Consider the following 144,179-nt stretch of genomic DNA (forward strand, 5'->3'; position numbering starts at 1 on the left):
CCAGGCAGATACATATGGGAGGAGGTGTTCCTTCAGATAGCCTGGCCCCAAGCCATTTAGGGCTTTAAATGTTAATACCAGCACTTTGAATCGGGCCCGGACCTGGACTGGCAGCCAATGAAGCTGGAAAAGGACTGGCGTGATGTGGTCTCGTCGGCCAGTCCCTGTTAGTAACCGCGCTACCTTGTTTTGTACTAGTTGTAGTTTCCGGACCGTTTTCAAAGGCAGCCCCACATATAACTCATTGCAGGAATCCAAATGAGAGGTTATCAGAGCATGGATCACTGTAGCTAGGCTATCTCTGTCCAGAGAAGGGTGCAGTTGGTATTTATTCAGTATCTCTTGTTTGGAGACACTGGGCCTGCTAGTCTTTCTAGACTCTGTGATCAGCATCCAGCCTGAACCCTTGTTGGAGAGTGATTGATGTAGGGTGGCCATATGACTAGGTGGCTGCTAGGAGGAGGGCCTTCTCCGCTGTGGCACCCCGGCTGTGGAATGAGCTCCCCAGAGAGGTCTGCCTGGCGCCTACACTGTACTCCTTTCGTCGCCAGCTGAAGACTTTTTTATTCTCTCAGTATTTTAACACTTAATTTTAACTTAAATTTAAATGTTACTGTTCTAACTCTGTATTTTAATCTTATATCAATTTTGCTGCGTGGTTTTATCCTGGTTGTGTTTTTTATACTGTACTTTGTATTTGTGTTTTTAACCTGTTGGTTGTTTTATTATGGTTTTAATTTTTGTGAACTGCCCAGAGAGTATAAAATTGGGTGGTATAAAAATGTAATAAATAAATAAATAAATAAAAAGGAGGACAGAGCTCCTGTATCTTTAACAGTTGCACAGAAAAGGCAATTTCAGCAGGTGTCATTTGTATATATGGAGATCCTGCAGAAATTCCCTCTTCATCACAACAGTTTAAGCTGCAGGTGCCCTGCCCTCTTTTAAATCTGGTCACTCTAATATAGCTCCTGCAGCTTTAACTGTTGTGATGAAGAGGGAATTTCACCAGGTTCTCCATATATACAAATGGCATCTGCTGGAATTCCCTTTTCTATGCAACTGTGAAAAATACAGGAGCCCGGTCCTCTTTTTCATATGGTCACCCTAGATTGATGGTCTTGATCACCCACCAAACCGCAATGTCTGGGAGCATCAGCATGGCCTGATACTTATTTTTCATTTATTTTTGCACATGCCTGATAGTAGTTATTTTGGTATTCGATATATAATTCAGGATTTCCTCTTTTACTCTTTACTGTTTCTAACTTTGGTGTTCAGTATCAGTCACTGTTGTTCTATATGGCAAAAGGTTCAAGATTTTTTCTTTATAATAGCAGGGAGTGAAGATTGTAAGGAAGTTTAGGGGAATATAGAAATAAAGCCAGGCACAGAAGCAAGGTGTACGGCAGTAGTAAAATCTGCAAAGCTAAGATGGGTTTCAGCAGAGACAACAATTGTCAGCTATGTCAGTAGTTTAATCAAATTGTTTTTTATGAAAATCTGGAGTTCTTTTGAAGCTTAGCAGCAATTCCTCAGTTGGGAAAGTCAGTAATGGCAGACAAGTTTCACTGAAAGCCATCCTATCCACCACTAGTAGTAACAACAATCAGGATATAAAATACCTTTTATCAGTTTTATTTATTATTTATTTATTTATTTAAAGCATTTATATCCCGCCCTATATCATTAAGATCTCAGAGCAGCGAACAGATAAAAATATACATTATAAAACAATAAATATGCACAGTTAAAAACAAATTAAACCATGATCCAAGTTAAAACAATATATAATTTAAAAGCAATAAAAGCAGTTAAAACAGTTAAACAGTGTGCCAGTGAGTTTAACCATCAAAGGCTTTGTTAAAAAGCCATGTTTTTACTTGGCATTGAAATGCAATCAACGTTGGCGCCAATCAGGCCTCCCAGGGGAGGGCATTCTCCCATCATATGTTGCATTGGTGGGATGCGGAGAAGGGCTCCTCCAACAGCACTAAGGTCTTGGCAGGCATATATAAGGTTTTCCTCATCTAAACGCAGCATATCAACCATTGCACCTCAGGAATTAAATATGGTGTTGATTATGTTGCAGTATATATGTCTGGTGTATGAAATATTTTGGTGGAGGACAGTCCTTAGTTTTAACGTGGCATGCAAAGTGTCAGGCAATATATTTCAGACCAATTGAAAAATGATGATCACCTTATCTGGCTGTAATCCTCTCTGTGTATTCTCCAACTACCCCTCTTTGCAGAAGCTAGTCCTTATTTTCCGGTGCCTGACCCTACTTTAAGCTTCATCCCCGTACCTGCTTCCCTCGGATTATCCCCGTAGCGCTAAGCTTTCGCAGTTGTTGTTGTTTTTGCTACCGGGCGACAGCGATCCTTTGCATACCCAGAAGTGAGTTTAAGGGGGGAAATGTAAAAAAAATCATAAAAAATAACAGATGACCCAATTCAATTCAAATTTGGTATGCTTAAAGCCCTCCCTAATATCTATTACTGTGCCAATTTTGGTGTCTTTCGCGTTAAAGCTTACGCAGATGTAAGCATTTCTTTAAAATCCTGCTCCTGCGCCCCAGCGGCGGCTCGGAGGATACGCTCAAAAAGTAGGAGCTAAATACGGTGAATCTTTTGGCTTTATTGCACAATTAAGGCGGGATGCCTGGGAGTCCTTCACAATCAAAGCAGATTATAAAGTGGAAAACCTCTGAGTCCTTTGCATGCAATTCACAGTGATTGCACAGTATAACGCTGGTGTGATAAAGCTCTAAATCACTGCCCCTATTTTAACTTTGGTGATGCCTTGCTAAAATATTGATAGTGTGATTGGTTAGCATTGCATTCTTGAACGTTATGATTCCTCCCCAGGGTATCTCGTAGTTAAATTTCTGAGTGCAGGGGAAGGATGCATCTTACCTCTACAGCACATACAGGAAAACACATGTGCGTGAAAGCTGAAGTACCATAGTGTGCTCAGCCTGTTATTTCCACATTGCAGCCCCTGAGGGGTTTTATTTCATTTGCTGTTTTAAGGAAACTGACCTGATTTATGCTTCCGGGAGTAATACATGGATCAGAATGCAGTTGCCCTTCAGTTTTTACATTTTTTTCCTGGATTTTGCAGTACAGTTCTTAGCTCTCTCTCTCTCTGTCTCTCTCTCAGTTATTTCAGATAGAATCTGTATTTTGTGTCAAAATATGTTTAGATTCATGAAGAAACAGGATGAAATGGACATGTGAAACTGACATGGACCAGAAATAGATGGATCCCTTCATCCTCGATTTTGAACTGTAGATTGCATGTTGTAGGGCAACAATATTTATTTATTTATTTATTACATTTTTATACCGCCCAATAGCCGAAGCTCTCTGGGCAGTTCACAAAAATTAAAACCATAATAAAACAACCAACAGGTTAACAGCACAAATACAAAATACAGTAGAAAAAGCACAACCAGGATAAAAACCACGCAGCAAAATTGGTATAAGATTAAAATACAGAGTTAGAACAGTAAAATTTAAATTTAAGTTTAAATTAAGTGTTAAAATTCTGAGAGAATAGAAAGGTCTTCAGCTGGCGACGAAAGGAGTGTAGGACCTCTCTGGGGAGCTCATTCCATAACCGGGGTGCCACAGCGGAGAAAGCCCTCCTCCTAGTAGCCACCTGCTTCACTTCCTTTGGATATTTTACCGTTGTATCTTTAACTGAAAACCACTCCAACTTCTTGACTTTTAAATCAGTGGATAGGCTAATACTGCAGGGGAGCAAAACTTTCAGCAAAAAAACAAAAAAACATAAGAAGATGCCTTATATCAGTCACACCATATAACTCAGTATTCCCTACACACTGGCCTTAGCTAGACCTAAGGTTTATCCCGGGATCGTCCCAGGGTCATCCCTGTCTGCTCCCGGGATCCCCTGTGTGTTATTTACATGAACAGGGATGACCCCGGGACGATCCCGGGATAAACCTTAGTTCTAGCTAAGGCCACTGACTGGCAATGAACTCTCCAGAGTTATAGAACGTCATCAGACGAGTGTTTTATCACATGCTCGTTATTGCCCACTCATGGTTTTTCGCGTGTCCTTTCGACAATGCTGTCTGCCTCCCATGCATCTCCTGCTCTTTCTGGCCTTCGTTCCATCACAAAATAGACCCCAGTAAATCCAGTTTATTCATTTATTGAAACGAAATGTTCCGCCATTTCCTGCAGGAGAAGCAGCAGGGTAAAAACGCCCACTGAATGGGCCGCGTTGCGATTGTTTACTTCCTCTTCCTTTCCATGTGTGAAGAAAGAGGAAGTATTGTGGGACAGAAGCAGGGAGGAAAGCAACAGTAAGGAAATACGATTTCCCCCCTGTCTGATGATGCTCTTAGGTGAGACACTCCTGGCCTTACCTGGAAATACCTTGGAACTTGAGACCTTTTGCATGCAGTGATCCTTGGTAAAGATATGAGTAAGCTCAATTGAAATCAATGGCACTTAGTACAGAGTAAATATGAATAGGACTGAGCTTTAAGGTCTACATATGCCAGTGATCTAATCTATGTAATCTGAAAGATGTGTTGAGAGCTGAGGATGGGGTGGCCTAGATGTGTTTTTCCATTGCATCTATTAATATGCAGAAGATAATTGACTGTTATCTGTGGTTCAGGTCAAAATGTGCTTAGCCCATAAAATGAAATGTATCAGGGCCAGACTCTTAACTATTTTTAGAGTTCATGCTGACACTAAAGTTCTTGAGTGCCATTTTTTGTACAAATCAAATATATAAATAAAATAAGTAATAATAAATAAAGTTGTACTGGATATTTAGGACATTCATAGAATCATAGAATCATAGAATAGCAGAGTTGGAAGGGGCCTACAAGGCCATCGAGTCCAACCCCCTGCTCAATGCAGGAATCCACCCTAAAGCATCCCTGACAGATGGTTGTCCAGCTGCCTCTTGAAGGCCTCTAGTGTGGGAGAGGCCACAACCTCACCAGGCAACTGATTCCATTGTCGTACTGCTCTAACAGTCAGGAAGTTTTTCCTGATGTCCAGCTGGAATCTGGCTTCCTTTAACTTGAGCCCATTATTCCGTGTCCTGCACTGTGGAGGATCGAGAAGAGATCCTGGTCCTCCTCTGTGTGACAACCTTTTAAGTCTTTGAAGAGTGCTATCATGTCTCCCCTCAATCTTCTCTTCTCCAGGCTCAACATGCCCAGTTCTTTCAGTCTCTCTTCATAGGGCTTTGTTTCCAGACCCCTGATCATCCTGGTTGCCCTCCTCTGAACACGCTCCAGCTTGTCTGCGTCCTTGAATTGTGGAGCCCAGAACTGGACGCAATACTCAAGATGAGGCCTAACCTGGGCCAAATAGAGAGGAACCAGTACCTCACGTGATTTGGAAGCTATACTTCTATTAATGCCAAGAAACGTGTGTGTGTGTGTGTGTGTGTGTGTGTGTGTGTGTGTGTGTGTATCTATACATAATAAAAGACTGATTTCTGCATCCTATTAATATTAAATAATGGTAGGAGACACCTACTTGTGGTATGAATTAATTATGTTACCAGCAGACTAACAAATCATTTTGTAGAAGCTGCTCAATGTTTCTACCACAAACAACACTGAATGCCTGCCCTATCGTTCATCCAGATGTTGCTGAACATCAGGTGGCTGAGCAAACATTGTAGATTAGAGTGGCAAGTTCTGAAAATTGCACCATTGTTTCAGCTCCTGCAGCAGTCAAAGCAGGAGGTGAATGGACCTGCAGAGACATTGACTTGAATTGTGTAGTCACTGGAAATAGGTTCTTGGGATTCCCCTGGAACTTGTGCATTCCTACTGTAGTTCAGTGTGGGGAAAGTGTTCTGGGTTCAAAGACCAGAGTTCACAACTTTTCCCAGTCATGGAATAAGCACAACCCCTGCCCCAATTGAACAAGTCACCACTTCTGATATACAGTTCCCTCTCTTTATAACAACAACAACAACCCACCACCTCACAGGCCCATGACTAATAGCAGTAAGCAGCCATTGGACCAGTTGTTTTTGTGCCTGCCCAGTACTTATGATGGCAGGTCGATCACAGAATGCCCAAAGACATGACCATAATATGGAGCTGGACTTTTCCTGGAAGATGGCTGGGGTTTTCATGCTCTGGACAGAAAGTCCAGGGTCTGAAACTCCCAGCCACTTACGTTTTTAAAAGATTAGATACCACAGGAGTATCTAATTCTTCAAGTATAAAAACCTACACACCACTCACATACAACAATGCCAATGAATTCCATGATTAAATTATAGATGCATTCAAGTATCTAAGGTGGGGGGTATAGACAAATTCTATATACTGTAATTTACACAATTGTATTTCTCAATCACTGCAGATGACATGAACATTGGTCTAATTTACAGACAAGGAGCTAATTCAGGAAGCGGCTTCCTTTGCTTTGGCAATAGCAAACATGCATCAAATGTATTTTGATACTTATAGAATCATAGAATAGCAGAGTTGGAAGGGGCCTATAAGGCCATCGAGTCAAACCCCCTGCTCAATGCAGGAATCCACCCTACAGCATCCCTGACAGATGGTTCTCCAGCTGCCTCTTAAAGGCCTCTAGTGTGGGAGAGCCCACAACCTCCCTAGGTCACTGGTTCCATTATTGTACTGCTGTAACAGTCAGGACGTTTTCCCTGATGTCCAGCCGGAATCTGGCTTCCTGTAACTTGAGTCCATTATTCCATGTCCTGCACTCTGGGAGGATCGAGAAGAGATCCTGGCCCTCCTCTGTGTGACAACCTTTTAAGTATTTGAAGAGTGCTACCATGTCTACCCTCAATCTGTTCCATCATCTTCAGCAAAAAGGCTCCTAGAGTGTCTTAAATGAGATCTTCTCCAGGCTAAACATAGAATCATAGAATCATAGAATAGCAGAGTTGGAAGGGGCCTACAAGGCCATCGAGTCCAACCCCCTGTTCAATGCAGGAATCCACCCTAAAGCATCCCTGACAGATGGCTGTCCAGCTGCCTCTTGAAGGCCTCTGGTGTGGGAGAGCCCACAACCTCCCTAGGTAACTGATTCCATTGTCGTACTGCTCTAACAGCCATTTACATGACATCTCTAAAACGTAATTTCTGCATCTTGGTAAATGAATTCATGCTTGGTAAATGAGGTCGAATGTGAAAAGCAATTGTAAGATACTGGAATTTTAGATTCCTGAATCTTCAGTATGTTACATTATTGAATTTGATTGTTAATTGCTGTTATAGTCTATGGCGCCAAACCAATAACTGGAACTCTGCAAATTTAGTTAAAGATACGCTGAAGTTATATTGCACAACTGGGATGGAAGTTCTGTTCTTCCCAGAAAGAATGAACAATGGATGTTTTGCTTATCACAGAGCCTTTGGTATCCAAGACCACAAGAGAACCCCCTCCCTATTGTCCTTGACGGGAAGCATTATTCCATTGAATGGAGAAGTATATTTCTTGTGTGAAGTAAAATCTGATTGCCCTTTTACGTTTGTTTTTAATGCTGCTTTCTTTAGAACTATACCGCTCTAACCCTGTCAATAATGTGGAAAGTCCCTCTGTGTTTTATGGCAGCTGAACTTTATTCCAAGAGCTTCAGAGCTCACTTCTGAGCGTGTGATAAGTAAACAGTTTTTAGCGTCTCTCGGAAGCTGTGCCAAGTTGAAAGCGTTCTGTAATAGGGTCAGTGGCATCATTTGAAAAGATTGATCCAACTGCTGCCATTTGGATGTTGCTTGCTGCTGGAGTTCCTTCATGTTACATTTCCAAAGCAGGCAGGTAGGTAGGTGATACAAGTCACTCCAACCTTTGCAATAGATGATCCTTAATCCGGAGGCTGCATATATTCTGATTTACACAATTAAACTTCCAGCATCCAAATTACGCTCCAAGATAAACTGAATTCAGCAACCCTGCATAGTATGCAAACTGCTCAATTTTGCTTAATTTATCTTATTTGGCAAAAATGACTTCTGGTGGGGAGTGAGACACTAAAGCCCCCCGCCCCCGCCCCACAACAGCTAGAAATCTTCTTCACCCCCTCGCTTGGCTTCTAATTTTTTTAGGTGATGTTGCCTGCACACTTTGAGGCATATAGGTTTAGGCTAGAAATGGGGTTGTTGTCTTTAAATGAAAGCTGATGTTCTTAGGTAGCTGAATTCTGCATCCAGTGCTATAGTCTGTGCTTTTTCTATGCTTATGTAAAGCTCCATCTGACGAGTGTTTTATTGCACGCTCGTTCCTGGGCACTCACGGATTCCTCAGAGGTTTTAGATTCCCACACCAGAAAAAAATGGATAGTCGGGACACACAGAAGGGCAAAGTGCATTTCTGGGGGAAGGGAGCCTTGACCCACATGTTAGATTTCTTGAAGAGAAATCACAGTATATGTCATATTGACACGCCCGTCCTAACTATATTTTCTCTAAGCATGTTTTATTGATCCTGATGGACTTTACTTTAAAATACTCGTGCTTAAGGTTTCAGGCTTATTTTAATTACTAGTTTATTTTTCAGTCATAATGTGTATGTGCCTTATAATGTATATTCAATTATAATATGAAATGTGCTTGTGCTTCCAGTAACCCAGTGGTCCAGTAAAGAGTTGTGACTGGGGGAGTGAGCTACTTGTCACGAGCGGGGGGGGGAGCACTTGCAGCCCCTCACTCCCACTCTTTGTGGAAATGGTCTGCAGTCTATGAACGCAAGGGCAGAATTTCATGTTGGGTGTAGAGTACAGCTTTAATTGCAGTTTAGGAAATAAACCATGCCATGACACTCCAAGGGCTCCAGTAAAGAGTATGTTCATCTCAGACCCGTTCAACTGGAAATGCCAGATATTAATTATGGGTAGTTGTTTTTAAATAGCAAAACATATTCTTGAATACGGAGGTCTGGGGTCTGCCTGAGTCACTGTACTTGGTCCTCTCCAGATGCATTGGACTGCAACTACCAACTGTGCTAGCTGGGGGATGCTGGGAGTTGTAGTCTAACGCATCTGGAGGGCACCAGGTTGGGAAAGACTGCCATAGTATTTGGGAGCTGCAATTTATTCAGTACTAAACTTGAGGTCTGCAGTTTGATTCAGTAAGGGATGTAAAATGAGGAAGGACAGAACGTCCTCAGCTTGGAGACAGAGAAGTGTTTGTTTAGGCAATTGAAAGTGGTAAGATAAAGGCAATAATAATAATAATAATAATAATAATAATAATAATAATTATTATTATTATTATTTCTTACCCGCCTCTCTCTTTGGATCGAGGCGGGTAACAACATTAGTACAGGAATCAATACATCTTAAAAATTCTTGATTTTACATTGATCTGGATAGGCCTGCTGGAAAAGGCTAGACTTTAAAGCTGCCTTAAAATCACATAGTGTTAATTTTACGAATCTCCTCTGGCAGGCATTTCCACAATCTAGGGGCAACAGAAGAAAAGGTCCTCTGGGAAACTGATGTCAGCCTAGTTTTAGTTGACTGAAGTAAGTTCACCCCAGAGGACCTAAGTGTGCGGGGCGGATTGCATGGGAGAAGGTGACCCCGCAGGTATAGGGTGACCATATTTTGGAAACCAAAAAGGAGGACAACATGGTCGGCATGTCCAGCACCAAGGGGCAACAATGGATGAACGGATCTGTTTAAAATTTAGTATGGCTAAAGCCCTACCTAAAAGCTATCATGGTGCTAAGTTTCATCTCTTTATCTTTAAAAATGACCGTTTTAAAAATAATTATAAAACCTCAAATTGTAAAAAAATCCTAAAAAATCAATGGATGAACAGATCTGTTTCAAATTTGATGTGGCTAAAGCCCTACCTAAAACCTATCATGGTACCAAGTTCCATCTCTTTATCTTTAAAAATGACAGTTTTAAAAATAATAATTTTAAAACCTCAATTTTTAAAAAAATCCTAAAAAATCAATGGATGAACGGATCTGTTTCAAATTTGGTATGGCTAAAGCCCTACCTAAGAGATACCATCGTGCCAAGTTTCATGTCTTTAAAAATGATGGAGTTATAAGCGTTTTTGTTAATTCCTATTAAAGTAGAGCTGCCCTTTGGCTGGGAAAGATGGGAAAAATCTGGATTTCCCCTCCCAGATTTGTTACCAGAAATCTAGACAAATCTGAGTTTTCTTGTCATATGGTCACCCTACACAGGTAACCTGGACCCAAACCATTTAGGGCTTTAAAGGTAATGACCAACATTTTGTACTTTGCCCGGAAATTAATTGGCAGCCAGTGGAGTGATTTTAATGTTGGGGTAATGGGGTCACTCCTAGATGTACTGGTGACCAACCTGGCTGCCATATTTTGAACTAGTTGAAGTTTTGTTGGGTAGCCTGACCTTTTTGTCATGTCTGGTCAAACGGGGGGAAATATTTTAAAGAATGTGTAGTGCCCTTACATCCAGCACTAAAGAACAACACATCTTCCATTTGCTTGACTTCATTTAGATAGGATTTCCCTCTGCAGCAAACGGTATTCCCCTGCCCCCATGCATACAATCATTTAAAATCCCACTTAGTAGATGTTGAAAAAAACCCCAATACAATCAAAATAATAAAATGAATCAGAGAGCTAAAAAGCAGAGACCACTAAAGTATAACTCACAGCAGTAGGGGAGTGAGGAAAATAAATCAATCCAAAGGCTGGCAAAAACTGAAATATCTTTACTGAATATAGGGTGACCATATGAAAAGGAGGACTGGGCTACTGTATCTTTAACAGTTGCATAGAAAAGGGAGTTTCAGCAGGTGTCATTTGTATATATGGAGAACCTGGTGAAATTCCGTCTTCATCACAACAGTTAAAGGTGCAGCAGCTATACTAGAGTGAGCAGATTAATGAGGGCATGGCACCTGCAGCTTTAACTGGTGTGATGAAGAGGGAATTTCACCAGGTTCTCCAGATATACAAATGACACCTGCTGAAATTTCCTTTTCAATACAACTGTTAAAGATACAGGAACTCTGTCCTCCTTCTCATAGGGTCACCCTACTGAATACCAGGAAGCGAAAAGAGAGCGGACGAACAAGGCTTCCCAATGTTAGGAATTCCACAGTTTTGGTGCTGCTGTGACCAGTGGTGTAGTGGTAAATTGTGATGTGCAGATGCTCATCATGACAGCCCCCATAGCCATGCCTCCAAGGAACGTCCAAATATTCAGACAGCTGTGTTCATTCATATCGACAAACCAGTAGGTCTTTTGTAAAACGAATGGGTCTTAATTGTCAGCCCCATGTACTTTGCATTACAACAGGGATAGCGTCCTGCCCCCCCCCCCCACCAGCTGTTGTGAGGATTGCAGCAAAGCTTGCAGAGAGCAAGGTATTCTGAGGGTGGGGTGGGCTGGCAGATGTCAGTGTCACCACTAATAATAAAAAAAAGTGCTGGTGCTATTTCCCTGCAAGGCGTGATTCCGTTACGTCACTGGCTTGTGACCAAAAAGGACCTTCCCTAGGGTGACCATATGAAAAGGAGGATAGGGCTCCTGTATCTTTAACGGTTGTATTGAAAAGGGAATTTCAGCAGGTGTCATTTGTATATATGGAGAACCTGGTGAAATTTCCTTTTCGTCGCAACAGTTAAAGCTGCAGGTGCCCTGCCCTCTTTTAAATCTGGTCACAGTATAGCTGCAGTATAGCTCCTGCAGCTTTAACTGTTGTGATGAAGAGGGAATTTCACCAGGTGAGACATGCATACAAATGACACCTGCTGAAATTCCCTTTTCTATGCAACTGTTAAAGATACAGGGGCCCTGTCCTCCTTTTCATAGGGTCACCCTACCTTCCCTCATCCCAGAAAACTGGTCTTCCAGTGGCAACAGAAGGCGGATCAAAGCCTCCGATGAAGAACATTGAAATTCACTCTCCCCCATTATGTTGACTCGCGGCTGCTGCAGTGTAAAACAGCGCTTGGAGGAAAGCTACCATTGTTTCTTCTCAAAAATGATTTGTACAATCTCTAAAAATTAATGTTCAGTTCGGGGAGGTGGGGTGGGGGGGGAGAAGGCAAAGATGACAGCCAAGATAAATTTGCTGTGCCGTGGAGAGTGTTCTCCATCTGAGCATTACAAAGTGATTTATGTACGAACACTAGGTAATTAAGCCTCACTGTGAACATTCTCACCCTTTTTAATTAGCTACATGTGAGTAATTTGTTGGTGTTTTTACAGTCAATTTAATTACATTATTGAGTCAGTTATTTGAGTTTTGGCAATGCAGGGCAATCCCTAGGAAACGCTCTCCCAGGGAAGAGAGTTTGACACTGGATCCGTTTGCACGATTGCTGCGAGGGAAATAAACCACAGTGGCTTATTTCCCCTGCCACATGGCCTGGTCACGTGCAGGCTGGATTTCTCTAATTACCCTAATTACCCTTGCTGGCACCGCTTAGAATCATAGAATCATAGAATAGCAGAGTTGGAAGGGGCCTACAAGGCCATCGAGTCCAACCCCCTGCTCAATGCAGGAATCCACCCTAAAGCATCCCCGACAGATGCTTGAGCAGCTGCCTCTTGAAGGCCTCTAGTGTGGGAGAGCCCACAACCTCCCTAGGTCACTGGTTCCATTGTCATACTGCTCTAACAGTCAGGGAGTTTTTCCTGATGTCCAGCCGGAATCTGGCTTCCTTTAACTTGAGCCCGTTATTCCGTGTCCTGTACGGAATAACGTACAGGATCTTCTCGATCCTGGAGGATCGAGAAGAGATCCTGGCCCTCCTCTGTGTGACAACCTTCCAAGTATTTGAAGAGTGCTATCATGTCTCCCCTCAATCTTCTCTTCTCCAGGCTAAACATGCCCAGTTCTGTCAGTCTCTCTTCATAGGGCTTTGTTTCCAGACCCCTGATCATCCTGGTTGCCCTCCTCTGAACACACTCCAGCTTGTCTGGCTTGACGTCTCGTCTGAACCCAGGTGGCATGGTTCGTTTTGGCGGAGGGGGGAAGTAACACCCCCAAAACCCAACTTCAGCCAGTGGATTATTTGAGGATGGCAAACACCCCACCCCAAACAAGCAGTGCTGCCCAGGTTCAGATGTCACAGCAAGCTATGCCAGTGAGGGTAATTAGGGAAGGTGTACAGTTGCAGAGCAAATTTCTGCTGTCTTTAGGGCAATTAATTGAAACAATTTCAAAAGTTTTAAAATATAATTGATCTGCAATTCTGTTCACACGAGCAGACAGCCACATGCCTCTGAAAGTTCACAAGCAGGGTGTGAAGGCCATACTTGCAAGAGGTATACTGCCTCTGGATATGGAGGTTTCATAATCATTGATAGGGCTGTCCTCCACCATTAAGGACACAATCCTATGGCCTGCCCCCTCTCTGCTCAGAGGTCCCCAAACTCGGACGTTTCCAAGATTCCTATGCCCTTCCAGATTGAAGCCAGTAGGATGAGGAGCGACAGAGGCGATCTTTGCCTCTCTAGCCTACGATCTTTGATTTTTCTTTGCTGGATGGGCCTTTCAGCTTTTCAGCCCATCTATGAAGAGAGCCCTATGAAGAGAGACTGAAAGAACTGGGCTTACTCACAGCGCTGTGCCCATTGGGCTGGGGGGGAGATCACGGACGGGGGGGTGGAGGGGGCATCGAACATGTGAGCGGGCGAGCGAGCGGGGGGGTGGACAGGTGAGCGGGGGGTGGACATGGCAAGCGGGGGGTGGACATGGCAAACGGTGTGTGTGTGGACATGGTGAGCAGGGTGTGTGTGGACAAGGTGAGCGGGGGGATGGACGGGCGAGTGGGGGGGACGGACGAGCGAGGGGGCGAGCAGGCGAGCGAGCGAGGGGGCGAGTGGGTGAGCAAGTGAGGGGGCGAGTGGGGGGGATCATACATTGTGGGGGGAAATCGGGGGCAGGGAGGAGCAGGGACCCCTTTTTTAAAAAAACAACAACTTAACTTATCGTTGGTGCGCTCCTGTGCACATGGCCCCTTTAAGTTTTTTTAAAAATGGAGGACGCGACGGGGCTTTCCCTTACCGCGTCACATCTCACGTGTAGAAAAGGGCGACGGCCCGCACTAGCTGCAGCGCGGCCTCGCTCCTTCTTCCCTCCGGATTAACTGGCCTAAGTTAGCTGCAACTTGGGTCCGATTGGAATCTATGTGAAACATTAACCATGACTTAATTCTAATTGATTTCATTGGGAACTAAATGCAACAAACTTAGAGCTTTATCACACCAGGGTTATACTGTGCAGTCACTGTGAATTGCATGCAAAGGACTCAGAAGTTTTCCACCTTATAATCTGCTTTGATTGTGAAGGACTCCCAGGCATCCTGCCTTAATTGTGCTATAAAGCCAAAAGATTCGCCGTATTTAGCCCCTACTTTTTGAGCGTATCTTCCGAGCCGCCGCTGGGGCGCAGGAGCAGGATTTTAAAGAAATGCTTACATCTGCGTAAGCTTTAAAGAGAAAGACACCCAAAAAGGCACAGTAATAGATATTAGGGAGAGCTTTAAGCATACCAAATTTGAATTGGATCGGGTCATCCGTCGATTTTTGTAATGATTTTTTACATTTCCCCCCTTAAACTCACTTCCTAGTATGCTGTCGCCCGGTAGCAAAAACAACAACCGCGAAAGTTTAGCACTACGGGGATAATCCGAGGGAAGCAGGGACGTGGGATGAAGCTTTTATTCTGGATCCAACCCAAAATACACATGGATGGTTCCCCCCTCCTTTTTGCAACTGAATCTTGAATATATCCCTTGTTGCAAACTTTTTGTTCCTCATCTGTAAATTGCAAATGGTGCCCTGGGGAGAGAATGTTGGCTTCCACAAGGCCACCCACAGAACTCGTGACCCCATTTCTATCCCTGCACATTTGTAGATTGTCTGTAATGTTTTAAACGGCTCACATTTCTTCTGGGAAATGTTGGGCTCTGGCATACTTCCATCTGAAGGCTGTGGAGCATCAGGAAATAATTTTAACCTTATGTCTATGGATAGTACGAACAAAAGGTCATTCTCATTCACTGGGAAGAAATGCAGTCTCTCGAGGGTTTTTTTTGGTAGAAAAGCGTTATGAACAGCAAGGATCCAGTTGCAGCATTCACCACCTTTTGTGGAACTGCACTTCTGGTCAATTGTCCATACAACCAGGGTGACCAGGGGTCTGGAAACAAAGCCCTATGAGGAGAGACTGAAAGAACTGGGCAGGTTTAGCCTGGAGAAGAGAACATGGAAGGGAGACATGATAGCACTCTTCAAATACTTCAAAGGTTGTCACACAGAGGAGGGTCAGGATCTCTCTCGATCCTCCCAGAGTGCAGGACACGGAAGAACGGGCTCAAGTTAAAGGAAGCCAGATTCCGGCTGGACATCAGAAAAAACTTACTAATAGAGCAGTACGACAATGGAACCAGTGACCTAGGGAGGTTGTGGGCTCTCCCACACTAAAGGCCTTCAAGAGGCAGCTGGACAACCATCTGTCAGGGATGCTTTAGGGTGGATTCCTGCATTGAGCAGGGGGTTGGACTCGATGGCCTTGTAGGCCCCTTCCAACTCTGCTATTCTATGATTTGACACGAGGTGTAGATCTGACCTAGGTCCGAGAGAGTTATAGCTCATTATGCAGGAGTGAAAGCTATTTTAAAATGGCAGCTGATACCATACAGCTTGTGCTCTTAGATTTATGCTTTTGTTCTTTTCTTTTTTTTCCTCCTCGAGAGCTGTAGAAACGTAATGGTTTAATCCAGTTCTGCTTGTCTTGACAAGATCAAGCTTGGCAACAGAAATTGTATTAGCTTCACAATTTCCCCATTCTCAGGGGGAAATAGAATTATACAGGGGGAATGAAGTAGAATATGTCAAGAAATCCCTCAAAGATATCAGGGTGATGTTTTTATAGAAATAGAAAGGGATGCCTTTGGATTTTTATTAGAAAGCTTTTGTCTTCTCCTAGGATCTCCCTGTGTGGGGTCTGAGTTGCTTTGGAGGCAACTGGATGTCATTTCAAGTGTGTGAAATAAAGGTCAACGCAATTTTGCTAAAGAAAAGCAGCATAAGGAGTAGGTGATTTTGAGTCGGGAATTGGATGGAGGGGTACGATTATCTATTTCTCTGACAACTGTTTTGGGTTGCTGTTGTTTTCATATTCCAAATTGCTCATCTTTAGCTGCTCCCCCTCTCTGATGGGGTTCCAGAGGCATGGGAGCAGAAAAGAAAGGGCAAAGGCTTGGGCGACGTCATGTGGCTAGTGGACTTCTTGCTGAGAAACAGGGCTATTCAACATATCCCATAAATGCAATTATTAATAGCTTTACTTTTGGTGAACAGTGTATTTGCTACACCTACCCTTCAGGCTTGGTCTTGTTCACACTCTCCCATTGAATTGTGTCATGCTGTGCTAAGCCAAATGGAAAACCTCTGCACATTTTAACGGTATGATTTCTCTTTTGCAGAGACGCAAAGCCTATGTGGGGAAAAAATGGAAGATGAAAGTGACAGAGGTCTGTTCCAAAGAATAACCTGCAGAAACCCCTTTTATACTATCAAAGTAAGTATCTCCAGCACTTCCTCACCCACCCCACCCACCCCACAGAGTACCAAGGAAGAAAATAAAGTTGGCCTGTTCTTCTTTATTTCTTTACAATATTTCTATACCGCTCCCTGTCCGAGGATTTCGGAGAGAGTGAACAAATGAGGTAAAAGAATAAAAACAGAATAAAAACACATTAAATTGCATTTTTAAAAGAAGCAAATTAAGGGAAGACTTCTAGGAGAGCAGCTTCCGGGTACGCTGTTTGGCACCCTCATTTGCTTGGAGCTCTCGGCGGCCGCCTGAGTTGCCTCTATGGCAGCACCGGGCCTGCTCTTACCCTGGCCCCACCCAGCTGGACTCCAATCACACCCCCAGCCTGTAGTTAGTCAGGGGCCTGAGGCTTGCAAACACCCCAGCAGGACAAGTCCTGACCGAAGATCTGGGTCCTGCAAGCACTCGGTACAGCATAGACCTGGGTCCTGCAAGCACTCGGTACAGCATAGACCTGGGTCCTGCAAGCACTCGGTACAGCATAGACCTGGGTCCTGCAAGCACTCGGTACAGCATAGATCCTGACAAGGATGCAATGGAGGCAGCAAGATAAACCTGCGCTGCTGCCCGCACTGCCATGCAATAGGGACAATTATGCGCTCTAGAGCATGCTCGGACGTCTTTGCTTTGAGTCTTATGCCATTTGTGCTCTAGCCAACGTCCAGCCTGTTTCATTGACCACAACTCCCCAGTATACCCAGGAGCGGAGTGGGCTCTACAGGGCTGGAGAGGGCATTCAGGTGGGATCAAGGCAATGGCCCTCCACACCTCACTATTCCACAGCGTGGCTAGGGCCTCTGCTGGATCACCAGCTCTCTCCACTGGAAAATCCCCACGATCATTCAGAAATCCGTTGGCTTCCACCAGTCTCCTGGGGCGGACCATCCGAATGGATCCCCCACCCCAGCAGGAGGGAAGTAACGCTGTAAGTTCAAATCTCACCCGGAAATGGTCTGATCATGACAATGGGGTTACTTGGACTCCCACAATCTTCAGCATACCCATGTTAGCCTGGAGAAGAGAAGATTGAGGGGAGACATGATAGCACTCTTCAAATACTTAAAAGGTTGTCACACAGAGGAGGGCCAGGATCTCTTCTCGATCCTCCCAGAGTGCAGGACACGGAATAACGGGCTCAAGTTAAAGGAAGCCAGATTCTGGCTGGACATCAGGAAAAACTTCCTGACTGTTAGAGCAGTATTATTATTATTATTATTATTATTATTATTATTATTTATTTATTTATTTATATAGCACCATCAATGTACATGGTGTACACGACAATGGAATCAGTTACCTAGGGAGGTTGTGGGCTCTCCCCCACTAGAGGCCTTCAAGAGGCATCTGGACAACCATCTGTCAGGGATGCATTAAGGTGGATTCCTGCATTGAGCAGGGGGTTGGACTCGATGGCCTTGTAGGCCCCTTCCAACTCTGCTATTTTGTGATTCAATGATTCTATGATCTCACAACTTGGAGCAAAAACCAAATCAAGGCCCTGCTTCATGTGTTGGGCCGGTGACAAACTGAGACGTCCACGTGGTTGTCATGGAGGCCATGAAGTCCTGAGCTGGACCCATGGCCTCAGCATGGAAGTTGGGTTCTGGGTTCCTCCAACACCACACCCGAGACCACCTCCTTCATCTCAGTCAGGGAGGATCCCAGGTGGCAGGGTGGGCGGTACACCAGCAGCATCCCCGATCTGTCTCTATGGCCCAACACCAGGTGCAACCCCTCAAGGCCTGCTCCAAGGTGGAGTGGCTTCCTGGTGAGAAGAGATCGAAGATCTATGAATCACGGCGTGTCTCCCCCACACCAGCCCTCCAATCTATGTTGGTGATTCACTGAGTGCCCAGGTGGGCAGAGCTGAGTCAGATCAACCCCACCCAACTCACCTGCCCAAATCTCAGTAATGCGTGCCAGGTTTTTGTATAAATAAAGCAGGCCGCTTTCGTGGGAGGTTAAAGGAGGCCAAATTTAGAGAGAGAGAGAGAAACCCTGCAAAAATGGTATTAGAACTCAGTTATAAAGGGCACTCTGTCCGTGCCTTTTAAAGTTCAGCTTTTCAGGTTCAGTGTTTCACCTTCCCATGTTAAAATGCTCCAGGCTGAATATGCCCTGGCTGCTGTTTATAGCGGATCGGTTTGCGATACTGAGATTGTTCATGGAGTGCTTTAGGAAGATGGGTTTGTTTTTGTTTGTTTTACTGATTCTGAAATGGATTTAACTGCTTCAGATCCATTGCTTGGGGAGGGTGGTGTGGTGCGTGGATTGCAAGAGATAATTGCCTTGTAAAGAATGATAAAGAAAAGAGCATCATTCTGTCTGAGTATATGCAGACAGAAGCTGCTTCCAGACAAGGCTTTTATCGTGTTATCTGTTAAGGAGAAAAAGATGGAATTGCTGCACGAGGCCGTTGAATTGGTAGCACTGAACGCTCCTCCATCTGGAAATCACAACAGTTAAAGCTGTAGGAGCCCTGCCCTCTTTTATAGCTGGTCAAGAGGACAGGGCTCCTGCATCTTTAACGCTTCTGATGAAGAGGGAATTTCACCAGGTGCTGCAGGCACACAAATGACACCTGCTGAAATTCCCTTTTCTATGGAACTGTTAAAGATACAGGAGCCCTGTCCTCCTTTCCATAGGGTCACCCTAACATCCTTTCTGGATATTGAACCTGTTTGTTTTTTAAACTTCCTATTCAGCAAACAATTTGAATAGTTCACTCCAGGTGGAAAAAATGGTCTGGTTTTCATTCCCTAGGGGCCTAGGCTGTTTATTTTATTTTATTTAGCAGCAGTGGAGTACTAGGTGGCAGTTGGTAAGGGGGCCAAATGGCTGAGGGGAACCCTCTGGAGGCCTTCTCTCCGTTTTCCTCCCACGTGCTGGGGATGTCACGCTCTGGGGCATGGCCGGGGAAGCTTCCCTTCTTCCTCCTCCTCCTCCTCAGCCCTGGTGTGTAAAAGGAGGGAGATGAAGGGGATCCCCTAAATCTTTGGGGTATCCATATGGTAGTGGGTACTGGCAATTTGGGGCTGTATTTGTGTGAAGGTTCAGAATCTGATGTGTCTTGAGTGTTGCATACGCAGCCCGGGGATTTTTTACTTAAGGTTGGCATAAATCTCTCTTTTGCAACCTAGGAGAGTTGTGTATGGCTGAATACTAGCTTCATCCCACGTACCTGTTTCCCTCGAATTATCCCCTACAGCGCTAAGCTGTCGCCAGCTGTTGTTGCAATCACACCCTGGGCGGCAGCGCTCCTAAGATCCTTTGCATACCAGGAAATGGGTTTAAGGGGGGAAATATCCTTAATATCTATTACTGTGCCAGTTTTGATGTGTATGGCCACAGCTAGACCTAAGGTTTATCCTGGGATCATCCAGGGTTCGCCCCTGCCTGAGCACTGGATCCCCTGTGTGTCACCTAGGTGAACAGGTTTGACCCCTGGACGATCCAGGGATAAACCTGAGGTCTCGCTATGGCCTATCTTTAAAGCTTACGCAGATGTAAGCATTTGTTTAATTTTTCTTTAAACCTATCAAATCCTGCTCCTGCACCCCCAGTGGCTGCTCGGAAAACAACAAATGATTTGCTCCAAAACTAGTAGCAAAATAGGTCGATTCTTTTGCCTTTATAGCACAATTAAAGCAGGAGGGAATCTACACATCATACTGAAGGCGCTTGCATGCGCCTCCAGTACGCCCCCAAAACGAGGGTGTAGACGGAGAAAGAAGAGACGGAGGAAGAAGCGGTGGAGGAGGAGGCTGGGGAACTGGCCGCATCCTTGCTGCCGCCGCCACCTCCCCGCCGGCCTCCTGCTGCCGGGGTAAGAGCCAGCCGGGTCGGAGAGCTCAGCTTCCACTTCTGCTGAGCTCTCCGACCTGGGTGGCTCTTACCCCGGCAGCAGGAGGCCGGCGGAGAGGCGGCGGCGGCAAGGACGCGGCCGGTTCCCCAGCCTCCTCCTCCACCGCCTCTTCTTTCTCCGTCTACACCCTCGTTTTGAGGACGCACTGGAGGCGCACGCAAGCGCCTTCAGTACGACGTGTAGATTCCCTCCACGATGCATGGGAGTACTTCACAGTCAAAGCAGATTATAAGCTGGAAACTTTGGAGTCCTTGCACGCAATTTGCATTGATTGCACAGGATAACGCTGGTGTGATAAAGCTCTACAACTTGGGTGGTGTGGGGTGTGGGGGTGGGTAAGCATGAAGGAAGGTAGGGCTGGGGGGAAAAACCTGCATGGAACCCTGCAGAGCCATGGCTGCCAGTCAGGCTCAGCAGAACTGGGCTAAAAGGACCACACAGGCCTGACTCAGTCTGAGGGCCTTGGTAGACCTACCTGATAATCCGGTGGGGAGTAGGGGTGAGGCTGCGCTGCAGCTAGCGTGGGCCATTGCCCCTAGCTAGACGTAACACGCGACGGGGTAAGGGAAAGCCCCATCGTGTCAGCCATTTTTTTTATCTTAAAGGGGTCATGTGTGCAGGAGCGCACCAATGAAAAGGTCTTTAAAAAAAAAAAAAAGGGTTCCCCGCTCCCCCTGCCCCCAATTTCCCCCCACAATGTCTGGAGGCCCCCCGCCCGCTCGCTCGCCATGTCCGCCCCCCGCTCGCCATGTCCACCCCCCGTTCACTATGTCCGCCCCCTACTCGCTCGCTCGCCCGTCCCCCGCTCACCATGTCCGATGCTCCCTCTGCCCCCCCTGGCCGCGATCTCCCCACCCTGGCTCTGCTCTTCCACCCCCATCTCTCCTGCCAGGTCCACTCTTCTCCCCTGGCCCCCATCTCTCCCCCCCCACGATACCCCCCCCCCGGCCCGATGAGCACAGCACTCCTATGGAGCGCTGTGCCCAGTGCATGGCTTTCCCCGGCTACTCGCGAGTAAGCCGCATAGCTGGGAAAAGCCACGGAACCGGGCCACAAGTGGATCCGGTTATCCTGGGTCAAGGTAGGGTTTAGCCCGGGCTGACCCCGGGATCCCCTGTGCGTCATCTGCACGCACAGCAGGGAGCCCGGGTGTCAACCCGGGCTAAACCCTCGTCTAGCAACGGCCTGAGACAGTTCCCGATGTTCCTATGTAGCATTGACAAATGGGCCCATGAAGGTGGGGGTGAGAGGGATGCAGCTTGATATAGGGCGAAATTTAAAAGCGAAATAACACATGGTGTTCATAGTGCCGTGGTATGTGTGGGGCCATAGATCTGGCAGGGCACATGCAGGTCCCAGCTTGGGGACCTAAAATACATGTAAAATGTATAATTTTGGATTTTATCTGTCTTTTTTATTTTTTATTTTTTACTGTAAATAGCAGCTACCCAGGCCCCAATCTAATGGCAGAAAGAGGGGCTAACCATTTCCCCCCCCCCATGCTGCAGTCGCAGTTTAAACTCACCCCCAAGCTGTAACATCACATGGGAGGATTAGTTGCTGTCTAAATAGGGAGATTTATTAACTAAGGGGATGATTTGAGTAGGATTTCCATGGCAGGACAGAAAAGGGTGGAGCCCTTTCTCTGCTTGCCATGATCCCGATCCTGGTTGATAAGTTGCGATATACAGTTAAAAGAAGGTTTAGAAAGATTTTTTAAAATTTCACTCAATGCCAAGGAACGCATTTAATGTCCCATATGGTTTGGCCCACAACCCCCAGGATCTCAGAAAGGACGGTTGAGAAGGACCCATAGCTGGCGACTCTGGATGTGTTGGATTACAGCCCTAATCATCCCCAGCCATACTAGCTTGTGATGATGGGAGTTGTGGTCGAACTCATCTGAGGGGCGCACAGTTGGGGAAGTCTGGATTAGATGCTCCAATGGTCTGATGCTGTGTAAGGCAGCTTCTTATAGCCAGTTTTAAATCTGCTTTTTTAAAAAAAAAATTCTTCATTTTTAAATGAAAATGAGCAACTCAGGCTGTGGCTTTTTTCCTTTCTGTTTGAGCTCTCAGAGCCCTTCTGTTACCTGCCGGCTGGCTTGACCCTAAATGACTCTCTTCCTCTTTGCACCTGTATCCAGAACTTGCTTCTAGGCACTTCAAAGCCATCTGCCCGCCTGACCCTTTTCTCTGCCGGAAAGGAAAACCACGACTTCTTTTCCAGCAGTTCTTAGCCTTTCCTTTGTAGCACAAACATCCGAAGCAGGACCCGCTGATTCTGGGATGGGAAACTTTTTTTTTTTTTTAAAATAGATATTCAGTACATGTGTAAGAACTTAAAACTTTCGGGGACTTTTCCCCTTTAAAAAGTGAATAATTCTGAGGACAGATAAAACTTTGAGGGAAATGGGAATATTTTCTTCTTTGCAATATAATAATAATAATAATAATAAGAAGAAGAAGAAGAAGAAGAAGAAGAAGAAGAAGAAGAAGAAGAAGAAGAAGTTGTTTCTGCATCATTTATTTCAAGTATTCAAAGCATTCCACATAATCTCTGTTAAGTAATCCCTACATTAAACCTGTAAATTTAGGATGACCATATGAAAAGGAGGACGGGACTCCTGTATCTTTAACAGTTGTATACAAAAGGGAATTTCAGCAGGCATTATTTGTACACTTGCAGCACCTGGTGAAAGTCCCTCTTCATCACAATAGTTAAAGCTGCAGGAGCCCTGCCCTCTTTTGTATCTGGTCACTCCTTTCTTCTTTCCTTCTTTCCTTCTTAATAAGCATCCACACACAGCTATATGTATATTAGCCAGTGTGGTGTAGTGGCTAAAGTGTTGGACTGGGAGCCTGGAGATCTGGGTTCTAGTCCTCACTCAGCCATGGAAACCCACTGGGTGACTTTGGGCCGGTCACAGACTCTCAGCCCAGCCTACCTCACAGGGTGGTTGTTGTGAGGATAAAAATAGAGAGGAGGAGGAGGATTATGTACACCACCTTGGGTTCCTTGGAGGAAAAAAGGCAGGATATAAATGCAATAATAAAATACTACAGCAGTAACATGGGGTGGTTTACTTTGGGGAAATGTTGCAGGGGCATGGGTTAATCCTGCTCCCAGAGTGCCGCGTCCCTTATCAATTTCTAAATTTTTTTTTTAAAAAAACCCAATATGAAAGCCCTGATCATAGATTCCCCCACCTCAAGTTGAATCTGGCAGCAAATTGAGCCAAAAATGTGCGTGTGCGTGCGTGCGTGCATGCATGACTTGCCAGCATAATCAACATAGAATCATAGAATAGCAGAGCTGGAAGGGGCCTACAAGGCCATCGAGTCCGACCCCCTGCTCAATGCAGGAATCCACATTTTGCAAAACGTCAAATGCCCCCAGCCCTTTGCCTGGTTGCCTTTTTTGTTTTTTAGGAGACACTCTGATGTGTGTGGTAGATGGCCCAATCTGTAGATTTTCCACCGAAGGGGTGGGTGGGTGGGCGCCCTCTCTCCCTCCTGAAAGCACGCTGCCTCTCCTGTGATTGCAGGAGGAACTTCGGGTGATATAGATGACTGGAGAAAGTTCCTGGTGTTGCTTTTAGAGCTGCCTTTCCTCAGCATCCCGCCTCTTTGCTCCTCGCATTTCCTTTTCCCAGGGTACCATAGTGGATAGGTGCCTCACCCTTCCTCTTTGTGAGGTTGTGCTGTCTTGCAGTTAGTCATAAAAATGTACCCGTTAACAAAAAATTGACCAGCCACCTGGCGATAAAGGGAAGTTTAAGCAAAAGGAGGAGCCCATAACTTGAGGAAGAGCAGCTGCTTTGCATGCAAAAGGTTCCTGGTTCATCTCCAGTGGGGATCTCCAGTTCAGAATTTATTTATTTATTTATTTATTTATTTATTTAATTACATTTATATACCGCCCCACAGCCGAAGCTCTCTGGGCGGTTTACAACATTTAAAAATAGTAAACATTAAAAGTATACAATTTAAAAACACACACACACACACACACACATAAAAACAGTATAAAAACAACAGTATCCATTTAAAAACAACAATTGTGGGGTCCATTAAAAACAAACTTAACGTTGTTAAATGCTGTTAAAAAGCTGTTAAAAAGCTGTTAAAAAGCTGTTAAAAATGCCTGGGAGAAGAGAAAAGTCTTGACCTGGCGCCGAAAAGATAACAATGTTGGCGCCAGGCGAGCCTCATCGGGGAGATCATTCCACAGTCGGGTGGAGAAGATCTCAGATGATGCAGCAGCCAGGCAGGTCAGGGTTTTCTGGTCAGTGCATGAATAGGGGAGACCTTAGAAGCCTTGAGCATCATGATGCAGGAACAGTGGGACAGGAATACTATAAATATATACATTTAGTGGTCTCATTTATAACTCTGCATATACCTTGATAGGCACCAGGTTATATACCAGGTGCAGCTGAAAACGTGCCAAGGTTATTGATGAGGGACAGGGAGACGGTCTGGGAAGGTGCGTTGGAAAGCACCTGTTGTGTCCCAGGTAGACTGCCCAGTGAGGAGCAAGGATGTAGATATTCCCCAAGATGCTCCATGGTAGCCTCAGTTTATTTATTTATTTATTTATTTATTTATTACATTTTTATACCGCCCCATAGCCGAAGCTCTCTGGGTGGCTCACAAAAATTAAAAACATCATAAAACAGCCCACAGGTTAAAAGCACAAATACAAAATACAGTATCAAAAGCACAACCAGGATAAAAACCATGCAGCAAAATTGATATAAGATTAAAATACAGAGTTAAAACAGTAAAATTTAAATTTAAGTTAAAATTCAGTGTTAAAATACTGAGAGAATAAAAAGGGCTTCAGCTGGCAACGAAAGGAGTATTTATTATTATTATTATTATTATTATTATTATTATTATTATTATTATTTATTTATATAGCACCATCAATGTACATGGTGCTGTACAGAGTAAAACAGTAAATAGCAAGACCCTGCCGCATAGGCTTACAATCTAATAAAATCATAGTAAAACATTAAGGAGGGGAAGAGAATGCAAACAGGTACAGGGTAGGGTAAGCAGGCACAGGGTAGGGTAAAACTAACAGTAGAAAGTAACAGTAGAAGTCTGTTGTGCAGAGTTCTACTGTTACTTTCTACTGTTAGTTTTTCCCTACCCTGTGCCTGCTTACCCTACCCTGTACCTGTTTGCATTCTCTTCCCCTCCTTATTGTTTTACTATGATTTTATTAGATTGTAAGCCTATGCGGCAGGGTCTTGCTATTTACTGTTTTACTCTGTACAGCACCATGTACATTGATGGTGCTATATAAATAAATAATAATAATAATAATAATAAGTCTGCACAACATCAAGTTTTAAAAGCTTTAGGAAAAAGAAAAGTTTTTAGTTGAGCTTTAAAAGCTGTGGTTGAACTTGTAGTTCTCAAATGTTCTGGAAGAGCGTTCCAGGCGTAAGGGGCAGCAGAAGAAAATGGACGGAGCCAAGCAAGGGAAGTAGAGGCCCTTGGGCAGGCGAGAAACATGGCATCAGAGGAGCGAAGAGCACAAGCGGGGCAATAGTGTGAGATGAAAGAGGAGAGAGGAGAGTACAGTGTAGGCGCCAGGCGGACCTCTCTGGGGAGCTCATTCCACAGCCAGGGTGCCACAGCAGAGAAGGCCCTCCTCCTAGTAGCCACCTGCCTCACTTCCTTTGGCAGAGGCTCACGGAGAAGGGCCCCTATGGATGATCTTAAGGTCCGAGCAGGTACATATGGGAGGAGGCATTCCTTTAAATTACCTGGACCAGCACTTTGAATCGGGCCCAGACCTGGACTGGTAGCCAATGAAGCTGGAAAAGGACTGGCGTGATGTGATCTCGCCGGCCAGTCCCTGTTTATAGGCTTGGCTGCCCTGTTTTGTACCAGCTGAAGCTTCCGGACCGTTTTGAAAGGCAGCCCCACGTATAACGCATTGCAGTAATCCAAACGAGAGGTTGTCAGTTGTCACAGATGCCATTTTTATTCTTGTTCATTTTTTAAAATCCCCGCAGTTCTTCGTCGTATGCCAAGGGTTTCTGCAGCTGGCTCAGCTGCTGACATCTGGCTATATGCGAAGCACCATTTCAACCATCGAGAAGCGTTTTGGACTGTCAAGCCAGACGTCCGGATTGGTGGCCTCCTTCAATGAGGTACCGTCTTTGTTGCTTGCATCTTTTTTCTTTCTTTCCTCCGTCTGTCTTTCATAAGGATGCAGCTTCTCCAGCATTTTAAGAGGTCTTTCGAACCCTCATCTCATTACCCAGGTGGGGAACACGATGCTGATCGTCTTTGTGAGTTACTTTGGCAGCAGACTCCACCGGCCTCGATACATCGGCTGTGGTGCCATCCTCGTCTCCCTGTCTGGATTTGTCATTTCTCTTCCTCACTTTATAACGGGACCCTATGAATATGACCGGTCTGTTTCTGGTAAGGACTTTCTATATGTCATCTTCATGGAGCCTGTCTTTTTTAAACGAGGGAGTTGTTAATTCCTGCATTGAGCAGGGGGTTGGACTCGATGGCCTTTTAGTAGGGTGACCAACTGTCAGGATTTCCCCGGATTTGTCCTGGTTTTTGTTCTTTCCATGGTGTCAGGGGGGATTTTCTATAATTTTCAATAATGTCCTGGAATGACACACCTTCCCCTTTAAGGCTGCCATTAGCATGGCAGGAGGGAATGACATGCTTTCTTGAGGCACATCATTCCCCCACCCCGAGCTCCAATTGAGGTCTTAAAGGGGAAAGTGGGTCATTCGTGGACATGATAGAAAAGGCCGCAATTGGAGTGGATGGTGGTGGTGCAGAATGAAATCCTTTCCCCTCCTCCACTCCAATTGGGTTCTTTAAGGTGGCGGGGGAATAATGTACTTTCTGCAGGACTCAGAAAGCTGCTTCCCCACACACACGCTAGGTATCCTCTTTTCCCAAATATGGTCACCCTACTTTTAGGCCCCTTCCAACTCTACTATTCTGTGCTTCCATGATTCTATGAATTTCAGATTTGGGACTGAACAAAGAGCTACTGCTTTTCCCTCATGTTACTTGAAAATTATGGTTGAATAAGCCAAGAAGGAGGCAAACTCCGGTGCTCAAAGGAAGAAGGGAACTTTGGCCACAGCTAGACCTAAGGTTTCTCCTGGGATCATCCAGGGTTCGCCCCTGCCTGAGCACTGGATCCCCTGTGTGTCACCTAGATGAACAGGTTTGACCCCTGGACGATCCAGGGATAAACCTTAGGTCTAGCTATGGCCTTTATTGTGCTTTACGCGTTTCGGAGAAGAAATCCCCTTCTTCAGGAGCTGTTTTTAGTTCTTTTGCAATTCCTTAACTACAAGAACAACATTTTCTTCTTTTTAGATGCTTGTATACGCTGTTTCTTTGTGCATTCATAACTTGTTCTCCAAAATGTGTAGAGCACAATAAAATTTCCTTCTTCCTTTGAGCAGCGGAGTTTGCCTCCTCCTTCATTATTCGTTTACGGTGCCTTTATTTTTTATTTATTTATTTATTTATTTATTTATTTATTTATTTATTTATTTATTACATTTCTATACTGCCCAATAGCCAGAGCTCTCTGGGCGCTAAGCTGTTGCTGTTGTTGCTACCGGGCGGCTAGATACCAGGAAATGGGTTTAAGGGGGGAAAATGTAAAAAAAATCAATGGATGACCCAATCCGATTCAAATTTGGTATGCTTAAAGCTCTCCTTAATATCTATAATTGTGCCAATTTTGATGTCTTTATCTTTAAAGCTTACGCAAATGTAAGCATTTGTTTAATTTTTCTTCAAATCCTGCTCCTGTGCCCCAGTGGCCACTCGGAAAACAACAAATGATACGCTCGAAAACTAGTAGCAAAATATTGCACTTCTTTTGGATTTATAGCACAATTAAAGCAGGATGCATGGGAGTCCTTCACAATCAAAGCAGATCATAAACTGGAAAACTTCGGAGTCCTTTGCACACAATTCGCAGTGATTGCACAGTATAACGCTGGTGTGATAAAGCTCTTAAAGTAAATGTGGGCTGGGTCAAGTATTAGCCATTCGGGGGCACCAAACTAAATAGAAAGCGGAGTGAAGATTTGTTTTCTAGGGGGAAATGCCTTGCCAATACTGCCAGTTTAATCCTGAAAATTAAGGACCCCTTCTTTCTTAATCTCTGTCTTTCTGGTTTTGTGAACTGCCCAGAGAGCTCCGGCTATTGCACGGTATAGAAATGTAATTAATAAATAAATAATAATAAATGTAGCAGTGGCAAGTTGTGAGTTAATTATTTATTTATTTTTATTTATTTATTTATTTATTTATTATTTATTACATTTCTATACCGCCCAATAGCCGGAGCTCTCTGGGCGGTTCACAAAAATTAAAAGCATTCAAAGTATAAAACAACAGTATAAAACCATACTATAAAATACCATATAAAAGCTCAACCAGATAAAAACAGCAGCAATGCAAAATTACAAATTTAAAACACCGAGTTAAAATTTATTTATAGACTGTTAAAATGCTGGGAGAATAAAAAGGTCTTCACCTGGCGTCTAAAAGCATATAATGTAGGTGCCAAGCGAACCTCCTTAGGGAGCTCATTCCACAGCCGGGGTGCCACAGCAGAGAAGGCCCTGCTCCTGGTAGCCACCTGCCTCACTTCCTTTGGCAGGGGCTCGCGGAGAAGGACCCCTGAGGAGGACCTTAGGGTCCGGGCAGGTACATACGGGAGGAGGCGTTCCTTCAGATAGCCTGGCCCTTTCCCTCCACATTCATGCCTGGATAAGCCAAAAGCCACTTTACCTATTTCAAAGCCAATCTGCTGGAGGAAGAAGGACGCTGAGTTAAAGAAGCAGGAGGAGAGGTGTGCATTTGACGATTATGGGCTAGATACAGGCGACACCTTACGCCAGCCTTCCATGACCTGGTGCCCTCCAGCTCTGTTGGACTGCAACTCCCATAATTCCCAGCCAGCATGGCCAACTTGGAGGTTGGAGAGGCTTTAACTCATTACTCATGTGCATGCCTTGCATGTAGAAGGTTCCAGGTTTCAGCCCTTGGCACCTTCAGCTAAAAGGAATGGTCAGGCTGGGATAGGCCTCTGCTGGTGGTGAGAATAGGAAACATTAGTCAAGATGGACCAGTGGTGTGATGCAATAAACGGCAGCTTCATATATCAGGAGAGTTGACGGTACTATGGCCGAGGCATTCACGTGCGCCTCAGATGTATGCTTCATGTCTTTAGTTTTACTTCTGTAATCTCCGTTCAAGCAAGTTATGTAGGGTTTTGAAGCCCTTAAATACCCGTGCAAGCTGTGAAAAGAGGCAGCTGTGGGAGGCATGTCTGCATCATGGGCAAAGATGCCTCTTGGAAAAACCTTCTAGCCAGGTGTGTGGTCAGAGCGAGGGGTGCTCTTGATGCCTTGGAAGGAGGCATCTCACGGCTGGGGAGTTTGGTATGAACGTTGCCTTGATGGTAGACCCTATCTTCATTTATATTGTGCAAAAAACCCTCTGCTTTCTGTCTCTATGAACCTGAGGACTGAACTGGGAGATGTGGGTTTTTTTAGGAGCAAGGAAATATTCTGTCACATTCCTCCCTGTAAAAAAAAAACACTTCTAGATTTATTGGCTTCCTGGAGAAGGAGCTGCATCGCAAGAGCAGAAAGCAGAACAAACTTGCGGCAGGATGTACTGACAGCTTGTTCCAGGGAAACACGCGGCAGTAGAAATCCAGGCCAAGTTGGGTTTTCAGCTTCTGCGTTTGGAAAAAAAGCAGATTCCCCTCTTCTTGTCTGAGGCCGAGCACTGCTAAGATTATTATTTATTTAGTATTATTCATTGACAGACATTATGCCTTGCCCTATCAGCTTGGTTGTACTTACTTACTCACTTAATATATTTTGATCCCACTTTTCAAACAAATATTGCCTCCTAAAGCAGCTTACATCAATTAAAAAATGAAAGACAGGTTCTGCCCTCATACCGACAGGCTAAGGGCCTTGCTAGACCTACTGGGGAATCCGTGTGGGAGGAGGGGCCAGCCCATGCTAAAACTAGCACAGGCCATCGCCCCATCTACACATAAGACAGGATGGGCTGCTAGAAGGACCCGTCGCGTCCACCATTTTTTTTTTAGTTTAAAGGAGCGCACCACCAGAAAAGGTAGGTGTTTTTTTTAAAAAAATTGGGTCCCCTGCTCCCCCCTTCATCCCCCCCATGATCTCCCCTGGCCTCCAATCCCCCCGATCTCCCGATCTTTCCGCCCCCCCCATGTCCCCAGCCTCCGTTTCCCGCCACCCCCCATGTCCCCTGGCCTGCAATCCTGCTGCCGCCAAGTCTCCAGCCTGTGTTGGCCTCCGCCGCCACATCCCCGGCCTGTGATGCCCGGCGCTGCCATGTTGCCAGCCTGTGATGCCCGGCTGGGGGACATGGCAGTGCCGGGCATCACAGGCCAGGGACGCAGCGGCGGGGGGATCGCAGGCCAGGGGACATGGGGGGGGCGGGAAACGGAGGCCAGGGGACTCAGTGGCGGCGGGAGTACTGCGGCCTGTCCACCGCTTTTCCCAGCTACTCACGTGTAAATGTGGTAGCCGGGAAAAGCGGCGGAACAGTCCACACGCCCGCGGTCCCGGCCTCAGCCTGACCTGAGGCCGGGACTGCGGGGAAAAACGGGCTAAAAGGGGTTTCATTTACCCCGCGTCCAGGGAAGTTTCACCCCTGCCTGACCCCGGGATCCCCTGTGCGTCATCTGGACGCACAGGGGCGAGCCTGGGGCAAGCACCGGGCTAAACCTCCATATAGCAAGGTCCTAAGACAACAAGACAGACAAGGAAAGGGGAGCAGACGGAAATGGTGGAGGAGGGAGATCAGTTTCACAATGCCCAGAACAAAGTAGTAAACTGCAAACTTACATTTAAATCCACTTAGGTCCAGGTGGATCTTTCCTTGCTGGAATTAGAACCCAGATCTCTCGAGCTCTGGTCCAACGTCTTAGCCACTATACCACACTGGCCCTCATTTTGTTTTTCTTAGTCAAGATTTATGTCCTATTTTTCTACCAAAATAATAGCCAAAGTGGCTTACAATAAAAACAATACAATATAACAAAACAAAATACGATACAACCATTACAACTGTAAATAATGATAGGTAAAACATCAAAGGCAGCAATATTAATATTTCAGTGATAGCATCTCAAAACAGCCGGTCACATTTTGCTGGTTGGAATTTTCATCAGTAGAACTGCAATAGAAATACCTTAATGGAAATGTCTTTATGACTTTTAACAATTTTACTTTGGGCTTTCAGTCTTCAGAAACTGCAGGTGGATGATATGGAATAACTAACAATTAGAGGAGAAGTGAAAAACCCTTCTCCACCCCCACCATGCCTATCAGCATGAGAGCTAATAGTTAGAACCAAAATATCAGTGAATTTATTGGAAAAACTTAGGAAAATTCAAAGCTGTTCTGTGATTTGGATCACTGCCTCAGTATGCTGAACTCTCCTTGGCCATTGCTAGAACAGGGTTTAGCCCGGTGCGAGCCCTGGGCTCGCCCCTGTGCATCCAGATGACACACAGGGGATCCCGGGCTCAGGCAGGGGTCACCCCTCCCTGGGCCCGGGGTAACAGGCACTGCTTGTGGCCTGGTATTTCCCACAGTCTCGGGCTGAGCCTGAGACCACGGGCATGTAGACCAGTCCTCCGTTTTTCCCAGCTACCGCAATTACTCACGAGTAGCCTGGAAAAGCGGCGGACGGGGCACAGTGCTCCGCAGGAGCGCTGGGCCTATTGGGGCAGGGGGAGAGATGGGGGGGATCGTGGGGAGGAAGTGAAGATCACAGGGGGGAAAGCGGAGATTGTGGGGGGAAGCGGAGATTGGGGGAATTGCAGCCAGGGTGGGGAAATCGGGGACGGGGGGAGTGGGGAACCCTTTTTTAAAAACAATAACACTTACCTTTGTCGCTGGTGCGCTCCTGTGCACCCGGCCCTTTAAGAGAAAAAAAATGGCGGACGTGACGGGGCTTTCCTATAGCCCGTCGCATCTGACGTGTAGACTGGGGTGACAACCTGCACTACTTGTAGCGCGGGCTCGCCCCTCCTCCCACACGGATCACCAGATAAGTCTAGCAACGGCCTTAGTCATTTTATGAGAGGGATATGAATTAATGAATTAATCCTTCAAGATGGATTTGTAATGTAACTGAGACCATTGCGCTGTTTGTTGTAACTTGTATGGAATGTCGTACAATTCTCAAACTTCAGGGGGAAAGGTAGGGGGGATCTTCATGAAATCCACAAACTCTGTCCCTTGGATTCCCCCTGATTTTAGCCAAACCATAGCAGGGGGGGGGGGGCTGGGTGTTAAGCCCCTGTCTAATTTGAGAACTGCTTTTCTACTTTTATAAATCATATTATTATTATTATTATTATTATTATTATTATTTATTTATTTATTTATTTATTTATATAGCACCATCAATGTACATGGTGCTGTACAGAGTAAAACAGTAAATAGCAAGACCCTGCCACATAGGCTTACAATCTTGATTAATAGACAATGTGGTTCTCTTTCCCAGATACTAGTGGCCTGACTGCATATATTCTATGCAAGGATAATAATGTTTCCTCTCTGCTAGAAATGCTTCACCTAATCACTCTGCCTGTTTAACAAGATATGCTTTAAAAAAGAAAAAAAAATACTGACAGATTGCAGCTCAGCATACTGAGGTCGGCAGCAAGCCATCACTTCCATGTAAGCATGTGGCTGGCAGCATCAGTTCATTTCCTTTCTCTCTTCTATTTTTTATTTGATAACACAGAGAAGAGATTGGAAGGCAGCTACAATTTTCCTCCCATTGGCTCTATCTGAGGCTAAACTGGCAAACAACAGCTGCAACCCAATAATCCTTTCCTGGAAGTAACTCCCATTGAACTCAGTGCCACTGACTTCTGAGTAGATAGGCACAGGATTGCACTGCACACACTTGGAGAGAGAATTCTCAGTCAGCAAATCACACTGTGCAAAACAATTTTCTTCCCCTCAACTTCAATACTGTCCTTTAAGTATTCCAAAGAAATTATTAGCATGATGAAGGGTTTGTTTTTTTAAAATGACTTACTGGGTGGCTAGTCGAGAAGGAATTGCTGCACACAGACAATTCAGGGCTTCCTTCTCCTCTGGCAGCCTGCTTGCTTTCTGTATTCTGTGCCCATTCTTCCTCCACCCCTTCAGATGGGAGAGCCTGAGAGCGAGAGGAAAATGTGCCCTGCGTGGTGACCGAGGCTTCTTCTAGGTTTTGCAGTGGAGGGGTGGGGAGTGAGGCAGAAGTGGGGCGCCCCAGCCTTTCCCGCACAGAGATCCAGGAGGAAACGTGTCCTCCCAACGCTTCACCCCACAATTTCTTGCCCTGCACGACTGTGCCGGCCAGGACCACAGCAGTGCTGCGAGAGGGTGGAGGAGGCATTTCTGGAGGCGTCAGAAACGCGTCTTTCAAGCCTCTCCCCTGCGACGATGTGGGCGATTTCCAAAACAAAAAGCCTGGATCAGCACGGGGAGACCATAACCTTCCCGGACATTTCAATAAAATATTAAATCCCCCCCCCCCCCGGACGCTGGATTTCTGACCCATATCCGCACTTGTCCTGGGGAATCCGGTCATATGGTCACTGTAGTAGTGGTAGTGCCCAGTTCTCCAATTACCTGCTTGAATCCTCAGGGCAAACAAATTGAAGGGTATCCACCATGGCATGACTAGAGAGGTCTCCAGCAACAATGAACTCTTTCTCCTCTAAAAGTGGAATCGAAGTTGGAATGCATGCAAGCGATTTTACCTGTAAAACATTTAGCAAATTGGCCAGAGTAGGCCGCTGAGGGTTCAACTAACCCCGCTTGTGAGCCCAGATTTAAAAAGTTTTGAACCACCTGGAACACCTCTGCTAGCCAGCATTAAGTAGACACAATAGTAACAGAAAAGTAAGCCTGCTTTACTGCTTCACCATCATGGTAGAGTAGGCCCAAAAGTTAGATCTAGCTTCTGTTTGATAGGACTTGCTTTGAGTCTTTCACCATTTGTGTTCCAGCTGTCTTCGCACAGGTTTCATTGTTTTGGGGGCAGATCTTAAAGTGCAATCACATCTCTGCCAAAAGGCCAACTCCCCATTCCAGAGGTCGAGGCAGGACCACTAGACATGTCATTAGGAAATTGCCCCAGGAACATCTGGAATCCATGAGTTCATGCACAGTGTGCCCATTGTGGGATGCAAACCCTTTCTCAAACTATTTTTTATTGCTCTTCAAAACTTGAAATTGGAGGCAAGATTTGGGGTTTGAAGGGTTTTTGAAAGTTTCTGTGGCCCAAACTATTTATCTGTAGTGGCAGAAGTAGAAGTAACTTCTTAAAGTGTTTGTTTTTTGCTACTTCCATAGGTGACAGCAATGCTCCTCATGGTGACAGACATTTGCCCCCAGGGACTGAAAGAACTGGGCATGTTTAGCCTGGAGAAGAGAAGATTGAGGGGAGACATGAGAGCACTCCTCAAATACTTAAAAGGTTGTCACACAGAGGAGGGCCAGGATCTCTTCTCGATCCTCCAAGAGTGCAGGACACGGAATAGTGGGCTCAAGTTAAAGGAAGCCAGATTCCGGCTGGACATCAGGAAAAACTTCCTGACTGTTAGAGCAGTACGACAATGGAACCAGTTACCTAGGGAGGTGGTGGGCTCTCCCACCTTACAGGCCTTCAAGAGGCAGCTGGACAAGCATCTGTCAGGGATGCTTTAGGGTGGATTCCTGCATTGAGCAGGGGTTTGGACTCGATGGCCTTTTAGGCTCCTTCCAACTCTACTGTTCTATGATTCTATGATTAAACCACAACATAGTATTGTTTTAAATGGCATTTTGGGGACTTTTGTACCCCTGAAAAATTTGCTGAAACTTCTTCCTACCTAAAATCTTGCCCCCAAATTGTGTGTGTGTGTGTGTGTGTGTGTTTGTGTGTCAGTCATAGAATCAAAGAATCATAGAATAGCAGAGTTGGAAGGGGCCTACAAGGCCATCGAGTCCAACCCCCTGCTCAATGCAGGAATCCACCCTAAAGCATCCCTGACAGATGGTTGTCCATCTTATTTCTTAAGCTTGGATTAAAGGGGATTGCTGAGCACCAACATTTTCTTTGCATAAACCCTTAGTCCTGGAAGGTGTTAAAAAATAGAAGGTGCTCCGCCTACCCCAGGGTTTTTTCCTGAGGATTGTGTTCATATGGACTAGAGATGGCTGGACTCCTTGAGTGCAGGCATTGCCCATTTGGTAGGCATTGCTGACCACCTTTTTAGCCTTATCTTAATTGCGCCTCCACGCAGAGGAAATGGCTGGAGTACTTAATTCACCTGATAAAGTGGCTTGTAATCTGCGGAAGCTTCTGCCAAAATAAGTCTGTTATCTTTCCAATGTCCCAAGAACCATTGTTCTTTTTCTTGAGAGCACTGAGTGGGCTGACTGCTTGAAAGAAGGAATAATTTTAAGACACTGAAATAAGAATTTATTGGAAGTCGCAGAGAGCCCACGCCATTGGCTCTAATGAGCGACCAGCTCCACTTGGCTCTTTCTCTCCCTGAACTGTGTAACTTTAAGAACTGGTGCCTGAATTTGTTTCCTTCCTTCCTTCCTTCCTTCCTCCCCATCCCATTTCCCTTTCATTTCATGCCTTTTGGATTGCAACCTCGTAGACTTGTTCGTTGTGGATCTCATTTAAGACACTCTAGGAGCCTTTTTGCTGAAGATGATGGAACAGATTGAGGGGAGACATGATAGCACTCTTCAAATACTTTAAAGGTTCTCACACAGAGGAGGGCCAGGATCTCTTCTCGATCCTCCCAGAGTGCAGGACACGGAATAACGGGCTCAAGTTACAGGAAGCCAGATTCCAGCTGGACATCAGGAAAAACTTCCTGACTGTTAGACCAGTGCGACAATGGAACCAGTTCCCTAGGGAGGTTGTGGGCTCTCCCACACTAGAGGCCTTCAAGAGGCAGCTGGACAAGTATCTGTCAGGGATGCTTTAGGGTGGATTCCTGCATTGAGCAGGGGCTTGGACTTGATGGCCTTGCAGGCCCCTTCCAACTCTGCTATTCTATGATTCTATGATTCTCTTACGAGCATTGAAGTCGCCACATCGACAGTATAATAATAGCACTAAGTGCTTCATATAGCACTCGTACTCATTCTTAAAGCAGACCTGTATGGTAGGCTAGTGTTATTATTCAGGTGCAGGGCTGAGGCTGAAAGAAAGTGGTTTGCTGAAATGAATTCATGGCAGAGGTGAGATTTGAACTTGAGGCTTCCTGGTTGACAGCTCAGCCTCTAAGCCTGCTACACTTGCTCAATACCAGGAGCTTTTTAGATGGGGCAGGATGAGGTCCTTGGAGATCTGCTGCTGTTAAGGCTAGCCTGGGATAGACGGACCGGATGACAAGACAGCTTTGTAGGCTCAATAAACAGATAGTTTGTGGTAGATGTTGATGTGTCGCCAAAGTTTATATCTACTTGGCTCGGAATACAGACTTGTTCAGCTATTAATGCCCAGCTGCCTTATTAATCAAGTGGTAGCTCCTCTATACACAAACACGCACATGGAATGTAAATCATGCAGTGTAATGGCAGCATCCCAGTGCAGGGAACCTGGAAAGTTGAGGTCAGGTGACCTCGGTGGCACGGAGCGCCTTCTACAAACTCCAGTTGGTGGCCCAGCTACGCCCCTATCCAGACAGGGATAACCTGGCTTCAGTTGTCCATGCTCCGGTAACCTCCAAGTTAGATTACTGCAACGCACTCTACATAGGGCTGCCTTTGAAGACGGTTCGGAAGCTGCAGCTCGTGCAAAATGCAGCGGCCAGATTGATTTCGGGAACCAGAAGGTTTGACCATATAACACCTGCTCTGGTCTGCTTGCACTAGCTGCCTGTATGTTTCCGAGCCCAGTTCAAGGTGCTGGTTTTGACCTATAAAGCCTTACACGGCTTGGGACCACAATACCTGATGGAACGCCTCTCCCGACATGAATATACCCGGTTGCTACGTTCAACATCTAAGGTCCTCCTCCGGGTGCCTACTCCGAGAGAGGCTCGGAGTGTGGCAATGAGGGACGGGGCCTTTTCGGTGGTGGCCCCCAGACTGTGGAATGATCTTCCTGACGAGGCTCGCCTGTCGTCAACACTGCTATCTTTCTGGCACCAGGTTAAGACTTTCCTCTTTGCCCAGGCATATGGCGGCACATCTTAATCACCCACTTGTTTAGTTTTTTAACGGTTTTTAATGCTTTATGTGTATATGTTCGGTATTTTAAATTTTGTATACTTGTTTTTATCTCAATTTTAGAATTTCTGTAAACCTCCCAGAGAGCTCTGGCTATGCTTTAAGGTGGATTCCTGCATTGAGCAGGGGGTTGGACTCGATGGCCTTGTAGGCCCCTTCCAACTCTGCTATTCTGATTCTATGATTCTGTAATTCTAATCAGTAGCTCAGTTTGCCAATTCTAACTTGAGCCAAAGCAAATTTATTCAGGAATTGTGGCAAGGCAGTGTGGAAAGCCTCACAGCACTTCCTTTTGCCTCTACAGGAATGTCAAGCAATGCTACGGATATGTGCCTCCCGAATCAGAAGGATGTTTCCTCCATATTTGACGCATGTTCTGAAAGCAAGAAAGAAAACCATGTTGTCCTGGGTCTACTGTTGTTTGGGCAGACGCTGCTGGGAATTGGTGGGGTTCCCATCCAGCCTTTTGGCATCTCGTACATCGATGATTACGCCAGTAAGACCAACTCACCTCTCTATATAGGTAAGATGTGGGAAGCAAAGGGTAACCCAGGCTACTGCCTTGTGCTATATGGGTGCAGGGTCTTTAGCTGCGGCCTGTGACGCACCTGAAAATGGGGGTAGGAGTGCCCTGAACTAATGAAGCAGGGGATGGGGGGGGAGCCATTATGGCTTGCAGTTTTTACAGTATCTTGCTGACTTTTAACCTGAAATTGTTCTGTTGTATTTCTGTTTTGTTTAAATAATGTTATATCTATTGTACATCTTCTGAAATTCATTGGATGAAGGGAGAGTTGGAAATATTACATACACCTACAGCTATAGATATATCAGGTGGCAATTGATGGGAAAGACCCCTTTCCTGTTTTCACCAGCAAACGTTTCATAGAATCATAGAATAGCAGAGTTGGAAGGGGCCTACAAGGCCATCGAGTCCAACCCCCTGCTCAATGCAGGAATCCACTCTAAAGCATCTCTTACGGATGCTTGTCCAGCTGCCTCTTGAAGGCCTCTAGTATGGGAGAGCCCACAACTTCCCTAGGTAACTGGTTCCATTGTCGTACTGCTCTAACAGTCAGGGAGTTTTTCCTGATGTCCAGCTGGAATCTGGCTTCCTTTAACTTGAGCCCGTTATTCCGTGTCCTGCACTCTGGAGGATCGAGAAGAGATCCTGGCCCTCCTCTGTGTGACAACCTTTCAAGTATTTGAAGAGTGCTATCATGTCTCCCCTCCGCCTTCTCTTTCCCAGGCTAAACATTCCTTTTCCCCCTCTGAAAGCCGGCTTCCATTGTCTCTGGCAGAATCATAGAATAGCAGAGTTGGAAGGGGCCTACAAGGCCATCGAGTCCAACCCCCTGCTCAATGCAGGAATCTACCCTAAAGCATCCCTGACAGATGGTTTAAAGGAGAGCAGTAAACCTGGGAAGAAATGGCACTATGATGGATTCATACAGCACTTCTCCCCAGTTTCCTCTCTAGACTAAGCTGACATTTTTAGCCTACCCTGGGCAAGAATTTGCCAATATTATTTTAAATATTTTGGTACACAGCTGAATGAGTGGGGAAAATGCAGTCTCTGTTTGGAAAGTCTACATTTTAGACTTTAAAACATGGCATGGCCTGACAACTGATCTAAATATACATTAACCCATTCACAATATTTATTTATTTATTACATTTTTATACCGCCTCAAAGCCAAAGCTCCCTGGGCGGTTCACAAAAATTAAAACAGTCTAAAAACACAAAAACAAAATACAGTATAAAAAGCACAGCCAGGATAAAACCATGCAGCAGAAATTGATATAAGATTAAAATACAGAATTAAATCAGTAAAATTTAAATTTTAGTTAAAATTAAGTGTTAAAATACTGAGAGAATAAAAAGGTTTTCAACTGGCGCCAGGTGGACCTCTCTGGGGAGCTCATTCCACAGCCGGGGTGCCACAGTGGAGAAGGCCCTCCTCCTAGTAGCCCCTGTATCACTTCCCTTTACAGGGGCTCTCAATAATGGGATTATGTATACATACCCAAAGCAAGTTCACCAAAGATATCAATCAGGGTTGGAAACCTCTGGAAAGCACAGGGCAGAGTGTGTTGTGTGAATCCATCTCATTGTTCCAGTGCATAAGGGCAAATCTTGAGTTGTACTAAGTAGACTTCCCCATTAAGAGCAAAAATTATGTTTCCTTTTTACAGGAATCCTTTTTGCTACAAGTACCATTGGTCCTGGAATTGCATTCATATTGGGGTCAGTCATGTTACGTTTTTACGTCGATGCTGACAAAGTTTCTGCATGTAAGTTAACAATGCTTCTGCATAAGCATATTTGTGAGAGTTTAAATCCCGTAGGCACAGAGGAAAGTGTGGGCTGGGATTTCTTCTATTGTGATGATTACCACTATTCCCAGTAAACATTTACCTAGCCTGTGTCGCTGACACAAAACCCAGACATACTCTTAGGCTTTTACTGAGCTGAATTTGTTTTGGGGAATTGGGGGCACACTCTGCATGAAGCTGCAGCAAGAAGAAAATCTGGCACAAAATGCCTTTATGAAACTGCAGTTTTTTAGGCAGGAAACCATGCTGTTGCTGTGAAGTGGCATTTGCATCATGTGTGTCCCGATGGAGACTGAGATACAGTACCTCTGGAGTAAATTGTTCATGTAGATAGCCCCCTGGTTCTATTAGATAGACTGTGCTCTTGAATAGAGCTGCAATGGGGAACTGTCCCCTAGTAGTAGAACTGTTCTGTAAGCTAAACTCTCACAATCAGTCATGTTTCTGAAGGGCTTATCCCCTCAATATGGAGAAGTTATCTGCAGACATGTGTCCCAAACAAACATGGTAACAGATAGTGGACAACAGTTGAATACCTACAGAAAAAAACCCCACTTCTACTCTCCCCACGGCCTGAGCTCGATCCCAGCAGAAGCTGGTTCTCAGGCAACCGGCTCAGGTGGACTCAGCCTTCCATCCTTCCGAGGTCAGTAAAATGAGTACCCAGCTAGCTGGGGGAAAGGTAACTACGACTAGGGAAGGCAATGGCAAACCACCCCGCTACAAAGTCTGCCAAGAAAACGTCAGCAAAAGCAGGCGTCCCTCTAGGAGTCAGCAATGACTCAAGTGCTTGTACGAGAGGTTCCTTTCCTTTCCTTTTTCTGTTTTTAATAACTCAAAAGAAAGAGCAGTGATTGAAACAGGCTTGTTACAAATATGAAGTCATAGCATGCTTTTTCAGGCAAGCCTATTTTTATACTTGAAATACAAGGAGAAACTAAAAACCCAAAGATGCTTTATTTGGAAACAAACACAAGGTGCCCAAGCTGTATTGGGGGGGGGGCATGGACAGGGGAATTAGCGATTAACAGTGTAGTCTTATGCATGTCTAATCAGAAATAAGCCCCACTGAGTTCAATGCCACTTACTCCAAAGTAAACTTGCTGAAGAATCAGCAAAATGCGTATCAAAACAAAATGTGTGTGTGTGTGTGCTTGGAGTGGGGATAAGGTTCATGAAACTGTCTCAGCTTGACTTACCGGGTCAATTTCATGAATTTTTGGGCAAATCCCTCTCTTTCTGCACCCTAGATAGATAGATATATCAACAGCCCAATGTGCTATGCACTACACAGAAGAGAAGTTACATGATCCCTGCTCCATGGGGCGGACAATCTAGAAGAAAAAGGAAAGGAGCAGTTGAATGAGGATAGAGGAGGATTTATGGGTAGCCGGTAATGCATAATAGAGCAAATGTGGTTCAATGTAAGCAAGGCCAGATCTACACTAAGCAGGATATAACACTATGAAAGCAGTTTGCAAACAGTGTATAGAATGTGTCATGGGCCTCAACAGTTGTCAGTGCACTTCAGTACTGTTATAAAGCAGTAATGTAGATAACATTATGCACGTTGGGGCAAAAAAAACCAACTTCAAGTAAAACCTGATGGGATCTGAACTGGCAGTTAGGGACCAAGGAAGAGATCAGATTATGGTGGACAGGTTGATGAAGAGGTCAACCCAGTGCGCGGCTGCTATAAAGAAGGCAAACGACATGTCAAACATTAATAGAAAAAGAATTGAGAATAAAACTGCCAGTATCATACTTATTGTTGTTTATTCGTTCAGTCGTTTCCGACTCTTCGTAACTTCATGGACCAGCCCACGCCAGAGCTTTCTGTCGGCCGTTGCCACTCCCAGCTCCCCCAAGGTCAAGTCGGTCACCTCCAGAATATCATCCATCCATCTTGCCCTTAGTCGGCCCCTCTTCCTTTTACATTCCACTTTCCCTAGCATCAGCCTCTTTTCCAGGGTATCCTGTCTTCTCATTATGTGGCCAAAGTACTTCAGTTTTGCCTTTAATACCATTCCCTCAAGTGAGCAGTCTGGCTTTATTTCCTGGAGTATGGACTGGTTTGATCTTCTTGCAGTCCAAGGCACTCTCAGAATTTTCCTCCAACACCACAGTTCAAAAGCATCTATCTTCCTTCGCTCAGCTTTCCTTATGGTCCAGCTCTCGCAGCCATAGGTTACTACGGGGAATACCATTGCTTTAACTATGTGGACCTTTGTTGTCACTGTGGTGTCTCTGCACTTAACTATTTTATCAAGATTTGTCATTGCTCTCCTCCCAAGAAGTAAACATCTTCTGATTTCCTGGCTGCAGTCAGCGTCTGCAGTAATCTTTGTGCCCAGAAATACAAAGTCTGTCACTGCCTCCACGTTTTCTCCCTCTATTTGCCAGTTATCAATCAAGCTGGTTGCCATAATCTTGGTTTTTTTGAGGTTTAACTGCCACCCGGCTTTTGCACTTTCTTCTTTCACCTTTGACATAAGGCTCCTCAGCTCCTCCTCGCTTTCAGCCATCAAAGTGGTGTCATCTGCATATCTGAGATTGTTAATGTTTCTTCCTGCGATTTTAACTCCAGCCTTGGATTCGTCCAGCCCAGCACGTCGCATGATGTGTTCTGCATACAAGTTGAATAGGTAAGGTGAGAGTATACAACCCTGCCGTACTCCTTTCCCAATCTTAAACCAGTCCGTTGTTCCATGGTCTGTTCTTACCGTTGCTACTTGTTCGTTATACAGATTCCTCAGGAGGCAGACAAGATGACTTGGTATCCCCATACCACCAAGAACTTGCCACAGTTTGTTATGATCCACACAGTCAAAGGCTTTAGAATAGTCAATAAAACAGAAATAGATGTTTTTCTGGAACTCCCTGGCTTTCTCCATTATCCAGCGGATATTGGCAATTTGGTCTCTAGTTCCTCTGCCTTTTCTAAACCCAGCTTGTACATCTGGCAATTCTCGCTCCATGAATTGCTGGAGTCTACCTTGCAGGATCTTGAGCATTACCTTACTGGCATGTGAAATAAGTGCCACTGTCCGATAGTTGGAACATTCTTTAGTGTTTCCCTTTTTTGGTATGGGGATATAAATTGATTTTTTCCAGTCTGATGGCCATTCTTGTGTTTTCCAAATTTGCTGGCATATGGCATGCATCACCTTGACAGCATCATCTTGCAATATTTTAAACAGTTCAGCTGGGATACCGTCGTCTCCTGCTGCCTTGTTATTAGCAATGCTTCTTAAGGCCCATTCAACCTCACTCTTCAGGATGTCTGGCTCTAACTCACTGACCACACCGTCTGAGCTATCCCCGATATTATTATCCTTCCTATACAGATCTTCCGTATATTCTTGCCACCATTCCTTGATCTCTTCTGTTTCTGTTAGGTCCTTGCCATCTTTGTTTTTGATCATACCCATTTTTGCCTGGAATTTACCTCCGATGTTTCTAATTTTCTGGAAGAGGTCTCTTGTCCTTCCTATTCTATTATCTTCTTCCACTTCCGCACATTGCTTGTTTAAAAATAATTCCTTATCTCTTCTGGCTAACCTCTGGAATTTTGCATTCAATTGGGCATATCTCCCCCTATCACTGTTGCCTTTTGCTTTCCTTCTTCCTTGGGCTACTTCTAGTGTCTCAGCAGACAGCCATCTTGCCTTCTTGGTTTTCTTTTTCTTTGGGACGGTTTTTGTTGCCACCTCTTGGACAGTGTTGCGAACTTCTGTCCGTAGTTCTTCCGGGACCCTATCTACTAAATCTAGTCCCTTAAATCTATTCTTCACTTCCACTGCATATTCATTAGGAATATTAGTGAGCTCATATCTTACTGATCTGTGGGTCTTCCCTATTCTCTTTAGTTTGATTCTAAATTGTGCAATAAGAAGTTCATGATCTGAACTACAGTCAGCTCCAGGTCTTGTTTTTACTGTCTGTATAGATGTCCGCCACCTTTGGCTGCAAAGGGTGTAGTCAATCTGATTTCGGTGTCGGCCATCTGGTGAAGTCCATGTATAAAGCCATCTTTTTGGTTGTTGGAAGAGAGTGTTTGTTATGCACAGTGAGTTGTCCTGGCCGAATTCTATCAGCCTATGTCCCGCTTCATTTTGTTCTCCTAGACCATGCTTACCTGTAATTCCAGATATCATTTGACTGCCCACCTTAGCGTTCCAGTCTCCTGTAACGAAAATAACATCTCTTTTTGGTGTATTATCCAGTAGGTGCTGCAGATCCTCATAGAACTGATCTACTTCTGCTTCTTCAGCATCTGTGGTTGGGGCATATATTTGGATCACTGTGATGTTAAATGGCTTACCCTTTATACAAATCTGTGGTGTGACCACACTTAGAATACTGTGTACAGTTCTGGTCACCACACCTAAATAAATAAATGTAGAGCTGGAAAATGTGCAGAAAAGGGCAACTCAAATGATCAACAGGCTGGAGCATCTCCTCTATGAGGGAAGGTTACAACAGCTGGGATTCATAGAATGATAGAATCATAGAATAGCAGAGTTGGAAGGGGTCTACAAGGCCATCGAATCCAACCCCCTGCTCCATGCAGGAATCCACCCTAAAGCATCCCTGATAGATGGTTGTTCAGCTTGGAAAAAAAGGAGATTCAGGACAAATAAAAGGAAGTCCTTCTTCACACAGCGCTTAGTTAAACTATGGAATTTGCTACCATGAGATGTAGTTTTGGCCACCAATTTGGATGGCTTTAAAAGGGGGTGGGATAAATTCCTGGAAGGGAAGGCTATCAGTGGCTACTAGTCTTGATGGCTATGTGCCACATCCAGTCTCAGAGGCAAGAAGCCTATATACAGCAGTTGCTGGTGAACATGGATGGGAGGGTGCTGTTGTACCATGTCCTGGTTGACAGCTGGTTGGCCACTGTGGGAACAGAGTGCTGGACTAGATGGACCCTTGGTCAGATCCAGCATGGCTCTTCTTACGTTTTTGTGGGAGTTGAAGTCCAAAGCACCAGGCTGGTGAAGGCTGCTCTAGATTGATAGCCAACTTTCTTGTTATCTGATCTCACATTTAGGATGTATTTCCTAAGGTTGTGAAATGGAGGCCTGGTTTACGAGAAATGAATCTTTCCTGGCTTCAAAGGGACTTTTGATGGTTTATGTCCAGTAATATCCCACATCTTGTTTAGTTGTTTTTTTGGCACAACTCCTGTTACTGAACTGGACAGCAATATTTGTTCCTGTTCATCTGTTCCAATCCGGACATGATTCAATTTTGGCTTGGCCAGTGAGTCCCCCTCCCCCCTGCCCCAGCCCAATTCCTTCCCATGACCTCCTCACTTCCCAATTGTTCGTGCCTGTCTTATACTCAGGGAGTGGATAGAGAGAGATGCATTTTTATGGCAAAAGAAATTACCTCTTTCATACAAGGTAATTCCACTGATACCTGGAATTGGCTGCCACAAGATGTGGTGAGGGCCACCAATCAAAGGGGACTGGGTGAATCTGTCAACTTTTAGGCACAATAAGATAAATCTATCAACTATTAGGCATAATAGTTAGCTGAAAAAGCCATAAACAAAGGCAGTGTAACTCTGAATATCATTTGAGAGGAGGCAAGTAAGAGAGGAATGTAATTCCCCCTATCTCTTAGGAGTGTTATTCCTAATTAACTGTGTAGGCTGGCTGTAAGTGATCAGTAACAAATGTGATTATTATTATTATTATTATTATTAATTTATTTATATAGCACCATCAATGTGCTATATAATGTGATGAGTTCTGGATGTCTTGTGAGATAAGTGTGAATAATAAGTGTGAGTAATGGAATGTATTCTTGGAAATGAAGAAAGGCTGCCATGAATCGGTTGGTCCGAAGTGCTGGAAGCAGCACTTAGCTTAGCATGCAAACCTTCATCTAGGTCAGCCTTCCTCAACCTGGGGGCGCTCCAGATGTGTTGGACTGCATCTCCCAGAATGCCCCAGCCAGCTGGCTGGGGCATTCTGGGAGATGCAGTCCAACACATCTGGAGCGCCTCCAGGTTGAGGAAGGCTGACCTAGGTGTTACTGCTGTTGATGGCAGACCTGGCAGAATCTACACCAGTGGTTCCCAGTTAGCTAAGTCCTGCGGACCCCTTGTTTTTCAAATGCCAAGCCATGGACCCCCTCCTTTTGAAAAAAATTGTTATCTCTATGGTAGTTACCTGTGTGAAGCAATTTTTTGGAGAAAATAAGGGGTAGCCCCTAATAAGCAAAGGCTTTTAGGGATACTAAAAAACAGACCATAAAATTTGTGATATTTGTGATATTACCGCGCAATAATGACAGTGATTTAGTCAGGAATATAAAGCCGAATTTAATTTTACTAACGTCTAGTTTACAATTGAACAAATTGTGACCTGTTGAGCAGCTACTAAACCTAAATGTGATGGGAGAAATCATGCCTCTTTTTGTCCCGAACAATCCTTTCCATGTCCAGTTCAATATTTCCTATTTTAATCTCAAATCTGGATCAGCCTCGAGCCGATTTCTATGCTTGTTCTTCATATATCAAAATGTCAGAAATGTTTGTTCACAAAGATACGTGGAACAAAAGGGAACTCGATGTTTCAAAGCTTTTTCACCTAACTTATCATCAGGAAAAATCTTCACCCAGAATTGGTCCAGTCGATATTCTTTGAAAAATGATTTCAATGAACCATCACAAGTCACGTCAACAAGTGCATCTTGCTCTTCCACAGAGAGAGTTGTTAGTTGTGCATCACCACATTCAAAAGGATTCCTTCTCCATGAGTTTTCAGGATTAGGTGCAGGGAAGTAATCTCTGAAGCTAGTTGCTTAATCACACAGCTGCTTTCCCGCACGGCGTCACCGTCGAAGCAAACGGAGTGCGGGAGACGGCGTATTTTCTTTTATTAAAACGGGGACCTTGCAGAGCTAATATGTGAATGGCGTCACGGACCCCCTGGGTGGGTTACGTGGATCCCCTGGGGATCTACGTAAAAAAAGGGGAATAGTTGTACAACCAGGTCTGAAACTAAAGCCAATTTTATTCTCTCTTGATCTAGTGAATCTCAAGTTTGGGAAACAAGCTACACAGAGGAAGCAGGGAAAAGTTACCAGTCTTGCTAGCTTCTTTGGGGAATGAAATTCTGGAGTCGAAGGACTTTTGGTTGGATCCAGCAAAGCTCTTCTTATATTCTTACTAGAAAGCTCCCTGACTTTGCATGGGTTGGAATAGCCCTTATTTTGGTACAGCAGTGACTTCAAGAAAAGTTGCGTAACTACCAAGAGTTGGACGCATTGTGCTCACCCTGTCTGGGTGAAGCCGCGTCTGCTGGCAACCCTCAGCACGGCCCCTGGCATGGTGCACTCCAGTGTAGAAATATAATAATTGAATGAATGAGGGAGGGGGTGTCTACTTCATTTGCCCAAGGAGAGGGATGCACTAATAGCAGGAGGGGGCCAGCTGTATATCTCTGCCCCTCGGACTACTCCCCCCCCCCGACTTCAAACTGTATTGACTGCAAAGCTGTCATGGAATCATAGAATCATAGAATAGTAGAGTTAGAAGAGTTAAGAGTGTGTTGGTTTGGGAAGTCTGTCACCTATTGAGTGAAGATGATACAGCAGGATCCAAACGCACAGACATGTTTAAAAGAATTAAAATGTATAAATGCATTTTAACAACCAAATAACCCAGAGGTGCCCACCCCTTTAGTACCCAAGTTTCAGATGTCTAGGTTTCTCAGTGTTGGACCTAGGGCCCTAAAGGACAGACAGACAGACATCTTTTTTATATAAATAAAACATTGGTCCATCTAGTTCAGCATTTATGTAGAATCATAGAATAGTAAAGTTAGAAGGGGCCTATAGGCCCATCGACTCCAACCCCTCGCTCAGTGCAGGAATCCACCTTAAAGCAGACCTGACAGATGACTGTCCAGCTGCCTCTTGAAGGCCTCAGGTGTGGGAAAGGGAAGGAACCTCTCGTGCAAGCACTGAGTCATTACTGACTCTTGAAGGGAGTCAGGCCTTATAGCGGGGTGGTTTGCTGTTGCCTTCCCCGGCCATTATTACCTTTCCCCCAGCTAACTGGGTACTCGTTTTACTGACCTCAGGAGGATGGAAGACTGAGTTGACCCGAGCCGGCTGCCTGAAACCAGCTTTCGCTGGGATCGAACTCAGGCCGTGCGGAGAGTTTCAGCGGCAGAAACTGCTGCTTTACCGCTCTGCGCCACACGAGGCTACCAGTGTGAGAGAACCCACAATTTCCCTAGGTAACTGGTTCCATTGTCGTACTGCTCTAACAGTCAGGAAGTTTTTCCTGATGTCCAGCCGGAATCTGGCTTCCTGTAACTTGAGCCTATTAGTCTATGTCCTGCACTCTGGGAAGATCGAGAAGCGATCCTAGATTTATATTCACTTTTTAAAGCATAATTCAGAGTGCCATCTAATCTGGCTGGCTGTGGCTCTCCAAGATGTTGGGTAATGTTCCTGCTGTCCATTATCCTTTAATGGGAGGAATTCAGCCTGGGATCTTCCGCATCTGAACCAAGTGGTGTCATAGAATCATAGAAGAGCAGAGTTGGAAGGGGCCTACAAGGCCATCGAGCCCAACCCCCTGCTCAATGCAGGAATCCACCCTAAAGCATCCCTGACAGATGGTTGTCCAGCTGCCTCTTGAAGGCCTCGAGTGTGGGAGAGCCCACAACCTCCCTAGGTAACTGATTCCATTGTCATACTGCTCTAACAGTCAGGAAGTTTTTCCTGATGTCCAGCTGGAATCTGACTTCCTTTAACTTAAGCCCGTTATTCCGTGTCCTGCACTCTGGGAGGATCGAGAAGAGATCCTGGCCCCCCTCTGTGTGACAACCTTTTAAGTATTTGAAGAGCGCTATCATGTCTCCCCTCAATCTTCTCTTCTCCAGGCTAAACAGGCCCAGTTCTTTCAGTCTCTCTTCATAGGGCTTTGTTTCCAGACCCCTGATCATCCTGGTTGCCCTTCTCTGAACACGGTCCAGCTTGTCTCCGTCCTTCTTGAATTGTGGAGCCCAGAACTGTATACAATACTCTAGATGAGGCCTAACCAGGGCCGAATAGAGAGGAACCAGTACCTCAAGTGATTTGGAAGCTATACTTCTATTAACGCAGCCCAAAATAGCATTGGCCTTTCTTGCAGCCCTATCGCACCGTTGGCTCATACTCAGCTTGCGATCTACAACAATTCCAAGATTGTCACCATCCAGCTTTCGCTCTGGCCTGCCTAATTACCTAATCAAGACAGAACAGAAAGGTAGCTGCATTATCACTAGTGTCTAGAACAAGGTTGTGGATGGTGAACAGTTCAGGTCACAATAGATTACAAATAACACACTGCGCTAACGTAGGACGTACTGTCAGGAGGTGGGTCAGCAGTGGATCCTGGACCTTGGACCTTAGCTCTCAAGTCCTTGAAATGCATCGTCCCCAAATTTCCAAGCCCCCCTTTTGACACGGCCCTAAAGCCACTGCCGACAGGGTGTTTCGCGGTTCCTGCGATAGGATTTGGGACGGAGCTGAAGCACAAGCTTCGCACGCAGAAGAACTCCCGCTTAAAAACCTGGGGAGATGCTGCCAGTCACTGCGCTGGATGGAGCAGCAGTGGTCTGACTCCGTATAAGGCAGCTTCGTATGTTCCTAGTTGTGCAGACTTTATACTGTTAGTTTTACCCTACCCAGTGCCTGTTTACCCTACCCTGTGCCTGTTTGCCTTCTCTTCCCCTCCTTATTGTTTTACTATGATTTTATTAGATTGTAAGCCTATGCGGCAGAGTCTCGCTATTTACTGTTTTACTCTGTACAGCACCATGTACATTGATGGTGCTATATAAATAAATAAATAAATAATAATAATAATAATAATAATAATAATAATAATAATAATAATAGTAAAAGGGTAGGTGATCAGCTCTACAGCAGCTGTCAAAACCTCTGGGGGTTGAACCTGTAGCCCAGTGGTTCCCAAACTTTTGTATTTTGTATTTGTGTTTTTAACCTGTTGGTTGTTTTATGATGGTTTTAATTTTTGTGAACCGCCCAGAGAGCTTCGGCTATTGGGCAGTGTAAAAATGCAATAAATAAATAAATAACTAAATGACTGGTCACCGCCCATTGGTTCCACACACTCATGCCCAGCGCCCCCTACCCTGCACTATAAAAATCATTATTCAGAATAGCGGTTTTCAACGACCCACTAAGGAAGAGAATAACAATAAAATTCAAAACAGTGACAATTAATTGAATATTTATTCAAAATCCAATTGCATTTCTTTAGTTTATTCAATTAAACGTAATTGACGAACTTGATCCAGTGATATCATCTTTTCAAAGTCTGATAGTCACTTAGCAAGAATATTAGATATCCCATTTAGTAACTAGGGTAGAGAACCTCACTATTCTGTAAATTCTTAATGGGATGGATGGGCTTGATGATGTGATACTCGTTTCCCAATGTCTGGTTTAAAGTCACTTAACGTGAGTCTTAAATCACCACGTTTAGTAATCCGGAGTCGATTTCTTTGCTTGGAGAGAAGTAGGCAGACCACACTAAAACCACATTCCACCACATATGATGTTGGAAATGCAACCAGGAGCTTCTGAACCGCTCTCCATAGTGCAGGATAGCGATCAGAAATTTCCTTCTGTAACCAAAACTCCTGGTATGGAAAAGACCACCACAAGCGCCCCCTTGCCATCCCGTTGCCTCTTAACGCCCCCTATGCCATCCCACCGCCCCCAAGGGGGCAGGACCACCCACTTTGGGAACCACTGCTGTAGCCGTCCAGTCTCCCATGCTGAGCATCTTTCAGACCTTTCATCTGGTTGTGTTTCAGCGGAAATGCACATCACCAACAATGATCCACGATGGGTCGGAGCCTGGTGGCTCGGTTTCATATTTGCATCCAGCGTGGTAGCCGTTGCCTCGATACCTTATTTCTTCTTCCCGAGAGAACTCCCTATAGAGGTAAGGACCTGTTTGAGACTGGCTAAAGGCACAAGCCCTAACCAGTAGCTTTGTTTGCTTTTGTGCAGACTTCTACTGTTACTTTCTACTGTTAGTTTTACCCTACCCAGTGCCTGTTTACCCTACCCTGTGCCTGCTTACCCTACCCTGTACCTGTTTGCATTCTCTTCCCCTCCTTATTGTTTTACTATGATTTTATTAGATTGTAAGCCTATGCGGCAGGGTCTTGCTATTTACTGTTTTACTCTGTACAGCACCATGTACATTGATGGTGCTATATAAATAAATAAATAATAATAATAATAATAATTTTCATAGAATCATAGAATAGTAGAGTTGGAAGGGGCCTCTAAGGCCATCGAGTCCAACCCCCTGAATCCACCTTAAAGCATCCCTCTTGAAGGCCTCTAGCATGGGAGAGACCACGACCTCCCCATGATCCACCCACCCTCTGGAAAACCCTTCCTCATGCAGTTCAGGAGGCGGAAAATGCAACATCCTTCAAAAGGCGGGATACAAATAAATATAATAACAACATAATAATAACAGCTGCTGAAAGCATATCTTTCCCTGGACTACAACTTATTCTGGTTTTATATGACAGTTTTAAATTTTTGAAGTTTTAAATCTTGATTTGTATATTATGATTTTAATTGTAAACTGCCCAGAGGGCCTTGGCTGTTGGGCAGTATAAATACGTGAGGCAAAGGAAGTGAGGCAGGTGGCAACCAGGAGGAGCAGGGCCTTCTCTGCTGTGGCACCCCGGCTGTGGAATGAGCTCCCTAAGGAGGTTCGCTTGGCACCTACGTTATATGCTTTTAGACGCCAGGTGAAGGCCTTTTTATTCTCCCAGCATTTTAACAGTCTATAAATACATTTTAACATGGTGTTTTAAATGTGTAATTTTGCATTGCTGCTGTTTTTATCAGGTTGAGCTTTTATATGGTATTTTATATTCTGGTTTTATACTGTTGTTTTATACTTTGAATGTTTTTAATTTTTGTGAACCGCCCAGAGAGCTCCAGCTATTGGGCAGTATAGAAATGTAATTAATAAATAAATAATAAATAAGTAAATATGTAATAAATAAATAAATAAATATAAACCCAAGCCTGCCAGCTGAACTGGTTCACTGCAGCCTTGTTTATTTATTTATTTATTTATTACATTTCTATACCGCCCAATAGCTGGAGCTCTCTGGGCGGTTCACAAAAACGGGATTCTCGTGAAATGGAAAGTAAGGGCAGTCCAACCACTGGAGCAGGCACCAGTGTGGTTTAGTGCTGGACATGGACCAGAGAGGGGGAGAATCATAAGGCCATCGAGTCCAACCCCCTGCTCAATGCAGGAATCCACCCTAAAGCATCCCTGACAGATGGTTGTCCAGCTGCCTCTTGAAGGCCTCTAGTGTGGGAGAGCCCACAAGCTCCCTAGGCAATTGGTTCAATTGTCGTACTGCTCTAACACTCAAGAAGTTTTTCCTGATGTCCAGCCGGAATCTGGCTTCCTGTAACTTGAGCCCCATATTTTGTGTCCTGCACTCTTGGAGGATCGAGAAGAGATCCTGGCCCTCCTCTGTGTGAAAGAGAGGCCTGAATCCATATCCCAGCTCTTCCATAAAATAACCTGAGTGGATTGGGGCCAAGCACTGTCTCAGCCTAGCCTCCCTCACAGAGCTGTTGTGGAGGTTAAAAGGGGACAGGGACTTATATAAGCCAGCTGGGTCCCTCAGAGAAAGGTCAGGATATCAGTAGGACCACAAGGGTGCCTCCAGACAAGGCTTTTATCGCGCAATCACAAATGCTGAGTTCGCATAATATTATCCCTCCAGTTATCCTGCACATTTTCTGCACTACTTGCGTTCCACAAAAGTGCACAATGGGGGGGGAGGGGAGTTTATGTTGCGACGGGTTTGAGAAGCAGCTGGATTCCAGGAGTCATGAAATGAACAAGAATCCAGGGGGGATTCCACACGTCGTACTGAGGCCGCTTCTATGCGACCCCAAAACGATCGTGTAACTTGCCTTTGGAAGAGCCGAGGGAGAGGCGTCCTTGCCGCCGCTGCCGCCCATAGACCTCCTCGCCGGCCGGCGAGGAGGTCTGTGGGCGGCGGCGGCAGCGGCAAGGATGCCTCTCCCTCGGCTCTTCCAAAGGCAAGTTACACGATCGTTTTGGGGTCGCACTGGGGTCGCATAGAAGCGGCCTCAGTACGACGTGTGGAATCCCCCCAGGTGAGTAAGTGCACCATGACAATTGCCCAGGTGAGAAACACCTGAGATTTTTATACGGCCCAGGCATGGGAATGTGTGTATCTCTTCGATGAGGGGAATGCTCATGTTTCAGAGAGTCAAGATGTAGACCATTGGAAGATGACAAGCCATGGAATGCGGAGTGGGCGGGCCTATGACCTCACGCACTTTTCTTTAGTCAATGGTGCAATAATAATAATAATAATAATAATAATAATAATAATAATATTTATTTATATAGCACCATCAATGTACATGGTGCTGTACAGAGTAAAACAGTAAATAGCAAGACCCTGCCGCATAGGCTTACAATCTAATAAAATCATAGTAAAACAATAAGGAGGGGAAGAGAATGCAAACAGGTACAGGGTAGGGTAAGCAGGCACTGGGTAGGGAAAAACTAACAGTAGAAAGTAACAGTAGAAGTCTGCACTTCTACTGTTATTATTATTATTATTATTATTAATAATAATAATAATAATAATAATAATAATTTCTGATCTTGATGCACCCTTAGAGAAGGTCTAAGGCCTTCCTTCTTCTCACATCAGTCCGTTGGTTTCTGTTCACCACTCTGCCGCAAAGATCATCTTCTTAGCTCGCCGCTCCGACCATGTTACTCCGCTTCTGAAATCTCTTCATTGGCTTCCAATTCACTTCAGAATCCAATATAAACTTCTCCTGTTAACCTTCAAAGCTTTTCACGGTCTAGCTCCTTCCTATCTCTCCTCTCTCATCTCACACTATTGCCCCGCTCGTGCTCTTCGCTCCTCTGATGCCATGTTTCTCGCCTGCCCAAGGGCCTCTACTTCCCTTGCTCGGCTTCGTCCATTTTCGTCTGCTGCCCCTTACGCCTGGAACGCTCTTCCAGAACATTTGAGAACTACAAGTTCAACCGCAGCTTTTAAAGCTCAACTAAAAACTTTTCTTTTTCCTAAAGCTTTTAAAACTTGATGTTGTGCAGACTTCTACTGTTACTTTCTACTGTTAGTTTTTCCCTACCCTGTGCCTGCTTACCCTACCCTGTACCTGTTTGCATTCTCTTCCCCTCCTTATTGTTTTACTATGATTTTATTGGAATGTAAGCCTATGCGGCAGGGTCTTGCTATTTACTGTTTTACTCTGTACAGCACCATGTACATTGATGGTGCTATATAAATAAATAATAATAATAATAATAATAATAATAATAATAATAATAATAATAAAACTGGCTGTAAAGGAAAGAGGTCTTAACTGTTTCCTAAATGGCTAAATTGCATCCCACTTATTTATGGGCAGTTTTCCCGAAAGATCCGATCAGGCAAACGTGTTCTCGTTGGTTCTGAGAAGCGGGTGCTTGTTTTGTAACCTCAGCAGAACAATTGCTGGCAATTTGCCGCACGAAGTATAGAGCAGCAGCATTTGAAATGAATTGCTCTTTTCCAGTGAGACATAAAGCCGAGACCCTGGTCGCGTTTGATTGTTAACAATTTCTCGGTATGCTTTATAACAGCAGCAGTGATAATTTTTATAGCCTGGACATTTCCCAAGCTGGGAAATTGCTTTCTTCTCTTCATCTGCATTTTCAGTAGGAACTCTGCTTGTGTAGAAGGCCCAGAAAGTATCTTAGCACTGTATCAGGATATATTTTCTGCACATACATCTTTTTTTTCTAGGAAGGAGTTGTTTTGGGAAGAGGCAATTTTGAGCCAAGGAACTGAGGAGAGAGAGGAATGCCATTTCCCCAGGGCTGGTGCTACCATAGAGGCCACTCAGGCGGCCGCCTAGAGCGTCAAGCTAAGAGGGGTGCCGGGCAGCACTCACGCACGTTGGCTGTGAGCTGGCCCGGCCCGAGAATTCACCTGGGCCTGCCTAGCCGAAGCGAAGCCAGGGACGCTGGGGTGGGGGGCGGCTCCACGTTCGGACTACTGCCCGGAAGCCGCCCTCCCAGAGGAGGAAGTCTGAACGTGGAGCCGCCCCCCTCACCCCAGCGCCCCTGGCTTCGCTCTGGGAGGGCGGCTTCCAGGGGAAGTCTGAACGTGGAGCTGCCGAAGCGAAGCCAGGGATGCTGGGATGGGAGGTGGGCGGCTCCACTTTGGATTTCCGGAACGTTAATAGGGTGTATGGGGTCTTTGAGTGAATGCATGTGTTCATGCGTGTGTTTGTTTGGAGTGAGTGATGCTGAGTGTGTGTGTGCACACGTGTGAGTTGGGGGGGATGATTTGGAGGTGACATTCCTATTAAATAATGCATTTTAGACCCATAGACATTCCTCTCCAATTTGTTTGCTATAATTGGCATGACGTATTTCTTGCACTTTAAAATAAATTTAGCAGTTTCAAGTTTTGTGCTTCTTATTTTTTTCCAGGAAACATAAATCAAAGTTGGCATTTTTGTGTGTGTGTGTGTGTGTGTGTGTGTGTGTGTGTGTGTGAAAGTAGCTCACCTTGCCTAGGGCGCAAAATAATCTGGCACTGGCCTTGCATTTCCCTAACCATAGCCTTTTTGCTGGAACTGCTTTGTCCCACAGAATTTCCAACTTCTTTCCCCTTCCAAGCATATGTTTGGATCACTGTGCAGGTTGGGATGCAAAGCAGCTGGAGTCAGAAGTAGTTGCAGCAAAACCAGAGTAGGAGCATCATCACCCCAGAGGGGGGGGATCCATTGTTCCCTCATTACTTCCTCTTTCGAAAGAGGAAATAAATGTGCACGTGGCCCGTTCAGTGGCCCGTTTTGATCGCGCTGCGTCTTCTGCACGCAGCAGGAAATAGCAGCAACTTCCGTCTCAAAAATAATTTGGATTTACCGGGGTCTTTTTTTCTGTTGCACAAAGAAGGCTAGAAGGGGCAGGAGGTGCATGGGACGCAGACAACATCGTGAGTAGAACCTGCGTAAATCCATGAGTGCCCACTAACGAGTGTGCAATAAAACGCTTGTCTGATGATGATGTAGGTGTGGGAAGGGTTAAGCACACTCACCCGCTGCTTCTGTACTTCTTCATGCTGCTTCCCATAGACAGTTTTCCCCAACCTGGGTCCCCCCAGATGTCTTCTACTATAATTCCCCTGCTACCTGACCATTGGCCATCCTATGTAGGGCTGGAGACTAAAACACCTGGAGAGACCCAGATTGGGGAGGGCTGCCGTAGAAGAAGTCACCTGTATTTAATACGCACCCATGTACGCAATGCATGTTTTGTCCCTCAAAGGTACTTGTCTTAACCAGGTTTAAAGCTGAACTAGAAAGCCATGAAGTTTTAGAGACATACAAGTTAAATGCCATCAGAAAGACAAAGCAGATAAAAAGCTTCATCCCACGTACCTGGGATGTGGGCCAGGATCTCTTCTCGATCCTCCCAGAGTGCAGGACACGGAATAACGGGCTCAAGTTACAGGAAGCCAGATTCGAGCTGGACATCAGGAAAAACTTCCTGAGTGTTAGAGCAGTATGACAATGGAACCAGTTACCTAGGGAGGTTGTGGGCTCTCCCACCCTTTTGGCCTTCAAGAGGCAGCTGGACAACCATCTGTCAGGGATGCTTTAGGGTGGATTCTTGCATTGATCAGGGGGTTGGAGTCGACGGCCTTGTAGGCCCCTTCCAACTCTGCTATTCTATGATTCAATGATTCTATGATCTGTAACAGCGAACTCGAGTGCCAGACTACAAATTGCGAGATTCTTTGGGGGAAAGTATGGCAATAAAACTGGCATAAAACTGGCATCACACCATGGCATTATACAGGTTTTATGCCAGTCTTCCCCAAAAGCATCCCCAAAAGGTATACTCTCTGTGTTGTGAAATGTAAGGAGGTAAAAAGCGCAAGACTTGTGCACAAGGCTCTCTTTTAAAATGTGGCAACGGGGAAGAGGCAGGCCGTAACCCTAATGAAGGAAGCAAGCTAGCAGGTTGGATTAAACTGGGCTAAACTCTTCCGAATTTGGGAATGAGATTGATAAAGTGATCACTCGGTGGAGTTCCCTGGAGCGTGGTCAAAGCTTGGCTTTCAGAACTATTGCCCTTGGCAGACAGATCCGGAGACGTCGCAGGAATAGTTATGTGTTACATCTCGCCCGTTGCTAGGAGGAGACTGCACGGAAGAGCTTTGCAGAAATGGACAAGAAAGATTTAATGAATGCGCTGAGAACCAAACCTGAAAATCTGGAAAACGTTTCTCTGATGCAGTTCATCAAAAGTAAGTCTGTGTATATTGTCCATCTAGAACAGCCTTCCTCAACCTGGGGCGCTCCAGATGTGTTGGACTACAACTCCCAGAATGCCCCAGCCAGGCTGGGGCATTCTGGGAGATGCAGTCCAACACATCTGGAGCGCCCCAGGTTGAGGAAGGCTGATCTAGAACCTCTGCTCTGCTCCATTTTAACCAGCCACTGAGGAGCAGTGGCTACTAATATGCATTGATGAAGGAGCAGAGACAGCCTATAACCTTCTCTACTGGTTGCTGAGGAAATTCCAAACACGCTGTGAAATGGTAGCTTTAAAGCTCTGTTGGAATGCTGCAGCATATTTATTTATTTATTTATTTAAAAAAATTATATCCTGCCCTCTATCACTAAGAACTCAGAGAAAAACATACAGTATAAAACAATAAATATACACATTTAAAAACAAATTAAACCATGATCCAAGTTCAAACAATATATAATTTAAAAGCAATAGATGCAGTTAAAACAGTTAAAACAATGTGCCAGTGAGTTTAACCATCAGAGGCTTTGTTAAAAAGCCATGTTTTTACTTGGTGTCGAAATGAAATCAATGTTGGCGCCAATCGGGCCTCCCAGGGGAGGGCATTCTCCCATCATAACGTATATGTTGCATTGGTGGGATGCGGAGAAGGGCTCCTCCAACAGATCTAAGGTCTCGAGCAGGCATATATATGGAGAGGCGCTCTCTCAAGTATCGAGGTCCCAAGCCGTTTAGGGCTTTAAAAGTCATTACCAGCACCTTGAATTCTGACTGCAAGCATGTAGGCAGCCAGTGCAGTTCCTTTAAAACCGGTGTTATGTGGTCTCTGTAAGATGTACCCGCCAGCATAGCTGCTGCATTTTGCACTAGCTGCAACTTCCGCATCGTCTTCAAGGGCAGCCCCACGTAGAGTGCATTGCAGTAGTCTAATCGGGAAGTTACCAGTGCATGCAACTACTGTGGCTAGGTTGTCCCTGTCCAGGAAAGGCCGAAGCTGACCCCAAGTACTCCGTGCCACAGAGTCCACCTGGGCCTCCAGTGACAATGATGGATCTAGGAGTACTCCCAAGCTACGTACCTGCTCCTTCAGAGGGAGCGCCACCTCATCCAGAACAGGTCGCTTACCCAATTCCCGGACTCGGGAACCACCAATCCACAGAGCTTCCGGCTTATCAGGATTCAGCCTCAGTTTATTGGCCCTCATCCAGCCCATTACACCCTCCAGGCACTGGTCCAGCACCTTCACAGCCCCAGCTGACTCCGACGACAAGGAGAAGTAGAGCTGAGTATCATCAGCATACTGATGGCACCCAACCCCCAAACCCCTAATGACCTCACCCAGCGGCTTCATATAGATGTTGAACAGCATGGGGGACAGAATAGAACCCTGTGGCACCCCACAGCTTAATTGCCATGGGGTGGAACAGGAATCCCCCAATACCACTCTCTGGGATCGGTCCCGCAAGTAGGAGCAGAACCACTGTAACACAGCGCCTCCTACTCCCACCTCGCAGAGCCGACCCAGTAAGATACCATGATCAATGGTATCAAAAGCCGCCGAGAGATCCAGGAAGTTCAACAGGGTAGCACTCCCCCTGTCTTTCACCCGGAGTAGGTCATCAATCAGAGCCACCAAGCCACCAGGATGATCAGGGGTCTGGAAACAAAGCCCTATGAAGAGAGACTGAAAGAACTGGGCATGTTTAGCTTGGAGAAGATAAGATTGAGGGGAGACATGGTGGCACTCTTCAAATACTTAGAAGGTTGTCACACAGAGGAGGGCCGGGATCTCGTCTCGATCCTCCCAGAGTGCACACGGAAAACGGGCTCAAGTTAAAGGAAGCCAGATTCCAGCTGGACATCAGGAAAAACTTCCTGACTGTTAGAGCAGTATGACAATGGAATCAGTTGCCTGGTGAGGTTGTGGGCTCTCCCCCACTAGAGGCCTTCAAGAGGCAGCTGGACAACCATCTGTCAGGGATGCTTTAGGGTGGATTCCTGCATTGAGCAAGGGGTTGGACTCGATGGCCTTGTAGGCCCCTTCCAACTCTGCTATTCTAGGAAGAGGGGCCGACCAAGGGCAAGATGGATGGATGATATTCTGGAGGTGACAGACTTGACCTTGGGGGAGCTAGGGGTGGCAACGGCCGACAGAAAGCTCTTGCGTGGGCTGGTCCATGAAGTCACGAAGAGTCAGAAGCGACTGAACGAATAAACAACAAATGATTCTATGAAGGCTGTTTCAGTGCCGTGCCCTGGCCTGAAACCAAACTGAAACGAGTCCAGATAATCCATTTCTTCCAAGAACGTCTGAAGTTGCCCGGCTACCACACACTCAAGCACCTTGCCCAAAAAGGAGATATTAGCAATGGGGCGGTAGTTCTCACATACCTCTGGGTCCAGGGAGGGCCTCTTCAGGAGAGGGCGCACCACGGCCTCTTTCAAGGCGGCAGGCAACACTCCCTGACAGAGGGAGGCATTTACCACGCCCTGGACCCACCCAGCCAATCCACCTCTGCTAGATCGAATTAGCCAGGATGGGCAAGGGTCAAGCTTACATGTAGTGCGACGGACGGATTCAAGCGTCTTGTCCACATCATCAGGCTGCAACAACTGAAACCGATCTCAAAAAACGTGATTAGATGGGGCACTGTACACCTCCCCAGGCTCTGCGATAACTGTGGCATCAAGTTCCGAGCGAGTCCGGGCAACTTCCTCCTCGAAGTGCCTAGCAAATTTATCACAGCAGGTTACCGAGAAGGTTATGAACATTTGATTTAGAGATCTGTTATCAATCAGAATAATGCAGATTTTTTTCCTGTCCGGTCCAATAAAACACTTCCCATCTCCCCAGATTGAGCTAAATGCCTTATTCTTCCTTTAACCCAGCTAGTTTTATTTCCATCAAACAGCAACGTATTTTCCGTCTGCCCCCATTACACAAGATCGTTGTGAGAATAAAAGAGCAGGAAAGAGAGCCCTGTTCACTTGTCCTGGGGGCTGTCTTCACGGTACCGAGCGGGCTCCGCGGGGCCCCCAAACACTGTGCTTTTACTCCTGCAGGATTGCACCAGATAATCCCCACGCCAAGAAGCAAGCGCGGGGTTTATGGCGGTCATCCGCCCCCTCCCCTGCCCCTCCCTGAGACAAGAAAAGATGTTAAAGCAGTGTAGGGTGAGGCGGAGGCAGCTTGGGAAAAGAAAATATTTTATTTTAGGAGGAAGAGGAGCTGGCAGCGGCAGCAGTAGCAGTTTGGGGAAGAAAATAATTTACTTTCCTGAAAGGGAAACTCTTCTCCCCATAGCAAGGCAGTGCAAGGCATTCCAGCGGCCATTCAGTTCACCAGCCCACTCCCTGCCCAGGTGGATGGCGACCAATGAGAGGTTGAACCAAAACACACGAAGGCTGCAGTTGATAGTAACCAATGATAAGGAATGCCATCAGGCACACAACTGCGTATCCATTTTAACAATGAAATCAGACAACAGTAGTATCAAGAGTCAGAATAATGACTTCTATTTTTTAATAATTATATCAATTTTAAGCAGTTCAGTCAAGCAAAGGTTGTATCAAGCGTCGGAATAATGACTTCTAAACCGTTGTATGGATGACAAAAACATAAGGCAAATGGTTGCTTTTTTGATATCTTAACAATAAAGTTATAACAACAGACTGAATTATTTTTAATTGCACTAAGTTATTTAGTTATTCTAACAGGAATCCGGTTATGTGTCCCGTTTCGTCATTATTTCAGACTTCCTCGGATGTACAGTCTTTAAAGTCTGTAAATAAATAAACATTACTTGAGTAAATAAGCTTATTGGGTGACAAAATTAACTTTCAGAAAAACAATTCAGAAAAACAATTCAGAAAAAAAAACACTCAGATTCCATATGCAGATTACACAGAGGTAAGGCACTCACCGCCACATATGAGCAAAGGCCGTGTCTGATTTAATTGTTAAAATTGATGCGCAGTTGTGTGCCTGTTGGCGTTCCTTATCATTGACCAATGAGGGGTTGCCATCTGCCGGGAACGCCCCTGGAGCGGTTCCGGAGCTCTTTTTGCCCCACGGTGGCTTCAAATCTACAGCTGTGTCATCTAACCCAGTGGTCCCCAACCTTTTTGGTACCAGGGACCGGTTTTGTGGAAGACAATTTTTCCACGGACCAGGGGGGTGGATGGGTTGAAGGGTTAGGGAGGCGCCAAGGGGTGGGTCGCCCCTTTCCTTGCCAGCCGCAGCCACTCTCCCTCCCTCCTCCTCCCACCAAGCATCAGCCCAAGCTGCGACCTGCTCTCCATTCGGAGCGCCGATGGCGCCGTGTGCCTCCAGCCCACCCACACACAAGGCCCGCCATGCCTGCAAGCGGCGGTGGCGGCCAGGGTCGTGCCTGCCTGGTCCCCGAGAGGGAGGAGCGGAGCTGCGGGAGCCTCCCCACCCCCGCCGCCACACCCGGAAGCCGCTCTCCCACAGTGGCTCTGAGAGATGCTGGAGTGGGGGGCGTGGCTTTGCTTCGGCTGGGTTGGGCGCCCAGCTGAAGCGAAGCCAGGACGCTGGCGCGGGCAGGCGGTTTCAGAACAGCGCGCCCGGAAGTCGCTCTCCCACAGCAGCTCTGAGAGATGCTGGAGGGGGGCGTGGCTTTGCTTCGGTTGGCTTGGGCGCCCAGCTGAAGCGAAGCCAGGACGCTGGCGCGGGTAGGCGGCTTCGGAACGCTGCACCCGGAAGCCGCTCTCCCACAGCGGCTCTGAGAGATGCTGGGGGGGGGGGGGCAGGTGTGGCTTTGCTTCGGCTGGGTTGGGCGCCCAGCTGAAGCGAAGCCAGGACGCTGGCGCGGGCAGGCGGTTTCAGAACAGCGCGCCCGGAAGTCGCTCTCCCACAGCAGCTCTGAGAGATGCTGGAGGGGGGCGTGGCTTTGCTTCGGTTGGCTTGGGCGCCCAGATGAAGCGAAGCCAGGACGCTGGCGCGGGTAGGCGGCTTCGGAACGCTGCACCCGGAAGCCGCTCTCCCACAGCGGCTCTGAGAGATGCTGGGGGGGGGCAGGTGTGGCTTTGCTTCGGCTGGGTTGGACGCCCAGCTGAAGCGAAGCCAGGACGCTGGCGCGGGCGGGCGGCTTCAGAACGGCCCGCCCGGAAGTCACTCTCCCAGAGTGGCTTCCGGCCGGGCACATTGTTCCAAAGCCCCCCACCCCACCCCAGCATCCTAGCTTCGCTTCGGCTGAGCAGGCGAGATGGTGCACCGCGCCCAGGTACGCTGGGGTGGGGGTGGGTGAATGAAAGCAGCTCACCTGCACGGCCCAGTTCCTAACAGGCCATGGACTGGGGGTTGGGGACCCCTAATCTAACTGACGCCATGCAGATTTGGAGCCACCCTGGGGCAAAGAAGATGTCAAGACAGCACCCTGCACTCCTCGAAGGAAGATAAAATGTAACAGAGAAGAAACGTCGCTGCAGCAAACTCTAGGTGAAGGCAGGAGGGCCTCAGAGTCCAGCAGCAAGAAGGGGTGTGTGTGTTGTTGCAGGGGTGACAAGAAAAGTATTGAAAGAACTTTGAAAGAAAAGTATACACCAACATCCTAGTGAGATCCTAGTGATATAGGGCGGGATACAAACGTTTTAATAATAATAAAAAAAAAAACCAAAACATTACAATCACTCCATTGGCTGCCAATTAGTTTATTTATTTATTTATTTATTTATTACATTTTTATACCGTCCAATAGCCGAAGCTCTCTGGGCGGTTCACAAAAATTAAAACCACAATAAAACACCCAACAGGTTAAAAACACAATTACGAAATACAGTATAAAAAGCGCAACCAGGATAAAACCACACAGCAAAGTTGATATAAGATTAAAATACAGAGTTAAAACAGTAAAATTTAAATTTAAGTTAAAATTAAGTGTTAAAATACTGGGAGAATAAAAAGGTCTTCAGCTGGCGACGAAAGGAGTACAGTATAGGCGCCAGGCGGACCTCTCTGGGGAGCTCATTCCACAACCGGGGTGCCACAGCAGAGAAGGCCCTCCTCCTAGTATTATTTATTTATTTATTTATCATACTTATACCCCGCTCCTCAGCCAAAAAAGGCTCTCGGAGCGGCTTACACTTCGCAAAAAAGACACTTCCTTTGGCAGGGGCTCACGGAGAAGGGGAGGAGGCGTTCCTTCAGATAACCTGGCCCCAAACGTTTAGGGCTTTAAATGTCAATACCAGCACTTTGAATCGGGCCCAGACCTGGACTGGCAGCCAATGAAGCTGGAAAAGGACTGGCGTGATGTGATCTCACCAGCCAGTCCCTGTTAATAACCTTGCTGCCCTATTTTGTACCAGCTGAAGCTTCCGGACCGTTTTCAAAGGCAGCCCCACGTATAACGCATGGCAGTAATCCAAGCGAGAGGTTATCAGAGCATGGATAACTGTAGCTAGGCTATCTCTGTCCAGATAAGGGCGTAGTTGGTATATCAACCTAAGCTGATAAAAGGTGCTCTTTGCCACTGAGTTCACCTGTGCCTCCAGTGACAGTTCTGGATCCAAGAGCACCCCCAAACTACGGACCCGATCCTTTAGGGAGAGTGCAACCCCGTCCAGGACAGGGCAAACATCACCTCGCCGGACAGATGAACCACCCGCTAACAGTACCTCCGTCTTTTCTGGACTGAGTCTCAGTTTGTTAGCCCTCATCCAGTCCATTACCGTGCCCAGGCACTGGTTCAGAACAGTCACTGCCTCACCTGGGTTTGATGAAAAGGAAAGGTAGAGCTGGGTATCATCCGCATATTGATGACACCTCAGTCCACATCTCCGGATAACCTCCCCCAGCGGCTTCATGTATATGTTAAACAGCATAGGGGATAAGATAGAGCCCTGTGGAACCCCATGGCTTAGGAGCCACGGCACAGAGCAATAATCCCCCAGCACCACCTTCTGGAATCGGCCATCCAAGTAGGAGCGGAACCACTGCAACGCAGTACCTCCAACCTATCCAGAAGGATACCATGGTCGATGGTATCGAAGGCCGCTGAGAGGTCCAGGAGAACCAACAGGGTCGCACTCCCCCTGTCTCTCTCCTGACAGAGGTCATCCCACAGGGCGACCAAGGCAGTTTCCGTTCCAAAACCAGGCCTGAAACCCGATTGAAATGGATCTAGATAATCCGTTTCATTCAAGAGTGCCTGGAGTTGTCCTGCAATCACCCGCTCAAGCACCTTGCCCAGGAAAGGGATATTTGCCACTGGCCTGTAGTTGTTAACATCTTCCGGGTCCAAATTAGGCTTCTTCAGGAGTGGTCTGATTACCGCCTCTTTTAAAGAAGCCGGCACCACTCCCTCTCTCAAGAGGCTGGCACCACTCCCTCTCTCAAGGAGGCATTTACAACCTCCTGGACCCAGCCAGCGATCCCCTCCTTATTTGATGTAATGAGCCACGAGGGGCAAGGGTCAAGCACACAGGTGGTTGACCGGACTTGGCCAAGCACCTTGTCCACATCCTCGGGCCTCAATAACTGAAACTCATCCAATAAAACTGAACTGGACGGCGCTCTGAACGTTTTCAGGTGAAGTACAAAGTGTTGGTTATTACCATTAAAACCCTACGTGGTTTGGGTCCTGGTTACCTGCGGGATCGCCTTCTCGCATACAATCTGCCCCACACACTCAGGTCCTCTGGGGAGAACTTACTCCCGTCAGCCAAAACTAGGCTGACAACCATTACACAGAGGACCTTCTCTTCTGCCGCCCCTGGACTGTGGAACGGCCTGCCGGAGGAGACTTGTCAACTTACCCTATTTCTTCGATTCTAAGACACACTTTTTTCCCCATATAAACATCTCTAAAAATGGGGTGCGTCTTAGAATCGCAGGTGTGTCTTAGGGTTTTTTTTTCTGTTGGTGGTACTGAAATTAGTGTGTGTCTTACAATCGAAGAAATACGGTAACACTATCTTCAAGCTTAAGACAGCTATAAAGACTAGTCTCTTCCAGCAGGCCTACCCAGATGAATTTTAAACCTAAGAATTTTAAGATTTCCTGATTGCTATTTTAATATTGTATCATTTTTATATGCTCTTTTAGTCAGTTTTATGCATTTGGTTTATATTCTATTGTACTTAATGTTGTTCCCCTCCTCGATCCAAAGGGAGAGGTGGGTAAGAAATAAATAAAATTATTATTATTATTATTATTATTATTATTATTATTATTATTATTATACTATTAGCAAACTTTCCTTAAATATATTCTATTAAATACTGTCGTCCCCGCTAACCCTTTCAAATTATGGGGGAGATCTCGCTCCAAGTTGCATAGAGGAAGTCATGTTTACCTCTGTATGGGGTGGATTTTCCTACTTTACAATTTATTTATTTATTTATTTATTACATTTATATACCGCCCCACAGCTGAAGCTCTCTGGGCGGTTCACAAAAGCTAAAAACAGTAAACATTTAAAAAGTATACAAAATTTAAAAGCCATCAAAGACATAAAAACAACAGTATAAAAACAGCAGCATCCATTTAAAAAACAACAATTCTGGGGTCCATTAAAAACAAACTTAACGTTGTTAAATGCCGTTAAAATGCCTGGGAGAAGAGAAAAGTCTTGACCTGGTGCCTGAAAGATAACAATGTTGGTGGCAGGCGAGCCTCATTGGGGAGATCATTCCACAGTCAGGGGGCCACCACCGAAAAGGCCCTCTCCCTTGTTGCCATCCTCCGAGCTTCCCTCGGAGTAGGCACTTGGAGGAGGACCTTAGGTGTTGAGCGCAGTGTACGGGTAGGTTCATGTCGGGAGAGGCGTTCCATCAGGTATTGCGGTCCCAAGCTTTATAGGTTAAAACTAGCACCTTGACTTGAGCTCGGAAACGTATAGGCATACATTTACTTTCAAAACATATACTTTTTTGTTCCAGCAGGCCTTTGGAGAATAATCTGGCCCTCCATCTATGTCAATGTCTTATAATTTTGTTGTGTATTTTAAACGTTTATGGTTTTGTTCCCCCCCCCCCATGTATGTTTTAAACTTAGTAAGCCGCCTTGAGGCCCAGCATTGGGCAAAAGACGGGATAATAATAATAATAATAATAATAATAATAATAATAATAATAATAATAATAATAATAGGCAGTCAATGCAAGTGGGCCAGAATCGGTGTTAATCTGGCCGCTGCATTTTGCACAAGCTGCAGCTTCCGAACCATCTTCAAAGGCTGCTCCACGTAGAGGGCATTGCAGTAATCTAATTTGGAGGTTCCCAGAGTATGGACAACTGCATGTAAGGCATTATTGTTTGAAGTATCTGCCAGCTTTTAGCCCATGGTGCCCACTGTGTTTGCAATGAAGCCACCTGGTCATTTGTTACTCTTTCCTCCGGTCTGTTGCAGAGTTTCCTGTGGTTTTGCTGAGAAATCTCAAGAATCCAATCTTTGTCGTGACTATCTTGGCTCTGATCAATCTCTCTTGCATGATTGCTGGCATAGCAACCTTTCTGGCCAAATTCCTGGAGCGGCAGTTCACCCTGACAGCATCCATTGCCAATATGATCATAGGTATGTGCTATTCTCCTCTTCCCCGGTCACATGATCTATGACACCCATATACAATTTCTGTCACATTAGTTCTGTCATAAGAGGGAGCACTGTGCCAAATTTCTGCAGGATTCAATTTTCAGTTCAGAATTAGTTCTTTCGTGTGTGTGTGTGTGTGTGTGTGTGTATGAACAAAACTCCTGCCAAAAGACAAGTCATGCCAGCAAAAGAATATATATATGTAAAAAATGCACGGTGTTATCCCTCCCTCTATGCATTATTATTATTATTTATTTATTTATTTATTTATATCCCACCTTTTGTCCAATACTGGGCCTCAAGGCGACATTACAAAACTTAAAACATATACATTTAAAACCTACCAATAGAAATATACAAAGTTAAAAATATATTAAATCTATTCCAATTTTAAAATATTTAAACATTTAACATGACAATTCTAAAAGTCCTTGGCACAGACGGAGGCCCCGATTATTTGCCAAAGGCCTGCCGGAACAAAAAAGTCTTTGCCTGCTTCCGAAAGCCCATCAAGGAGGGAGCCAGCCTAGCTTCCCCGGGAAGAGAATTCCAGAGCACTGGAGCAGCCACTGAGAAGGCCCTCTCCCATGTTCCCATCAGGCATGCCTGTGAAGATGGTGAGACTGAGAGAAGGGCTTCCCCTGAAGATCTGAAAGCACGGGCAGGCTCATAAGGGAGAATACAATCTTTCAGATAACCTGGACCTGAGCCATATAGGGCTTTAGAGGTCATAACAAGCACTTTGAATTGTGCCTGGAAACAAACAGGAAGCCAGTGGAGCTGTTTTAACAGGGGAGTTGTGTGCTCCCTGTAACCAGCTGTAACCAGTCCCTGTAACCAGTCAACACTCTGGCTGCAGCTCTTTGAACCAGCTGAAGTTTCCGAACGCTCTTCAAATGGACAGCTCCACGTTCTGATGTCCAGCGCGCGCCGGATGTCAGAACGTGGAGCCGTCTGACCGCTCTCCTCTAGCTTCCCAGCTTGGCTTCTGCTGGGCCCACCCAGCCAAAGCCAAGCCAGAACACTGGGGGGGGGGGGGCGAACAGACAGCTCCATGTTTGGCCCCCACCCCAACTTCCCAGCTTGGCTTCAGCTGGGCCCTCCCAGCCAAAGCCAAGCTGGGACGGTGGGGGGGGGGGGACGAACGTCTCCACGTTCTGACTTCTGGGCACGCCGGAAGTCAGAACGTGGAGCCGCCCACCCCACTGCAGCGTCCCGCCAAGCCAGGAGGACTTCGGGTAAGGGATAGGTAACGTACCTGGGGTGGTGGTGGGGTACGGTGGTGGTGGTGGGTACGGTGGGGTGGGGGATGGGGTGAAAGCAGCTCACCTTGCCTAGGGCGCAAAAAAGACTGGAACCAGCCCTGGGAACACCTGCTTTAAACTGGCAAGCACATGTTTGTGCCTGTGCCAAATGATGGTCGAAATTGGGACATCCCTTTTAATGAAGGGCAAAAGCCTTTGCTAAATCCCCCAGGCCCTTTTTATCTTAGTACCAGTAAGTGCTATCAAAGAACACAATAATGGTCTGGCTGGATCAAGGCCCTGCCTCATCTAGCATTCTGTCTCCAGTGGCGGGCAGCCAGATCAGAGCGGGGTGGGTTCTCTTGCTGGATATCCAGGACACTGATGCCTGGATTTTTAGCAGATCAATGTCAGTCGATCAATGTTAATAACAAAGAAAAGCAAGAAATTATCGTTACCGCGATGAAGCATTCGGCAGGCCTGGTTCAACCAAAGCAGGATGGGCATGTTGGGGAAGTTGCAGGGACATTTGATTTCCATTCTCTTCCTCCATCCCCTAGGCGCTGTCAACATCCCTGCTGCCATGTTGGGAATGGTACTCGGAGGTGCCGTCATGAAGAACTGCCACCTCAGCCTCAAGCAGGCGGCCGTCATGTGCACCGTCAGCATGGGCCTTTGCGTCCTCTTTCAATTGCCCCTCGTATTCCTGGGCTGCCCTACGCAGGAGGTTGCAGGCCTTGACCACTCTGGAAGGTACTCTGGGCCGTGCGAGAGAGCCTTGCTCTGACGTTTCAAGAGAAACGGCAAACAAAACTTGTCTGGCTTAGGTTAGGAGAGGAAGGAAAGCCCTCAGGTTCAGGGATTTTCACAGTGTTTCTTCATTTTTAATCAGTATTTTATGTATTTTATGCTTGCTGTTGTTCCCCACCTCGATCCAATTGGAGAGGCGGGTAAGAAATAAATTATTATTATTATTATTATTATTATTATTATTATTATTATTATTATTATTCCTTTGTTTTGCTCCCTTTCCCTTGTCTTTGATCTGCTGTGTTGTCCTCTTTTGTGTCTAGACCTTTTTGCCTCTTTTTGCCTCACATCCCCATCCACCCTAGGTCACACAGAGGTAGGGCGCAAGGAGACTCACCCAGGGCCAGGCAGAGGGGGGCCCAGTGGAGCCAGTTGGCATGGGCCTACGATTTTGAGGGGGGGATAGAATCATAGAATCATAGAACAACAGAGTTGGAAGGGGCCTACAAGGCCATGGAGTCCAACCCCCTACTCAATGCAGGAATCCACCCTAAAGCATCCCTGACAGAGGGTTGTCCAGCTGCCTCTTGAATGCAAGTCCCCCTGGTAGAGGCAACGGGGGACCTTTTGGTAAAGATTTGTTACAAAGTAGTTCAGATATTGAACTTGAGATTGGGCAATATTTCCCCAACTGTCCTCATCACGTTGTGCGTTTTTCTGTCATTGCCAGCAACAGCGGCCTCTCATGAGAGGAGCCTCAGTGTCCTAAAATGAATCAAGCCGAAGGCAGGGGCGGAACCAAGGATAATCTTGCAAAATATTATTTGTATAGAAAAGGATTTCATGAAGGTGCCCTTCGCGTTTCGGACAAGAAACGTCCTTCCTCAGGGCCATTCAAAAAGGTTTTTACAGTTGTCTGCTCAATGAAATAATAGGAGACAAATGTAAAAACCTCGTTGAATAAGCCCTGAGGAAGGACATTTTTGTCCGAAATGCGTAGGCATCCTTCATTAAATCCTTTTTCTACACAAATAATACTTTGCAAGATCATCCTTGGTTCCGCCCCTGCCTTGGGCTTGTTTTCTCACTCCCTCACGGGGGTTTCTCGTCTCTTCCTGCATCTAAAATGAATCAAGTCATACTTTCGGTCTGCAACGGTGCAAGAATGTTTGAATGGAGTAGCAGTTTTGAACATTAACATTGACAAGGCAAAGTTGCTTGATTTTTCTGTTGTTGATGATGATGCATTTGCCCAAAGAAAAGCACGTAAAGCATTTCTGAATGTGAAGAAGTGTCTTATATACATCTTGAATAAAAGTGCTTGCAATTACTTTTTTTATATAAATTGTTCTAGTTCATATGTATTTAGAACTGATAAAAAATACTTAATGAGCAGTTTGAAATGGGGCCTAGATTTCCCATCTGGCCTGGGCCTATGACCAGCTTTGCCCGGCCCTGGACTCATCCTGGACCTTCAGCATTCATACCGCCCTCTTTTTCTTTTCCTTGTAATTAAAATGATCTTTAGACTCTCTCAGATTTCTACCATATCTTCTCCTCATTCTCCTTTCCATCCCTTTCCTACATGTGTATGGGCAGGTTATTTTTTTTTTAATATTTAATGTACAGGACCTAGTGCTACAAACATAAATACGATTATTAATGGTAATCCTTATTATTATTATTATTATTATTAAAATATTTATTTGTATCCCACCTTTTGCCCAATACTGGGCCTCAAGGCGACCTTACAAAGTTTAAAACAAACATTGTAAAACCTACGAAAAGAAACGGACAAGATTTTTTTTTAAAAAAAATAAACGTTTAAAATACACCGCAAAATTATAAGTCATTATTATTATTATTTATTTATATAGCACCATCAATGTACATGATGCTGTACAGAGTAAAACAGTAAATAGCAAGACCCTGCCGCATAGGCTTACATTCTAATAAAATCATAATAAAACAATAAGGAGGGGAAGAGAATGCAAACAGGCACAGGGTAGGGTAAACAGGCACTGGGTAGGGTAAAACTAACAGTATAAAGTCAGAACAAAATCAAGTTTTAAAAGCTTTAGGAAAAAGAAAAGTTTTTAGCTGAGCTTTAAAAGCTGCGGTTAAACTTGTAGTTCTCAAATGTTCTGGAAGAGCGTTCCAGGCATAAGGGGAAGCAGAAGAAAATGGACGAAGCCGAGCAAGGGAAGTAGAAGCCGAGCAAGGGAAGTCATTAATGTTAAGTATATGAAAGAAATACTTGCTTAGTCATTAAAATTGTGTGTGTATGGCTATCTCAGGGTTAAACAGAGAAAGTCTATCTGTGGGCAATTACCTTGAGATAGAGGCTGTTCTGGGAACCTTGCCAAGATTCTAAGTTAGCCTCATCACAGCTGTATGTAATGTAGATAAGAATTGTGTAGATCTGTATATAGTTTCTCACTTGTGTAAAATGGAACTGATCACTGCTTACTGATCACTGCTCTATGATCACTGCTCTCTGTGTATGCCTCAGTGTGCTGATCTGAACTGATCTGAATTGAACTGCACAGAAGCCTGAAGGAAATAAACCAGCTCTGCTGTGTAAGACCTGCGTGATGTGTGTTTGTTTCTGAGCACAAACAGAGTTCCAGAGAGAGAAAAGTTCTGGCACAATAACCCAACAAAGGTTATGGGCCCAGTCCAGTCCAGTCCAGGCAAGTCTACGCCAGCCTAACCCAGGCAGAAGAACCAGAACTTGATGGGAACGGTGCAGTATCAGAACCAGGAGTCTGCTAAAACAGAAAACTGTTGATGAAGGAAGACATCAAGCTAAAGCCAGTGCTGCAAAGTGAGGAAAAATCTCAGTCGGCTGACTCTGAGGAGGACTCTGAGCAGGAGGACGGTGAGATACCAATTCCTAAAGCAGAGGAAATGGCAGGAGCTAATATGTCTGGTTTGCATCAATTGTTGGAAAAGCTGAATGACTCTAACTATGCATTATGGTCTTACAAAATGCAAATGTATCTGATTCAGGCTGAACTGTGGTATGTAGTCACAGAGGATCCACCAGATACAGCAGATCCACAGAATGCTAAATGGTTTAAGGACGATGCAAAAGCAATGGCAGTTATTGCATTAGCTGTGGAAGACTCTCAAATTGCCTTCATTCAGTTTTTGAAAACATCAAAAGAGTGCTGGAATGCGCTACAAGCTGTATATCAAAGAGAAACAGCGGGCAGTAAAGTAATTCTAACCCGGAAACTGTATGGAATGAAGCTGAAACCAGGGGAGTCTATGTCAAACCATTTGAAAAGCATGAGAGAAATCTTCAATCAACTCAGGGCACGAGGGATGGAGTTTACAACTATACACCAAGGGCTTTGCTAGACCTGCCGGGATAAGCCGGCAGGGAGGCGGGGCTACGGCGTGCTGAGTTTAACGCGCGCCGCCCAGCCTCCTAGACGGCCGACCCGCAGGGACGACGGAAGCCCTGCAGCGTCGGCCATGTTTTTTTTTTTTTAAAGGGGCCATGTGGGCCCGAAGCCGCCGGACAAGGTAAGTGCCTTTTTTAAAAAAAAAATAACCTCCCCCCTGCCATCCCCAATGCCTCCCTGCCCACTCTTTCCCCGCTCGTCTTCCCTGTCCCCGATGCCCGTGCCGCCCGTCCATGAGTTTTTTTTAATTTAATCCCCCCCCATCCGCCCCCCCACCATCTCCTTCGTCGCCCTCCGCCCCCCCCACCATCTCCTTCGTCGCCCTCCGCCCCCCCACCATCTCCTTCGTCGCCCTCCGCCCCCCCACCATCTCCTTCGTCGCCCTCCGCCCCCCCACCATCTCCTTCGTCGCCCTCCGCCCCCCCACCATCTCCTTCGTCGCCCTCCGCCCCCCCCCCACCATCTCCTTCGTCGCCCTCCGCCCCCCCCCACCATCTCCTTCGTCGCCCTCCGCCCCCCCACCATCTCCTTCGTCGCCCTCTGCCATCTCCCCCCCCCCGGATCACCCACCTCCTGGCACGATGGGCACAGCGCATCGTGCCAGGTCCGTGGCTTTTCGCGGCTCCTCGCGAGTAAGCGAGGAGCCGCGAAAAGCCGCGGAACTCTCCACACTTTCCCCAGCTCCGGCCTGAGGCCGGAGCTGGGGAAAAGGCGCACCATAAGCGACTTCGCTTATGGCGGGTAAGACGAGGCTTCAGCGCGGCCTGTCTGCGGATTCCCCTGTGCGTCATCTGGACGCACAGCAGGGAAGCCGGGACAGAATGCGCGCTAAGGCCTCGTCTAGGAAGGCCCCAAGTCTATGTGATTTTGTCAAGTCTTGATTCATCGTACGACGCGGTTGTCACCATGATGGAAAGTCAAGAGGAGAAAAATTTAACCCTCGAGTATGTAGCTGGAAAACTACTGGAAACCTATGAAAGAAGACAAGCTTCAAAACAACAGAGCTTTAAACATCCTGTGGCTGTATTTCAACAAAGCCATAAATCTTCTGATGTGGTGGCTGCATTAAAGGCAAGGAAATGCTTTAACTGTGGTTCCACAGGACACTTAAGGTGGGATTGCAACAACAACAAGAAGAAAAAGCAGTCGACAGCAAAGTGGAGAGAAGAAAACAACTTGAATGAAGCTGAATCAACAAAGAAGTGTCTTCTAGCAAGAGTCAAAGAGACAATGAATCCTTGGTTTTTGGACTCTGGGGCTTCAATAAGTATGGCAAAAGACAAACTTTCATTTGTAACCTTGGAAACTTCTACTTCAGAGCAAAAGTGTGTTACCCTTGCAAATGGAATAAAAATCCAGATTTGTGGTGTGGGTAATGTATATTTTGATTGTCTGGGAGTTGAACTACAAAGTGTTTTATATGTACCAGAATTGGAAACAAACCTTCTAAGTGTGTTTCAGTTAACAGAAATGGGGTATGAGGTTTGTTTTACTGAAGAAAATTGTACTATAAAACAGGGAAACAAGGTGTGTGTGCAGGGAATAATGAAAGAATCTTTGTATGTGATTAATACTTGTACAAAAAATGAAGTTGTAGCCAGCAAAGTCACAACAAAAACAATAGCCAATTGCAAACCACACCGAGAGTGTATCCATTTAACTCATAAAAGGTTTGGTCACGCTAACTATAAAATAATTTCTAAGATTCCAGAATTGTGTGAAGGGGTGAAAATCAAACCATGTTCTAACTATGTAGAATGTAATGTATGCAGTGAAACCAAGTGTCATAAGTCAAACATTCCAAAACATAGTGAGAGAACAACAAAAAGAATTTTTGAATTAATACATGCAGATCTTGCAGGTCCTTTTGAGACAAGTCAAGGAGGAAACAGATTTTTCTTGTCTATTGTTGATGATTACAGTAGATTTGGATTTGTGTATGTGTTAAAACAGAAGAGTGAAACTTTTGGAAAGTTCAAAGCGTTTGTTAAGTGGAGTAAAAATAGATTTAAAGAACCTATAGCTAATCTAAGAACGGACCGGGGAGGTGAATTTCTCAGCAACCAATTAAAAAAATTCCTCAGTGATGAGGGTATACAACATGACCTTACTGCTCCATATTCACCATTTCAAAATGGAGTTGCAGAAAGGAAAAACAGAACCTTGCAGAACATGTTAAGAGCTCTATTGAAAGAGTCAGGATTGTCTAACCTGTTCTGGGCAGAAGCTTTGTCCACCTCAAATTATTTGTTAAACAGGCTTTACCACTCTGTACATGAAAAAACCCCATATGAAATGTTTTACAAAAGAAAACCTAGAGTGTCACATATAAGGGTTTTTGGAAGTAAATGTTTTGCTCATGTTCAGAAAGAAAACAGACCAGGAAAGCTAGCTCAAAGAGGTTTGGAATGTAAACTGTTGGGATATGATACACAAACAAAAGGCTATCGTTTGTGGTCTCCATATCACAAAAGTGTAATTGTGAGCAGAGATGTAGTTTTTCATGAACAAATGCAGGAAACAAAACAGTATGTAAGTTTGCCTGTAGAACAGAAAGCTGTAGAAACAGAAGAAATTCCTGAACAATCTCAGCAAGAGAGGGATGGGGAAGAAACTGTAGAGGAGGAAACTATGCCTGTAACTATGCCAAGACGATCAGAAAGGGAACGCAAAGCTCCAATTCGTTATTCAGATGAATACCAAAGCAAACAGGTTTCTCATAGAGCTTTACTAATAGCCTATGAACCTACTTCATTTGAGGAAATTCAGGAAATGGAATCTACAGAAGCTCAGGGCTGGCATGAAGCAATGTCAGAGGAAATCAGAGCAATGGAAAAAAATGAAACGTGGGAGCTAGTACCTTTACCTGAAGGTCGTAAAGCCATTACCTGTAAATGGGTATTCAAAGTAAAACAAAATGAGAAAGGACAGGTGGAACGTTCAATGATAAAACACAAAGAGATGTTTTAAAGCTGGGTCTCAGATTGTAACACAATTTAAACAACATGCGCAAGAGGAGGACTGTTAAGTATATGAAAGAAATACTTGCTTAGTCATTAAAATTGTGTGTGTATGGCTATCTCAGGGTTAAACAGAGAAAGTCTATCTGTGGGCAATTACCTTGAGATAGAGGCTGTTCTGGGAACCTTGCCAAGATTCTAAGTTAGCCTCATCACAGCTGTATGTAATGTAGATAAGAATTGTGTAGATCTGTATATAGTTTCTCACTTGTGTAAAATGGAACTGATCACTGCTTACTGATCACTGCTCTATGATCACTGCTCTCTGTGTATGCCTCAGTGTGCTGATCTGAACTGATCTGAATTGAACTGCACAGAAGCCTGAAGGAAATAAACCAGCTCTGCTGTGTAAGACCTGCGTGATGTGTGTTTGTTTCTGAGCACAAACAGAGTTCCAGAGAGAGAAAAGTTCTGGCACAATAACCCAACAATTAACACAGATGGAGGACCAGATTATTCTCTAAAGGCCTGCTGGAACAAACAAGTTTTAGCCTGCTTCTGAAAGCCCATCAAGGAGGGAGCCAGTCTAGCTTACCCGAGAAGAGAGTTCCAAAGCACTGGAATCATAGAATCATAGAATAGCAGAGTTGGAAGGGGCCTACAAGGCCATCGAGTCCAACCCCCTGCTCAATGGAGGAATCCACCCTACAGCATCCCTGACAGATGGTTGTCCACCTGCCTCTTGAAGGCCTCTAGTGTGGGAGAGCCCACAACCTCCCTAGGTAACTGATTCCATTGTCGTACTGCTCTAACAGTCAGGAAGTTTTTCCTGATGTCCAGCTGGAATCTGGCTTCCTTTAACTTGAGCCCGTTATTCCATGTCCTGCACTCTGGGAAGATCAAGACGAGATCCCGGTCCTCCTCTGTGTGACAACCTTTTAAGTATTTGAAGAGTGCTATCATGTCTCCCCTCAATCTTCTCTTCTTCAGGCATGGAGCAGCCACCGAGAAGGCCCTCCCATGTTCCCACCAAGCGTGCCTGTGAAGGTGGTGGGACTGAAAGAAGGGCTTCTCCAGAAGATCTCAAAACACGGGCAGGCTCATAAGGGAGAATACGGTCTTTCAAATACGGTTGTTGTCATGGTAGACGTGGAAAAAGAGAAACAACAACCAACCGTAGCAGAAACGCAGTGGAAAGTAGATAGTAGGAAGGGGCTCGTTGCCCAGGGCAGGGCAGGGCCCAGAGATACATGAATGGGTCATTAGAAATGGACATCTGTGAGCAGCGATCACACCCTGCATATTGGTGTTCAGTTCATGAACCTGCCTCCTTTTGCATGGAAGACCAGAAGAAGGCATATTTTCACATTGTGACCGATTACCTCCTGATGTAGCCCCTTTCTAGAAGCAGGGCCAGGCATATGCTCCAGAAGCAGAGCAGCTGATGAGAACGTTCTCATAATAGTACTCAGCAAGTAAATACAGTCGTATAGACACAGCCATGGATGATTAGCTAGATAAATATTAGGGCTGCAACATTTAGGCCATAGCTAGACCTAAGGTTTATCCCTGGATCGTCCAGGGGTCAAACCTGTTCATCTAGGTGACACACAGGGGATCCAGTGCTCAGGCAGGGGCGAACCCTGGATGATCCCAGGATAAACCTTAGGTCTGGCTGTGGCCTTAGTCAATCCGTTATGCTAAATGGTTGGAAATCTCTTGTGCCCACTTAATTGGGCAATAGGTTTGTTTGTTTTAAAATTGTTAATTATTTTTTTAACGTCAGCGACAGGTACCATCTTAGGAGAGTCTTGCCTCTTTCTCTCTCCTTCAGAAGGCGATGCCTCTTCTGGGATGGTGCCTGCTGTGGCACAGGTGTGCAACAAATTTTGTATTCGTATGCAATTGTGTGCAGATGTAATTCATTAAAAGTCTTATGATCAATAGATTACTTGAATGACAGCCCTAATAAATAACTGCGTGCACCTGTGCCCAGGCCTAACAGTAACTTCTTTTTCTTTGTGTAGTTCTGGACAACTCATTGCTCAATGTAACCTCAAGTGCAACTGCTCCTCCGCATCTTTTAACCCTATATGTGGTCGGGACAACCTTGAGTACGTCTCTCCTTGTTATGCTGGTTGCTCAGGTCTGAATTTTAATCATGAAACAAACAAGGTTGTGGTGAGTAGAGATTCTTTATCTACTTTTGGAACCTGAGGGGAAAGGACTTTTAACTTTTGTAAATTGCCCAGAGAGCTTCAGTTATGGGGCGGTGTATAAACGCAATAAATAAATAAAGGAAAGTGTTTGGGAGGAAGATTTTGAGTGGAGAAATGGTGTGTATGTGTGTGTGTGCGTGTGTGTGTGTGTGTGTGTGTGTGCGCCTCCACTCCAAATTACCCCCTGGTGAAGCTGCTTCTGCTGAAAACTAATGTTCTCAGGGGTTCCTTACATACTTTTGCATCTCACATATAGTTAGGTCTTAAGGAACCACAAGCCATCCCCACACATGAAGGATCCGAGGGCAGTGGCGGTAACTCTCAAGAAGGCTGGAAAGCCAGCACTAGTTTGCTGTGTTTGAGAAAGTGGTAAAAAAAAGACTGGAGGATCAGAGGAGGCAAGTGAAAAGAACTAGGGTTGTGCTCCGCTTCTCTTCTGATTGGAGAAGCAGAAGCGGATCGGGGTGGTTTGCCTCCCCTTAAGGCGGAGGCGAAGAGGATCGGCGGGGGGCAGCAGAGCGTCACAGAGCGGATCGAGATGAAGGAGGATCCTTCGCCTTGATCCTTCGTTCTGCAAAAAAGGTAAGGGAGCCTTACCTGGCACTGCCACCGCCCGTGCGGTGACAGCAGCAGAGCAAGGTAAGGGGGGAGGAAGGGTCTTACCTGGTCTGTCGCGGCCTGGTCTTCCTGTTTGAGTCCTCGGGCTCAGTTGAAGCAGCTGCCGGGACTGCGGACTGACACAGGTAAGGAGGGAGGGGCTTACCTGGCGGCGGTAGCGCTGCCGCTGCCCCTGCGGAGCTCCAATTCGGATCCGGAGCTCCGCAGCAAAGCGAAGCGGACCACTGGCAGATTGGCGTGGAGCGGAGCGGACCAGATCCGAAAGTTGTGGATCGGGATCTGTAGCGGATCAGGGGGTCCGTGCACAGCCCTAAAAAGAACCCCCAGATTCATGGCATTTACCAGCTCTCACATCACCAAGGACATATGAAAGTACCATATCTCCATCCCTGACATCACACCCAAACACACAGCCACCTTGGGTGAATTCCTGGGACAGTATGTGAGATCTGAACTCGGACCAGAACCGAGTGCCGAAGCTCTCTCGGCGGTTGACAAAAATTAAAACCATAATAAAACAACCAACAGTCGAAAAACACAAATACAAAATACAAAAGTGATCTTGATAGGCTGGAGTGCTGGGCTGAAAACAACAGAATGAAATTAATAGGGATAAATGCCAAGTTCTACATTTAGGAAATAGAAACCAAAGGCACAGTTACAAGATGGGGGATACTTGGCTCAGCAATACTACAAACGAGAAGGACCTTGGAATTGTTGTAGATCGCAAGCTGAATATGAGCCAACAGTGCGATATGGCTGCAAGAAAGGCAAATGCTATTTTGGGCTGCATTAATAGAAGTATAGCTTCCAAATCACGGGAGGTACTGGTTCCTCTCTATTTGGCCCTGGTTAGGCCTCATCTAGAGTATTGTGTCCAGTTCTGGGCTCCACAATTCAAGAAGGACGGAGACAAGCTGGAGCGTGTTCAGAGGGGGGCAACCAGGATGATCAGGGGTCTGGAAACAAAGCCCTATGAAGAGAGACTGAAAGAACTGGGCATGTTTAGCCCGGAGAAGAGAAGATTGAGGGGAGACATGATAGCACTCTTCAAATACTTAAAAGGTTGTCACACAGAGGAGGGCCAGGATCTCTTCTCGATCCTCCCAAAGTGCAGGACACGGAAGAACGGGCTCAAGTTAAAGGAAGCCAGATTCCAGCTGGTTATCAGTACGACAATGGAACCAGTTTCCTAGGGAGGTGGTGGGTTCTCCCACACTAGAGGCCTTCAAGACGCAACTGGATAACCATCTGTCAGGGATGCTTTAGGGTGGATTCCTGCCTTGAACAGGGGGTTGGACTCGATGGCCTTGTAGGCCCCTTCCAACTCTGCTATTCTATGATTCTATGATTCTATGATCTCTTGACCTTCCACAGAGGAATCTAAATCTGTCTCAGGGATTTCTCGGTTTATCACACACCTCTTGCTTGCCAGTTCCAATAATGTCATGTAGGAATACCAACTTCAGAAGAGATCACAGCTCCACTCCCTTGTTTGGAAAGCTATTCAGGGGAATGTGAGGAACTGCAATTTCAAACTCGTTTGTGGCTCCCAAGTAATCCAGTTCACGCAAGTAGTTTACGAATATCGGCAGGCATTTCTGAAGTCCGTGTGGAGTTTTCTTCAATCTTAAGAACTGCCTCTGAGGGCGTAACGACACAGCATGGAGCCCCTGTGCCTGCCGCTGACCCGTCTCTCCTCTCCATAATGTTCACCTAAAGCAAGACGTGATGTCAGCACTCAGACCATTTCCCCACCCGCTCCACGAACTGCGTGGAGTAGAAACGAGAGGATACAACCACAAAGGTGTGATGCTTGTTGAACTCAACATAGCTGGAGGACAGACCTGGAGTGATGGTTGCCAACTCGCCATGTGTAGTGGGGCTCCCGGGAGTCTGTTTGATCACTTATACCAGCCTATCTCGCTTCAGGGTTACTTTCATAGAATCCTAGAATCATAGAATGGCAGAGTTGGAAGGGGCCTACAAGGCCATCGAGTCCAACCCCCTGCTCAATGCAGGAATCCACCCTAAAGCATCCCTGACAGAGGGTTGTCCACCTGCCTCTTGAAGGCCTCTAGTGTCGGAGAGCCCATAACCTCACTAGGTAACTGATTCCATTGTCGTACTGCTCTAACAGTCAGGAAGTTTTTCCTGATGTCCAGCTGGAATCTGGCTTCCTTTAACTTGAGCCCGTTATTCCGTGTCCTGCACTCTGGGATGATCGAGAAGAGATCCTGGCCCTCCTCTGTGTGACAACCCTTCAAGTATTTGAAGAATCATAGAATCATAGAATAGCAGAGTTGGAAGGGGCCTACAAGGCCATCGAGTCCAACCCCCTGCTCAATGCAGGAATCCACCCTAAAACATCCCTGACAGATGGTTGTCCAGCTGCCTCTTGAAGGCCTCTAGTGTGGGAGAGCCCACAACCTCACCAGGCAACTGATTCCATTGTTGTACTGCTCTAACAGTCAGGAAGTTTTTCCTGATATCCAGCTGGAATCTGGCTTCCTTTAACTTGAGCCCGTTATTCCGTGTCCTGCACTCTGCACTCTGCAAGGCGGAATCTCCCATGATGCGTCCCACAGGCAGCTGAGTGAGTTGTTGCTTTCAAGGAGTCTGGGCCTTGTGGAGTGTCCTCCAGGCTCCCTTGCCAAAAGGCCTAGCTTGGCCTCCTGGAAAGAGAAGCCTCCCAGTTCCTTGTGCCACTTCCCCCAAGGTACCTTTATGTTCCCACTCACCACATCCACAGCATGCCATGATCAGCGAGGTCCCTTTCCCCAATTGCGGCCATAGATTTTCTGGCATTCAGCATAAAACTTCACGGTGCTTGCAATAGAGAGAAGATTGCCCTGGGCAGCAGGCCTGGGGATCCTGTCCTACCCAAGTCACCGGGAGATTCAAATTACTTCCTGCAGGATTGTGGCTACTGCCATTTCACTCTGCAGCTGGTTATCTGCAGCTCTTGGCTACATGGTGAAGATGACAGTAGTGGGAACTCTGTTACCCTACAGCCTTGCGTGATAGCAGGGGCGTAGCAGTAACACCTTCACCACATAGCCTGGGGTTGCAGTTTCCTGGCTCCCTGGCTAGAACCTTAGGCTCAAGACAGACAGTCTTTTGAGAGAGCTCAAAGCGGATGGAGAGAGCCATTGCTCCTGTTTCTTTGGTTCGCATGTCAAACAGGTTTCTAAAACAGTACAAAACCCTACACATCTGGTTCATCAGTGGAGATCAGATGAGTCTGCACATCACAAGCATGACTGAGAATCAGGTCTGACAAGGAGGTGCAGGGAACGCTTATCAAATTTTCAGATGACACAAAATTGGGTGGGATAGCTAATACCCTGGAGGACAGAAACTAACTTCAAAGAGATCTTGATAGGCTGGAGTGCTGGGCTGAAAACAACAGGATGAAATTTAATAGGGATAAATGCCACGTTCTACATCTAGGAAATAGAAACCAAATGCACAGTTACAAGATGGGGGATACTTGGCTCAGCAATGCTACAAAGGATGAAGGATCTTGGAATTGTTGTAGATCACAAGCTGAATATGAGCCAACAGTGCGATATGGCTGCAAGAAAGGCAAATGCTATTTGGGGCTGCATTAATAGAAGTATAGCTTCCAAATCACATGAGGTACTGGTTCCTCTCTATTCGGCCCTGGTTAGGCCTCATCTAGAGTATTGCGTCCAGTTCTGGGCTCCACAATTCAAGAAGGACGCAGACAAGCTGGAGCGTGTTCAGAGGAGGGCAACCAGGATGATCAGGGGTCTGGAAACAAAGCCCTATGAAGAGAGACTGAAAGAACTGGGCATGTTTAACCTGGAGAAGAGAAGATTGAGGGGAGACAGGATAGCACTCTTCAAATACTTAAAAGGTGGTCACACAGAGGAGGGCCAGGATCTCTTCTCGATCCTCCCAGAGTGCAGGACACGGAATAACAGGCTCAAGTTAAAGGAAGCCAGATTCCAGCTGGACATCAGGAAAAACTTCCTGACTGTTAGAGCAGTACGACAATGGAATCAGTTGCCTGGTGAAGTTGCGGGCTCTCCCACACTAGAGGCCTTCAAGAGGCAGCTGGACAACCATCTGCCAGGGATGCTTTAGGGTGGATTCCTGCATTGAGCAGGGGGTTGGACTCGATTGCCTTGTAGGCCCCTTCCAACTCTGCTATTCTATGATTCTATGACTTCCTTATCACTTGTAGCTTAACTGAAAACTGTATGCCGGTCATTGTCTTCCTGTCTTATCTTGATGGTTGTTCAAATTTAGTTACGTCTCCTCCTCCTCCTCCCCCTTCCTCCATAATTAATAGTTATTTATATTTCAAAATGAGGAGAACAAAAGTTTAGGAAATGAAGCGGGCTTCAAACATTTCTTATTTTAAGTCATTAATCCCTGATGCATTATTATTATTATTATTATTATTATTATTATTATTATTTATTTATTTATATAGCACCATCAATGTACATGGTGCTGTACAGAGTAAAACAGTAAATAGCTGGTGCACTCATAATGCATTATTTAAAACATTTTTAACATAGTCTGTAGTACGGTGAAGAAAGTTTATTTGTTTACAGAAATTTATAACCCTGCTCTTCAACCCTGAAAGGGTTGCCTGAGCAGATTCAGGCGTCTTTTAATAGGAAACTAGCTGTGATGATAAAAGTTGGCTTTTCTTTCCTTTTCCTTTTCTTTTTTTATTACAATAAAAATCCCAATTAAAAATAGCTTAAAATCAAAATCAAAATAAAACTCCATCAACCATCTAAAAAAGAAGAAGTTAAAACTAGTAAATCTATCAAGGCAGCACAAAATAAAACAGATCCATAAGTGTTAAAAGCCTGGAATGACATCAAAGTGGGTAGCCAAGCGGAGCATAAACCATATAAATGCATACAGTGCGAAAAGAGTTTCTGTAATAGTAGTACCCTTAACACCCATCAAAGAATTCACACAAGAAAGAGGCCATATAAAAGTTGTGAGTGTGGAAAAATCTTCTGTGACAGAGGAACTCTCTTCGCACATGAAAGAACCCACACAACAGAGAAGCCATATAAATGTAGGGAATGTGGGGAAAGCTTTGGCCGTAGTGGGACCTTGAGTAGACATCAAAGAACCCACACAGGGGAGAAACCATAGTGGAGTGTGGGAAAAGCTTCAGTCGTGCGGTCACCCTTACTTTGCATCAAAGAATTCACAGAGGCGAAAAACCATTTCTGGTACGGAGTGTGGAAAAAGCTTCCGTCAAAAGCCTAACCTTTATCAACATAAATGTATTCACGGAAGGCAGACACCGCAGCAATGAATTTCAACACTGTTGTTTTTGTGCTTACATTTTTCAACTTTGCATATATATATTTAAATGTTTACTGTTTTTAACTTTTGTAAACCGCCCAGAGAGCTTCAGCTATGGGGCAGTATATAAATGCAATAAATAAATAAATTAAACAAATAAGTGGGTGCCAGGCAGGCAAGCTTCTCTAGCTAGGGAGAGCATTTCAGAGGCAAGGGAGCCACTGCTGAGAAGGCCCTTTCTCCAGTAAGAACTTGTGGCAACTTGGTTGATAGAGGAACCTGGAGAAGCGCCTCTGATAAAGCCCTCTGTGCATGCATAAGCACTTGGGGAGACACTGGCCAGATCTACACCAAGCAGAATGTTGCACTATGAAAGTGGTATAAAAGCAGTATATTAAAGGCAGGAGCCAGTGCTGAAGAGTAGGTATGTCTGTAAGGATAAAAGGAAATTATTATAAATTGGTTTGGAGGTGGTACTTAACTCCAGTAAAATTAAATTTAGTAAATAAGGAGGATTCGGCATTACGTTGGAGAGGATGTCGGGAAAGGAACGGATATTCATTTATTTATTTATTTTATTTTATTTTATTAATTACATTTCTATACTGCCCAATAGCCAGAGCTCTCTGGGCGGTTCACAAAAATTAAAAACATTCAACGTATAAAACAACAGTATAAAATCATACTATAAAATACAATACAAAAAGCTCGACCAGATAACAGCAGCAATGCAAAATTACAAATTTAAAACACCGAGTTAAAAACAACAGTTTAAAAAAATATAAAACAACAGTATAAAACCATAATATAAAATACAATATAAAAACACAACCAAGATAAAAACAGCAGCAATGCAAAAATACAAATTTAAAATACAAATTTAAAACAGCAAGTTCAAATTAATTTATGGACTGTTAAAATACTGGGAGAATAAAAAGGTCTTCACCTGGTGTCTAAAAGAATATAATGTAGATGCCAAGCGAACCTCCTTAGGGAGCTCATTCCACAGCCGGGGTGCCACAGCAGAGAAGGCCCTGCTCCTGGTAGCCACCTGCCTCACTTCCTTTGGCAGTGGCTCGTGGAGAAGGACCCCTGAGGATGACCTTAGGGTCCAGGCAGGTACATATGGGAGGAGGCGTTCCTTCATTCATATGTGGTGGAATTGTGACTATGTACAAAAACAATGGAAAATGGTGTTTAAAGAGATAAATGAAATAATTGGATTGAAGTTAGAGGAGACACCAAGCGCAGCATTGTTATCAATGTATGGGGAAATTAAATGTACTCAAATTATAAAAGAATTAATAATGAATTTGTTAACAGCTGCAAGATTAATGATAGCCAGAACATGGAAGGTTCAAGGGGATTATCACATAGAAGACTGGTATAAAGAAATATAGGATACCGTTGTTAATGATAAACTAACATGTAATATTAGAGTAAGAAGAGGAGTAACAAAAAATAATGACTTTGAAGAGATATGGAAACTGTTTTTAGGATTCGTTTTATTAAAGGGGAGAGGAGGAACACCTCCAGAGGATTCAATGCAATTTGGGAAAGTAGAATAAGATCCCTGGGGGAAGGGTGCACTTATTAATGTTAATAGGTAATAATAAGTATAACGTGCAGTTAAATATTGAAGATTGATGCTAATGTTATGTATGTGTATTGTTCATATGTGTAGTTCTGAAAAATTAATAAAAATCATTTAAAAAATAAAATAAAGGCAGGAGCCACACCAAGCAGGTTATAGCGGTATGAAAGCGGCATATGGTACCGTATTTCTTCTATTATAAGACGCCATCAATTGTAAGACGCACACTAATTTCAGTACCACCAACAGGGGAAAAAACCCTAAGACCCACCCGCGATTCTAAGACGCGATCCATTTTTAGAGATGTTTATATGGAGAAAAAAGTGCGTCTTAGGATCAAAGAAATAGTGTATGTGTCAACGGGCCCCAACAGTTGTCAGTGTACTTCAGTTCCGCTATAAAGCAGTAGTGTGGCTCCTGCCTTTTATATACCGCTTTCATCGTGCAATATCCTGCTTGGTGTAGATTTGGCCCCTCTCCCAATCCCTGGCTTAAACCTCCAGCCTTCTCAACCCTTTGCATTGTGACCCGGCACTTTTTTTTTAATTTTTTAAAAAGCATTGGGGTGGGTGGGGGAATGTTGATGCCTTCTCACTGAACTTGTCACTGAACCATCATGAGGATTTATATATTTTTCTGTCTCAGTGGTCACTGCTGACAAGGTTTAAACCTCTCCACGTTGTGGAGGTGGCAGTCGAGGGACGGAGGAGATCAGCCTTGCAATTGCCTGCCCTCCACCTCGCCCCCCCACCCAGCCCCGTACAATTGGTCTTGTTCCTCCCCTAACTTCCTGGTTTCCTATTGCCCCCTCAGAATTACACTGGATGTAACTGCATTGTTCTCAACGGAACCGCTGGATCTGCTGTCCCTGGAACCTGCGGCACTCATTGCTCCCACATCCTGGTGCCTTTTATTATGATCGCCTGCATAGCTGGATTCATAGGGTGCCTCGCAAACACTCCGTCCTTTGTGATTATCCTGAGGTAGTTTAAGATCTTAAAGGATACCTGACAGGAACATTTGAGTTGCAGCCTCCTCTCTATTATTATTATTATTTATTTATTTATATAGCACCATCAATGTACATGGTGCTGTACAGAGTAAAACAGTAAATAGCAAGACCCTGCCTCATAGGCTTACAATCTATTAAAATCATAGTAAAACAATAAGGAGGGGAAGAGAATGCAAACAGGCACAGGGTAGGGAAAAACTAACAGTAGAAAGTAACAGTAGAAGTCTGCACAACATCAGACTCTCTGCCAAGGAACCTTAGATGGGATGAGTTTGGGGAATCCCCTACATTTGCATTGACACTCAAAATGGGGGAGGGAAGAATGGTTGTCACACAGACGAGGGCCAGGATCTCTTCTCGATCCTCCCAGAGTGCAGGACACGGAATAACGGGCTCAAGTTACAGGAAGCCAGATTCCGGCTGGACATCAGGAAAAACCTCCTGATTGTTAGAGCAGTACGACAATGGAACCAGTTACCTAGGGAAGTTGTGGGCTCTCCCACACTAGAGGCCTTCAAGAGGCAGCTGGACAGCCATCTGTCAGGGATGCTTTAGGGTGGATTCCTGCATTGAGCAGAGGGTTGGACTCGATGGCCTTTTATTATAGGCCCCTTCAAACTCTACTAGTCTATGATTCTGTAATTCTAAGAGAAGATTCCATTAAAAGGTCCAACTTGTGTCTCTCTTAATGCTAATAATAGTATTAAAGCATTATTAATATACATTAGAGCCTCGTGTGGCGCAGAGTAGTAAGCGGCAGTTACTGCAGCCGAAACTCTCCCCACGGCCTGAGTTCGATCCCAGCGGAAGCTGGTTCTCAGGCCGCCGGCTCTGGTCCACTCAGCCTTCCATCCTTCCGAGGTCGGTAAAATGAGTACCCAGCTAGCTGGGAGAAAGGTAACCGCGAGTGGGGAAGGCAACGGCAAACTACCCCGCTACAAAGTCTGCCAAGAAAACATCAGCGAAAGCAGGCGTCCCTCTAGGAGTCAGCGATAGCTCAAGTGCTTGCACGAGAGGTTCCTTTCCTTCCTTTCCTTTCCTTAATATACATTAGAGGGCACTTCATGGGCAGGGCCAGCCCTCAAGGAGCCTACAGTCCCAATGGCCAGCATTGGAAGAAACAACTCCTGTAGGGTCGGAAGGGGGAGAGGAAAGGGGAACGCGGGATGAGTGTCTACAAATACTTGGGCTGAGGGGTGGGGGGCAGATTAAGGGGGTCCAGTTTTGATTTTGAGGAGGGATTTGAAGGAAGGGGGCAAGACGGGAGTGCCACTCGAAAGGTGTTCTGGGAGAGAAAGAGTAGAGTCCCACAAGAGAGCAGGAGGCCTCCACTTTGAAAAGACGCGTTGACTTTTCACTGCAGGTCTCCATCTTGCATCTCTCATGGGCATGCACCTGGAACGTCACCAGGCAGCTTCTGCCTGCTTTCAGTGCCAAGCGTAAAACTGAATGTGGTTGCTTGGCTCTTCCACATGGCATAGAGAGTTCTCTGCCCTCCACATATGTGCCAATTTTGCTCCCACAACAATTTTGCTCCCCCCCACTTTTTTTTGTTTTTTGTTTTCAGGATTGTTAAGCCTGAAGATAAGTCGTTTGCCATTGGGATACAGTTCCTGCTGCTAAGAATTTTTGGTAAGTCAAAGGCAAGGGTGGGGGAGGGGGGAAAGTGCTGTGGTACATAACTGGGCGTTGGTATTGGATGCTGAATTTAGCATCCGGAGAAGCTCATTTCTACCTCTTATGGCTGAGTACAAAAGCCGAAAACTCGCAGAGTATAAATGGTGCAATCTCAGAAGCCAGAGCAGCCTGAAGAAGGACTTCTACTGGTCAGGTGTCGATATCCCCTCTAGACCAACCTGCTCCTCTTAAAGACCCACAAATGCAGAATAAGTAATAAAAGATAAATCAATTTATTTATTTATTAAAACATTTGCATCCTGCCCGATATCACCAGGATCTCACGGCAGCATACAGGTAATCATACAAACAATATAGAACAATAAATATACACACCTAAAAATAAATTAAACCCTTAATAAGCTAAAACCTGTATAGAATTTAAAAACAGTAAAAACCAATTAAACAATTAAAACTATGTACAGGCCTGGTGAATTTAGCAGGTGATGTTCTTGCAGGGAACATCAATGCAAACACCGCCACCATAACATTGGGAATTGGTTTTAAGAATGTCACAAAACAAGGAAACCATTTAATTCCACATAATGCTGATGTTTTATACTTTGTTTTAGACTTTGAATGTTTTTAATTTTTGTGAACCGCCCAGAGAGTTCCGGCTATTGGGCGGTATAGAAATGTAATAAATAAATAAATAAATGAGAATAGCAGGACTTTTGTGAGGTTTTCATGCAAGTATACGCATTTTTCAGACCGAACCTCAGTGCAATGACTGAACTGAAACTGTCACATTAAGCATAGGAGCGCCGAAAGCCATCAGTCCATCTGCAAATGGAGTAGCTAAATCCCAGAACAGGAGCTAGGAATTTCAGCACCTTGGTCAGTTCAATGGCTCCCAAGGGCCCCACTGCATTCTAAGGGCGGTTTTAAATCTGACCAGGGATATTAACCAAGCACAAAATGTACCTGCCTCCCGTGAGTTGGGACTGGCGTTTGCTTGTTTAAGCTGCCACTTTTCTCAGAGATATACCCAGGAGAGAAAAAAGACAGCAATTTTAAAATCATAGAATCACAGAATAGCAGAGTTGGAAGGGGCCTCTAAGGCCATCGAGTCCAACCCCCTGCTCAATGCAGGAATCCACCCTAAAGCATCCCTGACAGAGGGTTGTCCAGCTGCCTCTTGAATGCCTCTAGCGTGAGAGAGCCCACCACCTCCCTAGGTAAACTAGGTAACATCAAGTGTATGATCACCAGGGCTGTTGTAATCAAGTGAAAGATGCAGGAAATGGAAGAAATGACTTAAGCGTGACTTGTGATAACAGCATAAGTGGGGATAAACAGAAATTGATGTTAGCCAATAGGAATTTGTTGTAATGTGTCCGAAGGAACATTTAGGGACGCTTACACAGTTCTCCCCCTCTGAATTTCTCTGTAGAGTTTCAGAGGGGTTGGCATGTTAGTCTGTTGCATCAAAAACCACAGTTTTGCAACATCTTAAAGTTCTAAGAATTTATTTTGGCATAAGCTTTAACCACAAGTCTCTCCAGATTTGGGATTTTAACAGTGCAATCTTATGCATGTTTACTCGGGAATAAATCCCATGGTGTGCAGCACAGTTTACTCCCGGTTAACTGTACATGGCATTGAAGGCTAAATTATATATTCTTCTTTGCAAAGTAGCACCAATTGCTTAGGAATCATAGAATAGTAGAGTTGGAAGGGGCCTCTAAGGCCATCGAGTCCAACCCCCTGCTCAATGCAGGAATCTACCATCAAGCATCCCTGAAAGACAGCTGTCCAGCTGCCTTTTAAATGCCTCTAATGTGGGAGAGCCCACGACCTCCCTAGGTCATTGGTTCCATTTTCATTTTGTTTCTTTTAAAAATCTATTTTAAGGTTTTTTATTCTGTTTTTATTTTATTTTATCTTGTACACCACTTCAAAATTTTGAATGGGAAGAGGTATATAAATATTATAAATAAATAAATACTACTCTGGAATCTTGTTTCCTGTAACTTGAGCCCATTATTCCGTGTCCTGCACTCTGGGAGGATCGAGAAGAGATCCTGGCCCTCCTCTGTGTGACAACCTTTTAAGTATTTGAAGACTGCTATCATGTCTCCCCTCAATCTTCTCTTTTCCAGGCTAAACATGCCCAGTTCTTTCAGTCTCTCTGCATAGGGCTTTGTTTCCAGACCCCTGATCATCCTGGTTGCCCTCCTCTGGACACACTCCAGCTTGTCTGCGTCCTTCTTGAATTGTGGAGCCCAGAACTGGACGCAATACTCTAGATGAGGCCTAACCAGGGCCAAATAGAGGGGAATCAGTATTTCGCATGATTTGGAAACTATACTTCTATTAATGCAGCCAAAAATAGGATTTGGTGTTTTTATTTTGCAGCCACATCACACTGTTGTGATATGATCTACAACAATTCCAAGATCCTTCTCGCTTGTAGTTTTGGTGAGCCAAGTATCCCCCATCTTGTAACTGTGCATTTGGTTTCTTTTTCCTAGGTGTAGAACTTGGCATTTATTCCTATTAAATTTCATTCGGTTGTTTTCAGCCCAGAACTGCAGCCTACCAAGATCGCTTTGAAGTTTGCTTCTGTCTTCCCATGTGATATTTGCTGTAGTTTTAATTTCTTCCGTTTGTTCTCATCTGTTTCCCTCTGCCTTATCAATGTGCTTATGCACATTGGTCAGCCAGATAGGAATCTCGATGCTCTCATGTGCTCAGCCCGTGCGCTTATCTGCTCGTGTCATTATTCATGTGTGCTGTGTTCCACCAATCATAGAATCATAGAATAGCAGAGTTGGAAGGGGACTACAAGGCCATCAAGTCCAACCCCCTGCTCAATGCAGGAATCCACTCTAAAGCATCCCTGACAGATAGTTGTCCAGCTGCCTCTTGAAGGCCTCTAGTGTGGGAGAGCCCACCACCTCACCAGGCAACTGATTCCATTGTCGTACTGCTCTAACAGTCAGGAAGTTTTTCCTGATGTCCAGCTGGAATCTGGCTTCCTTTAACTTGAGCCTGTTATTCCGTGTCTTGCACTCTGGGAGGATCGAGAAGAGATCCTGGCCCTCCTCTGTGTGACAACCTTTTAAGTATTTGAAGAGTGCTATCATGTCTCCCCTCAAACTTCTCTTTCTTCTCTTCTCCAGGCTCAACATGCCCAGTTCTTTCAGTCTCTCTTCATAGGGCTTTGTTTCCAGACCCCTGATCATCCTGGTTGCCCTCCTCTGAACACGCTCCAATGATAGCTTCTGCCCATTGCTAAAGATGAGGAGGCGGGGAAATGAGAATAAGCAGAAAGAAATGAAAGCTGTTAGAAAGTACACATAGGGCAGTTATAGAAGTAACTTCAGAAATTATTCAAGTTAAATCAGAAAGACAGTGGAGCAGGACACTCCGCAAGAGAACCCGCAGAATGACCAAGAGTGGAACCCTTTCTCTTGGATATAAAATTTATAGAAAACACAGTAGCTTGTACAGGTGGTAACGGCATTACTATGTACTGTATGTGAAATAGGACATAGATTTCAATTTTAGAAAACTTTAAAAGAAATATATTTATTCCCAGAATACTTTGTGTAAAAAGTCCATCCTTAGCAATAAGGTATCACAGACCATACTACTGACCACCTACCAATAATAATAATAATAATAATAATAATAATAATAATAATAATAATAATTATTTGTGCACCAGCACCAAGTACATGGCATTACAGGGGGTTGGACTTGATGGCCTTATAGGCCCCTTCCAACTCTACTATTCTATGATTAAGCACCACCAATTTATGGCATTGCCTTATGGGACGGGCGGCAGCTCACTGTTAGACCACCCGCTTGGCATGCAGGAGGTCCCAGGTTTGATCTCTGGCATCTCCAGGTAGGGCTAGGAAAGGATCCTGCTTGAATCCTGGGAGACCTATTGCCAACCAGTGTCGAGAATATTGGGCTAGATGGATCAAGGGCCTGACAGCTTCCTGTGTTCCACTCTGTTGCCATAAGGGGAAAAAAGGCACCGGGCCCTGCCTTCAATTATCATCATCATCATCATCATCATCATCATCATCATCGTATTATATTATATTATAGTTATTTGTATCCTGCCTTTTGCCCAATACTGGGCCTCAAGGCGGCCTTACAAAGTTTAAAACATACAATGGGGGGGGGGGAAACGTTTAAAAAACACAACAAAATTATAAGTCATTAACATAGATTGTGTGTGGGGGGCAGATTATTCTCCAAAGGCCTGCTGGAACAAACAAGTTTTAGCCTGCTTCCGAAAGCCCATCAAGGAGGGAGCCAGCCTAGCTTCCCCGGGAAGAGAGCTCCAAAGCACTGGAGCAGCCACCAAGAAGGCCCTCTCCCATGTTCCCACCAAGCGCGCCTGTAAAGATGGTGGGACTGAAAGAAGGTCTTCTCCAGAAGATCTCAAAGCACGGGCAGGCTCATAAGGGAGAATACGGTCTTTCAAATAACCTGGACCCGAACCATATAGGGCTTTATAGGTCATAACCAGCACTTTGAATTGTGCCCGGAAACAGACTGGAAGTCAGTGGAGCTGTTTTAACAGGGGAGTTGTCTGCTCCCTTTAACCAGCCCCGGTCAACAATCTGGCTGCAGCTCTTTGAACCAGCTGGAGTTTCCGAACACTCTTCAAAGGCAGCCCCACGTAGAGCGCGTTACAGTAATCCAATCGGGATGTAACTAAGGCATGTGTCACCGTGGCCAGGTCCGACATCTCTAGGAACGGGCGCAGCTGGCGCACTAGCTTTAACTGTGCAAATGCACTCCTGGCCACCACTGGACAGTGGAGGAGAGGGGAGGCGAGGCAGAGGCAGCGAGGGATAAAGGTGAGCAAATGCAAACCTTAAAATGCAAAGAGGCATCTGGAAGGGAGCAAAACCAAAATCGAACCAGGAGGGTGACTTTAACTCATCTCAACTGTCCTAGATAATGCAAATTCAGGACATAACAAAACTACTCAACGTTTCTAGTGACAATAAATATTTGTTCCTATGGAATCAACAACAAGGAAGTTGTATCTTGATTTAATCCAAAGAAGCATTGGCCAGTATTTGGTGCAAGACATCATCTACCTTATCCTTTCGTTTCTCTGGGGAAATGGACTGTATAGCCTTTCATTCCACGTCTTCTTTGTCGAGGGGAGAAAAGAAATAATAAACTGAAAAAGAAAGCCATAAAAAAACCTAGCTAGTATACTAATTAGGCACCGACACAATCATGCAAACATTTATTAGTATGTATTTTAGCTCTTGTGCACATATATATATATATATATTAAAAAGAAACACTTTACAAATCCGGCTAGAGTCCAATAGATGCCAATTAAGTCACAGTTTAATATACATATATCATGTGTATTTGGACAATTACTCCACCTTAATGTTAAACCATAACAGTGTATTACGGATTTCTTACGCTACAGGGCACAAATATGTAGGGATGAGCCCTCTGTATCAATTCTCGTGGGGCCAGTCAGCCCCTGGACACCTTATTTATCAAAAAACAAGTTCTTCTATTCAAAATCTCAAGGCATTATTTTTTTTAAATTAACATCTCCTTATTTTATCTGCTGCATCAACATAAAGTAGCTCTTATGCTGTTAAATTAGAGTTTCCACCAAGTTAGGACTATTCAGCTCCCACCAAAAACGTGGATGTGCAGTTTTTCATCCCTTTCCACACTTCGTTTGTATCGGGCCTAATAAACTCCATTGCCCCGTTAGTGAAACCCTCGTATTAAATGTACACGCAGTGGTCCTGGGAAGGGCTTCTGAAACATCACTGAACAATCAGTCCCCCTATTGTAAAACAATACAGGAAGAACGAAATAGCATAGATTAGATGGGAAATGGTTTATGTGTTGCAAAGTATAAGCAGCCAGAGGCAAAACTGAGCCAAAGTTTCTCTTTCTGTTAATTCCAGCCATACGTAATAATGAAATGCCTGCTTGCTTAGGCTGTTTAAAAAGGGATGATCATTTATTTATTTATTATTTATTTTATTTATTACATTTTTATACCGCCCAATAGCCGAAGCTCTCTGGGCGGTTCACAAAACATATGACATAAATAATAATAATAATAATAATAATAATAATAATAATAATAATAATAATATAACAACAACAACCAACAACAACAACAATAATAAATTTATTTCTTACCCGCCTCTCCATTCTGATCAAGGCAAATACAAAATACATAAAACTGAATTAAAACATAATCTACATTGTTAAAACATTCTAAAAACATCCCAATGAATCGGGAGGCCATGTGTTGCTTGGGCTAGTGCCTCTTCTCCCCATTTCCATGATGTTTTTATTTTATTTATTTATTACATTTTTATACCGCCCAATAGCCGGAACTCTCTGGGCGGTTCACAAAAATTAAAAACACGAAGAGCATAAAAACAACCAACAATTTAAAAACATGGATACAAAATGCAATATAAAAAGCACAACCAGGATTAAAACCACACAGCAAAAAATGATATAGGTTAAAATATGGAATTAAAACAGCAAAGTTTAAATTTAAGTTAAATGAAGTGTTAAAATACTGAGAAAATAAAAAGGTCTTCAGCTGGCGACGAAAGGAGTACAGTGTAGGCGCCAGGCGGACCTCTCTGGGGAGCTCATTCCACAAACGGGGTGCCACAGCAGAGAAGGCCCTCCTCCTAGTAGCCACCTGCCTCACTTCCTTTGGCAGGGGCTCACGGAGAAGGGCCCCTGTGGATGATCTTAAGGTCCGGGCAGGTACACATGGGAGGAGGTGTTCCTTCAAATAACCTGGCCCAAAACCGTTTAGGGCTTTAAATGTCAATACCAGCACTTTGAATCGGGTCCGAACCTGGACTGGCAGCCAATGAAGTTGTAGAAGGACTGCCATGATCTGGTCTCGCCGGCCAGTCCCTGTTAGTAGACGGGCTGCCCTGTTTTGTACCAGCTGAAGCTTCCAGACCGTCTTCAAAGGCAGCCCCACGTATAACACATGGCAGTAATCTAGACGAGAAGTTACCAGAGCTGTTGGTCAGTTGCCACTCTGGACAGACATTTTTCTATAGGGGGGCCAGGTAGCACTTAGCAGCTGATTGGTTGATTGCAGCGGGGGGGGGACTACATTGCAGGTTGGGTTTGTGTAGTGGGAGGGTTTGGAAGCATTGACTTCTTACACGGCATGGGGCCCGTGCTTGTTTTCCAGCATGGTTGCCTGCGCCGATGCTGTACGGCAGAACCATCGATACGACGTGCCTCCTGTGGCAAATGAAGTGCGAAAAGAGAGCGGTGTGTTTATACTATAACAACACATTATTACGGCAAAAGTAAGTCCTCCTTCTTGCCCTAGCAGTAGCAGAGCGATTTGACTCTCTGTGTGTGTGAGAGAGAGAGGGGGGGGGCGTCTGCCGGCAGTACCTCAGAGAGGTATTTCATAGAATCATAGAATCATAGAAGAGCAGAGTTGGAAGGGGCCTACAAGGCCATCGAGTCCAACCCCCTGCTCAATGCAGGAATGCACCCTAAAGCATCCCTGACAGGTGGTTGTCCAGCTGCCTCTTGAAGGCCTCTAGTGTGGGAGAGCCCACCACCTCCCTAGGTAACTGATTCCATTGTCGTACTGCTCTAACAGACAGGAAGTTTTTCCTGATGTCCAGCTGGAATCGGGCTTCCTTTAACTTGAGCCCGTTATTCCGTGTCCTGCACTCTGGGAGGATCGAGAAGAGATCCTGGCTCTCCTCTGTGTGACAACCTTTTAAGTATTTGAAGAGTGCTCTCATGTCTCCCCTCAATCTTCTCTTCTCCAGACTAAACAGGCCCAGTTCTTTCAGTCTCTCCTCATAGGGCTTTGTTTCCAGACCCCTGATCATCCTGGTTGTCCTCCTCTGAACACGCGCCAGCTTGTCTGCGTCCTTCTTGAATTGTGGAGCCCAGAACTGGACGCAATACTCTAGAAGAGGCCTAATCAGGGCCGAATAGAGAGGAACCAGGACGTCACTATTTTGTCTGAGGGTGTTGTCTGTTGCATCACATATGTTAAACAAAGTGGGAGTAGTCTTGTTGCCTGTGATCTGAGGTAGGAATAGGGGCAGGAGAATCAGCAAATGCGCAATCTCATTGAGGTTCTTCAATTTCAGTTCACCTCGTTTCCATTCCCAGTTGGGAGCTTCTGTCGAAGTTGTTCGAACGGAATAAGCGCACGTTTGAGTACGCATTTTTAAAAGTCAGACAGATGCCGCGTTATCAACCCTTCAGCTTTACTGATTTGCCCTCTTCTCTTTTCTGAACCCTCAGGTTTATTGGCATGCAAGTTTTATTTGGAATACTCTGCTTTTTGTCCTTTTGCGTTTTGTTCTACCTTTCCCTTCGGAAGGAGAAACGAGCCCACCAAGAGGAGTCGAATCGCCAAGAGGAATCGAATCGCGTCACCGCTCCAGAATCCGCCACAGAGTCAAACGTCTGATCCGTGTGCCAGGAGCCTCAACTGCTATTCTGCCGAAAGGAGGGGCCGAGGTCCATACGTTAAGCCTGAGTTCCAGTTGCAATGGGAACAGGATGAGACTTGAGGACAGGCAAGACGTCCTTGCACTGTGTCCGGTTTTGGAACATTTGTCCGTCCCTTCGTTTGTACATACAACTTTGTGTTAGCTGCCCTGGAGCCATTTGGTGAAGGGCTAGATATAACTATTATAAATAAATATGTAACCCGCTGGTCAATAAAAGGTCTATCTCTAGCTCCTGAAGGCCTACTCGGATGGGAAGTCTTCCTTTCTATCCTGGAAAGATGGCAGAGCTTCCATTTTGGGGAGAAAAGGAAATCCAGATCTCCCAGGAACCCCGTTCTCTTCGCTTTGATATATGGAGGTGAGTGTCAGCAAGGCAAACTCCCGGCTAGCCATGGTTGTGATGGCATAGAGCTCCATCACACCAGGGTTTTATCGCACGTTCGTCCTGCCTTGTTTACTGTTTTGCCCCGTGACCCTCGCACAACGTCATCCCTGTCCTGCAGTCATCTCAACTCTTCTCCATGTTCTGTGTTTTTCTGGAGCAGGGAAAGTGTGGTATTTTTTCTCCACGTGGGATAAAAACGCCCTTCCGTCCCTGTGTATTGCCATCCTCGCGCTATGTCGTAGGACGTCCCTTCTTGGCGGCATCTGCATTGAAGGGCGGTCTTGCTGACGAAAGAGGAGGGTGGGGGGGGTTTGCTCCCCCAGCGCACCGAGTTAGTCAAACGGACTTTCGCTGCTCCAACCCCACTTTCATTGCTCTATCATCCACCTGTCTCAACTTCCCTCTTTTTCCCCGCCTGTTGTATGAGGTGCCCAGCCAATGAAACACTAAATTGCTAAACTTTAGACAACAAAACCAGGGGGAGGGGGGAGGAAAGCGCCCACGTCCACCAGAATCTCCATCAAGCACAAGAACCAATGAACTGGAGGGGGAAGGAGAAGGGGCGGAGTGGGGCGGCGATACCAGGATGCACGAGCCGGCGCAAACGAGAAGGTAAACAAGGTGAAATAGCGCAGCAATGCACGCATGTGAAAGTGACCGGCCCTTGAGACATGCTAATGAAGCAGAGGTGGAAATCGCAGGTGCATGCCAGGAAAATGCATACCGTGGAAGGGAGGAGGCCACTTCCCTCAAGCAAGCGCAGCAAACAGTGGAGGCTAATAAATTTATTTTTATTTATTTATTTATTTATTTATTACATTTTTATACCGCCCAATAGCTGAAGCTCTCTGGGCGGTTCACAAAAATTAAAACCACAAAAAACATCCAACAGGTTAAAAACACAATTACGAAATACAGTATAAAAAGCGCAACCAGAATAAAACCACACAGCAAAGTTGATTATAAGATTAAAATACAGAGTTAAAACAGTAAAATTTAAATTTAAGTTAAAATTAAGTGTTAAAATACTGAGTGAATAAAAAGGTCTTCAGCTGGCGACGAAAGGAGTACAGTGTAGGCGCCAGGCGGACCTCTCTGGGGAGCTCATTCCACAGCCGGGGTGCCACAGCGGAGAAAGCCCTCCTCCTAGCAGCCACCTGCCTCACTTCCTTTGGCAGGGGCTCACGGAGAAGGGCCCCTGTAGATGATCTTAAGGTCCGGGTAGGTACATATGGGAGGAGGCGTTCCTTCAGATAACCTGGCCCCAAACTGTTTAGGGCTTTAAATGTCAATACCAGCACTTTGAATCGGGCCCGGACCTGGACTGGCAGCCAATGAATCACTGAAAAGCTGTCTAGGGTGGAAAATAACGAAGACCAGGGCCTACATGACCTGCAGCTGGGACCTAGTGAGCTGTTTGTGGACTGTTTGTGTCAAGCCTCCGAGCTAGAGGTGTGTGAAGGGCCACGGGGGAAAGAAAGGGAAACTGAGCCATGAGTGTGAGAGAGAGAGGGAGAGAGAGAGAGAACAAATGGGAAAATCATCCCCCACCCCTCAATTGTCCAAAAATCCACAGGAAAAATATCCCCTCCCCACCAAAAAAAGATCTGTGTCTTCCCACACCTATTCCCCCCACCCACGGGCCTTCACAACTCTACTCAGAGCTCCCTTCTGGTGCCAACGGGAATAGGGTTTTTATTTCTGCTAAAGTTGTTCCTTCCCTGATTCTACACGAGTGCCCCCAAATGTGCCTGAATCCTCCATCAAACACACAGTGTGCTTTGCTGGGACTGATGGGAGTTGGAGTCCAACATATCTGGAGGGCAGAAGGGTTGGGGGAGGCTGCTCTAGTGAGATCTAAGTTGAAGAGCAGGGAGGGAGGGGGGACGGGCTCCCTTGGCAGCTGCCTTAGTCAGGAATGGACTTGGAATGGGCCCTCTTTTCCTTAAGGAGCAACCCGTCGCCTCTTCTCCCATGACCAGAGTTCAGCCAGTGCATCCCTGCAGTGTGAACAGTCCTGGGAAGTGGTGCCTCCCTGTTCCTCCTTTGCAGACACAGAACTGAGAAAGTAATTGTGGGGATCAGAGAACCAACTGTCCTGCAGTGCTTCCTTATAATTTGCTGCTAGCACCACTCCTTCCTTAAATCTCTACAACTGAAGTGAGGAGGACTACATAACCTGTGATTAAGGTTACTCTGTCGGGTGGCAGGGGGCAACTCTTGTGCACACTCTCCCATTCAGGACTGGGCCAAGTCCGATCTGTTCTCCCTTTAGAACAAAGCACGCAGTAGGGATGAATGGTCTGGCACAAAGAATCATAGAATAGCAGAGTTGGAAGGGGCCTATAAGGCCATCAAGTCCAACCCCCTGCTCAATGCAGGAATCCACCCTAAAGCATCCCTAACAGATGGTGGTCCAGCTGCCTCTTGAAGGCCTCTAGTGTGGGAGAGCCCACAACCCTCCCTAGGTAACTGGTTCCATTGTCGTACAGCTCTAACAGAACATTTTTCCTGATGTCCAGCTGGAATCTGGCTTCCTTTAACTTGAGCCTGTTATTCCGTGTCCTGCACTCTGGGAGGATCGAGAAGTGATCCTGGCCCTCCTCTGTGTGACAACCTTTTAAGTATTTGAAGAGTGCTATCATGTCTCCCCTCAATCTTCTCTTCTCCAGGCTAAACAGGCCCCGTTCTTTCAGTCTCTCTTCATAGGGCTTTGTTTCCAGACCCCTGATCATCCTGGTTGCCCTCCTCTGAACCCCCTCCAGCTTGTCTGCGTCCTTCTTGAATTGTGGAGCCCAGAGCAAACAATCCTTGGAATGTCAGAACACCTAACCAAATCCCAGCTTCTCATTAAGAAAGTTGATTAAATTTAAGGGGAAGGGAGAAATAAAAAAAAATAACTTACGCTAGACAGTTTTACAGAGAAGTTATAAAACTTAAGTGCAAGTCATCAGGATCACTGATAAATTCTGAGATGGCGAAGGGATGTTTAAAGGGATGGCAAAAATCATAGACAAACGGCTTCATTTCTATTCTATTGGGATCAAGAGGACGAGAAGCTACCAATCTGGTGTAACTGGAATATTACAGGCTTTCGTGGCTCAGTCTTTTCCCAAAAGTGGGTCTATGACCTCCCTGGGAAAAGTGAAGTACAAGCTGAAGAGCCAGGATTGCAGTTTGAGATTGATAAAGTCAAGGAACACCTAATTTCTTTGAACAACTTCAAATCTCCAGGGCCCGATGAACTGCATCCTAGAGTAATAAAGGAGCTGGCAGAAGAACTCTCAGAACGACTGTCTATTACCTTTGTGAAATCATGGAAGATGGGTGAGGTGCCGGACGACTGGAGGAGGGCTAACGTCCCTATCTTCAAGAAGAAGGAGCCTGGGAACTACAGAACAATCAGTCTGACATCCATTCCTGGGAAATGTTTTGGAGCAGATAATAAAGAAGTCAGTCTGCAAGCACCTTGAAAACAATGCAGTGATTACTAGAAGCCAGCATGGATTTGTCAAGAACAAATCCTGTCAGACTAATCTGATCTCATGTTTTGATCGGGTAACCTCCCTTGTGGACTGTGGAAATGCTGTGGATGTCATATATCTTGACTTCAGCAAAGCTTTTGACAAAGTGCCCCATGATATTCTGATTAACTAACTAGCTAAAAGTGGGCTAGGTGGAACAACTATTAGGTGGATTCACAGTTGGCTACAGAATCAGACTCAAAGAGTAATTATCATATCAACAGAACCTTCTCAAACTGGGGGGAGGTAATGAGTGGGGTACCACAGGGATAAATGCCAAGTTCTACACCTAGGAAAAAGAAATCAAATGCACAGTTACAAGATGGGAGATCCTTGGCTCAGTAATACTACAAGTGAGAAGGACCTTGGAATTGTTGTAGATCACAAGCTGAATATGAGCCAACTGTGATGAGGCTGCAAAAAAGGCAAATGCTATTTTGGGCTGCATTAATAGAAGTATAGCTTCCAAATAACACGAGGTATTGGTTCCCCTCTATTCAGCGCTGGTTAGGCCTCATCTTGAGTACTGTGTCCAGTTCTGGGCTCCACAATTCAAGAAGGACACAGACGAGCTGGACGGTGTTCAGAGGAGGGCAACCAGGATGATCACGGGTCTGGAAACAAAGTCCTATGAAGAGAGACTGAAAGAGCTGGGCATGTTTAGCCTCGAGAAGAGAAGATTGAGGGGAGACATGATAGCACCCTTCAAATACTTAAAAGATTGTCACACAGAGGATGATCAGGGGTCTGGAAACAAAGCCCTATGAGGAGAGAATGAAAGAACTGGGCATGTTTAGCCTGTAGAAGAGAATCATAGAATTGTAGAGTTGGAAGGGGCCTACAAGGCCATTGAGTCCAAGCCCCTGCTCAATGCAGGAATCCACCCTAAAGCATCCCTGACAGATGGCTGTCCAGCTGCCTCTTGAAGGCCTCTAGTGTGGGAGAAGATTGTGGGGAGACATGACAGCACTCTTCAAATACTTGAAAGGTCACACAGAGGAGGGCCAGGATCTCTTCTTGATCCTCCCAGAGTGCAGGACACTGAATAATGGGCTCAAGTTACAGGAAGCCCAATTCAATGACCTAGGGAGGTGGTGGGCTCTCCCACACTAGTGGCCTTCAAGAGGCAGCTGGACAACCATTTGTCAGGGATGCTTAGAGGTGGATTCCTGCATTGAGCAGAGGGTTGGACTTGATGGCCTTAGAGGCCCTTCCAACTCTACTATTCTATGACTCTACCATTGACAACATGGCAAATCAGCACATAAACAGTGACAAGGGTTCTTTTGACCTTGTCAGCAACCTGGGAAGGTGGGAAAGAGGTGTGAATGGAAGAGATCAAGTTAGACAGAAGTCATTAGAAGGAATATGTCATCTTGTGTATCCAAGACATGTATGAACTACATAGAATCATAGAATCATAGAATAGCAGAGTTGGAAGGGGCCTACAAGGCCATCGAGTCCAACCCCCTGCTCAATGCAGGGATCCACCCTAAAGCATCCCTGACAGAGGGTTGTCCAGCTGCCTCCTGAAGGCCTCTAGTGTGGGAGAGCCCACAACCTCCCTAGGTCACTGGTTCCATTGTCATACTGCTCTAACAGTCAGGAAGTTTTTCCTGATGTCCAGCCGGAATCTGGCTTCCTTTAACTTGAGCCTGTTATTCCGTGTCCTGCGCTCGTCTGTGATGGGGATTCTAGTCATTGGGCATTGGGAGGACTTTTAAAAGGACAGGCTTTATTTTCTCAAGCCCCTCCATGGTGTCTTCCCCACTACCGCCACTACTCAGGGTTCAGGATATTGTGTGAAAGTCCAACACTATTGCTACTGGATCGCCCTGGCTCTCAAAGAAATAAACTTATAAGTGGTAGTATTCATTCTGTAGCAATTACTTTATATAGGTTTTATTTATTTATTTATTTATTTATTTATTTATTTATTTATTACATTTTTATACCGCCCAATAGCTGAAGCTCTCTGGGCGGTTCACAAAAATTAAAACCATAATAAAAGAACCAACGGTTTAAAAATACAGTATCAAAAGCACAACCAGGATAAAAACCACGCAGCAAAATTGATATAAAATTAAAATACAAAGTTAAAACAGTACAATTTAAATTTAAGTTAAAATTAAGTGTTAAAATACTGAGAGAATAAAAAGGTCTTCAGCTGGCGACGAAAGGAGTACAGTGTAGGCGCCAGGCGGACCTCTCTGGGGAGCTCATTCCACAGCCGGGGTGCCACAGCGGAGAAAGCCCTCCTCCTATGGGGCTTTCTCAGCATTCTCCTTATGCTGAGAATAATACATTCTAAAGGGATGTGCATTTATTAAGAACAAGTCCTGCCAGATTAATCTTCATTTTTCGATTGGGTAATTTCCTTAGTAGATTGTGGAAATGCCGTAGACATAATATGTCTTGATTTCAGCAAAGCATTTGACAAAGTGCCCCATGATATTCTGATGAGCAAGCTAATTAAGTGTGGGCTGGATAACGCTACTACAAGATGGATCTACAGGAGGCAGGAGAACTGTACTCAAGGGGTGTTTCTCAATGGTTCCTCATCAGGTGAGAGAGGTATCAAGCAGGGTGCTGTAGGGTTCGGTCCCGGGTTCAATTCACAGCCAGCAGCATGTCCATATAAAAAGCTCCGGTGTCAAGAGTTGGAAAAGACCCTCTTCCACCAGAGACCCTGGAAAGCCACGGCCACTCAGAGTGAACTGGATCTACACTAGTCTTATAACGTTGCTAGTGTCCCTTTCTAACGTGGTTCTCTGTATCGGTTCTCTGTATCACGGGGCACACTAGCGTGACTTACGTTTAGCTGTAACGTTACTGCAGGGCACATTGTTAAATCCTTTCTGTTGTTCTCCCTCTTCTCTGAGAATAGCAGAGCTGCTGGGTTTGCTCTGCCCACTGCCTGCCTCATTCCTAGCCAGCAGTACAGGGCAATAGGCACAAGCACACACAAATTGCCTCCCAAAACATTTTAACACAAGTATCAGGGAATTTGCTAAATGCATAGGAGCCAGCCACTCTGCTGAAACTAAGCAGGGCTGGGTCTGGTCAGGGTTTGGATGGGTGACCAAATTGAAAAGTTTTAGCAGCAGCCCCATTTTGGACTGGGAGCAGAGACCCTTGTTAATTTTCCTGCATGGAGCTACAGTGATCCTTTGAGCGCTCATCAACTCCTTTGCAAAGAGGGGGGAAATGTTTTTTAAAAAATCATAAAAAATCAACCGATGACCCAATTTGATTCAAATTTGGTATTTCAATTACTGTGCCAATTTTGGTGTCTTTATCTATAAAGCTTACGCAGATGTAAGCATTTCTTTAAAATCTTGCTCCTGCGCCCACAGCAGCGGCTCGGGCGAATCTTTTGCAAAAGGAGCACAATTAGGGCAGGATGCCTGGGAGTACTTCACAATCAAAGCAGATTCTAAGGTGGAAAACTTCTGAGTCCTTTGCATACAATTGTCAGTGATTGCACAGTATAAGGCTGGTGTGATTTATCTGCTGTAGCAGATAAGATAGCAAACGGGGCGAAGGAAGGAGAACAGGAAGTGGGCAGAGCAAACCCAGCAGCTCTGCTACTCTCAGAGAAGAGGAAGAGGAAAATTACCGGTAGAACGAGGCACATGAATCTGTAGCCGCGCTGCAACTAAGAAATAGAACCTGTAAGTACAACTCATTTACAACGTTAGAGACCCAGGGTCACGTGACGCTATGCGCCACAGTAACCCATTCAAAACGTTAGAATAACATCAGTGTAGATTCCCATCTGGTGAAGTGAACAAGCAGAGTGACCTGATACAAGACAGAGCTTCCTAGTGGAGAACCAAGGAGAAGTCTGGCGAGTGGGTGAGAAACAGGAATTAGCACTTTGATCATTTTGCGAAGTCAGGAAATGTAAGATGTGACTCAATGTAGTTCCCCGTTTCTCAGCTGAATCTCCTTCGCATCCTTCACCCTGTGCCCCAGCTCTGTGCCATCAGGTCAAGGTGACCCATTGCTATTGGGGAGGGACTCTGCCCATGGTCATAGGAACTCTTCACTTCAGTAAAATGACTTCACACAAGATGAGGTTGAACGCCATCCCTTACGAGAGGTTTCAGGGCTGAGCCCCAGCAATTAAATGTGGGAGCCTGGAATCCATCAGAGGCAATCATAAGGCTTACAGCAGAAGATCCTTGAACCAGCATAGGCTGAATATTGTATTGACTGAGACAGATGTTCTCTAGTCTTGGCAATTACCAGACTTGCATGGGAAATGAGTCTGCCTGTGTTATTTGCAAAGATTCCGTGGAGGTTTCTACCAGCCCCCCTCCTCAACACACACACTTTAAAAAGGGCAGGTGCTTTTTTTTGTAACCATTTTGCTACAGTCTGCAGGTTGCAATGATAAGGAGCTAGCCAAATTACCCTCCCCTAAATTGGCAAAGTTATTTCTGACAAGGAAGGGCTGGAACAATTTCCTAGCCATTCAAGCCAGAACAATAGGCAATCTCGCTAGGCCTTATGGAGGAGTGTGTGCACTTGCGTGTGCGTGTGTGTCTTTCTAGCTGGTTTTGGGTTCTGCTTCTTAGGTTGGAAAGATGGGTCGTTATTAATGGGACCAGGTGCAAAGACGGGGCTGGTTTTCTGTGCCTTCCTAAGGTGGATGCAGAAGTCCGGGGGGGGGGGGGGATTTTGGTGAATGCAGCTTTTCCTCTGCCGCAGCACCGACTTGCACCATCTGTGCTTTTATGCCTCTTTAATTGTAACTCAGAAAGCCAAGGAAAAAGGATTAAATGCAAGGACAATTTATATCACCGCTGTCTGTGAGCATTTTCCGTCCATTGGTGCCAGATTAGGGGAGAATGGGGACTACTGCTAAGCGGGACGCAAGCCTCCTTCCTTATCAGCTCCAAGGTTGAAGAGATCTGTGCTTTCGCGGCTGTAAATTTAGAACCATGGCGCAAATTAAGACATTTTCGCGTCTTCATTGTGAGGAGCAGGAGATGAATGTCCTGTTTGACAAACCCACGTTGCTCTGCTCTCTGTCAGACTCCGAAGGGAGTTTCCTGATTTATGCCATGAGTGTCGGTTGGCTTGTTCCAAGAGGCAAAAAAGGAGGACACGCGTGGAGGCCGTGCATCATTTTAGATCTATAGCACATCAGTAGTTCAACAAGAGAGAGACGTTCCAAAGGACAGCCAGGGCTGCTAGGGATGGGAGAATCAGCCAGTTTCACTTTTTCCCGCATGAAGTTTTTTAACACCTCAAATTCTTTCCAGAGTATGAAGAACTTTGAGGATTTGGGTAAATGCTTATCAAAAACGGACTGAAACAAAACCCTTTTCCATCTGCACCAGCCAAATTCTATATTTTCAAGCATGGAGAGGGTAGCCAATAGCCATGCTGGCTGGGCATGATGGGAGTTGCACTCCAACACGTCAGATTGGGGAAGGCTGATGTATACAAGTGTACATAACCTTCCATAAGGGAAGGGTTACCCTTGTGCAACGCACATACGCCCAGGTGCTTGTGCTGCATAACAGTGAAGACTTCATTACTGGGTGATGCCATTATTATTATGGAACCTGAGCAACTCCCCTGTGAGGGAAGGTTACAACAACTGGGATTGTTTAGCTTGGAAAAAAGGAGGCCAAGGGGAGACCTGATAAAGGTGTACAAAATTAGGCCTGGTGTGGAGAATGTGGACAGGGAGACATTTTTCTCCCTCTCCCATAATACGCGCACCCATTGGGGCCAGTCCCATGAAGCTGACGGGTGGGAGATCCAGGACAAATAAAAGGAAGTACGTCTTCACACAGCGCACAGTTAAACTATGGAATTCACTTCCACTAGATTTAGTGAGGGTCACCAATTTGGAAGGCTTTAAAAGGGGGTTGGATAAATTCCTGGAGGCGATCCATGGCTACTACCCTGATGGTTGTGTGCTATCTCCAGCAATCGAGGCAGTAAACCTGTGTGCACCATTTGCTGGGGAACATGGGTGGGAGGGTGCTGTTGCACCATGTCCTGCTTGTGGGTCCCTGGCCGATGGCTGGTTGGCCACTGTGGGAACAGAGTGCTGGACTAGATGGACCCTTGGTCGGATCCAGCATCAGGGCACTTTGTTCTGAGAGGCGTCTGTTCGTATTGCAAAACACAATTCTAGGCCCCCAGGACACCTCAGAGTACCAAATCTGACCATCTCTAACCTGGCTAAAAGAGGGAGGGAAAGGAACTAGGAGCCAAAGGAAGCACAGAACAAGCAAAGAGCCTTCCCTATGGGGAAAGACAGAAATGTTTGTGGAATCACTTTATGAAAGAGGTTTCTAATCTTTAAGTGGAACCATCAATATCCTCTTGGGCTTCCTTTTACATTCTTCTCATCTTTGTAGTAGTTTTTTCCCCAAAGTTTTTTTCATACTTACACAAGCCTTGGGGTTTATCCAAGCCTACGGATACCTCTCTCTTTTGCTTGGGTGGTACCACTTTGGCTGTGTAAGCAATGGCACCCACCTCTCGACATTGGAAATAGAGGGAATGATTCAGTTACCTAGGAACCAGTGACCTAGGGAGGTTGTGGGCTCTCCCACACTGGAGGCCTTCAAGAGGCAGCTGGACAACCATCTGTCAGGGATGCTTTAGGGTGGATTCCTGCATTGAGCAGGGGGTTGGACTTGATGGCCTTGTAGGCCCCTTCCAACTCTGCTATTCTATGATTCTATGATTCAAAACAGAAAATATATGTTTTTCCCACTCCCTCCTGAAACTAGAAGTCAGAGAGCGTCATCAGATGAGTGTTTTATCGCACGCTTGTTACTGGCCACTCACTTCTTTTGTCGGTTTTTTTGATGACGCTGCCCGCCTCCCGCGCGTCTCCTGCCCCTTCTGCTCATTTTCCCGTTCCAAAACAAGACCCGGAAAATCTGGCTTCTTCAGCTGTAGCGAAACATACTGCCATTTCCTGCTGCGTGCAGGAGAAGCAGCAGGATAAAAATGCCCACTGAATGGGCCCTGTGATCATTGTTTATTTCCTCTTTCTTCCCTGTGTAAAGAAAGAGGAAGTATTGCAGGACGGAAGCGGTGTGGGGTGGAAGTGACGGTATGGAAACGTAATTTACTTCCTCCCCAACTGATGACGCTCAGAGTCATCCAATGAAGCAGATAGGCAGGAGATTCAGGACTGAGAAAAAGAAGGACTTCTTCACACCATGTGGAATTAACTTACAGAAATCATTGCCACAAGATGTGATGAGCATGAGCTTGGATGGCTTTCAAAACGGGCTGGACATTTTGTGGAGGAGGTCTGTCAATGGATCAATAGAACCACCAAGTTCAAAAGCAGTCTATTTCCTGTGGCCTTCGTGGTGCTGATGGAAGGCTTCCCAGATCATAGAATCATAGAATAGCAGAGTTGGAAGGGGCCTACAAGGCCATCAAGTCCAACCCCATTTATCAGATGCTCCTGATAAAGCTGGGAAGATGCTTTGGGCCCCGAGCGTCATCCAGCAACTCAGCTAAAGCTTCTCTTGTGGCCACAATCCCAATGCTTAGCAGACATTTTGCTAAGGCAACGTACGTTTTTAAAAGATGGTATTCAAAAAGTGCATCACCTCCCCGTCTTCCTTTCGGCTTTCCAACATTCTGTGTCCCAGCCATACCGGCAAAACTGTTTGTGGAGACACACGCTGTAGCTAGACTGAAGGTTTATCCCAGGATTGTCCTGGGGTCAAACCTGTTCATCTATGGGTCTTGCTAGACCTACCTGATAATCCAGTGGGGAGTCGGGGCGAGGCCGCACTGCAGTTAGCATGGGCCGTCAGCCCTAGCTAGACATAACATGCGGCGGGGTAAGGGAAAGCCCCGCCGCGTCAGCCATTTTTTTAAAAAATTAAAGGGCCATATGCGCAGGAGTGCACCAACGAGAAGGTAAGGCTTTTTTTAAAAAAAGGGTTCCCCCGCTCCCCCCGCCCCCAATTTCCCCCCCACAATGTCTGATGCCCCCCACTCACCCACTTGCTTGCCCCCTCACTCGCCACCCTGCTCGCCCCCCGCTCGCCCCTTCGCTCGCCCCCCCCTCGCCCATCCGCTTGCCCGTCCGCTCGCCCCCTCACTCGCCTGTCCGCTCACCCCCCTCGCTCGCCCATCCGCTCGCCCCCCCTGCTTGCCCCTTCACTCGCCCCCCTCGCTGGCCCATCCACTTGCCCCCGCTCGCACGTCCGCTTGCCCCTTTGCTCGCCCCTCGCTCGCCCGTCCGCTCGCTTGCCCATCCGATGCCCCCTCCACCACCACCCCGGCCCCGATCTCCCCACCCTGGCTCCACTCTTCCTCCCCCCATCTCTCCTGCCATGTCTGCTCTTCCCCCCTGGCCCCCATTTCTCCTCCTCCCCTCGATTCCCTCACTCCCGGCTACTCACGAGTAAGTGAGCAGCCGGGTAAAGCCACAGAACTAGCTACACCTTCCACAAAAGTGGATCCGGTTATCCCGGGTCAAGGGAGGGTTTAGCCCGGCCTGACCCCGGGATCCCCTGTGCGTCATCTGCACGCACAGCAGCGAGCCCGGGCCTCGCACCGGGCTAAACCCTCGTCTAGCAACGGCCTGAGTCAGAATTGAGACAATCCAGACGGTTGGTTCTCTTTGTAGGTCCAACTTTGAAAAGAAAGACTAAGCAACTAAACGTAATTAGTTGATTAGTCATTTGCTTTGGGTGGATTAATCAAACTCAACAGAGGTGCCCGTTTAATATGAAAGGAAGCTTGTGACAATTTAGAAATTTAATCAACAAATACTGCCACTCTTTCTTACACGGAAAGGGCATCCCTGATGTCCTCCGTTTCATTATCTTTTTTACAGGAACCCATCAGAACCAAAGTAGCTTCAATAAATCAGCAGGTGTGCCCTTAAATGGTAGCACTAGTCACTGATCAAACTTATTCTTTGATGAATGAACTCAGTCTTTAATTAATTAATCTATCAATTAAACTGTAATTAAAGCTATCAATTCAATCTAGTCTGGTCTACTCAGGAGTAAGACCCACTAAATTCAGTAGGGCTAACCCAAATTATAATGGGGTTGGAATTGCAGTTCTATGCACAATAAATCAGTAGACAAGTATGGGACTCTTCTGTTAATCATCCATCTATTTTAAGATGGATTTATATAGAAATCAGCCTGACTTCCATAGTGCTGTGATATTCAGGAAGGAGGTTCTTCAGTACCCACAGAATTTTTTTTTACTAAGGAGCTTGTGTTGTCATCACTACCACTACCATCATCCTATGGTGCCACTTGGATAGGGTGACCATATGAAAAGGAGGACCAGGGCTCCTGTATCTTTAGCAGTTGTATTGAAAAGGGGATTTAGGCAGGTGTCATTTGTAGGGATGTGCTCCACTTCTCCTCGGACCGGAGAAGCAGGAGCGGATCGGGGGGCTTCGCCTCCGCTTAAGGCGGAGGCGAAGAGGATCGGGGGAGCCGCGGAGCGTTGCGGATCGGATCGAGGTGAAGGCGGATCCTTCGCCTCGATCCGGAGCTCTGTAAAAAAGGTAAGGGGGGTTTACTTGGCCCTGCTGCTGTTGCTGCCGCCCGTGCAGCGACGGTGGCAGAGCCAGGTAAGGTGGAGGAAGGTCTTACCTGTGTTTGTCGCGGCCCATCCCAGATTCACTAGAGCCCGCAGCTCAACCAGGAAGTGTAGGCCGCAATCGGGGCCTACAGTTCCTGGTTGAGCCGTGGGCTCTAATGAAGCTGGGATGGGCCGCGACAGACACAGGTAAGGGGGAGGAGGGAGGGGGCCGATTCGGAGTCGGAGCTCCACAGCGGAGCAGAGCGGCCCCTAGGCGGATCGGGCACGAAGAGGTTCGGGGGGGGTCCGTGCACATCCCTAGTCATTTGTATGCATGCAGCACCTGGTGAAATTCCCTCTTCATCACCACAGTTAAAGCTGCAGGAGCCCTGCCCTGTTTTGTATGAGGTCACTCTAGTTTAGCTCCTTCCCTCTTTTGTATCAGGTCACTCTAGTACAGCTCCTGTAGCTTTAACTGTTGTGATGAATAGGGAATTTCACCAGGTGCTGCATGCTCTGATTCACAGCTTGGCAGCTTCTGGGTTCAGGGATTGCAGATGGGTGACTCACCATTCACCACCACCACCACCCCTGTAAGTAAAAAGAATCGCATTGAGTATTGTATTTGTGGCAATGTTCAGAACCACCCAGAGAGCTTCAGCTATTGGGCGGTATAAAAATGTAATAAATAACTAAATACAAATGACACCTGCTGAAATTCCCTTTTCTATACAACTGTTTAAAATGCAGGAACCCTGTCCTCCTTTCCAGATGGTCACCCTACACTTGGAGAACATTCAAGCCAGCATGAAGAGATGTAGTCCTCCCTTTTCTTTCTCCACCAGCTGCTAACTTTGATAGATGCATCTCTTTGGTGTTCATTATGACTTCGGGATATGACAAATGACACACGTCCAGGCACTGATGGACTGCATATCAATTTTGGATACAGCTTGGGAGTCCATTTTACTATCTGTCCTGTCATCAAATGTTCTGCCTTCTCCTCACCATCCCACCAACATTCCAAACTCAACAATATCTTCAGTAACTTAAAAAACCCCACGATTGTCTTATAACTATCTGTGCAAATTGGTTGCAGAAGAATCAGAGATGAATACCATATTGTCAGAGGGCATTCCTTTATTTGAAGGTTACTTTTATTACTCGGCTTTAATTTCAAGAACTGGAACAGAGAGAAATAGCTCCTTCCTTACAATAGGGAGGGAGCCTCTTGCTAGTTGATAAATATGTTTATACATAGAATCATAGAATCATAGAATAGCAGAGTTGGAAGGGGCCTACAAGGCCATCGAGTCCAACCCCCTGCTCAATGCAGGGATCCACCCTAAAGCATCCCTGGCAGAGGGTTGTCCAACTGCCTCTTGAAGGCCTCTAATGTGGGAGAGCCCACAACCTCCCTAGGTAACTGATTCCATTGTCATACTACTCTAACAGTCAGGAAGTTTTTCCTGATGTCCAGCTGGAATCTGGCTTTCTTTATCTTGAGCCCGTTATTCCGTGTCCTGCACTCTGGGAGGATCGAGAAGAGATCCTGGCCCTCCTCTGTGTGACAACCTTTCAAGGATTTGAAGAGTGCTATCATGTCTCCCCTCAATCTTCTCCTCTCCAGGCTAAACAAGCCCAGTTCTTTCAGTCTCTCTTCATAGGGCTTTGTTTCCAGACCCCTGATCATCCTGGTTGCCCTCCTCTGAACACGCTCCAGGTTGTCTGCGTCCTTCTTGAATTGTGGAGCCCAGAACTGGACGCAATACTCTAGAGGAGGCCTAACCAGGGCCGAATAGAGAGGAACCAGCACCTCACGTGATTTGGAAGCTATACTTCTTTGAATGCAGCCCAAAATAGCATTGGCCTTTCTTGCAGCCATATTGCACTGTTGGCTCATGTTCAGCTTGGGATTTACAACAATTCCAAGATCCTTCTCGTTTGTAGTATTGCTGAGCCAAGTATCCCCCATCTTGTAACTGTGGAGGAGGAGGAGGAGGAGGAGACAACGACAACATTGGTGTCATCCATGTCCAGCCTTTGGCAATCAATCAACCCAAGCTTTTGAAAAAGTTTGCAGACTTTGACCCCTTTCAGGCCCACCCAAGGGATGCCCGCGCACCTGTAATCCTCTCACCTGCTATGTGCAGAGGTGAGCACATCCAATTCTGTGCATTAGAGGGCAATGTTGCGTACCAGTTCATTTATTCCAGCTGCCTCCTCAGAGTCTACGAGGTGTTCACAGCCACATCTCTTGGTTAGGTGAAGGGTGGTGGTGGGCTGCTGCGTAACTTGGAGGTACCCATTTCCCTTTGAAGTGATTGAGGTGAACAGCCCAGCTGCAGGTGGAGGGAAATAGTGCAGCTGCACCTCGGGATGCAAACAAGCACAATCTTTTTAACCATCAGTCTGAGCTGAACCGATGTCAAGCTATTTCCGCAGCAGCGATAGACTCACGCCTCAGTATAGCTAGTGCTCCAATCTCAACATGAGTTGATTCAGGATTGGTTTGTTTTTTTAAACAATATAACCTCTCGTTTGGATTCCTGCAATGCGTTATACGTGGGGCTGCCTTTGAAAACGGTCCGGAAGCTTCAGCTGGTACAAAACAGGGCAGCCCGTTTACTAACAGGGACTGGCCGGCGAGATCACATTATGCCAGTCCTTTTACAACTTCATTGGCTGCCAGTCCAGGTCCGGGCCCAATTCAAAGTGCTGGTATTGACATTCAAAGCCCTAAACAGTTTGGGGCCAGGTTATTTGAAGGAACGCCTCCTCCCATATGTACCTGCCTGGACCTTAAGATCATCCATAGGGGCCCTTCTCCGTGAGCCCCTGCCAAAGGAAGTGAGGCAGGTGGCTACCAGGAGCAGGGCCTTCTCCGCTGTGGCACCCCGGTTGTGGAATGAGCTCCCCAGAGAGGTCCGCCTGGCGCCTACACTGTACTCCTTTCATCGCCAGCTGAAGACCTTTTTATTCTCTCAGTATTTTAACACTGAATTTTAACTTAAATTTAAATTTTACTGTTCTAACTCTGTATTTTAATCTTATATCAACTTCTGCTGTGTAGGTTTTATCCTGGTTGTGCTTTTGATACTGTATTTTGTATTTGTGCTTTTAACCTGTTGGTTGTTTTATTATGGTTTTAATTTTTGTGAACCGCCCAGAGATCTTCGGCTAGGGTGCGGTATAAAAATGTAATAAATAAATAAATGCCATCTCAAGCAAGACAGGGATGGCCGGTGATGCTGCAGGCATGTTTGAGATGACACCTGACAAGGAGTTTGGGTGGGGAAAGGTTGGGGTCAGGGCCGGCGTTGCCATAGAGGCAGCTCAGGCGGCGGCCTAGAGCGCCAAAGTAAGGGGGCGCCGAATGGCGTGCCCGGAAGCCACTCTCCCACAGTGGCTCTGAGAGGGTGGCTTCTGGGCGTGCCGTTCCAAAGCCGCCCACCCACCCCCCAACCCCAGTGTCCTGGCTTCGAAGCCAGGAGCGGCTTCCGGCTGGATGCTAGTTTCGAAGCCAGGACACTGGGGCGGGGGGCAGCTTTGGAACGGCGCACCCGGCTTCCGGACGCTCACCTGCCTAGGGCGCAAAATAGTCTGGCACCGGCCCTGCTTAGGGCTTCCACTGAATTGCTCCGAAAGTGAAACATGGAGGCAAATTTGGAGGTTGGCTGAATCTAGCCTTAGCAAATCACATTTTGCTTCCTCCAAGATCATGCTGGTGTTTCCTTTGAGAAAAGCTGGACTTACCCGTTCAAAGGGTAAAGGGAGAGAAGACACAGGTGAGGAACGACAAATTCATGGAGACGGGCAGGATGGCAAAATGAAACTTCGATCTTCCAGGCCTTGGGGGCCACATCAGCACCTGGGGAGCAACAGTACTATGTGCACGGCCACTACTGATTCCCAGAGGAAATCACCACTACTGATCCTTCACCATTTACTGACCCAATGGACCGTTCCCCTGATGCAGCAGCCGGACTCTTCTCACGCTTCTGTGCTAAAGGTGAAATCCCACTTTCCCCAACCTGGTGTCTTCCAGAGCAACGGGACTACAACTCCCCTTATCCCCAGCTTGCTGGGAGTGATGGGGGTGGAGCTCCAAGATATCTGGAGGTCACCAGGTTGACGAAGGCTGATGTAGAATGACCAGAACAACCTGAATCTTTGCCCTAGGGGAGAGAAATGAATATATTCCTGCGTCTTTGGCTTTGTGTTTAAATCTCATCCTGGGAGAACAGGGAACAGCAGTTGAACAATGCCCCAGAAAGGCCAAACGTTTGCACTTATTAAACCTTCTTGGTGCTTTGGTGCCTTAATCTTTATCGGCAAAGCAGGAATTAATCAGAAGAGCAGCGGAGCCGCAGCAGTGGCAGCTGAATGCCGCGGCGGAGAGAGATCCATAATTCATGAAGCCCGAGGTGCGCGCTCTTTCATTCATCGCGGGAGCCACAGAGGCCAAGACATCTCCGTTCACACCGGCTGGTTTGTTCTGAAGTGGAGCGGGAACCGCTCGGTTCTGCTGAGATTGGCCAGCGTGGTACGCTTTTTGTTCTTACACACCCCTACGCCTGAATCACGGTCTCTTCCTTTTTCGCCCGAAAGATAAGGAGCCCTAAAGGAACTCTCAGAAAGTTTGCAACAAGGGAGGAAAAATGGAAATGGGGGGGGAGGGAAAGGAAATTGCAGAGAAATTTGCGTGCAAAACTTACACAAACCTGTGACCTGTTGTCTGCTTTTTTGTCCTTCCAATTGGGGGGCAGGGTATTAATGGTGACCTTAGTACACCACCCTCAGCGCGTTAGATTAAGGGCAGGATTAAAATGTGGTATTTATTTATTTATTGCATTTTTATACCGCCCAATAGCCGAAGCTCTCTGGGCGGTTCACAAAAATTAAAACCATGAAAAGCACAACAAAACAACCAACAGTCTAAAAACGTAAATACAAAATACAATATAAAAAGCACAACGAGGATAAAACCACACAGCAGAAATTGATATAGATTAAAATACGGAATTAAAACAGCAAAGTTTAAATGTAAGTTGAATTAGGTGTTAAAATACCGAGAAAATAAAAAGGTCTTCAGCTGGCGACGGAAGGAGTATAGTGTAGGCGCCAGGCGGACCTCTCTGGGGAGCTCATTCCACAGCTGGGGTGCCACAGCAAAGAAGGCCCTGCCCCTGGTAGCAGCCACCTGCCTCATTTCCTTTGGCAGGGGCTCACGGGGGACCCCGAGGCCATCGGTTGGACTATACAATTCCTAACCATATACAAATGGGTCCCAATGGCCGTCAGTTGCAATCCTCTACCTCTCCAACCGATGCAGTAGAATGACACACACACACACTCCCTTTAGAGGGTTTCCCCCACCCCTCCTAAAGATGTTTCGTACCTTCGGAAACTTTCCCTGAGCCTGCTGGTTCTTCCCTTGTGCATGTTGGGGGTGCGATTTTGGCTACTTAATGAACATAAGGATTCCGGAAACAGGGAATTATTTATAGTGTAGAGACATTGGATGGGGAGAGGTTTGATGCTGACTGGCAAGAGATTCAGGGCAGATAAAAGGAAGGGCTCCCCTCTAAGCACTTAAGCTATTTAAGACACACAATGAAATGATAGAGACTGTTGCTCTTCTATTAGCACAGTTATATTTTTTTAATCCATGTAGACGCTAACCCCACCACTCTGAGGGGGGAGGTGGGGAGCATGGGACACAGAGTTTTGAAGAGAGCAAACTGTGGATCGTGGCCAGTTGAAATCTGCAGCAATGGGGGAAGGAATATGTGTGATCACGAGGTCTTGATTAGGCATCAACCCAATGACCCTGTTCAGACGACACACTAAGGCCACTAACCCTTTCGAAACACATGGCTAGTGAGCCTGTTTAAATCATGGTTGTGTAGCCACCATGGATGGGAAGGGTTCACATGACACGTTAAGCCATAATGTTTAGCGCAAAATGCTGAACCACTGTGGCTTAGCGTGTCATCTGAACAGGATCATTATGGCTTAGACATAACCATGGTTTAAACACGCTCACTAACCACTTGCTGCAAAAGGTTTAGTGGCCTAACTGTGGCTTAGCGTGTTGTCTGAATAGGCCCAATGTGGGTTGGGAGAAGAGCTGGAATCTGGCTTCCTTTAACTTGAGCCCGTTATTCCGTGTCCTGCACTCTGGGAGGATCGAGAAGAGATCCTGGCCCTCCTCTGTGTGACAACCTTTTAAGTATTTGAAGAGTGCTCTCATGTCTCCCCTCAATCTTCTCTCCAGGCTAAACATGCCCAGTTCTTTCAGTCTCTCTTCATAGGGCTTTGTTTCCAGACCCCTGATCATCCCGGTTGCCCTCCTCTGAACACGCTCCAGCTTGTCTGCATCCTTCTTGAATTGTGGAGCCCAGAACTGGACACAATACTCTAGATGAGGCCTAACCAGGGCCGAATAGAGAGGAACCAGTACGTCACGTGATTTGGAAGCTGTACTTCTTTGAATGCAGCCCAAAATAGCGTTTGCCTTTCTTGCAGCCATATCGCACTGTTGGCTCACATTCAGCTTGCGATCTACAATTCCAAGTTCCTTCTCGTTTGTAGTATTGCTGAGCCAAGTATCCCCTAGACTCGAACCCAGAACCCTCGATTCCTAGTCCAACACTGGAACCACTACACCACCCTGGCTTTCCCCGACATCTAGAATTAGCGGGTGCATTGCCTCTGGACTTGGAGGTGGCACCATTGAGCTAATAGACCTTGATTGGCCGAACCTCCCCAAATTTGTCTACTACAGCGTTTTTTGACTGGGCACCCTTGGAATGCAACACCTAGTATGGCTGACTGGGGGTTGCTTGGTGTTGTAGTCCAGCACATCTGCAAGTCACCACGTCTAATACTATTTCTAATCTAATGGCCAGCTCCACATTTTATGGCAGTGAATTCCCTAAATTAATGGTGCACTTATAAATACTTCAGGCGCCAGGGTGGTGGAGGGCAGCTCATTTCTCCTGTTAAGAACCTGTGACGCTCCATCAGGAAGTCTGCACTGCCCATCTAATGTACTTTAATAAAAGGCACAAGAGAATTCTGTTTCTCCTGATTGCTTTATGCCGGGCAATGCAACAGCTCCTTGAGCCATTGCAAATGCTCAAGTGTCTTCCTCCTGTGTGTATTTCGGAAGCTTTTTTCCAAGGCAAGAGAAAAAACAGACTGGATTTTAGTATGACTGCTCGCTGACTAAGGAATTAAAGAATTACTTGGACATTAATCACCTTTCTTTTGAAAGATCTAATAAACAATATCAAATATTTGCCAAATACTTTACATCTGCATTAGCAGTGAAGAATTTGGAAGAGAAACATTGGAAGCATATTCATCTCGCTCCAGCTTTCTGAAGTTAACAGGGATTGGGGTCAGGGATATTCATGTTTGTTTGAGAGGATCCCTAAGTAGCAAGGAATGAGCGAGATTTTTTTTTGCTTTAGTTCAGTTTTGATCAGATTTTTCCAAAATTCACTAAGTTCTCTATATTCAGGACAAAATGAATTTAGGATTCAAACTATCTGAATGTATGAGATCCTTCCATTCAGACTGAGAGCTTTGGGTGCTCTGTTCTTAAAAGTCTGGATTTAAACCGCTGTGTGTTCAACCAGATTTGTGGTACTGAATTTGGGTTGCCAACTCTTTTTCCCTGACAGGCTCCTTATGTATCACAGCTACAGGGCAGGCAGGCACATCATGGTCTTCTCCGTGCTGATTATAGCTGTACCTATTGAATTTGGATGGTGCAGGTGGGTGAGGTTTCTGGTCATTTTTTGATAGGAATTTAGCAAACCCCTCAAAGTTCTTCGTATTCAGTAGAGAAAGAAATGGAGATTTTTAAATTTTGAATGCTGGAGCAAGCGAAGCTGACAATTATCCCGTCCCTAATAGTAGCTCAGTGGGAAGGCTTTGCTTGCAGAATGTCTCAGGTCCAAACTCTGGCATCGCCATCCAGTTAAAAGAATCATAGAATCGTAGAATCATAGAATAGCAGAGTTGGAAGGGGCCTACAAGGCCATCCAGTCCAACCCCCTGCTCAATGCAGGAATCCACCCTAAAGCATCCCTGACAGGTGGTTGTCCAGCTGCCTCTTGAAGGCCTCCAGTGTGGGAGAGCCCACAACCTCACCAGGCAACTGATTCCATTGTCGTACTGCTCTAACAGTCAGGAAGTTTTTCCTGATGTCCATCTGGAATCTCCAGCACCAGGACTGGGAGGGTGTGCCTTCGCTCTGCTTGGTATGTTCAAAGAGTCAGGCGTCAGACTGACAGCAATACTGGGCTAGATGGAGTATTTATTTCTTTTTTTCTCTCCTTACATTTATATCCCACCTTATTGTCCACTTCCAAGGAGCCCAAGGTGGTAAATAATAATAATAATAATAATAATAATAATAATAATAATAATAATAATAATAATTTTATTACGCGCCTCTCCTTTTGGATCAAGGCAGGGAACAACATTAGTACAACAATACAATATAAATCAAATACATAAAATTAATTAAAAGAGCACATAAAACCAATACAATGGCCCCAGTCAGAAGACATCTTAAACCACGGCTTTTACCACAGTGGTTAAGCCAGACAACCGGGCTATGTTCAAAAGACATCTTAAACCATGGCTTTAACCATGGTGAATAAAGCAAAAAGCCTTATTCATTGTGGTTAAAGCCATGGTTTAAGGTGTCTTCTGAACACAGCCTGGCTTAACCACCATGGTTAAAGCCATGGTTTAAGGTATCTTCTGAACAGGCCCAGAATCAAAATAACAATCAAGACAACTTAAAAGGCTTGGTTTAAAATTCATCTGGGTAGGCCTGCCAGAAGAGGCTAGTCTTTATAGCTGTCTTAAAGTCGAAGAGAGAGTTAAGTTGATGAACTTCAAAGTGATCTTGATAGGCTGGAGTGCTGGGCTGAAAACAACAGAATGAAATTTAATAGGGATAAATGCCAAGTTCTACATTTAGGAAATAGAAACCAAATGCACAGTTACAAGATGGGGGATACTTGGCTCAGCAATACTACAAACGAGAAGGATCTTGGAATTGTTGTAGATCGCAAGCTGAATATGAGCCAACAGTACGATATGGCTACAAGAAAGGCAAATGCTATTTGGGGCTGCATTAATAGAAGTATAGCTTCCAAATCACGTGAGGTACTGGTTCCTCTCTATTCGGCCCTGGTTAGGCCTCATCTAGAGTATTGCGTCCAGTTTTGGGCTCCACAATTCAAGAAGGACACAGACAAGCTGGAGCGTGTTCAGAGGAGGGCAACCAGGATGATCAGGGGTCTGGAAACAAAGCCCTATGAAGAGAGACTGAAAGAACTGGGCATGTTTAGCCTGGAGAAGAGAAGATTGAGGGGAGACATGAGAGCACTCTTCAAATACCTAAGAGGTTGTCACCCAGAGGAGGACCAGGATCTCTTCTCGATCCTCCCAGAGTGCAGGACACAGAATAACGGGCTCAAGTTAAAGGAAGCCAGATTCCAGCTGGATGTGAGGAAAAACTTCCTGACTGTTAGAGCAGTACGACAATGGAACCAGTTGCCTAGGGAGGTTGTGGGCTCTCCCACATTAGAGGCCTTCAAGAGGCAGCTGGACAAGCATCTGTCAGGGATGCTGTAGGGTGGATTCCTGCATTGAGCAGGGGGTTGGACTTTATGGCCTTGTAGGCCCCTTCCAACTCTGCTATTCTATGATTCTATGAATCTACTCCAGCAGGCCATTCCACAGTCTGGGGGCGACAGAAGAAAAGGTCCTCTGGGTAACAGTATATGATCATTCTCCTCTCCATTTTATCCTTACAACAACCCTGCGAGGTTAGGCTGAAGATCAGTGACTGGCCCAAAATCACCCAGTGAGCTTCATGGCTGAGCGGGGACTCGAACCCGGCTCTCCCGAACCCCAGTGCAATGCTTGGTCCGCTACAAAACATTGCATCTCACTAAAACCAAAGGCAGCTTTGGAAAGCATCTAGTAGTTCTCTTTCGTGAAGCCCACCCCCCCACCTCGCCAAAAAGGCAGGAGGAGGAGCAGCCTATAAGTCCCCCTGCCCATCAAGCCATGAGGAAATGCCAGCCTTTTTCCTGATCCGAAACTTTAGTACAGATCAGGAAATCTGGAGCAAAACCCACTCCATATATGACTGTATGTGTGTGTGTGTGTGTGTGTGTGTGAGAGAGAGAGAGAGAGAGATGTTAGCAGTACTTTTTATCCTTTTGATTCTCATTGATTGCACGTTAATACTGCCGAAATTAAAATCGGAGACTTTCCTCATAGGCCCCGACGTGTTCCAGCAGCTTTTCACAATCCAACGTCCAAAGGAGGCCATGACGCCTCCTTGGCTTCGGTTAAGTGGTGAACTTGGGGAGGGCCAGGAGGGAGCCATTTGCGTTTGATTAAAACTAGTCACTGGCTGCAGATGCTGACATTAAATCAATTAACCACGGCCTCTCTGTCTGCCATATGGACGGATAATTCACTTGCATAACTTGCAATGGGATTTGCACTTGGCAAATGTCATTTCAGTTCATTACACCCCCACGTCAAGACGAGCCCAGTGCAACGAGTTTAGCTCCCCTCCCTGATCTTCCCTTAGCTTCACACACACAAAAACAAACACACACACACACACACCCCACACATGCGGACCACCATCAACACAAGTTGCCAAACTAATACGGAGCATGCTTTGAAAGGCAGCGTGCCCATGACCAGCGAGAGAGGGCAGATGTGTCTCATTGCGCGTCTTCCAGAGACATGGCTATTATAAGAAACGGACCGTGGTTTGATTCAGTGGTGCTTTCTTACGTTCTGAAATGTATGGCGGTGGTGGATTTGTGGGTGGGGGAGCCCAAGAGTAATAAGACTTAGAATCATAGAATCATAGAATAGCAGAATTGGAAGGGGCCTACAAGGCCATCGAGTCCAACCCCCTGCTCAATGCAGGAATCCACTCTAAAGCCTCCCTGACAGATGGTTGTCCAGCTGCCTCTTGAAGGCCTCTAGGGTGGGAGAGCCCACAACCTCACCAGGCAACTGATTCCATTGTCATACTGCTCTAACAGTCCGGAAGTTTTTCCTGATGTCCAGCTGGAATCTGGCTTCCTGTCACTTGAGCCCGTTATTCCGTGTCCTGCACTCTGGGAGGATCGAGAAGAGATCCTGGCCCTCCTCTGTGTGACAACCTTTTAAGTATTTGAAGAGTGCTATCATGTCTCCCCTCAATCTTCTCTTTTCCAGGCTAAACATGCCCAGTTCTTTCCGTCTCTCTTCATAGGGCTTTGTTTAGGGTGACCACATGACCAGATTTGCCCGGATTTGTCTGGGTTTTTGATGGCAAATCCGGGAGGGAGCGGGGAAATCCGGATTTTTTTTCAAAGAGCAGCTCTAACGGGAATTAACAAAAATGCTTATAACTCCGTCATTTTTTAAGATAAAGACATGAAACTTGGCACAACGGTAGCTCTTAGGAAGGGCTTTAGTCATACCAAATTTGAAACAGATCTGTTCATCCATTGATTTTTTAGGAATTCTTTTAAAATTAAGGTTTTAAAATTATTATTTTTTAAATCGTCATTTCTAAAGATAAAGAGATGAAGCATTGCACAATGAAAGGATTTAGGTAGAGCTTTAGCCACACCAAATTTGAAACAGATCCGTTCAACCATTGATTTTTTAGGATTTTTTTTAAAATTAAGGTTTTAAAATTATTATTTTTTAAATTGTCATTTTTAAAGATAAGGAGATGAAACTTTGTACCATGATAGGATTTAGGTAGAGCTTTAGCCACACCAAATTTGAAACAGATCTGTTCATCCATTGATTTTTTAGGATTTTTTTAAAAAATTAGGGTTTAAAATTATTTTTTAAAGTGTCATTTTTAAAGATAAAGAGCTGGACGTTGGCACCATGAAAGCTTTTAGGTAGAGCTTTAGCTGTACCAAATTTGAAACAGATCTGGGGGCAGTAGCAAACCCTGTTTACAACAACAGCAGCTTGCAATGAGTGAAGATACAGTCAGAAAAGATATTTGTGGGAAGAGGAGAATGTTACATACAGATTATAGCAAAAGCTTCAAAGTACAGCAAAACCTACAAAAGTAGGAGTGAGTGAAAATTTCAGATACATTGAATCTCTCACTTGTTCTTTATTTCAGTGATTTTAACATTAAGATGATATGTAGAACAGATTTGTCTTAAATGTGTGCTGTAAAATCAGACATGTGACCAAGGCTATGTTCTGGTGGGCACGCCCCCTTGGTACTGGACACGCCCCCTTGGGGGCGACCATGTTGTCCTCCTTTTTGGTTTCCAAAATATGGTCACCCTAGCTTTGTTTCCAGACCCCTGATCATCCTGGTTGCCCTCCTCTGAACACGCTCCAGCTTGTCTGTGTCCTTCTTGAATTGTGGAGCCCAGAACTGGATGCAATACTCTAGATGAGGCCTAACCAGGGCCGAATAGAGAGGAACCAATACCTCATGCGATTTGGAAGCTATACTTCTATGAATGCAGCCCAAAATAGCATTTGCCTTTCTTGAAGCCATATCGCACTGTTGGCTCCTATTCAGCTTGTGATCTACAACAATTCCAAGATCCTTCTCGTTTGTAGTATTGCTGAGCCAAGTATCCCCCATTCTTGTAACTGTGCATTTGGTTTCTATTTCCTAAATGTAGAACTTGGCATTTATCCCTATTAAATTTCATTCTGTTGTTTGTGGCGCTTCAGTTGTGCAGCAACTGAAGCTTCACACAATCACCCCTCCTTCCATCTGACCTCTCTTGCTTTTTAGATTTCCCTATAGCCATGAGGACTAGAACACTGTTCTTTTAAGAGTAATAGTAATCAGTTCTGAGGGATGCTGAGGATGGTAGGACTTTTTTCTGTCTACACATGCATAGGATTGCGTCCTAAGAGGCTTAAGACTGCCAGGATGGCAAATTCTTTGTAGTACAGGGCTGGGGAGAAAGTAGACCACCAGATATTTTGGACTTCAATACCCATTGGCCATGTTGGCAGGGGCTTCTGGGAGTTGAACTTCCAAAATCTGAAGAGCTTACCTTCTGCCCACCCATGTTGTAGCACAGCCTTCCTCAACCTGGGGCGCTCCAGATGTGTTGGACTGCATCTCCCAGAATGCCCCAGCCTGGCTGGGGCATTCTGGGAGTTGTAGTCCAACACATCTGGAGCGTCCCAGGTTGAGGAAGGCTGTGCAGCGGATGTGCAGTCCAGGGGAGGTCTGAAAAGGCGAGGGAAACGTTTGGCACAAAGAAAAGTTTTTAAAGCTCAACTAAAAACTTTTCTTTTTCCTAAAGCTTTTAAAACTTGATGTTGTGCAGACTTCTACTGTTACTTTCTACTGTTAGTTTTTCCCTACCCTGTGCCTGCTTACCCTACCCTGTACCTGTTTGCATTCTCTTCCCCTCCTTATTGTTTTACTATGATTTTATTAGATTGTAAGCCTATGCGGCAGGGTCTTGCTATTTACTGTTTTACTCTGTACAGCACCATGTACATTGATGGTGCTATATAAATAAATAATAATAATAATAATAATCTGAATCTTGGCCAGTTTTTCAAATTTCAAATTAATTCCCCCCGTCCCCAGTTTTTATTTTTGTGTGGCACTTAAAAACTAACAATCTAAACCTTGACTCCTGCTGATATATATATTGAGGCAATAATTTAAAAGATTGGTGTCCCAAATTCTGTGCTTCACACACCCAGTTTTTCTGAATCACCCAAAATACCAGAGAAAGGGAATATTACTTTAAAAAAAAGAAGAAGTAATCTTGGACTAGTAGAATCCAAACTTACATTCTTTTAATTAAGGTCATCTTAGGAACATTTGCTTGAGACCATTTCCTTCCGAATGTATTTAGGCTCCAGCTTTGCTGACTGTGATTTTTTTCTAAACACCCCCCCTTCCTGCCCCCCCCCCCGCCTCCAGTGACGTCCTGTGCAAGAACGATTTTCTGCAGCACAGTGCAGCCATAAACCTCCACTCATTAACAAGAGCCGGGTAATCATTTTTTCTTTCCTGAGTGAGATACGCTGGATTTATTACCTTGACTCAGCAATCTGACGAAGTTTCTCGGTGGAAGAAGGAAGGTCGAAAGAGAGTTTATAAATAAATAAATAAATAAATAAATAAATAAATAAAAGGACGTTCTGATTCGGTTTGGGAGAGAGTGCTTCCTTCTTCCTGACGAGGGAGCGCCAGGACTGTAGTGGCTGATCTTGAACTAATCTGATCAACTGTGCACGGCTACTGAGACCAACTTTACTGCGCTGTCCAGCCTCCAGCAACCTCTGGGCTGGAGAGGCAGGTGGCTGGATGGCAGCATCCCTCCAGGCGAATCAGGAAAATCCTGCGGGGAGCACAATTCCCATGCTGGCTCAGCCCCATGGGCTGTGGGAGAAGTTGTGCAGTCCCCTTTCCTAGGTTTCCCCAATTCTAATCTATTTTTCATGGCTCAACTGATTTATTTATTTATTTATTTGTTTGTTTACAGTATTAATAGACCGCTCCCCATTCAAAGTTTTGGAGCGGCGTGAATAAAAACAGAATGAAACACCTTAAAAATAGGTTTTAAAAGAAGCAAAATGTACAGCGAACCGTGGCTGGTCATTAAGGAAAGGCTTCCTGGAACAAGGACATTTTCAGGAGGCCCCGAAAGGAAAGCGCGTCAGCGCCTGCCTGACCAACAGAGGCAGGGAGTTCCGTAGGAGGGGGGCCACCATAGAATCATAGAATAGCAGAGTTGGAAGGGGCCTACAAGGCCATCGAGTCCATCCCCCTGCTCAATGCAGGAATCCACCCTAAAGCATCCCTGACAGATGCTTGTCCAGCTGCCTCTTGAAGGCCTCTAGCATGGGAGAGCCCACCACCTCCCTAGGTCATGGGTTCCATTGTCGTACTGCTCTAACAGTCAGGAAGTTTTTCCTGATGTCCAGCTGGAATCTGGCTTCCTTTAACTTGAGCCCGTGCTTCCGTGTCCTGCACTCTGGTTGGATCGAGAAGAGATCCTGGCCCTCCTCTGTGTGACAACCTTTTAAGTATTTGAAGAGTGCTCTCATGTCTCCCCTCCATCTTCTCTTCTCCAGGCTAAACATGCCCAGTTCTTTCAGTCTCTCTTCATAGGGCTTTGTTTCCAGACCCCTGATCATCCTGGTTGCCCTCTTCTGAACACGCTCCAGCTTCTTGAATTGTGGAGATGAAGGCTCTTAGAATCATAGAATAGCAGAGTTGGAAGGGGCCTACAAGGCCATCGAGTCCAACCCCCTGCTCAATGCAGGAATCCACCCTAAAGCATCCCTGACAGATGGTTGTCCAGCTGCCTTTTGAATGCCTCTAGTATGGGAGAGCCCACAACCTCCCTAGGTAACTGGTGGACTCCAATCGGAGGATGGGTCTAGGTGGAACCACCAGGAGCATATGCTCTCGGATGACCTCAGTGGTAGGGTAGGTTGGTAGGGGAGAAGGCGCTCTCTCAATCTTCTTTCCCTGTTTCATAGAACACAATTCCCATTTCTCTTCTGCTCTCGGCAATTGTGCGCTGTCATTGAGGCTGTTCAATCGTCTTTCTCTGTTTGTGGAATTGTGTTGTATGAAACAGGGGAAGAAGGTTGAACAACCTCAATGACAGCACACAATTGCCGAGATAATTAGCGGGAGAGAAATGAATGGCAGACAGTGCACGATCTATAAAAAATCTCGTAGAGGGGGCTCGGTTGTTCCGGTTGCCCCCTTCCTGTTCAGTTCACTGGGGGTTGTGGGTGGTCAGGAGGTGGCTCCCAGTTGCCCTCCTGGTGAGAGCAAAGTAGCCGGACTTAATTTATGGGAGGAAATATAGTGGTAAATTGAAATGAAAAACAGAAAACCAGGCATGGGAAATAGACCCTAAGGGCAGTATCCAACGGCGTCATTCCACAGGCGCAAAGAAGGAGCCAGCAGAAACTAGATCCTGAACTATGTGCAAAAGGGGAACCAACTAAAGTTACGTTTGCACAAGCGTGGTTGCACAAGGGGTTGTGCAACGGGTTGAGCATTACGCTTGCGCAACAATGAATCATAATGCGACAATGGACTGGAGGAGGGCTAATAAACTGAGACTCAATCCAGACAAGACTGAGATGCTGTTAGTAGGTGATTCCGCTGACAGGATGGGGGGTGTTCTACCGGTTCTGGATGGGATTGCACTCACCCTGAAGGAGCAGGTTCGTAGCTTGGGGGTTCTTTTAGACCCATCGTTGTCACTGGAGGCTCAGGTGACCTCAGTGGCACAGAGTGCTTTCTACCAACTCCGGCTGGTGGTCCAGCTACGCCCCTATCTAGACAGGGATAACATGGCTTCAGATGTCCATGCTCTGGTAACCTCCAAGTTAGATTACTGCAATGCGCTCTACGTAGGGCTGCCTTTGAAGATGGTTCGGAAGCTGCAGCTCGTGCAAAATGCAGCGGCCACATTGATTTCGGGAACCAGAAGGTTCAACTGTATAACACCTGCTCTGGTCCGCTTGCACTGGCTGCCTGTATGTTTCCGAGCCCAATTCAAGGTGCTGGTTTTGACCTATAAAGCCTTACACGGCTTGGGACCACAATGCCTGACGGAACGCCTCTCCCGACATGAATATACCCGGTCACTACGTTCAACATCTAAGGTCCTCCTCCGGGTGCCTACTCCGAGAGAGGCTCGGAGCGTGCCAACAAGGGACAGGACCTTTTCGGTGGTGGCCCCCAGACTATGGAATGATCTCCCTGACGAGACTCGCCTGGCGCCAACGCTGCTATCTTTCCAGCGCCAGGTTAAGACTTTCCTCTTTGCCCAGGCATATGACGGCACATCTTAATCACCCGCATGTTTAGTTTTTTAACAGTTTTTAATGCTTTATGTGTGTATGTTCTGTGTTTTAGAATTTTAAATTTTGTATACTCGTTTTTAGCTTAATTTTAGAATTTCTGTAAACCGCCCAGAGAGCCCAGGCTATGGAGCGGTATATGAAAAAGGCGGGATACAAATATAATAATAATAACAACAACAACAACAACAACAACAACAACAACAACTTGGTGTTTCCTCAGATCCTCGTCTCATCTGGCTACACATGGATCTCCACTCTGAGAATATGTTCCCTATTAATATATACGATGATGTCCAACATGAATGGATTTTTTGTTTGTTTTCTGCTTTTGCGCCCAACGATTACATAAAATTATCATCAAGGAACCTAAACAGAACTACTGCAAATGACTAAATGACTGTTGGAAACATCACAGTACAATTAAAACCCAAAAGCCTCCTCAGATGGAGCAACTGGGCCTTTGAGCCTCCTGTCCTAGCCTGGATTTTGCAACACCCCGAGGAGCTCTGCAAACAGGAGGCAAGGCTGGAGTCGAGCCTTGGTTTGGCAGGCCCAAACCTCAAGCCACAATTGTGCTGTCGTTGTTTTGGAGGCCACCGTGAAGCGGCTTGAGGCGCAAGGCTGAGTCTTGGGTGGCAATGTACGGCTTTATTTTTAGACGTCTGTGTCTTCTGTCCCAGACTGGGCCCACAAGAAGTCTTGCCAAACTTGGTGTGTGCTTAGAGTCGAGAATAACACGAGGGATACCAGTGCCACTTTGATTCTAGAGAGGCCATGTGACCTACTTTACCATAGAATCATAGAGTTGGAAGGGGCCTATAAGGCCATCAAGTCCAACCACCTGCTCAATGCAGGAATCCACCCTACAGCATCCCTGACAGATGGTTGTCCAGCTGATTCCATTGTTGTACTGCTCTAACAGTCAGGAAGTTTTTCCTGATGTCCAGCCGGAATCTGGCTTCCTGTAACTTGAGCCCGTTATTCCGTGTCCTGCACTCTGGGATGATCAAGATGAGATCCTGGCCCTCCTCTGTTTTACAACCTTTCAAGTATTTGAAGAGTGCTCTCATGTCTCCCCTCATCCTTCTCTTCTCCAGGCTAAACATGCCCAGTTCTTTCAGTCTCTCTTCATAGGGCTTTGTTTCCAGGCCCCTGATCATCCTGGTTGCCCTCCTCTGAACACGCTCCAGCTTGTCTGCATCCTTCTTGAAGTGTGGTGCCCAGAACTGGATGTGATACTCAAGATGAGGCCTAACCAGTGCCTTTAAGATATTTTGGACTATAACCCCCAGCATTCCTGACCATTGCCCATGCTGGCAGGGACTGATGGGAGTTGAAGTCCAAAACATCTGGAGGGCTCCAGGTTTGGGGAATGCTGATCCAGTCCATATTGCTCAATGATGCCCAAGTGTGGTTTTCACTTCTCTTTGCTCATGTCCGAAATGTCTGGTTTCTTCTGGCTTGGGAGGACATTTTGTGGCCAAAAAAACGTGTTATTTAGGGCAAGTGCCATCCCAGAGGTGGTGCATGAAGGTGCATCTTTTCGTTGGAGCCTGTGAATCATCCCTTTTACCACCAGATTGCTCTGTTTAAATACCCCCCTGGAAACATCACTGCCAGGCTGCCGGCAGCTTCCTGGGCCCAGAGCTTTGGCATCTGCCAGCCGCAATCCCGTCTCCTCCATCTGTTGTGCTAAATAAATTAAAGATTTGCTCATTCAATCTGGATCTGCCGTTTTCCTGAATGATTGAGGCCAGGCTGGGCGGTTTGCAAAATGGAACGTGACGGTGGTGAGGGGGGGGGGGGCAGCCGCTTTGAGGAGGCTGATGGAACCTGCCATCTTTGCTGCCAGCAATTGCATCACACACCTGCTTACGAGGCTAAGGAAATGAATGCTCCTCTTCGCACTGTGGATAAGTATTTATTTATTTATTTATTTATTTATTTATTTTATTACATTTTTATACCGCCCAATAGCTGAAGCTCTCCGGGCGGTTCACAAAAATTAAAAACCATGAAGAGCATAAAAACAACCAACAAATTTAAAACACACATATGAAATACAATATAAAAAGCACAACCAGAATAAAACCACACAGCAAAAATTAATATAGGTTAAAATGTGAGATTAAAACAGCAAAGTTTAAATTTAAGTTAAGTTAAGTGTTAAAATACTGAGAAAATAAAAAGGTCTTCCACTGGCGACGGGAGGAATACAGTGTAGGCGCCAAGCGAACCTCTCTGGGGAGTTCATTCCAGAGCCGGGGTGCCACAGCAGAGAAGGCCCTGCTCCTAATAGCCACCTGCCTCACTTCCTTCGGCAGGAGCTCACGGATAAGGGCCCCTGTGGATGATCTTAAGGTCCAGGCAGGTACATGTGGGAGGAGGCGTTCCTTCAGATAACCTGGCCCCAAACCGTTTAGGGCTTTGAATGTCAATACCAGCACTTTGAATCGGGCCCGGACCTGGACTGGCAGCCAATGAAGTTGTAAAAGGACTGGTGTAATGTGATCTCGCCGGCCAGTCCCTGTTAGTAAATGGGTTGCCCTGTTTTGTACCAGCGGAAGTTTCCGGCCCGTTTTCAAAGGCAGCCCCACGTATAACGCATTGCAGTAATCCAAACGAGAGGTTATCAGAGCATGGATAACTGTAGCTAGGCTATCTCTGTCCAGATCAGGGCGCAGTTGGTATATCAGCCTAAGCTGATAAAAGGTGCTCTTTGCCACTGAGTTCACCTGTGCCTCAAGTGACAGTTCTGGATCCAAGAGCACCCCCAAACTACGGACCCGATCCTTTAGGGAGAGTGCAACCCCGTCTAGGACAGGGCAAACATCACCTCGCCGGACAGATGAACCACCCTCTAACAGTACCTCCGTCTTGTCTGGATTGAGTCTCAGTTTGTTAGCCCTCATCCAGTCCATTACCGTGCCCAGGCACTGGTTCAGAACAGCCACTGCCTCACCTGGGTTTGATGAAAAGGAAAGGTAGAGCTGGGTATCATCCGCATATTGGTGTGAAGTGATTGCCGCCTCCCCTCCTGAAATTCCCTCCATCCCACCAATGCAAGCACCAGGAAGCACAGCACAGCCAGCGAACTGTCTTTGGGTAAACAGAAACTCCCCAATTATGAGAGGGGTGGCAGCCTATCTATCTTCCATTAAGTGACTGTCGAATTAGTTTCACAAAACGTTTAAGCACTCCAGATATCGCAGTGTCTCATTACAGGAGGAAGAAAATCAGAGGCAAGCAGATTATCAAAGCTGAACAAAAACAGGAGGGGAAAAGGTTAGGGTGTGTGATTTATCTGGATCACAGAAGGAAGAGAGCGGTCCTAAAATGAATTCTGCATATGCACCTGACGCTTTCACATTCTGATGGTGGGTATTCTCCCATTATTTTCCGGATGAGAATATTCCACGATTTTTATAACTCTGTTTACAGTACCCCTGGCTACATAAAATTGACGCCTTTTATATTTATGTTCAAAACTGCGCGGTAGCAATAAATATTTGACAGAATTTGATATGCAGGGTGCAGCAGCATTTCGTACCGTTTATATTTGTTTTATGAAAGACCTGAATATTCTGCAATCAAAATTGCAAGGACAACAGGAGCTAGGGCTTCCTAAAGGAATCCTGGAAAAAGGGGGAACGTTCATTTCCAGAATGGGTCAGGCCAGTGGGATCTGCCTTCTGTGAACTCTGATGACCTGCACCGTTCCGGATAAAAAGTGTTTTTGATAGTTTTCAATTGGACACTGCCTTAAGGCTCCTTCTCCTTATAATTACAAGATTTTATATAATACTTTGAAATGTTGAAAGTGCTGACGACACGCAGCTCTATTTCTCCTTTTCATCTTCATCAGGTGTGGCTGTGGATGTGTTGAACCGGTGCCTGGCTGCGACAATGGACTGGAGGAGGGCTAATAAACTGAGACTCAATCCAGACAAGACTGAGATGCTGTTAGTAGGTGATTCCGCTGACAGGATTGGGGGGTGTTCTACCGGTTCTGGATGGGATTGCACTCACCCTGAAGGAGCAGGTTCGTAGCTTGGGGGTTCTTTTAGACCCATCGTTGTCACTGGAGGCTCAGGTGACCTCAGTGGCACGGAGTGCCTTCTACAAACTCCGCTTGGTGGCCCAGCTATGCCCCTATCTGGACAGGGATAACCTGGCTTCAGTTGTCCATGGTCTGGTAACCTCCAAGTTAGATTACTGCAATGCGCTCTACGTAGGGCTGCCTTTGAAGACGGTTCGGAAGCTGCAGCTCGTGCAAAATGCAGCGGCCAGATTGATTTCGGGAACCAGAAGGTTCGACCATATAACACCTGCTCTGGTCCGCTTGCACTGGCTGCCTGTATGTTTCCGAGCCCAATTCAAGGTGCTGGTTTTGACCTATAAAGCCTTACACGGCTTAGGACCACAATACCTGACGGAACGCCTCTCCCGATGTGAATATACCCGCTCACTACGTTCAACATCTAAGGTCCTCCTCCGGGTGCCTACTCCGAGAGAGGCTCGGAGTGTGGCAACGAGGGACAGGGCCTTTTCGGAGGTGGTCCCCAGACTCTGGAATGATCTCCATGACGAGGCTCGCCTGGCACCAACACTGCTATCTTTCCGGTGCCAGGTTAAGACTTTCCTCTTTGCCCAGGCATATGGCGGCACATCTTAATCACCCACATGTTTAGTTTTTTTAATGGTTTTTAATGCTTTATGTGTGAATGTTCTGTGTTTTAGAATTTTAAATTTTATATACTCGTTTTTATCTTGATTTTAGAATTTCTGTAAACCGCCCAGAGAGCCCCGGCTATGGGAGCGGTATATAAGTGCAATAAATAAATAAATAAATAAATAAATTCTCATCCTATCAGTAGTCCTTACAACAACCCTGAAAGGTAGGCCAATAGTCTTACACCTTAGTGTGAATGGAGGAGCTGACGCTGAGTGGCTCACTTAAGGCCACCAGACAAGTTCCCCACAGAGGCAAGATGGGAACCCAATCTGGAACTACTCCACATACACTGCGTCTCTCCGGGAGTGACATGTGAGATTTTGCCAGAGTTCCAGGCTTATTTTTCTTCCACCATGTATTCAGCTCTTTTAATTTATTTATATGTTGCATGTATTAATATACTTCTTTCCAAGAGTGGTGTAGCAGAACCAGGGCTCACGGGGACACAACACCAGCACTTTGTATTATCAGGGATGCTGACATCATCTGAGCCTCCCTAGTCAGGCTTCCCTGTTCCTTTGGAGCTTAGCTGCAATCCTTGTGGTATCTGTGGGGGAATGAACCCTACTCCCAAAATCGATTCAGGACCTTGGAGAGCTGCTTTAAAGTTCTGGCTGGTTCTAACTGAAAATCAGAATGCATTCACAGCCCCACCGAAATCAGAGCCACCAGCCTCCACTGGGTCCACACAGTAAGCACCCTGCTTCCCACGCACTGGTGAAGAATCATAGAATCATAGAACAGCAGAGTTAGAAGGGACCTACAAGGCCATCGAGTCCAACCCCCTGCTCAATGCAGGAATCCACTCTAAAGCATCCCTGACAGATGGTTGTCCAGCTGCCTCTTGAAGGCCTCAAGTGTGGGAGAAGAGCCCACAACCTCCCTAGGGAACTGGTTCCATTGTCATACTGCTCTAACAGTCAGGAAGTTTTTCCTGATGTCCAGCTGGAATCTGGCTTCCTTTTACTTGAGCCCGTTACTCTGTGTCCTGCACTCTGGGAGGATCGAGAAGAGATCCTGGCCCTCCTCTGTGTGACAACCTTTTAAGTATTTGAAGAGTGCTCTCATGTCTCCCCTCAGTCTTCTCTTCTCCAGGCTAAACATGCCCAGTTCTTTCAGTCTCTCTTCATAGGGCTGTGTTTCCAGACCCCTGATCATCCTGGTTGCCCTCCTCTGAACACGCTCCAGCTTGTCTGCGTCCTTCTTGAATTGTGGAGCCCAGAACTGGATGCAAGAAGAGGCCCCTGGGAAATTTGCTTTGGCCTGCCTTCTTCTGATGTTCCATTGGCCCCTTTTCATGTGATTGGGCAAGCCGCTCAATGGTTAAGCACCGGTTTTGCATGCTGAACATCCTGGGTTAAATAAATCTCCAACGTCCCCGGCGTTTTGAAGGATTAGCTGGCAGTTGCTGGTATAGACAAAGAGTTTGACCCGGGAGAAGGAACTTCTCAGGAGGAAACAAAATGTCACCGGTGAAAGATTGGCGTTCAAGATGGGACTGCTGGATGAAGGGAGAGAGGCTTAAAATTAAAAAGCAATTTCTATGAAAATGGGAGCATAAATGGGCTCGTTTATTACAGGACAAACTGTTCTGGAGAAGCAATAATGAGCAGATTCAGGAGATCTTACTTATTAAGGAAGATGGATCTCACACGGCAGAGGCTTGCCAAGAAGCAAAGCCGGCCAGGGCAGTGGAATGGGTGTTCTACGGAACACACCAGGCTGGGAATGAAGACGGGCAAATGGGTCAAGCGCCATCACATTCAGGTTCTCAGCTGGGAAGCTGAGAGCCTCCTCCCCACCTCCCGCCCATGCAGAAATCCATACATGGTTTTGTGTGCCTGTTTTATCTGCTGGCATTTTTCTCAGGATGCAGCCATTGACTAAGGTGTGCATTTTTCTTTGCACATGTTTAAAACACGTGCATGGTGTTGAAGGTCAAAGGTACTTATTTCTTTTTGAGAAACAAATCACAAACAGAAATATCGCTCTAACCGCAGATTGCATTCGGGTCTGTGTTCAGTTCCAGGAGGTGCAAATTGGGTAATCTCACATTCAAATGTGAATCTAATGAATTCCTCATTCATCCCTAGCTGACAACTGTCAGTTAAGCCAAAATAGCAAGGCGGGGGGGGGGAGGGGGGCGGCTGACCGCTTTTTTCAAAGCTAGAGGACTGTCTCTCTCTAATAGACACACAATAGCCATCCGGGTCAACATTTAAGGCCTTACCCTCTTCTTCCATAGTGGGTAGGGTGACCATATGAACAGGAGGACAGGGCTCCTGTATCTTTAACAGTTGCATAGAAAAGGGAATTTAAGCAGGTGTCATTGTTATGCATGCAGCACCTGGTGAAATGCCCTCTTCATCACAGCTGTTAAAGCTGCAGGAGCTATACTAGAGTGACCAGATTTAAAAGAGGGCAGGGCACCTGCAGCTTTAACTGTGGTGATGAAGAGGGAATTTCACCAGGTTCTCCATATATACAAATGACACCTGCTGAAATTCCCTTTTCTATGCAACTGTTAAAGATACAGAACCCCTGTTCTCCTTTTCATACGGTCACCCTAGTAGTGGGTCCTATGATTGCAAATGTCCACACACACACACCATAGAACATATTTATTTAAGGTGATCCTATTTGAATAGTGCTGCAGGCAGGTATATTTTCAAAAGCTTAGATCTGAGCTATATGGCAAATGCAATCTAGCAAAACAGATGAGGGTGTGTTTGTGTGTGTGTAGGTATTTTTGGTTTTGTCAACAGGTTATGCAGGATTTAGTGACTGGAGAGGTCAAAACCAATTCCAGCAATGGATTTTAGGAAGTCTTTGAATAGGGTGCCCTATGACAAGGAGGACAGGGCTCCTGTAGCTATAACAGTTGCATAGAAAAGGGAATTTCAGCAGGTGTCATTTGTATATATGGCGAACCAGGTGACATTCCCGCTTCATCACCACAGTTAAAGCTGCAGGAGCTATACTAGAGTGACCAGATTTAAAAGAGGGCAGGGCACCTGCAGCTTTAACTGTTCTGATGAGAAGGAAATTTCAGCAGGTTCTCCATATATACAAATGACACCTGCTGAAATTCCCTTTTCTATGCAACTGTTAAAGATACAGAATCCCTGTCCTCCTTTTCATATGGTCGCCCTACTTTTCTATGCAACTGTTACAGAATCCCTGTCCTCCTTTTCATAGGGTCGCTCTACTTTTCTATGCAACTGTTAAAGATACAGGAGTCCTGTCCTCCTTTTCATAGGGTCGCCCTACTTTTCTATGCAACTGTTAAAGATACAGGAGCCCTGTCCTCCTTTCCATAGGGTCGCCCTACTTTTCTATGCAACTGTTAAAGATACAGGAGCCCTGTCCTCCTTTTCATAGGGTCACCCTACTTTTCTATGCAACTGTTAAAGATACAGGAGCCCTGTCCTCCTTTCCATAGGGTCGCCCTACTTTTCTATGCAATTGTTAAAGATACAGGAGCCCTGTCCTCCTTTTCATAGGGTCACCCTATCTTTGAACAACATGCTTCAAGAGGTTCCCTCCCTCAGTGAGCCTACCTTGGCCTAATTCTACACCCAGCAGGATATTCCACTATGGAAGCGGCATGAAAGCGGTATATAAAAGGCAGGAGCCACGCTACTGCTTTATAGCGGTATTGAAGTACACTGGCAACTGTTGGGGCCCATTGACACAGACCATACACCGCTTTCACACTGCCTTCATAGTGTTATATCCTGCTTGGTGTAGATTAGGCCTCACCACCATTGTTGCCAGCTGCTCCCGCTGCTCCTCTTCCTCTTCCTCATCCTAGCTTCCACTTGCTTGACAGGCAGAGAGCCAGGGAGCAAGGAGGCCGTGGCATCTAATGCTCCTCTTTGGTGCCGCCGCCGCCGCCATCTGTCTGGGCTAGAGTGAGAGGCAGGTAAACAGCTAGGATGCACTGAGGAAGAGGAAGATCAAACCCAGGGGGCTCTTGTTAGCATCCAGTGCCTCATCCTGCCCAACCTGGTAGGGTGACCATATTGAAACGAGGACTGGGCTCCTGTATCTTTAACGGTTGTATTGAAAAGGGAATTTCAGCAGGTGTCATTTGTATGCATGCAGCATCAGATACAGGAGCCCTGTCCGCCTTTTCATATGGTCACCCTACACCCTGGTCAAAACGAAGCACTTTGCACATAGCATTTTGCAATGCCCTTTGCCGCAGCCTGCCTAAGGACCTGGGGCAAAGCGTTGGGCAAAGTGCCAGCTGGCTTGCAAAACGGGGGGGGGGGGGAACTGCGTTACAAACATTGGCTCGGACCTAGTCATCTCTCCTATTGAACAGGTTTCATGAAACAGTAATATCGTTTGAGAAAGTTCGATGAAGGCAGAACCAGCTGGAATAAAAGCAGAGCCCAGCGGGTGGAAGAAGAGAATGTAAAAATCAGATTCCTCTCCCTCCCCTGCCAGCTCAGAGTGACCAGATACAAAAGAGGGCAGGGCTCCTGCAGCTTTAACTGTCGCAATGAGGAGAGGATCTCCCCAGGTGCTGCACTCCTACAAATGACATCTGCTGAAATTCATTTTCTCCTTTCCACTTGGTCAACCTAGTCAGCATGTCTTCAAGGATGCCTCATGCTTAGAAGAAATATAATATATGTTCTTTGAGTTCCTGTATATTCCAGTGCACAAACTCTCTAGAAGCCGCACTGATGAATTGGAACCGTTTAATCTCTAAATCACCGTCGGTTATTGGTTTTTTTTGCAGAAGCTGAGTCATGATCCTGAATATTAACGGCCCTATTAGCAAGAAAAAGTTGCTAAACTCTCAACATTTCTTTATCCGGAAGGCAATGTACAAAGTCCTCCTGACAGTTGGATAAAGGTTGCGTTGACTTACGACTGCATTCCTCTCCAATCATACCTCTTCCCTGCCGCTTCCTCTTTCTGTCCGCCGTGTCGAACAGCTTCGGCAATAAGTTTTGGCATCATTGTTTGCTCTGAGGTTTGGAAGCAGCAGCTTGTGCAAAATGCAGCGGCCAGATTGATAACTGGAACCAAAAGGTTTGAGCATATAACACCTGCTCTGGTCCGCTTGCATTGGCTGCCTATATGTTTCCAAGCCCAATTCAAGGTGCTGGTTTTAACCTATAAAGCCCTACATGGCTTGGGACCACAATACCTGATGGAACGCCTCTCCCGACATGAACCTCCCCGTACACTGCGCTCAACATCTAAGGTCCTCCTCCGAGTGCCTACTCCGAGGGAAGCTCAGAGGATAGCAACAACGGAGAGGGCCTTTTTGGTGGTGGCCCCTCAATTATGGAATGATCTCCCCGATGAGGCTCGCCTGGCGCCAACATTGTTATCTTTTCGGCGCCAGGTCAAGACCTTTCTCTTCTCCCAGGCATTTTTAACAGCATCTAACAACATATGCAAAGTTTGTTTTTTAATGGACCCCAGAACTGTTGTTGTTTTAAATATGGATACTGTTTTATACTGTTGTTTTTATTTATTTATTTATTACATTTATATACCGCCCCCATAGCTAGAGCTCTCTGGGCGGTTTACAGAAATTCTAAAATTGAGATAAAAACAAGTATACAAAATTTAAAATTCTAAAACACAGAATATACACACATAAAGCATTAAAGACCGTTAAAAAACTAAACATGTGGGTGATTAAGATGTGCCTCCATATGCCTGGGCAAAGAGGAAAGTCTTAACCTGGCGCCGGAAAGATTGCAGCGTTGGCGCCAGGCGAGCCTCGTCAGGGAGTAGTCTGGGGGCCACCACCGAAAAGGCCCTGTCCCTCGTTGCCACACTCCGAGCCTCTCTCGGAGTAGGCACCCGGAGGAGGACCTTATATGTTGAATGTGGTGCCCGGTATAGATAGATAGATAGATAGATGTTTTTTCTATACATTTTTAATGTCCACTGTTTTAAACTTTTGTAAACCGCCCAGAGAGCTTCGGCTATTGGGCGGTATATAAATTTAATAAATAAATAAATAAAAATCAAGTTTAAGGTATCTGACATTCGTTCTTGCTTTATAAATACAACGTGCAACAGAAAAGGGAGAGATAAAAGCGGTTGTATGCTGTGTACAAAGGGTGGGTACGGATGGGGTGGTACAGGGACCATCACTTGGGATAGAAAAAATTAAGCTGCACAGGCCGGTTTGGTTTCAGCCTGAAGACTGGAACAGGGAGAAGGGAGAAGGGAGAAGAGGTTGGGGATGTATCTGTGATGCATCATCAGGAGGGTAAACCTAACCTAACCTAACCTAACCTGTTTCGCTCGGAGGATGACAACAAGGGAGAGGGCCTTTTCAGTGGTGGCCCCCTAATTATGGAACCATCTCCCCAATGAGGCTCGCCTGGTGTCAACATTGTTATCTTTTTGGCAGCGCCTGGTCAAGACTTTTCTCTTCTCCCAGGCATTAAACAGCACATGGTGAGTTTTTAACTGACCCAGAACAGATAAATATTGTATGTAATAATTTTTTATGCTTTTTATGCTTTTAAATTGAGTATATTTGTTTTTAATGTTCTGTGTTTTAATCTTTGTAAACCGCCCAGAGTGCTTCGGCGATGGGGCGGTATATAAATGCAATTAATTAATTAATTTAATTAAATAAACCGGGATGGGCTACATGCAGGCCACCTGACCTTTTCAAAAGCCTGAAGTCTGCCCAATGTGGTGAGTGTGGACCCCTAAAAAAAGTATTGCATTTCTTTTCCCCATTTTTTAAATATACGTGCGTGTTTCCGGGTTGAGCCGCGGGCTCTAGTGAAGCTGGCGACGGGCCGCGATGGACCACGTAAGTGGTGTGCGCGAGGGGGGGGGGTTACCTGGCCCTGCTGCTGCTGCCGCCGACCATGCGGCGACGGCGATGGAGCCAGGTAAGGGGGAAGGGGGGAAGGGTCTTACCTGTGTCCGTCCGTGGTCCGGCAGCGGCTTCAACTGAGCCCAAGGACTCAAACCAGAAGACCAGGCCACGGCTGCAGCCTGGTCTTCCCTGTTTGAGTCCTCGGGCTCAGTTGAAGGAGCCGCCGGACCGCGGATGGAAGAGGGAAGAGGGAAGAGCCACTGCGGAGCTCCAATTCGAAGCGGAGTGAAGTGGACCACTGGCGAATCGGCGCAGAGCGGACCCGATCCGGAAGTTGCGGATCGGGATCCGAAGCGGATCGGGGGGTCCGTGCACAGCTCTAGTTTACACTGACCATTTGTTTATTTCTAGGAAAAGAACAAATTTCATGTGGGACCCCATCCGTGGCATCAGCTTCCGGGGTAGGTTCACCTGGCACCTACCTGGTGCTCATTTTTGGTGACAGGTGAAGAAGACCTTTTTAGTCTCTCAGGGATTTTAGTTTTTTAGTTTGTTTGTTTTATCAGGTATGGTAGTTTAAATTTTGTATACAGCTCTTCTTTTGGTCTTATGTCAGAGGCAGTAAGCCTGTATGCACCAACCACTGGGGAACATGGGTGGGAGGGTGCTGTTGAACTTGTGTCCTGCTTGTATGTTTCTGGTTGACAGCTGGTTGGCCACTGTGTGAACATAATGTTCCATTCCCCCCCCAAAAAAAAAAACTGTGCTTTTGCTCCTCCGGGATTGTGTTGGGAAAGCAGGTTTTATGGCCACCCACCCCGTCCCTCCTGGCAGCGTGGGCCATTTGGTTGCCGGTCCAACTCTCCCCCCCCCACTCGCAGATTCCGGCAACCAATAGGAGGTTGCCTTCTGCTCAGGAATGCCTCCAGAGAGGTGTGTTGCGTTTCTTAAAAAACCTCCTACCTTCTTAGGAGACAAAAAACGAGGCCTGCTTAGTAATCCACAAAGCTTTATTTAAGCAATAAACTAGGGTGACCCTTTGAAAAGAGGACAGGGCTCCTGTATCTTTAACAGTGGTATTGAAAAGGGAATTTCAGCAGGTGTCATTTGTACGCATGCAGCACCTGGTAAAATCTCCTCTTCATCACAACAGGTAAAGTTGCAGGTGCCCTGCCCTCTTTTAAATCTGGTCACTCTAGTATACTGTAGCTCCTGCAGCTTTAACTGTGGTGATGAAGAGGGAATTTCACCAGGTTCTCCATATATACAAATGACACCTGCTGAAATTCCCTTTTCTATGCAACTGTTAAAGATACAAGAGCCATGTCCTCCTTTCCATATGGTCATCCTATGCAGGATCCCTGCCCTCTTGACCAGGTACAAAAGAGGGCAGGGTTCCTGCAGCTTTAACTGTTGCGATGAAGAGGGAATTTCACCATGTGTGTTGCGTGCATACAAATGACACCTGCTGAGATTCCCTTTTCTATGCAACTGTTAAAGATACAGGAGCCCTGTCCTCCTTTTCATAGGGTCACCCTAAATAAACATCCCTTCCCACCTGAAGAGGGTCTAATCTCTTGGAAACTTCCCCCTAAGCAAAACTATGCAAACTAATTGTCGTTTCAAGGAGAATGGAAAGCCTTTTCCCAAAAGGCGTTAACTTCAGAGAGGTTAGTTCTGAGACGGCTTCAGATGTGATGTGAGCCGGGCTGACTTTCCCTCACCTTCCTTCCGCTCTGTGCATTTTAGCCTAGGATCAATTAGCCTGTCAGTGGCCTCTCCTTCAGAAGAATGTTCGCTTTGCCCTTGATGAGATAAGCTCTGGAGAGAGATCGGGACCAGCTGGAGAAGAAAGTGTGAGAGCTCTATCCCCCACTGGTACAGGCTGGCCTGCGTCTGGGGCCAACTCCTCTACTTCAGAGTCTGATTCTGATTGATTACCTGAAACACCTTCTTCCAAAACGAAGGGAGCAGAGCTAGACCTGACAAGGCGCTGACTGAGGACAGACCAGCAGGAGAGCTGGGCTGACCTCATTCTGGCTGGGAAAGTCGGGGCAGACTTTTCAACCGTATATCTTCGCCACTTTGCCCTGGGGAGGCTTTGAATCTGTGGCTGCGTCATCGAACCGATGTTGTGCAGTTTTGGAGCCACCTCAGGGCAAAGAAAATGTCAAGAGCGCCCCCTGGACTGGATGGACCCTTGGCGTGATGCAGCTCAGCTCTTCTTATGGATTCTTAATCTTACTCAGCCCTACCTGGGGTTGCCTGGGATCGAATGCAGCACCTTCTGCATGCAAAGTGAGGGCTCTAAGACTGACCTACGGCCTTTCCATAGAGTCATAGAATAGTAGAGTTGGAAGGGGCCTCTAAGGCCATCGAGTCCAACCCCCTGCTCAATGCAGGAATCCACCCTACAGCATCCCTGACAGATGGTTGTCCAGCTGCCTCTTGAATGCCTCCAGTGTGGGAGAGCCCACAACCTCCCTAGGTAACTGATTCCATTGTCGTACTGCTCTAACAGTCAGGAACCAAGGCGGCATACATAATCCCCCCTTTTCCATTTTATCCTCACAACAACAACCCTGTGAGGTAGGTGCAGGACACGGAATAACAGGCTCAAGTTACAGGAAGTCAGATTCTGGCTGGACATCAGGAAAAACTTCCTGACTGTTAGAGCAGTATGACAATGGAATCAGTTGCCTGGTGAGGTTGTGGGCTCTCCCACGCTAGAGGCCTTCAAGAGGCAGCTAGGCAACCATCTGTCAGGGATGCTGTAGGGTGGATTCCTGCATTGAGCAGGGGGTTGGACTCGATGGCCTTGTAGGCCCCTTCCAACTCTGCTATTCTATGATTCTATGATTCTAGGTTGGGCTGAGAGTCTGTTACTGGCCCAAAGTCACCCAGTGGGTTTCCATGGCCAAGTGGGGACTAGAACCCGGATCTCCCGACTCCCAGTCCAACGATTTATCCACTACGCCACACTGGCTTCTTCCTCCGAATAGAAAATCCGCCTGGCGTTCTTTCATGCAGATGCCGCAATATCCGGAGGTGACATCCAAGGCCAAAGCCAGGAATAAAGAACTTGAATAATTTAGTGTCTTGCGGCATCACAGAAAAGTCGGGAAGCGGAAATCGAGCCGAATAAAAGGAGCGCTCCGGCACAAAAGTTCATGAAGCATTTTTTGCTTCGTTTTAAGACGCGTCCTTCCTCTTGCTTTAAAAAGCCGAAACGAAATCTGGAGATATTTTGCTCAGCTGATCGTGTCCTGGTGAAGCTGGCAAACCAGCCGTACAATTATTTCATTTAAGGAAGCGGGGAGGCCGTAAAATGTGGGACGGCTACTAGATTGGGGTGTGCTTTAAGGAAGGGATTCTCCCAGGCTGGGTTAGACAATCCCGTGGAATGCAAGTCTATTGAGAGCGACGAGGCAGTGGAGGCTGGTGGCCCTGATGTCAGTGGGGTGGTGAATCCACTCGGGGTTCAAGTCAGCACCCTAAAGGAAATCAGTAGGGCAATTTCTTATGTGCCCCCCCCCCAAAGAACAGTAGTGTACTAACTTTGGAGTTGGGGAGGGAGAGTGAACAGGGGACAGCTTTATCATCCTTGCTTTGCCACTCCAATCCTTTTCGCAAACTTGCTCCCCAGAAAATGGGTTTTACACCTGGGCCTGCTGCAGGTCAGGCAGTGTTGTAATGAAGTCATATCCTGAAATCAGCACATCTGATTACTAGGTAAATCGGAGGTCATGTACTTGTGGGAATTCGGAGCTGCAGCTCTTGAGAAGACAGGCCTGGCCAATTGCGACATAGAGTAGAAGGAATTGGGAGCTAAAGCCATTGTTCTTCAGGCCGGAGGGCCGGAAGTCCTCTGCGCATGTACTGTTATGGGAAAATAACTGATTTCCCACTACTCCCTTCGCCCATCTCTTCTCTCCCGTCCTTCTTCCAAGATCCCTCATTTCCCTTTCCCAAAATGCCACCCTTGGGTGATTTCTAAGCGATTTAGAGGAGTAGAATAGACCCCCTACTCCCAGGTAGGAGAGAAAAGTCCCATTTACCTATTTGGGGAAGGTCGCTTACTCAGGGGTAAGGACCAGCCCTAGCCGCTGGTTAAATCACCAGGCGCTTGGCACACCCACACACCTCTTATTTCCTTTCCCCACAGCTCAGTGGGAAACCAGGGAGAGAAATAAGAGGTGGGCAGCTCTCCCATCGAAAGGAATGTCAGGCGCCCAGGGAGGGTGAAGCAGGAAGGTTTCTGCCACCTAGGCAAGGTGGGACAGGACTGTCCCAGGGGACATTGTGAGTGGGGGACCAGGGAGGGAGTGGTGGACAGGGATTAGTTAAAGACAATGGAATACGTGACAGGAAGGTCCCAGGATTCATCACTAAGGGAATCAGGTGATAATGGAGTTTGCAAAGTCAATAGGGTCTCTCACCCATCTGGGCAGGTCAAGAAAACAGGGACGAGGCTCAGCTGTGACGATCTGAGCAAGCAACCAATTATTTGCATACCATGTTTCCCCGCCTGTATAAAATGAAACGTAAACTTCTGTTCCGGGCCTTTTCCCCAGGGCCGGTGCTACCATAGAGGCCACTCAGGCGGCTACCTAGAGCGCCAAGTTAAGGGGGGCGCAGAACGCCACACCCAGAAGCCGCTCTCCCACAGCGGCTCTCAGGGCGGCTTCCGGGCACGCCATTCCAAAGCCGCCTGCCCGCCCCAGCGTCCTGGCTTCGCTTCAGCTGGGAGCCCACCCAGCCGAAGCGAAGCGAAGCCATGCCCGCCCCCCGCCCCACTCCAGCGTCCTGGGTGGGCGCCGAAGCGAAGCCAGAACGCTGGGGTGGGGGGGCGGGCAGGCGGCTTCAGAACAGTGTGCCCGGAAGTCGCTCTCCCAGAGCAGCTTCCGGCCGGGCACGCCGTTACGAAGCCGCCTCCACCCCCACCCCAGAGTCCTGGCTTCACTTCAGCTGGGCGGGCAAGATGGCGCCTCGCGCCCACGTATGCTGGGGTGGGTGTGGGTGGGTGAAAACAGCTCACCTGCCCAGGGCGCAAAATAGTCTGGCACCGGCCCTGCTTTTCCCTTACATTGGCAAGGGAGAGGGACCTTTGTACAAAGAGATTTTTGGTACCTGAGGTGGAAATAAACTTTCCTTTTGAAACCGCATCCGGATGCCTTTTTATTTGATTTAATTGGGTTGTAATCCACAATTTTTCTAACAGTACCACTAAATCATTCCTTCCATTTCTGGTGTTCAAGCTGAGAGTGCCGACGCTTCGGTAGCCATAACAGCACCACCCGTACACGGGGGCGGGGGGGGATCAGCAGACTTGGGGGGAACCCTGAGTTTGCACAAGTCATAGAATCATAGAATAGCAGAGTTGGAAGGTGCCTACAAGGCCATCTAGTCAAACCCCCTGCTCAATGCAGGAATCCACCCTAAAGCATCCCCAACAGATGGTTGTCCAGCTGCCTCTTAAATGCCTCTAGTGTGGGAGAGCCCACAACCTTTAGGGGGGAAATCCAATGCAGGTTCCCCCCCCAAAAAAAAACCACCCCTGACTACTGAGGACTGGGCAAGCCCAGTGTTCGTGGAATGCCTACTGGCTGTTGCGGATGGATGGAAAGCCAGGGTGGGGGAGGGGGAATAGCATGGAGTGGCTGGGATCCTGAACAGGGAGCATTCCATGCTGCAACATTTTGTTGCAGGTGCCACTTTTGCATTTTTAGTAGCAGATAGTGGGGCGGGTTGGGGGAGGGGGGGAGGAGCAACCACTTCCTGGCCACTTCTCAGGAGAATGAGCACGGGGTTCAAAGAGCATGGGGTTCCTGCATTGAGCAGGGGGTTGGACTTGATAGCCTTTCAGGCCCCTTCCAACTCTACTATTCTATGATTCTA

At 46.1% G+C, this 144,179-nt stretch overlaps 1 protein-coding gene across 1 annotated transcript; it reads left to right on the forward strand.

The window, feature by feature from the left end:
• The first annotated feature begins 16,459 nt into the window (after window positions 1-16,459).
• Window positions 16,460-96,600, forward strand: SLCO2B1 (solute carrier organic anion transporter family member 2B1). The gene is made up of 14 exons (XM_063127871.1): window positions 16,460-16,528; window positions 26,464-26,601; window positions 26,716-26,878; window positions 38,060-38,278; window positions 39,952-40,050; window positions 50,949-51,079; window positions 57,392-57,503; window positions 66,886-67,050; window positions 68,873-69,065; window positions 77,463-77,616; window positions 85,987-86,156; window positions 87,753-87,817; window positions 95,058-95,178; window positions 96,146-96,600. The coding sequence occupies exons 1-14, from the start codon at window positions 16,460-16,462 to the stop codon at window positions 96,312-96,314; spliced, it is 1,968 nt and encodes a 655-aa protein (XP_062983941.1). The 3' UTR covers window positions 96,315-96,600.
• The last annotated feature ends 47,579 nt before the right edge of the window (window positions 96,601-144,179 follow it).

The sequence above is a fragment of the Elgaria multicarinata genome, chromosome 5, assembly GCF_023053635.1.
Source record: "Elgaria multicarinata webbii isolate HBS135686 ecotype San Diego chromosome 5, rElgMul1.1.pri, whole genome shotgun sequence".
NCBI lineage: Eukaryota > Metazoa > Chordata > Lepidosauria > Squamata > Anguidae > Elgaria > Elgaria multicarinata.

Excerpts from the sequence above, each read along its gene's own strand:
- SLCO2B1 (XM_063127871.1), top strand. The coding sequence starts at position 16,460 with ATGGAAGATGAAAGTGACAGAGGTCTGTTCCAAAGAATAACCTGCAGA. Across the intron at positions 40,051-50,948 it reads TGCTGACAAAGTTTCTGCAT|CGGAAATGCACATCACCAAC; the intron begins GTAAGTTAACAA and ends GTTGTGTTTCAG. Across the intron at positions 69,066-77,462 it reads GGCCTTGACCACTCTGGAAG|TTCTGGACAACTCATTGCTC; the intron begins GTACTCTGGGCC and ends TTCTTTGTGTAG.